The sequence below is a fragment of the Balaenoptera physalus genome, assembly GCF_965194825.1.
Source record: "Balaenoptera physalus genome assembly, chromosome: 17".
Taxonomy (NCBI): domain Eukaryota; kingdom Metazoa; phylum Chordata; class Mammalia; order Artiodactyla; family Balaenopteridae; genus Balaenoptera; species Balaenoptera physalus.
In genome coordinates, this window is record NC_138895.1 from 69,893,272 (window position 1) to 70,019,786 (window position 126,515).

At 44.7% G+C, this 126,515-nt stretch overlaps 3 protein-coding genes and 1 long non-coding RNA gene across 6 annotated transcripts; 1 reads left to right on the plus strand and 3 right to left on the minus strand.

Moving 5' to 3' along the window:
- Positions 1-10,195: 10,195 nt before the first annotated feature.
- On the minus strand, positions 10,196-17,010 carry LOC309646689. 2 transcript variants are annotated; one of them, XR_014255517.1, is made up of 3 exons: positions 16,621-17,010; positions 15,503-15,639; positions 10,196-13,929 (listed from the first exon to the last, which is right to left on the minus strand). It is a non-coding gene; the product is annotated as an uncharacterized lncRNA (long non-coding RNA). The 2 variants fall into 2 exon arrangements; XR_014255518.1 differs by having other exon boundaries at positions 15,503-16,295.
- Positions 17,011-18,146: 1,136 nt separating this feature from the next.
- Positions 18,147-27,814, minus strand: KLHL38 (kelch like family member 38). The gene is made up of 4 exons (XM_082433201.1): positions 27,635-27,814; positions 25,580-27,172; positions 20,617-20,722; positions 18,147-19,275 (listed from the first exon to the last, which is right to left on the minus strand). Exons 2-4 carry the CDS (start codon positions 26,930-26,932, stop codon positions 18,986-18,988), a joined length of 1,749 nt encoding a protein of 582 aa, XP_082289327.1. The 5' UTR covers positions 26,933-27,172; positions 27,635-27,814; the 3' UTR covers positions 18,147-18,985.
- Positions 27,815-27,974: 160 nt separating this feature from the next.
- On the plus strand, positions 27,975-74,575 carry LOC309646680 (uncharacterized protein). The gene is made up of 4 exons (XM_082433290.1): positions 27,975-28,283; positions 43,227-43,324; positions 65,443-65,558; positions 74,321-74,575. The coding sequence occupies exons 1-4, from the start codon at positions 28,188-28,190 to the stop codon at positions 74,326-74,328; spliced, it is 318 nt and encodes a 105-aa protein (XP_082289416.1). The 5' UTR covers positions 27,975-28,187; the 3' UTR covers positions 74,329-74,575.
- Positions 57,759-119,621, minus strand: ANXA13 (annexin A13). Of its 2 annotated transcripts, XM_082433219.1 has the most exons (12): positions 112,420-119,621; positions 110,947-111,069; positions 89,847-89,922; positions 77,841-77,935; positions 74,582-74,752; positions 71,831-71,864; positions 71,653-71,732; positions 69,959-70,027; positions 69,446-69,547; positions 64,958-65,033; positions 61,157-61,269; positions 57,759-58,208 (listed from the first exon to the last, which is right to left on the minus strand). In XM_082433219.1, the coding sequence occupies exons 1-12, from the start codon at positions 112,468-112,470 to the stop codon at positions 58,089-58,091; spliced, it is 1,110 nt and encodes a 369-aa protein (XP_082289345.1). In that variant the 5' UTR covers positions 112,471-119,621; the 3' UTR covers positions 57,759-58,088. The 2 variants fall into 2 exon arrangements, with proteins under 2 accessions (XP_082289345.1, XP_082289346.1); XM_082433220.1 differs by lacking the exon at positions 110,947-111,069 and having other exon boundaries at positions 112,420-119,618.
- Positions 119,622-126,515: the final 6,894 nt, after the last annotated feature.

Below are 126,515 nucleotides of genomic sequence, written 5' to 3' on the forward strand. Positions count from 1 at the left end.
ATGGGGAGACCTCAGTTTCTCGCCATGTGAGCCTCTTCATGGGGCTGCTTGACTTCCTCACGGCATAGCAGCTGAGTTCCAAGGGCAAATGTTACAAAGGACTAAGGACTAGGTCTTCTGACCTAGCCTTTGATGTCAGACAACATCACTTCTGCTATTACCTTTGGTCAAAAAATTCACTAAGATCAACCCAGATTCAAGCATAGGCGAAATAGACTTCCCTTCTGGGTGTGAGGAGTAGCATGTGCACAGAAGGAGGAAAGGAATCAATGGTGGCCAGCTTTGGAGACTTTCTACTGTACCCTGCTTGGGTCAGTTGTCAACCCCTGGATCAATCAGTCATGAACACAGGCATCAGAACATAGTATAGATTCAGCCACTGGGAGCTCAACATGACGTATTGAGGAGGACACCCACTGAAGGGGGAATTGTTATAAATCTTGCGGGCACTCCGAGGGATATCTGGTGATTATAGAATCTTACAGAGCTATACAGTCTGAGATTTACCCCACATTAGGAATTGGCCTTGGGCATTGGTTATCCCGAAAAGCTGGAGTTCTTCTGACCTGTCCATGAGGCACCCTGTTCCATTTTCAGTCAGTTACAGCTCTTCAAACCTGATTCCAGTTCTCTGTAACACCCATCCATTATCCACTAGAGTAACACTCAACAACTATGGATTATTTTTCTAGACTGTAATTTCTCCACCAGGCTTAAACTCTTTAAGGCCTGGGCCTGTGTATTTTGTGTATCTAGCCTCAGTCCCTGGCACATAATAGGTGCTCAGTAAATGCATGTTGAATGTTCTTGAATGAATAAACACATCTGCTTGTCCCCATGTACATGGATAGCGAAGTTGATTTTGAGGTGGATATTGAGTCCCTACCAAATAGTTCATTATTGCTCTCATGTTTTCTCCAAGCCAAAATCACCTGAAGTAATTTATAGTTAAAATGCAGGTGATAAATCAAGTGAACACTGTCCTAAATATTGGCATCTGAAGGTAAATTCTTTAAAACCACAGGAGAAATGTTACTGTTTTGGAGCCAGCGTTAAAATAACCACAAACAGAAGCATTTATGCATTTTGTTGTTGTTTGGTTTAAAGACAAAGTCAGGAAAGTATCCCCCCTCCCCAAGACTAAATCCTGCTTGCCACCTGTTTTTGTCAGTAAAGTTTTGTTGGAATACAACCAGGTCCATTTGTTTCCTTATTGTCTCTGAGTACGTTTGTGCTACAACAGCAGAGTTGGGTAGTTGTGGTAGAGAATGTTATCCCCTCTAACCTTAAAATATTTACTGTCTGGTTCTTTACAGAAAATGTTTGCCAACCCCTGGTAAAGGGCTTATCTCAATCTAGCAAAATACCATAAACTGGGTGACTAATAAACAATTGAAATTTACTTCTCACAGCTTTGGAGGCTGGAAGTCCAAGATTAGGGTGCCAGCATGGTCAGGTGACAGCCCTCTTCTAGATTGCAAACTTCTCATCACATCAATTTTCATGTGATGGAAATTGGGCTGGGAAGCAATCTGGGGTCTCTTTTATAAAACCATTAATCCCATTCATGAGGGCTCCACTCTCAGTATTTAATCACCTCCCAAAGGCCCCACTTTCTAATACCATCACATAGGGCATTGAGATTTCAACATATGAATTTGGGCGGGGTGGGGGGGCACAAACATTCAGATCAGAGCAGGTCTAATCCCTTTGTTCTTGGTTATTTTACTTGGCAAAGTTGAAGGCGGCGTATCTCCACATTTCTACGTTTTTAGACTTTTCTCCCAACCAAAGAGAACTCTTCCCTGGCTTGTCCATGGTGGGGACTCCAATGATGCTGAACTTCTTAGGTTAAAAACAAAGTAAAGTTATTTTACTTGACCAATGAATAAAAATAGACAGTGAACCAGCATAAGGAGCAGAGAATTTTTAACTTAACAGCATGGGTTTGGGAGCCATCAAGTTGAACCCTGTAGTAGACATTTATTGCTCTTTAGCTGTAAAGGATCCATTCCTTCTTTGGGTAATAGCAATTTACTTACTTCTGGGTAATTACCTCTCCCCCACTAAGTGCTTGAATCTCTAAGTCTTGGTTGAATCAAGGCACCTTGCCTTGCCCTACCCAAGGTGAGATACATGATTCAGGCTTGGGCTCTTTGACCCAAGGATGGATAGAATGTTGAAATTGACTCATTCCAGTGATTGTGGCCTTTAAGGCCATCCATCCCTTCCTGTTGCCTAGAGCCCTCGGCATGCTCTGGTCTCCTTTTCTTTACAAGCCATATTTTCCAACCTTCCTTTTAATTCCATGAGCCACCTGTATTCTTTCGATACAAAAAACTTTAAATTAGTCAAATTCTATTGCTTACAACCAAAACTCCTAAATGTGCAGATAAATAGTAATAATAACTATATGAAGAAATGCAAATCAGTATAACTGTTTATAGCCTATAAAATTAACAGATTTAAACAATGATGATATTCAGTTGTATCAAGGATGTAGTGAGACAGGCATTCACAGGAACTTTCACTGAGTTTGTTAATTGGTGTTTCCTTTCTGGAGATTATTTTTTGTAGTATATGTCAAGAGGATTAAAAAAGTTCATACCTTTTGACTTGGCAATTTTGCCTCTAGGCATTTGTCCTAACAAAAGAACAGGAACTGGAGATATGGATTTATGTGGAAAGTGTTCAGTATGATTTATAGTAACAAGAAATCGGAATTTACTTATATGTCCAATATATTAGAGGACAGTCAAGTAAATTGAAGGAGGTATTATCATGTCACAGTTAAAAGTATGGACTCTGGAACTGGTCAGCCTGGCTTCAAGTCCTGTTCTGCATCTGATGAGCTATGCAACCTTGGACCAGTTGCTTAGACTTTATCTGTAAAACATAAACAAAATATTATATAATTGTGGTGGCATTTATGTCCTTATGTAGTTCTTCCTCATATTTGAAAGGCTGACCTTTGTAACCAGTTGAATATTATGAAAATGATGGAATGTGACTTCTGAGTCTAGGTCATGAGACATTGTGGCTTTCATCCTGCTCTGTTTTGGGTTACTTGCTCTGGGGGAATCCGGTTGCCATATTGGGAGGGTACTGAAGCAGACTTAGGGAAAGATTCATGTTACAAGAAACCGAAGCCTCCAGCCAACAGCCATATGAGTGAGCCGTCTTGGAAGTGGATCCTTCAGCCTCAGTCAAACCTTCAGATAAAACACGCTGGATAACTGGTCAACATCTTGACTGCAATTTCATGAGAGGCCCGTAACCAGAACCACTCAACTAAGCCACTCTCAAATACCTGATCCACGGAAACTGTGTGAAGCAATAAATGTTTATTTTTGTTTTAAACCACTAAGTGTTGGAGTAATTTGTTATTCAGTGATAGATAACAGATCATATAACTTCTCTGAGCCTCCGTTTATTCATTTGTTAAATGAGGACAATACTGTCTGCCTAGTTTTTTGTGCAGAACAAATAAGTGAAGAATTACAGGTCTGCCATGCTTACCTGAAATCTTAGGAGCAAGATGTGTTTTGGTATTAAGAATTTTTCAGTTTTCATTAAAGTAATAAGATGTACAATATACTGTATATTCTGATCACTCCATTGGGGTCTGACTCAGCACCTCAAAATCAAACGGTAATATTTCTACATCAAAATGTATGAGTATGCACCCAAAGTAGGATAAATAAAGGCTAAAAATAGTCTCATGTCAGTTTTCGCTCTCAGGATTTGCTGCCAGATGAATTTGCTGCAAATATACAAAACAAAACAATCAAGCAAAAAACCCAGTTTTCAGGGACTTCCCTGGTGGTGCAGTGGTTAAGAATCCACCTGCCAAGGCAGGGGACACAGGTTCGAGGCCTGGTCCGGGAAGATCCCACATACCGCGGAGCAACTAAGCCCGTGCGCCACAACTACTGAGCGTGTGTGCCACAACTACTGAAGCCCGTGCGCCTAGAGCCTGTGCTCTGCAACAAGAGAAGCCACCGCAATGAGAAGCCAGCGCACCGCAACAAAGAGTAGCCACAACTAGAGAAAGCCCGCGTGCCGCAACGAAGACCCAATGCAGCCAAAAATAAATAAATAAATTTATTAAAAAAAGAAAAAAACCCCAGTTTTCAGAGGTTTTTGGATTTTGGAATTGTGATAGGAGGTTGTGGTTTTGTATTTGTTTTTTTAATCATTCCAGGTTGATTTCTTCCCAAACGGTAGCTCCCTATCTTATCTAGTTGGTCTCTGGTTATCTTCCATTTATTTGGATTGATGAGGAAGAGACCAACATGGCCTCCGTCACTGCTTGGAAACCCAAGGAGCAGTAGGTTGAAGCACTGGAAAAACCAGAGTTCCAACTAGTGGATCTTTCCCTTTATGAATTTAGTTCTCATTCCTGGGTCAGCACCTGATAGTCATGACCCCAGAGGAGACCAGTGAATCATCCAGTCATGGGGTTTGGAGTTGATTCAGCAAGATCGAAGTGGTGTCAGGAGTGTTTTTGGCTGAAGTTCTTGAAGGTACTGATTACATATCCAATTATGCAACTGGCCCTGAGGCTCGCGTTGTGGTACAACCTGATTCTCACCCAAACTAAGCATGTGAGACAGGGCCCTCACCCGGTAGGCCATGATCTCCTGGTAGGGCATGATCTCCTGGTAGATCTCAGGCCCTTGGAGCCCAGGGAAATTATTCCTGCCAAGATGGTTCACTCTCCTTTCTTGAGAGAATGGGAGGTAGACTCAGAGCCACCCTCGTCCATATTTACCCTCTCAGTGTCATCCTCTTCCTCTGAACCAAGGTCAGAGATGATTTGGGGGAAAACCAGAAGTGATTCCTGTGTCATATTCTCTTGATGTGTTGTCTACCTTCATGGTATGAGACGGGACTTCTCCAGGTTGAATCAGTTCCTAATGTCCAGTATTCAATAATTAGAGACTCATTCAAATGGGATTAGACTTTGTCCCCTGTTCTTGTAGGCAGAATAGTATACTAGAACTAGAAATCATGAGCTTGGATTCAAACTCCATTTCTGCTGCTGACTTGACCAATCCACTTTATCTTTCTGAGCTTCATTTTTATCAGTCAAGTGGGATGGGGGCGGGGAGGGAGTAAGATAGAAAAACATAGAAGGGGCTCCATTAGCTTTAATATTCTATGGTTATCTTTGAGAAGGCTATGTGAATTCCTTCCCTTTCATTCTCTGTTCATCCCATAAATATTTATTGTATAGTTACTGTGTGCACTGTTCTAGTTGAAGATACACTGACTGTCTCTGCTCTTAGTTTATATCCTAGTGTGATAAGGCAGAAATCTTAAAAGAGGAAATGGGAGGTAGTGATAAGTGCTAAACGGAAAATAAAGCAAGATAAGGGGCTAGAGAGTGAACGTGGGGTGGTGGTAGTGGTGGTGGAGTAATCTTGACTACATTTGATGGTAATCAGGGAAGGATCCTTGGAGGGAGGTGATATTTGAGAAGGAACCTGATAATCACTCAGTAGTATTTGTTGAATGTATGAGTGAGCCAGAAGTAGTCATTCATGGGATGATCTGGAGGAAAACTTCCTAGACAGAAGAAACAGCAAATATAAAGAACCTGAGTTGGGAATGACCTTGGCATATCTGAAGATTGGAAAGGTAGTGGAGTGGAGGAATAGTGAGTAGAGTGAGTGGTCAGAGAGAAGGTCAGAGGTAACCAAGGCCTTATAGGTCAGGTTGAAGAGTTGGGTTTTATTCTGCTTGCAGAAAGAAACCATTGGCAGAGAAACATAATCTGGTTTACACTTTAAAAATATCATTCTGCAATGTGATGCCACTTCCAACCCACCAGAATGGCTAAAATGAAAAAGACAGACAGTATCAAGTGTTGTTGAGATGTGGAGCAACTGGAACTCTCATACACTGCTGGTGGGAGTAGAGGTTGGTACAACAAGTTTGGGGAACTGATTGGCTGTATCAATTTTTTATAAAGCTGAACTTATGCACACCCCGTGACCCAGCGATTTCATTAGTAGATATACAGTTAACAGATAGGCACACAAATGTTCACCAAAAGACATGCACATGGGTGTTCATAATAGCCCCAAATGGGAAACTACACAAATGTTCATCAAGAGTAAAACAGATACATGAATTGTGATATTGTCATGTAGTTAAATACTATAGGCAACAAGTATGAACAAGTTATAATTACACATAACAATGTGAATGAATTTCACAAACTTAATGTTGAGCAGAAGTCATGTAGACGAGTTCAACCTATCTAGTTCCATTTACATGAAATTCATAAATAGGTACAACTAATATGAGGTTTGGAAGTCAGGATAGTGGTTCCCCCTGGAAAGTCTAATGATGGAACAAAGTGTGAAGGGGCCTTCTGGGGTGCTATAATATCCTTTTTCTTAATCCAGATGCTGGTTACACGTGTGTGTTCCATGGCTTTCTCTAATTATCCCTTTACTCTTGCTTCCCCAGGCCAAATGGGCCTTGAGTCCAGAGAGGTAGAGTGAAGAGTGTGGGAGAATATTTATCCCTGGTCAGTATAGAGCACTGTCAGCTTTTCCATTTACTATCACGATTTTCTCAAGCATGCTGGGCAGATGAGATTCATCCGTTTTACAGGCCAAGACTTGGTTGTTTAGTGACCTGCCCAAGGTCCTATGCCTAGTGCAGGGAGAACTGAACCTCAAATCCAGGTCCTTGGATGCTTCTCATGGGACCCGCCATTGTTTCCATTTCTCCATGTTGCCTCCCTGGATTGGACCAGCTGGTCTGTCAGGTCTACTTCTGGGTCCATGACTCGGAAATGTTACATTTGCATTTGAGAATTTGAATCTTGAAACTAATCTAAGAAAATACAGTGCTTTTGATCATTGTCTTTATTTATAGAGCCTTGTATCTAATGATTTTTTTAAAGCAATGTTTTTAAGGGAATAAAATATTATAAGAAAAAAAAAAAAAAGAGGCTGGAGGCCCTTAAACTCTAGGGGAAGAAATGGTGGTTTTCACTGTCAGATTTTCTCAGCCCCACTGCATGGACATATGGAATCATGTGTGACGTTTTTGCTCTAACCACAAAATTTCATGAATTTTCAGTCACTGAATAACAAAATAAATCATCATTCTAGATAAAAAGAAGGAGGCAATTTTGAGGGCAAAAATATTTCCTTGAAAACTTCTTGAGAATCTAAGGCTTTGACCACATTCACTGGGACTGAGCCCTTGTAGGAAGCATGTCCTGTGCCTTTGGCATAAAAGAGCAGGTCACCGTGTCCCTATAGGATGGGGAGCCAGTGGCCAAGAATCTGAGATCTATTTAGTCTCTGTTTCTATGTATCTGCAGCTACAGCTAATAGCTAAGCATTGTTTGTTAATAGGAAATAAGAGAGTTCTCTTTCTGGCCAGTTGAAGAGAGCAGGGAGTGTGGAGGCAGCAAGGAAATTAGCATTCACTGAGTACCTTTTGGGTGGGACCTCCGCTACCATGTTACTTGTTACCTAATCAAGCGGAGGCTGTTTATTTTTCTTTTTTTTTTAATTAACTTATTTTATTTTATTTATTTTTGGCTGTGTTGGGTCTTCGTTGCTGCGCGCGGACTTTCTCTAGTTGCAGCGAGCAGGGGCTACTCTTCGTTGCGGTGCGCTGGCTTCTCACTGCAGTGGCTTCTCTTGTTGCGGAGCACGGGCTCTAGGCGCGCAGGCTTCAGGAGCTGTGGCTCGCGGGCTCTAGAGCATAGGCTCAGTAGTTGTGGTGCACAGGCTTAGTTGCTCCATGGCATGTGGGATCTTCCCGGACCAGGGCTCGAACCCGTGTCCCCTGCCTTGGCAGGCGGATTCTTAACCGCTGCACCACCAGGGAAGCCCCGAGGCTGTTTATTCTTACACATACAAAGGACCTCATGGGTATGGAAGTGGAGTTTGAATTCCTCGAAGGGACTTAAGAAAGGGAGGGATCTGGCCAGATTTATTTTTTAGAAAGATAAATGGATCTATTGCTCCTGCACTTCGGCTAGGAGTGTCCTTCCAATCCTGACTTTGAGTGGCAGGGCAAGAGTAAGAAGAGGAGAGAATGGAGCCAGGGAGAGTAGTTAAGGGGCCTCTTTGCATAGGCTGGTGAGAGGTCCCCATCCAGTACACCCATGAAGCATTGCCATCTCCTTCTTTCCATCCTTTCTGCTATCGTTGTCATTTACAATGTCATTGTAAATTTAAATTTTAAACGTCACTGACATTCTTAATGTCATTGCACATTTTACTTTTATGTCTGTTAGCACTCCCACCATTCGTGGTTACTATTTTTGCTTTAGACATTGATATGGTCATCTTAAGTGCTTCCTCCTCATCAAGCCCTGAGAAGGAGGAGAATATTATAATTCCTAAAATATACTCTGGGCAGTCATGTCCTAGTGGGGTTGAGTGACTTGCCCAGGATCTTCTTTCATGTTGGAAGATTTGGAGGGTGACTGCTCAGGATTCTGTGGTCTCATCATCACGTCCAGTTTGAAGATGAGGATAAGTGCCCACCATCCTCCATGATGGACACAGAGATGTAAAGACCTGTCATTTGGGGACATTGTCTGTCATGGATCCCTGGAATGAGAGACAGAAGGGAGAAGAAGGGAGACGAGAAATTAACATGGTCCCAACCTCCCTTGTGAGGGAGTTGAGGGGTGAAGGAGCCGGCACAAGGTAGCAAAAAGTTGGACATTTTTATCCCATCTAAATTCTGATTTTACAGGTGGGGAGATGAAGGTCCAGAGAAAGGAGGTAAATTATAGCAATAATTGTTGTGAATTGTTGCTTGCCAGCTACGTTATGGATGTTACCTCTTTTAATTCTTGCAGCAATCCTATGAGGGAGTGTATTAGTTTCCTCTGGCTGCTGAAACAACTTGATGGCCTAAAACAACAGAAGTGTATTCTCTCAAGTTCTGGAGGCCAGAAGTCCAAAATCAAGTTGTTGCCAGGGCTGCCCTCCCTCCGGAGGCTCTGGTGAGGACTCTTCCTTGTCTCCTCCAGTTTCTGATGGCTTCAGGCATCCTTGGCTTGTGGGCTGTGCAGCTCCAGTCTCTGCCTTCGTCTTCATGCAGCCTTCTCCTCTGTGTCTAAAATCTCCCTCAGCCTTTCTCGTATAAGGACATTTGCCATTGGATTTACAATTCACCCAGTTAATCCAGGATTATCTCATCCTGAGATGCTTTATGTAACTACATTTGCAAAGACCCTTTTTCCAAATAAGGTTTTATCTTTTGGGGCCATGATTCAACCCACTACAGAGCGATAGCATCATCATCTCCATTTTGCCAAAGGGGATACGGATGCTCAGAGAGGTTAAGAGACGTCCCCAAGGCCACATAGCTACAGATGGCTCTTTGCAGTGCATTATATTTAAGGACAGAAATGGTAATAATGGCTAACCTACAGACAGCACTTATGTATATTAATTCAGTTAATCCTCTCAAAAACTCTTATGAGGAGGCAGGCGTATTATCATAATACCCAATTTAGAGATGAGGAAACTGAGAAACAGAGAGGTTGGTTAATTTTCTCAGGGCCACACAGCCAGGCACGTTGGCTCCATCTGTGCTCTCGTCCACTCAGAAACTGCCTTATAGGCTCCTCTGCAGATGCGAAAGGTCACCACACAAGCCATTGTCAGAGGTGTTTTCAGTGGTGACTGGGTAGTTTCAAAAGGGGTTCTGAAAGATAGGCCCCTAAGATCTAGTGGGGGAGACAGACTATAGGCAAGATTACAGATCCATGGAGCTTGTGCAAACCCCTGGGCAGGGGACACCGCTCTGGACATGGGATGCCTCTGTACCTGTCTCGGGGCTTTCACCTCCTGGCTGGCAGCCCCATGGCATACTTCCCCTTGCTTTTGTCCTGCACTTCTCTGCTGATGGCACAGGCATCCTGTGGGTGAGCCAGGCTAGCAACTGTGCACTCTCTCCTCCTTGCTTCCCACCTCTTCCCCTTTCTGCATCCAATTAGTGTCCAGTTCCCCGTGGATTCTGCCATCTTGTTTCACATGTCCTCCCCTCCCTTTATTCCTCACTGTCATGTTAGTGACCAGAACTCATCATCCCTCCCAGGGACTGGGAATAGCAGCCCATCTAAACTCTCTGGGGACTTCCCTGGTGGTGCAGTGGTTGAGGATCCACCTGCCAGTGCAGGGGACGTGGGTTCGAGCCCTGGTCCGGGAAGATCCCACATGCCGCGGAGCAACTAAGCCCGTGTGCCACAACTATTGAGCCTGCACTCTAGAGCCCACGAGCCACAGCTACTGAGCCTGCGTGCCACAACTACTGAAGCCCGCGTGCCTAGAGCCAGTGCCCCACAACAAGAGAAGCCACCGCAATGAGAAGCCTGCGCACCGCAAGGAAGTGTAGCCCCTGCTCGCCGCAGCTAGAGAAAGCCCACGTGCAGCAACAAAGACCCAACAGAGCCAAAAATAAATCTATAAAATAAATAAATAAAATCTCTGGATTTCTCCATCCTTTCACTGGCTGCCTGCAGAGTGATCTTCCTATAGCCCTCACCTGGACAAAGAACATGGCTTCCCCAGGGCCAGTTAACTCCTTCCTCATATTGGGTCCCCCCCCACCATGCTCTTCTAAAAATTTACCTTCTCTCTCCTTTGTGCTGCATCCTAATGCCCAACTGCCATTCGTTCATTCATTCATTCGTTCAGCAAACCTGTTTTGATTGCTCTGTGTCAGGAACCAGGGAAACAGATGTGACCAAGGCAGCCCTGTTCTCCGTCCTCATGGAACTTCCATTTGGGTGAGGGCGTCAACTAAGTAAACTCAGGAAAGCAAATAAAACAAATAATTATGATAAAAGGTATGAAGGGAAGATACAAGGTGTGAGCAAGAATAATGCAGTGGGTGGGGTGGAGGCTGTTTTGGATAGGGTTGCAGGAAGGGTGCTGAGGAGATGCTGGAAGATTCTTGTGATACCTGAACCAGGTAATGTGGGTACGGTGCTTAGCAATTGGGCAATAAACATTAGTCATCATCACTCATGGATTCCTTCACTCAGCAAAAATGTTCTGAGGGCTAATCATTGCACCTATGGGCACAGACCCCAGTGGTCTCAGTCTCAAGTGGAGAATTATCTGGGCTCTTTCAAATCCATTAGCATTCTTAGTTTTGCCCTTCAGATAAGTTAAGTCAAATAAATCTATAGCCAAAGTGGGGATTAATTCTGTTTTCCTCTCCAATACTCCACAAAAGAGAAGTGTCTCAGAGGCTCTGCTAATGAAAAATTCTACCATTTTCTCCTCGGCCTTATCTTGAGTATAGATGTCTCCACATTGCCTCCCTTCCAGCCCCTTTCAGAGGGTTTTGATTTTGCAGTTGCCGTGAGGTGGCCTCTTGTCTCTGAATGTGAGTAGAGCCAATGGGTCCTTTGGGGAAACTGCAGAGATAGCCTCTGATTTCGAATAGGACCTACCTCTGTGCTTGCGTCTTTCAGACCCCTGGAATTCTTGAATCTCTGTCCTCAAAGCACCATTTTCTGGACCAGCTTCTCCTGGGAGTGTTACTGGAGATTTCTGGACCGCAGGGCCTGGAATCTTAATTAAACAAGTGAAATGAAGAGGAAAAGAGACTTGTGCCTATCTTTAGGGAAAACAAAACCCCAATTCCCCACATGAAGAGAATGACGTGGTGTTTGAATGGGAGCCTAGAATTCCTGTAAGACTGCATGAGAGCTGACATTTCAGAAACCAGACCCCTCCCTCCAGCACCCTCAGCACTGGCTTCTGCTTTAAGGTGCAGCCTCACACGACGTCACCCCAAAGGCTTATGTTGGCAAGACCGAGAATAAGACATTGTGGTAATATTATGCTAACAGATTAGTTCTCTTAGATCATTTCTCATGCCTGACCCTGGACTTCTCCTTATGGACCCTAGCTCCTTCTTGATTGGCATTTGGCAAACGTTGCTCACCTTGGACTTCTGGGAAGCTACTCGGAAGCTGTTTCTCATATACATTGACCTTGGAATCCATTAAAAAGTTGCTAGTCCCTGTGATATGGTTTAGTTCAGCTCGGTACACATTTACTGAGTATCTTCTCATCCCTGCCACGAGATGCCCCTGATGAAATGGGGAGATGAGGAGGAGTCGGTGTCATGGTGGCCCAGCCTGGGACAGAGGGCGATGAGGGCTCATCAGGATGCCTTCTTGGGGGAGATGTCATCTATAGTGGGCTGGATAGCGCCTCCTCCCCAAATTCATGTCAACTCAGAACCTCAGAATGGGACCTTATTTGGAAACAGGGTCTTTGCAGATGTGATAAGGTAAGGATCAAGATGAGATCATACTAGATTAGGGTGGGCCCAAAGTCCAATAAGAGACAAGAAGGACACACAGAGAAGAAGGTCCTGTGATGACAGAGGCAGAGATTGGAGCGATGCAGCCACCAGCCAAGGAATGGCAACGTTTTCCAGGAGCCAGCAGAAGCTGTAAGAGATGAGGAAAGATACTTCCTTAGAGCCTTCAGAGGGAGCCCAGCCCTGCCGATACCTTGATTTTGAATTTCTAGCCTCCAGAACTGTGGGAGAACAAATTTCTGTTGTTTGAAGCCACCAGGTTTGTGGTAGTTTGTTATGGCAGCCTTGGGAACCAACACAGTGTCTGAGCTGAGTCCTAAAGGAAGTGTCAGAGTGTTGCCCTCATTCTCCCATCCTTTCCCTGTTTGAGCACATCTGGTTGGGAAAACTTCATCAGTCTGTGAGGTTGGTGACAGCAGGAGCCTCATTCAGCCCCTTGTTCCCTCCATGACCGCCATATTTACCACCGTGCCTGGCATGTAGGGGTCTCTGGTCAGTATCTGTTGCATGCATAACAGTCTATGAGGGAATGAATGAAGAAGACAAGAGTGCTCTCAGAGGAGGACCAGTTAGCAAGATGCAGGAATCAGATCCTCAGGTGTGAGAAGCCGTGGCAGCCAGAGGGGAGAGGCTGTTCAGGGTTGTCTGAGTTATTTGCTCTTCCTTGGTCAAAGTGGGCTCTCAGGGAAGTTCTTCATCGGGGACGTGCAGACTAGCCAGTAATGAGGACAGGGAGAAGGACCAAATAGGGAAGAAGAGAAAGGAACTTGGCCGTGTTCACTGCCCACTCAGTGTCAGACACTGTACTGTTAACTGTCATCATCTTTCTTGTCATTCTCCAAATAATCCCTCAGGTAGATAAAAATGCACCCATTTTCCAGATGTGGAAACTGAAGCTCAGAGAGGTGAAGTAACCTGTCAAAAGTTGCACTGCCAGTGAGTGGCAGAACCCGAATCCAAGCCCAGGTCTCATTTGCTCCCACGTTTGTGTTCTCTGCAGCACAACATGCTGCTTCCACTAATAAACAATTGTTGGCAAGGGAAGGTCATCGGGGGTCCCTGAAGCTGGGAAAGGATTTAATGCCTTCCAAGTCCAGATGACTGGAGAGGGGGGATTCTCTGAAAAATGATCCAGGAGGACAGAAGGCATGCAGAGAGTTCTGGGGACCTGGATCATCTGAAGGCCATCAGCTGTGCTCTTTTGAATAGTGTTCTTGGGGTAAAAATCAGTGTAATTTTCTTCCCCACCATATTACATACTACTCTAGTCTATGCTTTTCATTCTGCAATAATAATTTTTAAAGCTTACACACCATCGGGGGTCCTCCGTGACTTAAAGCCCAGTGCGTCTGATAATTAAGCCCTTGTTCTCACCCAGAGCAGCATGGACACCCCAGTGGTGTTTAGGACCCGTTCGTTTGTGCAGCCGCTCATTCATTCCACAAATATGTCAGCGTTGTCTGTGTGCCAAGTGCTGATTGAATTTGGCCCGGGGTTTCTAGGGCACTGAGAGTCTGTCTTTGCCTCCATGAAGAGCTCCCCTTTCATTTCCATTTGCCAGGTCTCTGTGGTGCTGCAATGTGAAAGGAGCTGGAATAAAGGGGGGAAGGGAGGTGGGTAGAAAAGTTGGAAAGGGCTCCATGGAGGAGATGAAGGCCAAGTAAGAGTTCAGTAGGTGGCGCTGGGGGAGGCATCATAGCAGGAGAAGTAGCATGTGCAAAGGCACGGGGGCATGTTGGAGCTGGGTGGGGAGGGTGGTGCCAGACATCCTGAGAACGTGTTTGAATAAAGCTAGTTACAGCCCTTGCCTCTGGGACGTTACAGATTTTTGTTGTAGGTGGCAAAGGTAAATTCAGTCTACCTCGGGACTTTGGTTTTAAGATGTGGATACTTGGGACTTGCTCTTGTTCACCAGACAGAATGGATGCAGAAGAGGATGAAGCAGGATCATAAGGAGACCACCTGGAGGGGAGACTGGAGGCTCCAGGTCAGCTTTCACCTTCGAAGCCACCACTGCTCATGGGGCGAGAGTCAGGGAGGGTTTGCATGGGGCCAGGATGCCAGCAACTCTCTCCCGCTGGGACCATGTAGCTCTGCCAGGGGACAGTCAGTGCAGCGTCTGCTGGCCCTGTCCTGGTCAGTGCATGGCCTGATGCACTGTGGCCTCAGCACAGCAGACCTTCTTCCAAGATGCCTGCTGGGAGTTGGGGCTGGGAGGGGCATGTTTCAATGCTGAAGCTAGCAGCGCCTCCAGCGCCCCCACTTACCACTCCCCTGCTGCAGTTCCTTTCCTCTGATGCTGTTTTCTCTGCTGGCCCCCCTCCTGCTCACTGGTATGTGTTGGGACAGGGTGTTTGATATTTTTGTTAATGTTTTCTTGCTTAGCACTCACTCTGCTTCATTTTCCCCCCTTCCCTTGTTGCCTGTTGAGATGATTAGTCAGGCTAGTTGACATTTTTCTACTTAAAATGTTTCAGTTTAACTGCCGCTGGCTAAATATATTTTGACCTCAGCTCTGGACTGTGGCTCTCCCCTCAGCCAGCGAGACCGAGGAAGCTTTGTGCCAAAACCTTCTCTGTCTTTCGTTGGACTGAGGTTATCCTCAGCAGATTGGAAAGGATCTCTTGTGTCCTGAGGGTCGTTTTGCAGCCCAGTTCAGATACGGGGTTTGGCCCTCAGGATGCCCAGGTGTGTGAATGCACCTGTCACAGATGCATCTGATTCGATGCACGAGCTGGCCTGCGATGTGTGTCCGAACGTGTTTGGCTCTGGTGCCATCTTTCTTTCTAAATCCCAGCAGACAATTTACATAGTTCTTCTGTGCCCCAGGGAGACTTGGACAAGTTCTGAGTAGCCACAAACTCTGGCAGCTTATTAAATATTGGACTGAGACGAAGGGAAAAGAAAGTCAAGGCATTAGCAAGTCTCTGACAGAAGGACTGTTGGAGGCCACAGAAGGAGTTTATAGATGGCAAGACTCCCAGGCAAATAGTGCCCTCTGGACAAAGCCCTTTACCCTGCAGGCTTGACCGAGGTAGGCCGTGCCAACCAGACTCACCAGACTCAGTTCAGGAGGGGAAAAGGGAGGGAAAGAGGGAAGGACAGACTGTCCCCTTTAGCAGAGGGCCTGACGGGGCATAAACTAGTGCCTACACAGACTTACCTCTGAGTTTGAGATGGAGAGCCCAGAGCCAGTGTTGATTCAGCTTCCATGTTCATATACTAATTCTTTCATCCACTCATCATATGTTTATTGAGGATCTGCGATCCATGTGTCTGACACTGAGCCCAGCTCCGACTCTGGGAATGCAGAGGAAAACAGGACAGATGTAAGACTCTAGAGGGGAAAACGATGATCAAGTCATCACAAATAGGGTGAGGGTCTCAAAGGGGACATATAGGAGAGCTGACCCAGGCTGGGGCGGCAGGGGGCATGGAGGGCCTCCTTGATGCAGTGACTTTTTAAATTTGGAGTGTCAGGTATAAATTGAAATTACATTAGGTGAAGAGGTGAGAGAGGTGTGTATCAGGCAGGGGCAAGAGCAAGTGCAAAGGCCCTGTGGCAAGAGAGAGGAGGGGGGCTAATAAAGGATGACTGAAGCAGAGATGACTGCGGGGGTGGGGGGTGGGGAAGAGGAGTAGCAACAGATGAGGGTAGAGAGATAGGCAGGTGCTGGGTCATGGAAGGCCCTAGAGGCTAGTTGGAGGATTGGGGGCTTCGGGCAAATGTCTCTGGAAGACTCAACATCATTTTAAGCAGGAAAGTAACACGATCAGGTCCGTGTTTTAAAAAGAATACCTGTTATTTGAGGAAGGATCAGAGGGACAGGGGTGGAAGCAGCGAGTCTGTTAGGAGGCTGGTAGCAGGTGAGGACGGCTGCACTCAGAGAAGCCGCACTGAAGACAGAGGGGCTGGAGGTATTTGTGGTCTATTTCAGGGGTGTCGCGGACAGGACCTGTTGATGGATCAGATGAGGGCTGTCAGGGAAGCTATCTCTGAATGGGACGTTAGGGAGCGAACCACGTGGTTATGAACTGGGGCCAGCGTTTTCAGGTGGAGGGCACAGCAAGGGTGGAAACAGAAAGTGGAGACTTGCTGGGAATGTGTGAGCTGGAGGCTAACGCTGAGGGAGAGGGGTACATGGTGGGAGATGAGGCCAGGAGCCGAGAACAGAGAGGTGGCAGGGCCGGTGGCTGAGCAAGCTTGCAGTTCCCAGCAGGTGGTCTGAGACAGCTGGGAAGGCTTTGGAGGGAACAGGGGAATGACCTATTCTGACTTACTTTTTATATGTGTGAAAGATCACACAGGCTGCCGTGTTGAGAAGAGGTTCAGGGGCAAAGGTGGCAGCGGAGAGACCAGTGAAGAAATGATGGTGATGGTCCAGCTGAGTCAAGATGGCAGCTGGGACCAGAGACAGAGCTATGGGTGGTGAGACGCGGTCGGTCTCTGCATATTCTTGGAACAAACGGAGTGAAGTGTGAGAGAAAGAGCCAAGAGTAGTGTCTGAGGCTTTGGGCCTGAGAAACTGGGAGAAGGTATTGTTCTGTCCCAGAGTGGAGAAGCCTATGGGAGGAGTTGTCTTGGAGAGGAAAGAGTGACCTTGAACATGTTTAGTTTGAGGTGTCTACTTAACACTGATGTGGAAACGTAGGGCAAGCAGTGGAGTCTGGAGTCAGCAGCGTTGGGACAGTGTGGAAAGCCATGCGCTGGGAGAGCTCATGCACCCCGGGAGTGAGAGTAGATACAAAAACGTTCTCAGGGCTGAGCACGGGGGTGAGTCAGCCACCACGTATTTGCCAGGGAAACAAGGAGACGAGAATGAACTGCAGGGAGAAGAAAGAGAAGCAGGAGCAAGGTGGTGTCCCAGAGGCCGAGAGGAAGGTATTTCAGGATGGAGAGAGGGTCAGTGGGTCATATGCTGCCGACTAGTCAAGTCCGACAAGAAGTGAAAATGGGCTGCCGTGTAGGCACTGTCGGAGTCACTGGTCACTTTCACAAGTACAGTTTCAGGGAGAGGGGGGATCGAGAGCCTGAACAAAGAGGTTCAAAGAGAAGAGGCTGAAATCAGGCCAGCCAACAGCTCAGGCGACAGCGTCCAGGATGATCATCTGGGGAGGGTGTCTGGACCACAACCAAGTGGTCTGGGGAGCAGGGCAGAGCTTCAGACCCCAGCAGGAGAAAGAGCGCAAAAAATACAAACTAGGAAGAAAGGAAAAGTCCAGAACGTGGACGTGGAGAGCTGGACGGGGAGGAAGGCGTCAGCTTGGGGGCACCGTGGTGCCAGGCTCAGGGCGGCAACACTCATCCCAGGTGGGGAGAGGACTTCGCCTCCCTTGCTGAGCTGGGGTTGGGGGGCCAGGCCAGGATGGGGATGGGACCAGCAGGTGAAGGTCTTCTGTGCCCGCAGCTGAGCGGGGGGCGGTTCTCGACCTCACTGCACGTACATTGCAATGATCTGGTATGCTTTTCAAAAACACAGAGCTCTGGTCCCACCTCTGAGAATCCCTGTCTGTGCATCCCGAATGGGGCGTGGCCCCATTTTCAAACATCTTCCTAGGTGATTGTAATGTGCTAGCAGCTTCAGTTAATTCCCGAGTTTGGGACTGAGCCAGTGTGGGAGGCTCTTTGAGACAAAGAGGGCCGTAGGGAAAGTCAGCCCTGGCATTGGAAGGGCCGTAATTGCTGTAATCTCTGAAGGAATTTGTTGGCTTTCCTCAGAACAGCAATTCTCATAACATTTACCAAATTGAAAATCTTGCTTAATTCTGTAGGTTTACTGCTCCACAGAGGCTAGAGGAAAACATCATTTGGCACCAGAAACACACTTTATTCTGCTGGTGCAGATAATTTTGCAAACACTGGATACTGAGTTTCACATACTCTTCTGGAATTCCAATGCACTACATCCTAGAATGCAGAGAAACACAGTCATGGCAATTGCTTTTGCTGCCACCTGGACCAAGTGCTTCCAGAAACCCTCTTGGGTGTCTTTGCCCTCTCATTCTGAATTTCTGTGATGTTCTGGGAAGACGTGGTTTTTAATCAGCTCAGCATTTATTTCTTGCTTTGGGGAACCATTTCTATCCCATTATACGCAGTTCAGATAGGTTGTCAATGACAACCATTAACCCCACCTCTGCCCGTAGAGACATGACCCAGGACAAGCCAACTCTAGTAGCACAATCTGGAAACAGTGATTGGCTCAAGAGGGAGGCATGGAGTTCAAAAAGGGCCAGTCAGCATCGTTTTGGGAGGCAGTTATTATATGGATAATGGTAAAGTTCTTTCCCGAAGATGCCAAGCTAGAGAGTGTGGGTCTGGATTTATCAGTTGCCATTGTTCTCACACTGTGTGGATAAAGAAGCTTATTTGTAGAGTAGAGCCTAACAGAGATGAGGTAGAGAAGGAGGGAGGGAGAAAGGGAAAGGGAGAGAGAAGAGATAGAGAGACAGAGATAGAGACAGAGACAGAGAGACAGTGTTCTGTCAACAGTATGCTTGGTCCCAGGCCTCCAGGCTCTGGAACTTTCCGTTCTGTGAGCTCTCCCTGCACCCTTCCAGGGTTAAGCTTTTTGGAGTTGGGTTCTGTCTCTTGCAACAAGAGCACCTTGACTAGGACAGATGACTTCTCAGTTTCTCGTGGGCCTCAGGGGATGGTGGAGGGCTGGGGGATGCACCGGAGAGTGAGGCAGGCATGGTCAAAGAGCTTATGAGGCAGCTGCCCCTGGGACGTCCAGGTGTCGGTCTCAGGGTCATAGCAGTCGAAGGAGGCCGAGTCCTCGATGCTACAGTCTGTGGTCAGATGCCGCCCACCCGTCACGTAGAGCTTGTTCCCCATCACCGTGGCCCCGTGGTGCATCCTCCGGTCTTTCATGTCTGCGCACTTGACAAATTTGTTGGACTGAGGGTCATAAGAAAGGATCCTCCTTGTGTAACCTGAAAACCAAATGGCATATCGACAAGGTCAGTGATGCTTATTTGGGACTGGAGGTCAGCGGTCTGGGGACCTGTCTGATCTCTGTCATCGCCTAACCCTGAGGCTGGCCTCTGAGCTAAAGCGTGGAATGTTTCCGTAACCTGCCCAAGGTCTTGTGTGTGGCAGAGCTGGGATTTGGACCCAGATCCATCTGACTTCAGTCTCTGCATCTTAACTCGAAGTGAGGGCAACACTTATGTCGTTCGTTTTTAGATTGAGAGCAGAGATTCCAGTGGCCTTCTCAGCCTCGTTAGCTTTTTCATCTTTCTCATATGCTCATCCAAGAGCTTTAACAATCCCAAGACGGAGCCTTTGGGAACTCAGAAGTGGGTCCCCACGACAGCCCTATCTGGTGGGTACTCTTCTGATCCCCATTTTACAGATCAGCACACAGAGGCACAAAGAGATGAATAACTTGCCTAAGAGTGTACAGCCAGTTAGTGACAGAGTCAGGATTTGAACCCAGGTCTATCTGACCCCCAAACCAGCCCTCTTAACCATAGTATTATACTACAATTACAGAGAAATTATCCCTTAGCAGCTAATCTTATTTACAACAGTAAATGTTTTTTTGAGTATTTGCCCCGGGTCTGGGATAGCGCTAAGTGGTTTAGATAGATGAGCACATTTTATGATCACAATTCTGTGAAATAGGTTCATTATTTCATTCCTTGTTTGACAGGGAGAAACTTCTGGATGAGAAAAGAGCTTTGTCAAGTCATCCACACTCCCCTAGTTGGATGGGTGTACTTTTATTTTTTTTTTTAATTTATTTTTTATTTTATATTGGGGAATTGTTGATTTACAGTGTTGTGTTAGTTTCAGGTGTAGAGCAAAGTGGTTCAGTTATGCGCTTTTAAAAAGACTGTCTTGGGACATCCCTGGTGGTGCAGTGGTTAAGAATCCACCTGCCAATGCAGGGGACATGGGTTCGATCCCTGGTCCAAGAAGATCCCACATGCCACGGAGCAGCTAAGCCCGTGCGCCACAACTATTGAGCCTGCGCTCCAGAGCCCGCGAGCCACAACTACTGAAGCCCGTGCTCCGCAACAAGAGAAGCCACCGCAATGAGAAGCCCGTGCACCGCAACGAAGAGCAGCCCCCGCTCGCCACAACTAGAGAAAACCCACGCACAGCAACGAAGACCCAACGCAGCCATAAATAAATAATAAATAATGAATAAATAAATAAATAAATAAATTTATAAAAAAAGACTGTCTCGTAGAAAAACATCAGTGACCGTTTTCCCATGGGAGTTGCCAAGTTCGTGTCCAGCCTCTCGATCTTCTGTTAAAACTCACCTCCCACGATGACAATCCGCTCCCCAAGTACCACGGCAGGCGCACATACATTCTTGATCATTCTCGTCTCCATTTTGAACCACGTGTTTCTGGAAATGTGATAAACCTGACAGAGAAGTATAATCACGGCACTGCATTTTAAAGTGATAATGTTTTTAAAAGATAGAAATAGTAATTAAGAGGGTGAAAGAGCGGTGATTTCTCTTTCTTTTCACTTTTTTTCCCAGTTCTTAAAATGTAGTTATCTTACTGTCAGTAAGCAAAATGTAATTAAATAACAGAAAGAAGAATGTTCCCAGAAATTGGTCTTTATGTGGCCCTGTGAGCTCAGTGGCTGTGTGTCTATGGAATGGACCGAGAGTTAAGTGTTTGTAGTATGTGTTTGCTTACCTTGCTTGGGACATTTCTTTCCTTTCAATGAGAAATGGAGCAACTTGGACATGCGTAAAACCAGTGATTTTTCAATCATTTTTATTTCTGGCTCATGTTTAAATTTCTAAATGTTCCAGTGTATCCGAGAGGCTCTTAGGGCCAAGAATAAATTTGGGGTTAAAGGAGGAAGGCTTTTGAACAGCAGGTCATGCCTTAAAGTCATTAGAATCCTAGAAAAAAGTAAGCATGAGAAAAGGAAGAAAAAGCAAAGAGGTGGAGGCAGGATTCCTTGGCCTTGGTCTGAAATAGAGTAGCAAATCATGATTCCCAGAACACGTGCTCCTGTTAGATCCCTCAGTTTAAAGTTTAAATGTCAAATGCCAATTAGTTCATTACTGGCAGAATTTAGCACAAGAGGTATAGGATGGACTTCATATAAGAAACGAAGGAACAAAATATTCCAATATTCTTGACTGGAAATTCTTTCTGTACAAAATATTTTTGCCACCATATTAAAGGCCTTATATTTTATCATTTTACCAAATTGGATCTTCACAACCATCCTATGATGTAGATACCATTACTTCCCTCTATTTTCCAGATTAGACCATTGAGGCTGAGAGAGGTGAAATGACATGCTCAAGGTCACACAGCTAGAGTAGTAGAAGAGCTGGTCTGATTGAACCCAGAATCCATGCCTTTATCCACCACACTCGTGGCTCTGCTTGGGGCCATGGAGATGTGGCTTTTCTTTATTTTATTTTTTAATAGATTAAAAAAAAGCATTTACTATTTTAATTTGCTTTTATTTCAGTATTAGTAGTGTTTAAAGATATTTGGTGATGGTTTGTATTTTTGGCTGTGCCCCGCAGCATTTGGGATCTTAATTCCCTGACCAGGGATCAAAACCGTGTCCCCTGCAGTGGAAGCGCGGAGTCTTAACCACTGGACCGCCAGGGAAGTCCCTTTTATAGATTTTTAAAATTGAAGTATAGTTGATTTACAATGTTGTGTTAGTTTCAGGTAAACAGCACAGTGATACAGTTTTATATATATATATATATATACATATATATACATATATATATATATATATGTATATATATAACTGAATTCAGATTCTTCTCCCTTATAGATTATTACAAAATATTGAGTATAGTTCCCTGTGCTATACAGTAGGTCCTGGTTAGTTACCTATTTTATATATGTGTGTATATGTTAATCCCAATCTCCTAATTTATCCCCCTGTCACCCCAGCTTTCCCCTTTGATAACTATAAGTTTGTTTTCTATATCTGTGGGTCTGTTTTTGTTTTGTAAGTCAGTTCATTTGTATCTTTTTTTCTGGTTTTTTTTTTTAGATTCCACAGATAAGCAATGTCATATGATATTTGTCTTTCTCTGTCTGGCTTACTTCACTTAGTATAATAATCTCTATGTCCATCCATGTTGTGTGAATGACATTAGTTTATTCTTTTTTATGGCTGAATAATATTCCATTGTATATATATACCACATCTTCTTTATTCATTCATCTATTGATGGACATTTAGGTTGCTTCCATGTCTTGGCTAGTGTTAAGTAGTGCTGCAGTGAGCGCTGGGGTCATGTATCTTTCTGAATTATGGTTTTCTCCAGATATATGCCCAGGAGTGGGATTGCTGGATCATTTGGTAACTCTATTTTAAGTTTTTTAAGGAACCTCCATACTGTTCTCCATAGTGGCTGTACCAGTTTACATTCCCACCAACAGTGTAGGACGGTTCCTTTTTCTTCAGTGTGGCTTTCTTGATGGAGACTTTCAAGACTGAAGCCCTCTTGAAGTCTCTGTCAGTCCTTAAAGTTGGTGAAGCATAGAGGAGGCCACAGCTAGAGACAGGGGCAACCACAATGGCTGTCAAGCCTCATGGTTTCATCTGCAAATATGTAGTGAACACTCTTGGGAAACATGAGATCCTTGGAGGAAAAGCAAACACTGGTTGCATTTTACTTGAGTAATTGGCTCCTGGCTTTCTGTTCTCTATTAGCTTTGGGGATGGTTTCAAAAATAGATTAAACATTTGTTTACAATCCTCACCATACCGCCCGAGAGGATGAGGCAAGGACAACAAAGGATGGTCTTTGACCCATGGAGGAAGTGATACTTTGTTATGGTAAAGGATTTGCTTAACGCCATCCAGCAATAGGGGTAGAAAGAAGGCCAGGTAGAAAGGTACAGTACACACACAATTTGCACAGTAACGCCATGGCAGTCTAGTCCTTAAAAAGAATGCTTGCGTGCAGGTAAACCATCCGATGAAGAAATCTTTGAACCTATACTTGAAAATCCAACCTACCCCATCAAGTAACCCCAAGCATTCATCTTAAACGATATCTGAATGAGTATAATTTCCATTACAAAGCTAATGCTAAGTAGATAAGAAGAGCTTCCAAATTAATACTTTCCCCATTTTCCCCTTCTCATGACTGCAGTGTAAAAGAATCACTCACATGTTAGTGTTTTGGTTTTTGGGTTTTGGCTATTTAAGCTTGTTTAATTGTCCTAAGCATTTCTTGATGAGGTAGCTTAAAAGCTTTTGTGAGCTTTGTATTTATTCTTAGGAATAGGTAACAATTTTGTAATGTGAAATCATCAACATAGTTGTTGACTTTATTTTGAAAAATAGTTTAAAAAAAATGTAGGAGGGGCTCTAGCTTTACACAGAAGCTCTTTATTATACCTGTGTTGTGTGGCCAGAGCTTGGAGGGGGAACAGAACATGTCTCCCTTGGCTCAAGTAAATGAGTGGGATTTGGAACAGACTTAGAATCTGCCTAGATGGTCAGGGAAGAGTAGACAATATGGGCTGGAGAAGTGAAGGAAAGAGAAACAAGAAAAGGATTGCATTGAAATGATCACTTTTCTCTGTTTCCACTGGCACCAACTTAGTCTGAGCCGCCATCATCCCTTGCCTGGACTTATAGAAGAATCTCCCAACTCTCCTTCCTTTGTCCACTCAGGCCTCTTCCAGTGCCTTCTCCACAAAGCGTCCAGAAGGAAATTCTAAAAATGCAAATTTGACTACTTCACCTACCCTGCTACTCTTAGGCTTGAACCCCAATTCCTTGACAAGGCCTGGAAAGCCCTGCCAGATCAGCCTCATCTCCACACTCATCCCCCCAGGAATGTTCTGGAATTTCTGTACGAGGGTCTCAGGGGCAGCAGTCTGGTGGAGGGGGTTGCTTGCGTGGCTTGGGAAGGGGACTGAGAGAGATTATGGGGGGACTGACCATCCCCAGCTCCGCCCTGGTGCACAGACTTGCTGCGACCTGGTCATGCTTTCGGCTCCTCCAGGTGAAGGGCCGCGCCCCTTTCTGCTTCAGGGCCTTCGTGCCAGCTGTTCCCTTACCAGGGGACGCCACCCCTCCCTCAGCAGATGAGTGTGACTCCTGCTCCAGACGCAGGCTCAACTGCTCAGGGAAGCTGCCCGCCCACCTCTGTCCACGTCAGAGCCCTCTGTCCGCCCTGTACGTCCTCCTCCTCTTTCACTCTTCATCCTCACCTGCCTTCTCTCTTCCTCTGCCTCTCTGCTCAAGTCAGCTTAAACCAACCTCACAGAGTTCCCTCCAAAGTTCCCGGAACCCTCACACCCTCCCCGATTCCCTCGAGACTGGCTTAGGGCACCCCTTACGCTCTTAGAGCGCCCCTGTATTCAGCATCTGAATTGCAGTTGTCTCGTAAGCTCCTGGAGGGTAAGTGGGATTTACTGCTCATGTCCACGTCCCCAGGGCCTTCTCTGTGGTTAGCACCCAATATAACTCCTCTAAATGAACAGAGCAGATCTCAGGGGCCTCCTTGATTATCTTTATATGTCACGTAGAGGCTTGAAGTTTTTCATATCTAGGTGAACTGCAGAGATTAGAACTTGTGTCAAGGTGGAAAACACCCGATATTCTGACATTTTGATCTTTATTAATCACACTTCTCAGAGAGCTTGTCAGTGACATTAGCATCCATCTGTCATTTAAGGCAGGGGTTCCACAACCTGACTGTGCCTTAGAATCCCCTGTAAACGCTTGTAAACAGTAAATGTCAAAACCCCATACATAGAGGTTTTGATTCAGCAGATCTGAGGTCAGGTTCCAGGGGATTTGGTAACAGACTATGGACCAGTGCTTGGGAGTCTTCTTTTAAAGCCTTACTGATTTTGGTTAGAAGCATCTGCGATATTCCTATAGGACTTCACTATCTGGCATTCGATGTGTTCTAGGTAGAACCTTTAGATGTATTTGATGAACCTCTGTATGTATTAATCTTACACAAAAAGAATTCATAAATGGATAAAATCTGGCTGAAATTAAACTAACTTTCTTCCTTCCTTCCTTCTCTCCCTCTCTCCTTTTTCCTTCCCCTGCAACTGACAAGCATATATGTATGTATTATATGTATGTGTGTGTATGTATATATGTATATATATGTATGTGCTTGTGTATGCAGTGTACATGTACGTATGTGTATATGTGTGTATGTGTATATGCATGTATTTGTGTATGTATATATGTGTGTGTGTGCGTGTGTGTGTATGTGTAGCCATGGTGGGAGGGACCATTTACCTGGATAAGGCGCACAGGGTTCTGCATGATGTCCTCTCCCCCAAAAAGGTAGAGTCTTTGGTCTTTCACGGCGACTGCAGGGTGGAGGACCCCCAGTGGCATGCTGGCCATCCTCTCCCAGACGTTGCAGATGCTGTCATATCTCTCCATGGAGCCCATGACCTCGTGTCCTTCTCCAATCCCCCCGATGGAGAAGATGAAGTTCTTGTGGGCGGTGCTTCTGTGGGAGTAGCGGGCTGCCAGCATGGGCTGCCCCAGCCTCCACTGATTGAACTTCAGGGAGAAGATGTAGACCTTGGGACTGGGCACACTGTTCCCCGTGCCCACCGCCATGCCTCCCAGCAGGTAGATGCTGCGGTGCAAGGTGACAGCCGAGGCCTTATACAGCCGGGCTGGGAGTTTGGCAAGGCTCTGCCATTGGCCGGTCTGTCCGTCGTACAGCAGGACGTCCCTGGTGGTCTGCTGGTTGTCCTTCCTTCCACCCAAGAGGATGAGGAAGTCTTGGTAAGAGTTTCTTGGGGGGACATGCCACAGAGGCTGGAGGTCCGGGGCACTGGTGGTGCTGTACAAAGAAAACATCTGCCTCTTGGCTGTCTCCAAGATGGTCTGGCAGGGGGGCGAGGACTGCAGGAGGGCGTCGTTGGCGATGAAGTGGTAGAAGAAGGCTGGGTGGACGTACTGCAGCCTGACCTGCTTGAACAGTTCCTGCATGTATTGCTTCCGGGTCTGGAGGTCATGCTTGATCCAAACCATGAGGGCCTCGAACACCTTCTCCTCCTCCGCACAGAGCCCGTCATCTCCCAGGTAGTCTCTCAGTTCCAAGGCACGGAGCTCCTTCAGATCAGCTGATGCGGCCACCTCTGGGAAGTACGTCAGGGCCACCTCCCTGGCTTTCTTCCTGAGGGTCTCACAGCTGAAGATTTCAGAGAGTCTGATCACGCCCAGGCAGTTGCTGGGGGCCAGCTGGCTCTGTAGGAAGGAGGAGCAGGCCTCAAGCAGCCTGGGGTACTGCAGCATGGTGGCAGCCTCCATCAAGGGCAGGACGGTTTCCGCTGTGATGTGCGCCTCGCCCGTGTACACATACAGGATGATCCGCTCCAGAGTTGCAGAGTCGAGGCCTTTCAGCTGGACTTTGGGCTCGCTGCTCTCCCGGAAGTTGCTGCAGAACATGGCCCTGAAGTAGGGGCTGCTGGAGGCCAGCACGTTGCGGTGGCAGGGGACCTCCCAGGCCCCAGCGCAGATGCTCACATCAGTCAGGGTCCTGCTTTGCCTCAAGCCATTGAGCTGCCTCAACAAGTCAGAGGAGAAGTCATGGTCTTTGAAGAGCAGCCCATCTGGCGATTCCTCGTCCATCCTACAAAGATGGGGAGAAGTCCCAAGAGGGAGCACGTGCTGGAGGGTTTAGCTGCGGCGGCTCCAAGACTTAGAGCACCTATGTCCATTCACCAAGACGCCTGTGGGTATTGCCAAGAATATGGCTCAGGGAAGATCAGAAAGGGAGACCACCTGTGGCGTGGGCCTCACAGCTGACACCTCTTTCTTTTGGTTACGATTACTCTAAAAGGTAACAGGCAAATAGCATCTGCGGACAATCTGAGAAAAACAAAACAAAACAAAAGAAAAAAAAAAAAAAGAGAAGGTGGTTGGATAAGTTGGGCAAGTTGAAGGCGGCAAATGGTCACATGGTCTGAAATGTTAACCTGAAGCAAGATGACAGTCTGTGCATTTGACCAGCAGAAGCCTGTGAACCTTTCTCCAGATTCTCAGCATGTCTGTTATTTAGTAAACTCATCTAAACATCTTTCTGGGTGTTAGTCATTCCCCATGTCATTCTGGGGGTGTGGCCTCTGTAACAAGACAGAAATGAGGGATGAAAGTGGACCTTTTGAGATTTCTTTTTCTTTTTTAAAGCATGACTTCACAGAGTCTTGTGAGTTTTGTTTTTAAAATGAGATAAATAGAAAGCAGAGACCAAACAATACCCTGGACAGGTTTATTGGATGACATCTGGCTGTCCGTCTACCTGCAGAAGAATTAAACATTCGAGCTATTTACCTTGTTTTGCTGCAGTGACATCCACCGATACCTGCTCCGGCTGGTCCCTCCGGAGAGTTTCCACCTCTCGCTCCAAGTGAAACCATAAACCCAGGCCTTTCCTTCAGTTGGCAAATAATTTGTCCTGGGAGAATTCTGGACTTGTTTATGCTGAAGGTACTTTCACAGTTTTCTAGACCTTTGTGAAAGAACTGCTGGGCAGGGAGACAGTGTATACATTCCAGGGCTAAGAATAGTTGCATATGTACTTTCCACTGTTATGACATGTGACTTTCCAGTTGCCTTTTGTAGCAACCTGAGGGCCTGCAGTGCCGGCGCATGCCCACATGCCTTGTTTCTTTGGCAAGTGTTTACATCGGCAGAAATAGATCTGGAGGAACGGCTTCTCTTAGAGAAGACTTTGCTGCCCACTTGGACACATCCCGAGTCCCTTGTCCTAAAAGTGCCTGGGAATTCTAGATGTCTGTAAACAGGTTGCCGTGACCTGGGGAAAGTCACTGAAGATAGTCCTGGGCAAGTTGAAGGTGGCAGATGGTCACAGGGAAGCCAGAACATGGGCCCAAGGGTGTTGTTTAGTGGGTCTCTATTTCCTACTGTCTGCTGGCAGGATCGTTGCAGAGGGCTGAGAGTTCCTCCTCCAGGCTCCAAGGTGATGGTGTCTGTGATGAAAGTTGTTTTAAATATTTGTGGAGCATCCCAGAGTTTCTAGACTTGGGAAAGACCAAAGCTTTATTGATCCTCCTCATCACAGGGGCTTCTGTTTTAAAGTGGCAAGGGCAGTAGTCTTGTGGGTCATACCTGCTTCTCACAAGACCCCTGCTGACTATTCTTCAGTTAGTTTTTTATAGTTCAGGTTTGCTTTTCTGTTTTATTTTTCCATTTTCTCCCTTCAGGGAGGCTTGTGCTAGAGAAAGGAGGCAAAATATGTTGCTCCAGGAGAGGGGGGTGGGTGGGAGAGAGAGAGAGAGAGAATGAAAGGAAGAAGAAGGAGAAGGAAGAGGAGGAGGGGGAGTGGAGGAGGAGGAGGGGGAGAAGAGGGGGAGGAAGAAGAGGAGGGAGAGGAGGAGGAGGAGGAGGGAGAGAGGGAGAAGGAGGAGGGGGAGGAGGGAGAGGAAGAGGAGGGGGAGGAGGAGGGGAGAGGGAGGAGGAGGAGGGGGAGGAGGAGGAGGGGGAGGAGGGAGAGGAAGAGGAGGGGAGAGGAGGAAGAGGAGGGGGAGGAGGAGGAGGAGGGGAAGAAGGAGAGGAGAACAATGATGGTGATGGAGTAGGATGCAGCCTTCAAATGTAAGAGTTAGAACCATGATGGAGGGTTATAGAACAACCAGGATGAGTTAAAGGGACCCCAGGTCTGTCCTGCCTTTGCCTCCGGGGAGGTCCCGACTGAGGGTACCAGCAGTGAATGGCAGGGAAGCCCAGCTTTCTCTCCTGCTCAAGTCTTGCTTGGACTATTGCAACAGCCTCCTGCGCTGATTTTCCCCTTGCTCCTGTCTCTCCCTCCAGTACATCCACCCCGTCACCAGCAGAGTCACCCTGAAGAAGGCAAATCAGAATCTGCCAGTCTCTACGCTCCCCCCACCACTGCATCATGCCCTTCAGTGGCTCCCCCGTCTGTAGGATCAAGTCCATACTCTTTAGCAGGAACCATATTGGTCTCCTGCCACTTCCTTGTCCCACTTATATTTTTCACTCTAGCTCCTTCAGACAACTTGCAGATCCTTGTATGTGTCTGGTCCCTGTTGGGAAGGCTGGGCTGGGCTGGCCTTTAGGGCACCACAGAGCATGGTGGGAGGGGGGAGTGTCTCTCATAGTGGCAGATCACAGAGTAGATCACGCCCAGAAGAAAATCAAGGTCAGGAAAACATAGCCATCCCATGTCACTGGGGCCAGGCGCCTGGAGGCCAGAATTAGGAGCAAAAGATCTGAGCCAAGTGGGTCAGAGACCCTTGGAGGTACAAGCAAGGAGCTGGAGAGAGCAGCTGTTTGTACAGCTCTCAGAGCTGGTGGCTGTTCTTGCGCTCCTGAGCCGCGCTGGGGACGTACGAGCAAGCAGCCAAATTCCTGAAAGGGCCTGAGGTCCCTCTGTTGGCGTTTCTGGGCCTTTGTATGTGTCCTTTCCATTTTCACGTCTGAACTACTATTCATCCTTCCAAATGTTGTTTGTATATCAGCATCTCTGAAAGTCTTCCTCGACCCTCTCAGTACTCCTCTGTACTGTTTCCACACCCTCTGCACACTTCCGATCGTACATGCCTCACACCCTCATTGCAATTATGTTTGCCTGTTTATGTCCCTCTTGTTAGAATGGAAGTGTCTGGACAGCAAAAACTGTCTTAATTGTCTCTCTATCCCCAGCACCTAGCACAGTGCCTGACACATAGAGGGTGAATTATATATAGTTCCTGAACTGAGCATAACAGAATGGAGACTAGGGAAGGAGAGGGAGCTCTGCTGGGTGGCCTTCATGCCCCACCTGCTGTATAAGTTTAGCAGGGCTGCCATGTACAGCTTGGTGCATGTCCATTAGACTGCAATGCAAACTGTGCTCTGGAGCAGCCCTGGATGTCCCTCATTTTGATCAAATCCAATAACATGATGAAGTGAAAAGTAAAATAATTGCTTTATACCACAGAGCAAGAGTTAAGTTCAAGGTTGGGAACTGAACTGAGGTCTTCTCAACTCCAAAGCTAGTGCTTTAGTCCTTGGCCTCAGAGTCAGCACAAGGAAAAAATAACTTCCTTATTGTTCTGAAATGACTATATTATTTCTCTTCCAGCCAGTGGACAAGCCAAGAGTTTGTTGTGAGGGCAACTAACATGGCGCCACCCATTGGCAGGAATCTTGAAGTTTCCCCTACGTTTTCTAACTAATTAGACCTTCTGGAATCCAGCCCTGTCAAGTCTTCAGACGAGCCCTGGTGTGCAGCCTCAATGTCTGACCAACTTTAATAAATCCTTTGGATTCTAAAGTTTAAAAAAGACAGGCCCCATTCCATTGGCCTGGCCTACTAGGAGAATTCTGGCTCTACATTAAACATCAGGAAAAGACACAAATAATCTTGGTGTTTACCTCCTAGCAAACACACACATATAACACTAAGCCCAATCCAAAAAACATATCTATCGCCCATAGCATGTAACCCCAGCCGGCTACTTTCAATTCATGAATCTATTTGTCTCCCAAAGTTTTATGTTCTTTGTCTTAACTTTATGTCCTGACCTTCTCTGGGAGATGTCTTAGTTTAGGGTCTGAACATATGGGAACTTAAGATAAATGAGGACATTCAGCTCCTTGCCTCTCCTTGTGATGAAAGTTGGTGTCATAAGGAGTCAAGAGTCAGGCTTCGAGGGCATGAAGACTCGGGAGAATCTTGACACTTCCTCTCAGCATCTATGTGGTCTTGGGCAGGTAGCTTACTTTTTTTATTGAAGTATAATTGGTTTACAATGTCATATTAGTTTACCACATAGTGATTCAGTATTTTTACAGATTATACTCCGTTTAAAGTTATTACAAGATAATGGCTATAATTCCTTGTTCCATACAATATATCCTTGTTGCTTATCTATTTTATAATATTAGTTTGTATCTCTTAAGCCCATACCCCAAATCTGTCCCTCTCCCCTTCCCCTTTGGTAACCACTTTTGCAGCCTCAGTTTCTCCATCTATTAAATGGGGATAACCTTGTCACAGAGAAATAATGTATGAGAAACATCTAGTAAAGTGCTGGCACAGTGTAGGTTCACAGTAAATTGTGGTTAGTATTATACCATTACTCTGAAAATAACCTCATGAGATTCCAGTAGGTCCTGGTGCCCAGTTGTCAGCATCTAATTTAGTCTCCTACTCACTCTACCTGTTTCCTTTGCCCTGAGCAATTGCTATGTTCCTCATTACCTATTCAGCTCTCAGGAGTCCTGGATTCCAGTCCAGACTCTGTCATGGACAGGCTGTGTGTCTTTAGACCAGTCACCTAACCTTTCTGTACTTTCTCACCTGGCCACGAAGGTATGGGCAGGTGACTTCTGAGCCGTGCCTCTCTCAGCTCACCCTGTGGTTTGTGCCCTGAAAAGGCCAGAGAAGGGAATGCTAGGGACTGAGCCTCAGCAAAGGGGCCTCATCAGAGCTTCTGCACATCTCTGGCCCGAAGCCAGAGGCTCTGGTCTGAACACCAGTCAAGCTGCCAGCTGGTACTCTTTATTATTTTGCCCTTTTAAGTAAATTCAGAAAGCCTTCAGTTTCCCCATAGAGTTTTGCATTGATATTACAGGCTGCTTGGACTCGGGAGGCCTCGGTTTCTTTCCTGTCTGGGTGAGCTAGGCCTGGATTCCCATGGAAGGCCAGTGCTGCTGGCTCAGGTCAGCCTCACGTCTGACAGCTACAGACAAGGAAGCCACAAAATGTGCTGTATCACACATGTCCAGTCCTCCTAAGACCCTTCGAGGCAAGGTGTTACTTTCACACTAACCAGTGAACCATGGCTGGGACAGTTCCCAGGACCTGTGTTTCAAGAAGGGACATATGTACACTTAAAGGCTTTGGGACAGCTCCTTGAGACCTGGAAGACTGTTCTCTGATGGCATCAGAGTATCTCCACTTCCCACAGTCTGCAGGTGCAGGAGAAAGCTGAGGAGCAGACAAATACCGTTTCAGTGATCTGGATCATCAAAAGCTGTAGGAAGGAACTTGCCCCTTGCTATGTGATTTTAAAACTTTTCTGTGTCTGTGAGTGCCTGTCTATCGGCGTCTGTACCTATCTGTCTGAGTATGTTTTTTCTAACCAGCTTGTGGAAAGCTGAATAAGGACTTTGTGCTCCAGACAATGGCCAAAAGGCATCCTGCTCCTTGATTCTGGGGTTGCCATGACGACTGTCCTCTGAGAGCTAAAAGCCTAGCTAATTTTACTAGGCCAGTAGTGCAAATGACTGCATTCCCAACTCTTCCTCCATCCTGTCCCACTGCCAGAAAATATCTTCATATTTTCTTTCCCCCAGGGAGGGCAAGGGGAAAAAAGGCCGACAGAGATGATGTCAGGACTGCTAGGGGATGGTTGGTACATAACCCGGCTGTCTGGTCCCACTTCTCCCCACAAACTGAAGTCTGACTTCATACATCATTTATGCCACAAATCAGCTTTCTGGGCTCTAAATCAAATCAGGAATAAAGAAATAATATGATCAAGGATACATTCTTATTCTCCTGTTTTAGCACTGTGAGTCACAAAGAATAATACACTGCCTTGGCGTTTCTGCTCCCCCGGGCAGGCACTCCCTGATGGGGAGATAGGAATTTAAACAGGAACATGACTCTCTCCAGGCCACTGAGGCATAGTTTGGCAATCTGCTGCTGTGGTATAGAAAGTGGATGACCTACAGAGGAAGGTCTGTTGGGAGGATGAACTTTAATCCTGTAGAAGTAGGATTAATTAGAATCCCTAGGGGAAATGTGAATTGAGCAAGACCAGTTCAATTGGTCTGATTAACTAAGGGTCCATCCATCTGTCTGTCAAACCATCCATCATCCATTTATCCATTCGTCCATTCATCATCCATCCATCTGTCCATTCATCCATTGAGTAAGACAAGGTCCCTGCTCTTGCGGTGCTCACAATCTGGTAGACAGACAAGTTAATAATTTAAGTGTTCTGAAGAGAAGCCTTCCTCAACCTTTCTCCTTCCCACCTCACTCCCCTCCCACCATGAATTCTGGGTCACCCCCAAAGGAGAATTTTATACACACATCTTTGAAAAGCTCTCACATCAGGCTGAATTTTAATAATGTGTTTTCACCTCTCTTCTGTATTGCAGCTCCTTGAGGGCAGGGATAAGTCTTATTCCCCTGCCCTTATCAGGAAAAGCAGAGAAGAAGAAAAATGGAATTTCCTGACAGAGACTGACACTGGAGACTGTTTGCCTTTTCCAGACTGTTTATTTCATTTTATTTTTTTTAACTGGGAGAAAAGAATGTTATCTTTTTTTTTTTATACAGCAGGTTCTTATTAGTCATCCATTTTATACACATCAGTGTATACATGTCAATCCCAATCGCCCAATTCATCCCACCACCAACCACCCCCCCGCCACTTTCCCCCCTTGGTGCCATACGTTTGTTCTCTACATCTGTGCCTCAATTTCTGCCCTGAAAACCGGTTCATCTGTACCATTTTTCTAGGTTCCACATATATGCGTTAATATACGATATTTGTTTTTATCTTTCTGACTTACTTCACTCTGTATGACAGTCTCTAGATCCATCCATGGCTCAACAAATGACCCAGTTTCGTTCCTTTTTATGGCTGAGTAATATTCCATTGTATATATGTACCACTACTTCTTTATCCATTCATCTGTCGATGGGCATTTAGGTTGCTTCCATGACCTGGCTCTGGTAAATAGTGCTGCAGTGAACATTGGGGTGCATGTGTCTTTTTGAATTGTGGTTTTCTCTGGGTATATGCCCAGTAGTGGGATTGCTGGATCATATGGCAATTCTATTTTTAATTTTTTAAGGAACCTCCATACTGTTCTCCATAGTGGCTGTATCAGTTTACATTCCCACCAACAGTGCAAGAGGGTTCCCTTTTCTCCACACCTTCTCCAGCATTTGCTGTTTTTAGATTTTCTGATGAAGCCCATTCTAACTGCTGTGAGGTGATACCTCATTGTAGTTTTGATGTTCATTTCTCTAATAATTAGTGATGTTGAGCACCTTTTCATGTGCCTCTTGGCCATCTGTATGTCTTCTTTGGAGAAATGTCTATTTAGGTCTTCTGCCCATTTTTGGATTGGGTTGTTTGCTTTTTTAATATTGAGCTGCATGAGCTGTTTATATATTTTGGAGATTAATCCTTTGTCCATTGATTCATTTGCAAATATTTTCTCCCATTCTGAGGGTTGTCTTTTCGTCTTGTTTATGGTTTCCTTTGCTGTGCAAAAGCTTTGAAGTTTCATTAGGTCCCATTTGTTTATTTTTGTTTTTATTTCCATTACTCTAAGAGGTGGATCAAAAAGATCTTGCTGTGATTTATGTCAAAGAGTGTTCTTCCTATGTTTTCCTCTAAGAGTTTTATAGTGTCCAGTCTTACATTTAGGTCTCTAATCCATTTTGAGTTTATTTTTGTGTATGGTGTTAGGGAGTGTTCTAATTTCATTCTTTTACATGTAGCTGTCCAGTTTTCCCAGCACCACTTATTGAAGAGACTGTCTTTTCTTCATTGTATATCCTTGCCTCCTTTGTCATAGATTAGTTGACCATAGGTGCGTGGGTTTAGCTCTGGGCTTTCTATCTTGTTCCATTGGTCTATGTTTCTGTTTTTGTGCCAGTACCATATTGTCTTGATTACTGTAGCTTTGTAGTATAGTCTGAAGTCAGGGAGTCTGATTACTCCAGCTCCGTTTTTTTCCCTCAAGACTGCTTTGGCTATTCGGGGTCTTTTGTGTCTCCATACAAATTTTAAGATTTTTTTGTTCTAGTTCCATAAAAAATGCCATTGGTAATTTGATAGGGATTGCAATGAATCTGTAGATTGCTTTGGGAATTATAGTCATTTTCACAATATTGATTCTTCCAATCCAAGAACATGGTATATCTCTCCGTCTGTTGGTATCATCTTTAATTTCTTTCATCAGTGTCTTATAGTTTTCTGCATACAGGTCTTTTGTCTTCTTAGGTAGGTTTATTCCTAGGTATTTTATTCTTTTTGTTGCAATGGTAAATGGGAGTGTTTCCCTAATTTCTCTTTCAGATATTTCATCATTAGTGTATAGGAATGCAAGAGATTTCTGTGCATTAATTTTGTATCCTGCAGCTTTACCAAATTCATTGATCAGCTCTAGTAGTTTTCTGGTGGCATTTTTAGGATTCTCTATGTATAGTATCATGTCATCTGCAAACAGTGACAGTTTTACTTCTTCTCTTCCAATTTGTATTACTTTTATTTCTTTTTCTTCTCTAATTGCCGAGGCTAGGACTTCCAAAACTATGTCGAATAATAGCAGTGAGAGTGGACATCCTTGTCTTGTTCCTGATCTTAGAGGAAATGCTTTCAGTTTTTCACCATTGAGAATGATGTTTGCTGTGGGTTTGTCATATATGGCCTTTATTATGTTGAGGTAGGTTCCCTCTATGCCCACTTTCTGGAGAGTTTTTATCAGAAATCGGTGTTGAATTTTGTCAGAAGCTTTTTCTGCATCTATTGAGATGATCATATGGTTTTTATTCTTCAATTTGTTAATATGGTGTATCACATTGATTGATTTGCGTATATTGAAGAATCCTTGCATCCCTGGGATAAATCCCACTTGATCATGGTGTATGATCCTTTTAATGTGTTGTTGGATTCTGTTTGCTAGTATTTTGTTGAGGATTTTTGCATCTATATTCATCAGTGATATTGGTCTGTAATTTTCTTTTTTTGTAGTATCTTTGTCTGGTTTTGGTATCAGGGTGATGGTGACCTCATAGAATGAGTTTGGGAGTGTTCCTTCCTCTGCAATTTTTTGGAAGAGTTTGGGAAGGATGGGTGTTAGCTCTTCTCTAAATGTTTGATAGAATTCGCCTGTGAAGCCATCTGGTCCTGGACTTTTGTTTGTTGGAAGATTTTTAATCACAGTTTCAATTTCATTACTTGTGATTGGTCTGTTCGTGTTTTCTATTTCTTCCTGGTTCAGTCTTAGAAGGTTATACCTTTCTAAGAATTTGTCCATTTCTTCTAGCTTTGTATTTCTGCGGTGTCAGTTGTTACTTCTCCTTTTTCATTTCTAATTTTATTGATTTGAGTCCTCTCCCTCTTTTTCTTTATGAGTCTGGCTAATGGTTTATCAATTTTGTTTATCTTCTCAAAGAACCAGCTTTTAGTTTTATTGATCTTTGCTATTGTTTTCTTTGTTTCTATTTCATTTATTTCTGCTCTGATCTTTATGACTTCTTTCCTTCTGCTAACTTTGGGTTTTGTTTGTTCTTCTTTCTCTAGTTTTTTTAGGTGTAAAGTTAGATTATTTATTTGAGATTTTTCTTGTTTCTTGAGGTAGGCATGTATAGCTATACAATTCCCTCTTAGAACTGCTTTTACTGCATCCCATAGGTTTTGGATTGTCGTGTTTTCATTGTCATTTGTCTCTAGGTATTTCTTGATTTCCTCTTTGATTTCTTCAGTGATCTCTTGGTTATTTAGTAACGTAGTGTTTAGCCTCCATGTGTTTGTGTTTTTTACGTTTTTTCCCCTATGATTCATTTCTAATGTCATAGTGTTGTGGTCAGAAAAGATGCTTGATATGATTTCAATTTTCTTAAATTTACTGAGGCTTGGTTTGTGACCCAAGATGTGATTGTGCTGGAGAATGTTCTGTGTGCACTTGAGAAGAAAGTGCAATCTGCTGTTTTTGGATGGAATGTCCTATAAATATCAATTAAATCTATCTGGTCTATTGTGTCATTTAAAGCTTCTGTTTCCTTATTTCTTTTCATTTTGGATGATCTGTCCATTGGTGTAAGTGAGGTGTTAAAGTCCCCCACTATTATTGTGTTACTGTCAATTTCCTCTTTTACAGCTGTTGACAGTTGCCTTATGTATTGAGGTGCTCCTATGTTGGGTGCATATATATTTATAATTGTTATATCTTCTTCTTGGATTGATCCCTTGATCATTATGTAGTGTCCTTCCTTGTCTCTTGTAACATTCTTTATTTTAAAGTCTATTTTATCTGATATGAGTATTGCTACTCCAGCTTTCTTTTGATTTCCATTTGCATGGAATATCTTTTTCCATCCCCTCACTTTCAGTCTGTATGTGTCCCTAGGTCTGAAGTGGGTCTCTTGTAGACAGCATATATATGGGTCTGGTTTTTGTATCCATTCAGCAAGCCCGTGTCTTTTGGTTGGAGCATTTAATCCATTCACGTTTAAGGTAATTATCGATATGTATGTTCTTATGACCATTTTCTTAATTGTTTTGGGTTTGTTTTTGTAGTTCCTTTTCTTCTCTTGTGTTTCCCACTTAGAGAAGTTCCTTTAGCATTTGTTGTAGAGCTGGTTTGGTGGTGGTGAATTCTCTTAGCTTTTGCTTGTCTGTAAAGCTTTTGATTTCTCCATCGAATCTGAATGAGATCCTTGCTGGGTAGAGTAATTTTGGTTGTAGGTTCTTCCCTTTCATCACTTAAAGTATATCATGCCACTCCCTTGTGGCTTGTAGAGTTTCTGCTGAGGAATCAGCTGTTAACCTTATGGGAGTTCCCTTGTATGTTATTTGTCGTTTTTCCCTTGCTGCTTTCAATAATTTTTCTTTGTCTTTAATTTTTGCCAATTTGATTACTATGTGTCTCGGTGTGTTTCTCCTTGCGTTTATCCTATATGGGACTCGCTGCGCTTCCTGGACTTGGGTGGCTATTTCCTTTCCCATGTTAGGGAGGTTTTCGACTATAATCTCTTCAAATATTTTCTCAGGTCCTTTCTCTCTCTCTCTTCTCCTTCTGGGACCTCTATAACGCGAATGTTGTTGCGTTTAATGTTGTCCCAGAGGTCTCTTAGGCTGTCTTCATTTCTTTTCATTCTTTTTTCTTTATTCTGTTCTGCAGCAGTGAATTCCACCATTCTGTCTTCCAGGTCACTTATCCGTTCTTCTGCCTCAGTTATTCTGCTATTGATTCCTTCTAGTGTAGTTTTCATTTCAGTTATTGTATTGTTCATCTCTGTTTGTTTGTTCTTTAATTCTTTAGGTCTTTGTTAAACATTTCTTGCATCTTCTCGATCTTTGCCTCCATTGTTTTTCTGAGGTCCTGGATCATCTTCACTATCATTATTCTGAATTCTTTTTCTGGAAGGTTGCCTATCTCCACTTCATTTAGTTGTTTCTCTGGGATTTTATCTTGTTCCTTCATCTGGTACTTAGCCCTCTGCCTTTTCATCTTGTCTATCTTTCTGTGAATGTGGTTTTTGTTCCACAGGCTGTAGGATTGTAGTTCTTCTTGCTTCTGCTGTCTGTCCTCTGGTGGATGAGGCTATCTAAGAGGCTTGTGCAGGTTTCCTGATGGGAGGGACTGCTGGTGGGTAGAGCTGGGTGTTGCTCTGGTGGGCAGAGCTCAGTAAACCTTTAATCTGCTTGACTGCTGATGGGTGGGGCTGGGTTCCCTCCCTGTTGGTTGTTTGGCCTGAGGCAACCCAACACTGGAGCCTACCTGGGCTCTTTGGTGGGGCTAATGGCAGAATCTGGGAAGGCTGACTCCAAGGCGTACTTCCCAGAGCTTCTGCTGCCAGTGTCCCCATCCCCTCGGTGAGCCACAGCCACCCCCTGCCTCTGCAGGAGACCCTCCAACACTAGCAGGTAGGTCTGGTTCAGTCTCCCCTGGGTTCACGGCTCCTTCCCCTGGGTCCCAATGCACACACTACTTTGTGTGTGCCCTCCAAGAGTGGAGTCTCTGTTTCCCCCAATCCTGTCAAAGTCCTGCCATCAAATCCCACTAGGCTTCAAAGTCTGATTCTCTAGGAATTCCTCCTCCCAGGTTGGGAAGCCTGACGTGGGGCTCAGAACCTTCACTCCAGTGGGTGGACTTCTGTGGTATAAGTGTTCTCCAGTCTGTGAGTCACCCACCCAGCAGTTATGGGATTTGATTTTGCTGTGATTGCGCCCCTCCAACTGTCTCATTGTGGCTTCTCCTTTGTCTTTGGATGTGGGGTATCTTATTTGGTGAGTTCCAGTGTCTTCCTGTCGATGATTGTTGTGAATCACCTAGTTGTGATTCTGGTGTTCTCACAAGAGGGAGTGAAAGCATGTCCTTCTACTCCGCCATCTTGGTTCAGCAAAGCCCAGACTGTTTATATTTTTACTGGTGGCTTTCTTTTAAGTTTTCCAAAACATTTTTTAATCTGTGTTTTTCTAATGATCAAAAATAAAAGAATATTTTTGACTCCCTGCTAGATAAGAAAAAGAATTGGAAACATTTTACTTATATCTCCCTGGTTTTTGTAAAGGTAACCTGGAATTTAAGGCCCAGATTATTGTCATCAAATTATTTCATATACTATAGCTTGTCTTTTAAGAATGGCTTTATTATTTGCTTTTAAATCATATTTACAACAATTATTTAGACTTAGCTCCATACTTAGCTGATTTACATTTTCACTGCCAGTTCTTTTATGGCACAACTTCCCCATTCTCAAATGCTTAATTCTGACTTATCCTTCTATTAACTGGGGTTCATTGATTTGAATTTTTTTAGGGAGAATATGGGAGAGGTGCATTTTTCTGAATCCTTCCTTATCTAAGATTCTCTTTTTGTTTCCTACCATCTACGGACAACATTCTGGCTAGGTATAATAGTTTAGGTCAAGAATTTTTTTCTTCATAACAAACTTCCAGTTATAAGATAAATGTCATGGGGATGTAATGTACAGCATGATGACTATAGTTAGTAGTACTGTACTGCATATTTGAAAGTTGCTAAAAGAATAGATCTTAAAAGTTCTCATCACAAGAAAAAAAATTTGTGACTATGTATGGTGACGGATGTTAACTTGACTTATTGTGGTTATCATTTCACAATACATACAAATATCAGATCATTATTTTGTACACCTGAAACTAATATAAAGTTATATGTCAATTATATATTAACTAAAAATAAATAAATAAAAAATTATTTTCATCAAAACTTTCTGAAAACCACCCAGTTTATCCTGGAAAAAGTGCAGTTCTGCAGAGTAGAAGTTTGAGAATTGACTGATTTATATCCTTTTTTGTTTGTTAAAATTTTTTCTCTATTCTTTTAATTTAAAGCATTGCCAGGATATGTCCAAGTGTATGTTCTTTTTATAAATTTTGCCTATAAAACATGGCTGTTGATTTGTATATTCCAGACTTTATTCAGCCCAGGAAATTTTTCTTCAGTTATATCTTTATTACTTCTATTGCAGTTTTGTTCCTTCATGAACAACACAGATATATTCTTTTAACTTGGCCTCCTTATTTAAATTATTATCTCTTTTAAAATATTTACTTGCTTGTCCCTGCATTCTATAATATTCACCCAAATTTACCCTTTATACCACTGGTGTACTTTTCCATATGGTTAGTTTTCCTCTTTGCTGCTTCTAATGCAGAATTGAAATATGTTATTGCATTTTTATCCCTCCAAAATAATCCCGTAGCTCTTCTAGCTCTCTTTCTGTCTCAGTATGATCATAATGGATTTCTGCCAATTTTACAGAAGGAATGTCATTTTTCTTTCTATTGACGCTGAAGTTTTTGAAAAAATTTCTTCTGGACATACTCTTGAGTCTTCAGAATGGTGTTCTCTTTTCATGTCCTGCAGTATACTTTCAGTCTGTCTCTTTTCTTTATGTATTCATCTTTAAATGAGAAGATTAATCCAGACCCAGGGATGGGCAAATAACAGACTATACAGCTTGCCTTTGGAATGGTTAACTATCCCCTTGGGTGCTACTTGAATATCCTTCTTACATCTATAGTTGGAGGGATGGATGATTATTCTTCCCACTTCCTAGCTCCATTCCCAGGGTTAGTGACATACACAAAGTTTGGCCCTGTTGGGTTGAGGTGTGATTTTCTTCTATCTGCAATGCAAAAAAACCTATAACCCCCAACTGTCCAAAAAATGCCCCAACAGGCTCTTCTTGTCTTCCCCACATCTTTCAAAACTTGATTTATACCAACTCTATTCCACCTTCAGGATGCAAAGGGTCCCTGGCAGGGACTCTCCCCACTGTCTTCCACATCTTGTACTATTGGTTGCTTGAAAGTTGTAGTCTCTAAAAGGATACAGAAAGATTTTGGGGAGTGCATGTGTGTGTGTATAAAGCTGTACTCTGGCTGCCTCAAAAGATGTCACTTGTGTAATAGAGGACAGCTGGTCAGTTTTAAGATTAGTCTAGTCTCTGAGTCAAGGAGCAGGAGTATAGAAGAAAAGAACTCTCTCTTTATTGACTTTCAAAGAATTGAATCTCCTCTCTTTCACGAGATAAAGCATGAATAGATGACTCACTGTTCCTGACAAGCCAATCATGTCTGCTTCTGATATTGAGTTGATTCTGATATTGGGTTGTAATCAGTCCTATCTTTCTGAGGTTGTGGTGAGTGTTCACCATTCCTTGTAAATCATTTTTGATGGGAAATAGATGCTACCAGAGAGACACTGTTTTGTATTAGCTTCACACATTGTTCTTGAGGTTCAGTCCTCAGAACCTACCAGGGATTCCAGGAGCCCTTTGGATAAAGGCTTCCCTTGTCAGCACTTTACTTTCTCCTACACCTAAATAATCAAAAGATAGAAAAAAAGAGTGAGCAAAGACAGCACAGTTGATCTGGTAACCCCCATTGCTAGGAAAGCTTGCCCAACTCCCCAGGGCTTTGGGTAAGGAAGTAGGAAGTATCTTCTTGTGTTTCCCATTCCAATGGGCAGGCCAGAACAGGCCATGGAGTTTCAGACCTGACCTGGAGGTCGGGGAGTCTGCTATTTAAACTTTTCATAACACCTAGTGCATTGTCGGTCACCCAAAGGCATTGCAAAATATTGGTGGTAATAATAGCAATCAGAAACCTGCCATTCTACCTGGAAGATGTGCACATCATTCCCACTGTCATCTCCAGAACTTTCTTCAACACAAGTGCCTGAAGGGAAATTTTCTGTGTTCCAAAGTAGAACATTATAGAGACGGGGGATGGGCAACTGATGACACGACTGAGATTCCCAATTGTTAGTGGATCTCCCTCCAGAAATGATTGCATAAGAACAGTAATGAGGATGATCTTTTCTGAAATTAGGAGAGTCACCAGCGCACACTAATTGATTAAATCATCCCAACACAAAATTACTGAACACCTACTGCACACCTACTGTCTTCCCTGCTCATGGAATGTATTTGGAGAGACACACAAAGATCTCATTTTTACCAGGCTGCACGGTAACCCTCTCTTCTCCCTAAAAAGCACTCCTTCCGCCAATTAGAGCAGGTAATAAATTAGACAACAATGAGGAGGAAAGTGCAGGGGAGAAGGGAAAAAGATCATTCTAGAAGATGTTACCAAATGTGAGTTATCCCTAGAAAGAATGTTCCAGCCCTGTGGTTAGTTTGTCACATAAGGGATGGGGTCTGAGAAGGAGCACTTTGGACAAGTAAACAGAACAGCACTGAACCTGGGAGGGTGTGGGGGATGAAGGTGGTGCTTTTCTTAGAACAGTGTTTCTGAGATGTGAGGGGATCACTGGGCAGAGGGTTGGCCAGACCTGGAGTTACTGCTGAAAGGGCGGAGGAAAGGGTGTTGAAGACAAACTCGTTTGCCTCGCAGCTGTGCCTGAGGTTGTCTGAGGACCTTTGAGAAACGTTCCCATCCTCCCCATGCCTCATACAAGGTGCCCAGATGTTCTGATTTAGGCGCAACAGGCCTTTCCCACTTGACATTCTCCCACAAATTTTCTTCATGTGTTCTCCCCAGGCCCTGTTCCCCACCTACACCCCTCCCCCTTCCATCTCCCCACCTCATTTTCTCCTCTTGCTTAGCTAAGTTATTTCTGTTTGCAAAACTGCTAACCCTTTATCTCTTCTATTATTGTTTCTCATGAGGAACTTTTCTGGACTTACCAGGTTTGGCCACTGGATTCTACCCTTTCACCCTGTTTTCCCTGGGAGCAAAGACAGAGCAAGAAAGCCTCACCTACTGAAAGGAGCAGTGTCTTCTCCAGGTGAATTTGCTTATTAAACTGTGAGTCGATAATCCATGGTGGCCATTTTTCTGTTTTGCATGAGGGTCCAGGGCAGGGTGTGTTGCCAGCTGTTATATAAAGGACAAAAAGCAGTCTTTGAACAGACCTAGTGCTGCCCCTTCGCCATAGTCAGGTACCTATGAGCGCTTTATGTCCTGTGTGTCTTTAATCCTCACCATAATCCTGGGAGGCAGGTTTCCTTAAGTAGGGTTTTCAGTGTAAGTATGTCCCAAATATTGAGCAAGACATACTTATGCTAAAATATGTTCTCACTGCCTGAAATGCAAATTTAAGTGTGTATCCTGTCTTTTCATTTGCTAACTCTGGCAACCGTTCATTAAGCCCAAACTGCAGATGAGGTCATGTGACTTGCTCGGGGTGCTGGATAATGTTAGCTTCTTACTCCTGTCCTTCCCCATCTCCACCATTCCAGCAGTCCAAACAGAGGAAAAAAAGAAAGAAAATATTATTTAAAGTGAATGAATATTCTCTGGCCCTCTGCCCACGGACCATTTCATTATTTCATCTATTGTCAGCAGCAACCTGACAGCACTGAAATTCAGTAGAGGGCACAGTGATGATCTGATACTTCGGCTGAATCCCAACCAGAATTTTGACTTTTCTGAAGGGATGTGGCAAAGCAGAAGCCCAGAGGCCTTGGCATCCACAGCCATGAATAACTGCCCTGGCTTTGGCACCAACTCAATCTATGAACCAGGCTACCTCTGTTAATTCTTTTATGAGTTTTAGTTTCTTTGTTGAAAAGTTGAGACTGGGACTACTGACCTGCGTTCTTCTCAGGACCATGTCATGCAGTGTGGTCCAGCATCTGGTACCAGATAGACCTGGGTTTGAATCCCAGCTCTGCCACTTACCAACTGTGTGACCTGGGGCAAGTTACTAATCTCTCTGTGCCTTGGCTTTCTCACCTATAAAATGGAGATAATGCTACTACAAAAGAGAATGAAGGTTGTGGTTTGGAGGCAAGGCTTACTAATTAATTCTTTTACTCAAACAAGCACTGAATTGCCAACCTAGTCAAATCCTCCTACAAAGAGCTCTGGTCAGGGGCTGTGAATGAATGCCTAGCTCTGTTTGGGGAGCAACTAGGAATACCAAAGGAGCAGAAAACCTGACTTATGCCCAGAAGGACCAACGATCCCATGGAAGGAGACCAGTTGTACCCAGGTGAAACAACAAGACCACAAAATCAAGGGTGTGATGATTCAACGCAAATCAGGCAGGAGGCTAAGGAGGTATGAATAGTAATAATCAAGTCTTATGCTTTTATACCCATTGCGATTTATCAAAGGCATCTCCAGGCATTTCAGGTGAGGTAATGAGCGGTCAGAATGAGGAAGGGACTGGATCCGGGAAGCTTCTAGAGGGGAGGGGATTCTTTGAGCAGTCATAGATTTGGATTGGAAGATGGCATTTCTGGTAGGACAAGGCCAAAATGCAAAGGTGGGGGAGTTGGTGACACCCAGTGGGACAGCAGAGGAATTGAAGTGGGCCTACAAGGAGACTGAAGCTGGGCCTTTGCACTTGCTTTTGCCTCAGGTAGTCGTACGGCTGGCTTCTCAATGTTCAGGACTTGGCTTATGTTACACCATCACAAGTACCTTTCCTGGCCACCTGAAGTGGCTTGTGTCCCCCCACCTGTCTCTCTATGTCATATCACCCTGTTTTATTTTTTATTACACTTTTTTGTTTAATGAAATTATTCTATTTGTAACATCTTATTGTTTATTCTGTCTCCCCTAATGGAATGAAATCTTCATGCAAGCAAGAACATTGAGTCCATAGCAGATGCTCAAAGAGTATTTGTTGGAGGAATGCATGAGCAGGTAGATAGATGGCTCAGAATTCTAGTTTAAGGAATTAGGATTTTATAGGAAATTATGAGGACTTCAATATAGCCTGTATAGAGGTACACTGTATGTCCCCAGAAGGGCCCTTTTGTGACAGGAGTCAGTGAGTGGTCCTTCCCTTTCCTCTTTGCTTAAAATGAGTCCGGAGGGTGATGGGAGTTTGGGGGAGTGTCCATGGGTGAAGGCAGGGGCTGGGTTTCAGAGCCTCTCAATCTGCAGCTGTGTTAGGGCAGTGGTTCTCATCCTGGCTTCCCATTCAAGCCCTGGGGAAATTAAAAAATTCCCAATTCCCAGGCTGCACCCCTAAGGCCAATAAAATCCAAATCTTTGGGGTGAGGCCCAGGCTCAGCATTCTGTAAGCTTCCCTGGCGATTCCACTGTGCAGCCAAGGGTGGAAAGCACTGTGCTAGATACCACTCACGTCTCTTACAAACTTCAGGAATGACTAACTGGCCTATCTTATTCATAATAAGACATAAAGTAGAAACCAGTAACTCTTCTTTTGATCTTCCTTACAGATACCCTGCCCAGAGGTGAAGTGCAGCCAGCTAGGTTCTTGGGTACATTTGTATGTTTGATAACGTGTTTGGAATTAGCCATACATTTCCGTCCACTGGGGTAGACCAGTTCTAGCCAGGTCTCACATGTCATCCTGACCAAACATTATTTTGGGGGCTGGTGGCTGGCAGTCCCGAGCTGGCTTCTGTTCTGCTGGCCCCATCTGCTGGCTCAGCTCCAGCCTCCACTTTCACTGCCCTTGTGGTGGCCGCATGGCCCAACTTCTGTTTATCGCATCTTCAGCAATGCTGGGGACCTAGAGTGACTTAATATGGTTGATATTCGTTGCATGTCACATGGAAGATGCCAAGCCAACGTCACCAGCAAATCTCATGTCCCTACTCCCCAGCTGGCCCAGGTTGAGGGGCCTGGAGAAGGCAGGTGACCTGAGGTCTCCCTCTTGGAAAGGGGCTGTTGAAACTCCCTTAAGTCTTCTTAGAACTTGCCTTTGAGACCTGTTTTGCTGAGTGTCATCCCTTCCTCCATCCTCTGTGTGCCAAGATCTATGTTAATCTTCTTGGGCTGCGTATGCCATGTGACCTCTGATGAAATCAAACATCTGGGCAATTAATCTATAGACCTGCTTCTAATTGGACTAATTGGCATAGAATTAATAGCGCTGCAGAGAGACCTGCTGCTCCTGTCTCAATGCCAAACAAAAGAAGCAACCAGTCCGTCATTCAGGCAGCAGATGCCCTGGAGCAGTTCGAGACCCATGTTGCTCATTAGCCAAATGTCTCCTTGCCCCGTTCCCCTCTCCTCCTCCCTCTCCTCACAAACATTTGCTTCAGAATGTGATTTTCATGAATCATGTCCATGTGTCTTGTTTTGGAAACCATGAGTAACTGCTGTAAACATAGCATCGAATCTCCCTGTTCTTTGGGTGTCCCGAGATTTATAGTGGTCATGGTGGCTAATCGATTAATTAGTCCTTCATTTAACAAACACATTGAATGAGCCCTTTGTAAACGGACTTTATTGAGCACCTACTATGTGTCAGTCACTGTTCTAGTCACTAGGGATACAGTTTGGAAGGCAGGCAATAGATAAGCAGAACAAATAAATGAATAACTAGAGATGAGATGACTTGGGGTGATGATAAGTGCTATAAAGGCAGCACTGTGATAGAGAAGAGGATGGAGGAAAAGATAAGATATGAAATAATCTAACGGTCAGGGCTGGCAGGGTGGTGAGAGATACAGAGAATTGCGGTGTGTGTTGGGGCTGGAAGGCTGAGGAAGATGTGGTCCTTCATCTCACAGAGCTCCTGGTCTAGTTGGGGATATGGACAAAGAATGATGAAGAATAATACACTAAGTGCTCTGACGGAACTGTGTAAAAGGGAGTGCTTAGAGGGGGAGACTAGCTACATGAGGGTGGGGCAGGCAAGGCAAGATTGTGATGCTGCAACAGAAAGGAAACTTGGAAGTCAAAGGATAAAGTTGGCTGGAAAAGGGGAAGAAGAAAATGGTGTGTTAGGTGTTCGTCTGTTCAACCACATTTTATTGAGCACCTACAATGTGCCAGACATTGTTCTAGGTGCTGGGGTTACAGTGGTGAATAATAGAGAAAAAGTCCCTGCCCTCCTTGAACTTATATTCTAATGGAGGGTGTAGACAATGAATATGTAAACAAATAAGATAACTATGGATGGTGACAAAGGTTATGAAGACAATACAAGACAATGTTAAAGGGAAAGTTTGGGTGTGTTTTGAGGGCAGTGATGGGAATGGGACTAGTTAGGATGGCTGGCGTAAGCCTCTGGAGGGGGAGACATACACTGCGATCGGATCACGGGGCGGTCTGGGAGAAGGGGAGTCCTAGGTGGAGAGAACTACAGGTACAGAAGTCCTGAGGCAGGAAGAAGCATGACAAGTTTGAGCAGCAGATAAAAGGCCAATGTGACTGGTGCCTGGTGAATGAGGGGGGAGAGTGGAGGTTCCAGAAGGAGTCAGAGATAAGCAACCAGGGAAGCAGGAAACCCAGATATGAAGCCATTGTAGGGATTCAGGATAGAGAGGCTGGAGGCTTGACTTGGAGTGAGAGCTTTGGAGGTGGTAAAACATGGAAAGTCGAAGATATTTTGAGTAATAGAACTAATAGGACTCTGCTACATGGTCCTTGAGGATTGAGGGATGAAAGGAAACAAAGAGACTTTGGTTTGAGCAACTTGGTAGCGGGGAGTGGTTACTGAGATCAGGAAGACCAGGAAGGGAACTGGTCTTGTGGGAGAAATCAAGATTTTTCTTTGGATGCATTTAGTATGAGATGCTAGTTGGACATCCCCGTGGAGAGGAAGCATAAAGGCTTGAGGTATGAGAGTGGCAAACCCTTCTGGGAGCCTGGGGACAGTGTGGGAGAGAGCAGTGAGGAGAACTGCAATGCTGGCTGTGGGGTGGGAAATAGCCTGGAGAAGGGACGTGACTGGAGGTGGGGAGACCACCCCGATCTGTCTTGTTAGTCCAGGTGGGAAAATGTGGGGTTCCTGAATCCATCTGGCATTTGCAACTTAGATTTGCTTCCTCGTGCAATAGACTGCTTTGAGATTCCATTTCAGGGATCATGGCTATCTAGCACAGAGAATCGAGGACTTGGCTAGACAAAAACTTATCCAGTATATAGGGAGCTCTTTGCATGGGTCCATCTCTGTGCTAAGGGCTTCTGATACGTAATCTCATTTAACCCTCACCAAGATCCTACTAGGTAGGTTCGGCTCCTCCGCTTATACATGAACAAGGTTGTTGCTGTTGTTTTTGGTAAACTCAAAATGACACTGAGTAAGTGACCTCTAAAGACATCTCTTATTAGCAGGCAGTCACCTTGTTTGTCCTGGAGGTGCATTGTTCTCATCTATGAAGGCTCTTTTGCTTCTGGTCCTTAAGTAGGGAAGCTTCTGGACTGTTATCACCCCCATTTCACAGATGATGAAACTGAGTCTCAGGAGAGCAAGGTGGCTTCCCAAAATAGCACAGCCTGTGAATGGAGCCGCCTGGAGCCTCTCCCTGGTCTTTCTCTCTCCTCAGCCCCTCCCTGCTCTTAATCACTGCACAGAGGGTTAGGTATCCAGAGACAGAGGAGGCAGCGGTGGTGCCTTGGAAGTCTCTGACCAGAAGAAAAGCCTGTGTGATCATCACAGACAAATTAGTGTTTCAGAAGGAAGAAAAGATATGTACAGAATGGAAACCCGCTTATCTGCCACACTGGATAAGGGCAATTGGCCATTTTATTCAAGCCAAAAGCAGAGAATCCTTACAATAAAACATACATAATTTTATTTTTCATATAAAGCATTCAAATGTACACTGATTTACTGAAAACTTTTTCTTTGAAGATGAGCCACTGATGGGCATCACAGTGTTGTCGTTCAGTCTTTTTATTTTAAATGCAACACACCTTTATCTAGTCTTTCCAAAGCATTTGATTTAGCTTTCATAGAAACAAGAAGTCTTTCCTTTTGTACTTATAGTTGATCGACTTATTTAATATTGAATTAACTTATGTAATTACAATAGTGAGTACAATAGGTATAGACAGGTTAGGGAACAAATACAATGCACTCTTGCAAAATGCACGATCCACCAGAAGGGAGGGCTTCCTACCCAGCACCCCACAAGCCACCAGCCTTCAGAGCATCCAGGACCTCCACCAAGAGACTTTATAGAGAGTATGGGGCATGTTACTTAATCTGGCAAATAGGTTAAGTGAGATTCATCTAAAAGAGCTCCTACTGATAGAAATACATATACAGTGCATATTTGTATGTGCCAGACACTTGAATGAAATACTTGTATGGAAATGATTTTGCTTTTCTAATTCTTTTTTTCTTCTGGCTCTACCATTTCCAAAGACTGGTTCTAATTTGAACTGGTTTGGTAGGATTTTAAAAACAACAACTTTGATTTTGTTTTCAGTGTAGTTAAAAAAAAAATCAATACTTGGGTTGGGTTCAGAGTTCAGCCAATTAGTGTGTCCATTTTGGTTTGTGAGTCATATTATCCTGGTCCACATTACTCACAGTGAGGAATGATTCAAAACCAGTGCTTCTTTTCTTCTAGCCCAGAGTCTAAAAATACTTCAGGCCTCTTTTGTTCTGAGACATCCTTGTTCTAAGGAATCCTAAAGTTATACTTACAGGGGGAAAAAAATCATTTTCAGGAAGAGACTGACATAAGAACCCACTGTCTCTTCATTCTAACGCTGAAGATGGTCTTTATTTCCCTTTCCTTTGCATGATATCAGTGTTGGCTGAACACATTTTGAACTCATTGGAAGTTGGTTACCTTAGGAACAGAAGACTTCAGTATTTCTGGTTTGGTCACAAAGGAGCCATGGAGCATTCTCTTCAGAACCTAAGGATATTTCCTTGGGTACCTGGTAGTGGAGGACCATTCAGACATGGACTACCCTTTCTCCCCAGATCTGGGCACAAACTCTGCCATTCAAAATGGAAATACAGTCAATCAGTGGCACATGCAGGGCACTGTGTAGTTTTCTTTGCTTCTTCCCCCATGGCTCCTTTTTCTAGGAGCTTCCCTCCCACTCTCTTGTCTCATTGTGATGTTTTCAAGATGTCAAATATCCTACTAGCATGAACCGTGTGGTACTGAATGAAAGCTGAAGACACTGTATGAACTCATGTCTAACTTAATATAGATACAGGTGGATTTATGTCTATGTCCACATCTACATCTATACCTATACAGCTATATCTATATCATCTACCTACATATATGTATAAATATAGGTACATGTGTATACATGGGTTAGTATATACACTTATATTTCCTAGCTCTGTCCACCGAGTGGGCCTAGAAGCAATGAGCACACCCAGTGCCCAGATTTTGTTTGCTAATATCATTCTCCCATAAAAGGACCAGGGCATCTTGGAGAAATGGCAGATTCTAGGGCTGGGGAAGGGAATATGCAAAATGAGCCTGGAGCATCTTATAGTGCCAGAAATAAAAGAAGTATTCAAGAAGCAAAGTGAGGGAGTATGTCAGAGGGACACAGGAGCCAACTGAGAAAGCTCCCAATAGACAAAGCTGGAACAATTTGAGCAACAAAATGAATAGTATAGTCTTGGATTATAACCCAAAGTACAAAATAAGTATTCATAAGTCTATAGTGATATAAATGAATTATTGAATAAATAAATAAATGGGGGAGAACAGACAAACCTGAACAGAAGAATCCCAAATAATGTAGCTACTGCCCCCTCCAGGAGGTAGAACATAACTCTCTGCCCCTGAAGTATGGGACATGCACAGTGACTTCCTTTTTTTTTTTTTAATTATTATTATTATTTATTTATTTATTTATTTTTAACATCTTTATTGGAATATAATTGATTTACAATGGTGTGTTAGTTTCTGCTTTGTAACCAAGTGAATCAGTTATACATATACATATGTTGCCATATCTCTTCCCTCTTGCATCTCCCTCCCTCCCACCCTCCCTATCCCACCCCTCTAGGTGGTCACAAAGCACAGAGCTGATCTCCCTGTGCTATGCGGTTGCTTCCCACTAGCTATCTATTTTACGTTTGGTAGTGTATATATGTCCATGCCACTCTCTCACTTTGTCACATCTTACCCTTCCCCCTCCCCATATCCTCAAGTCCATTCTCTAGTAGGTCTGTGACTTTATTCCCGTCTTGCCACAGTGACTTCCTTTTAATGAGTACAGTGGAGAAACCTGACAGTCACTACCTGAGCCAGAAGATCAACGTCAGCAGTGTTAAGTCACCTTGATGGCATGTACCCTTGTGCCCTTGTATCCTTGATAATGCTGTGATGGGAATAGCACCTTACGTTTGTGATCTTCCAGAGAAACCCATAACCGCAGTCTAGCCATGAGAAAAATATCAGACAAACCCAAATGGAAGGACATTCTACCAGATACCTGCCCAGTACTCCTCAACATTGTCAAGGTCAACAGAAACAAGGAAAGTTTGAGGAACTGTCACAGTCTAGAGGAGCCTGAAGACACATAACAACTAAATGTAATGCAGTATTCTCATGGGACCCTGGCACAGAGAAATGACATTAGGTAAAAACTAAGGAAATGTGAATAAAGTATTGACTTTACTCAGTTATAATGTATCCATATTAGTTCATAAGTTGTGACAAATGTACAATATTAGTGCTACATTTGGGAAACTGGGCGTGGGATATATGGGAACTCTCTGTAATATAATTACAACTTTTCTGTAAACCTAAAATTTACAGAAAGAAATAAAATAAAAAGTTGCTTTTGAAACCCTCTCTCCCTGCCCCCACCCCACACACTTTTCTTTCTCTTGACCCTCTCTTAACATAGTGGTCATTGCTCTATGCCCTGGTCATGCAAGAAATTGTAGTGGCACAAGCAGGCAGCCTTGACATCTCTCTGAATACAATGTGGCAGTTCTTGCTTGTTGGTGTGGAGAGCCGAATACCACTTCTGGTTTCGTGGCACCCTTATTTCTTGACTTATCTAGTTTCTGGGGGCTTATCTGAGGCATTTTTATGGGCTGTAGTGTGCTCTGAGAAATAGCTGGTTTGCAGCCTGGAGGAGTCCTGTGCATCGGTCTTTTGCTGCTGCAGGAGCCAGACTCTGCACTGCTGGGGCAGGGACCCAGTGCCCTCTGGGTGAGGATGGTGGCGTGTTCTGGGGGCTGACACATCTAACTCTGATTGGGCTGATGTCTTCCTGCAGGCAGCTGGGTATCCCTCTTCTGCTCCACCATCTATCTCCGTATATGTGATATAACCTCTGTCTCCTCTTCTGGACCGTTATTCTCGTCTCCTTTTTCTTTTTAATCTTAACTTTTAAACACTCTCCTTAGATTTACAGGGATCGATTATATGGCTATATTGATTATATGCCAAGAGGGGCAGAATCTAAATATTTTTTAGAATAAGAAGCTGGTAACGGGCATTTTGTCCAGGGAAGAGTCTCTTGAATGGCCTCTCACAGGTAAAATAGATTACTTACAGCTCCAGGACCAGTCCGTACGGTACCTTGATGAAAATTAGTGGAAGGCGCCCTCTCTAGGCAGCTGTAGTCCTGCAGGCAAAATCTGATGGAGGGACTAGGGCTGGGTTTCAGGTCCCAAACGTCCCCTCCACCAGGCAGCCTTGTGCAGTAGACAACATACACAGCCATTCATTGTGCCCCTGAAATGTATGGTAGGTAGCAACACTTTGTCCTGGGTGAACAGTGTTCAGGATAATCACTTCTTATGCAGGTACCTGGGGACAGGGTACACATCGTCTCGGGAGTCCCCTGGAAGAAATGGGATGGAAACTCACACCAAATAGAGTGCTGGCATCAGCTCCTATGGGTTCATGGGAGCCAGTTGTTAATTTTTCATGAATTTGACGAGCTGGTGTTAGTCATTACTAAAAATTAAATTATGTAAAGCTACAATTAAATTATATTGATAAAAATGTAATAGATACTCAAAATTTATTACTTTCTAATTATTTACTACATTTTACTATCATCTGTGCTCTTGAAGTTATTTACGTCTTTTGTATATGTATGGTGGAAAGACTGTATATGGGTGTGCTACTCTCATCTTTTCTGAACCCTGTGTTCGGTGACATCATATCAGTAGCTTGAAATTGGCTATGGTGGGAGTATTTACACCATGGAAATCAGCAAATGCTACAGATCAGCTACCCCTCCCCCAAGAGAGCTAATTTTTAAACGTTTACCAACATACCACAACCTCTCAATGTGATCCAGTGGAATCCAGTGTTTCTAGAAACTCTGATATGTCACATGGTTCTGATGAAGTCACCTTGTGGGAAAGGACACCAAAATCCTCTTAGAAAAGCTCAACCGGGAGAAGAGAGATGTTGGGCTGATCTGGGACTGTGCATGGGCGATACCACCGCTCCACCACTCCATCCCAGTCATACTGGGAACCATGAGGATAAGAAGAGGTGAAACCTTGGAGCCTGCATGTGGGGCTCCCGCACGGGAAAGGCACTTGGAATGAGACCCAGACACCTTACCATGTGAGGCCGTGCTCCATTTAGGCCCTAACTGCCTTGCTGACCGCCCCACACTCTGCCTTTGTTCACGCTGACCATCCAGGGGTTCCGAGACCACCCCTGCTCTTTCCCACGTCGTCCCAAGTTGTCCTGATCTGTCCTCTAGGCCTGAAATCCCCTCCACCTAATATATGGGTGCGTCCCTGTTACTCCTTAGGCCTTAATGCTCAATTCTCCCTCCCCTGAGAGGCGGGCCCTGGCTGCTACATTTAACGTGGTTCCCTTCTCCCTCCTTCCCACCCAGCCCCCATCACCCTCCATCACAGCACCCACTTCATTCCTTTAATGGTTGGTATTGTAACCTGTGATTCTTTTCTTTTCTTTTTACTGCAAAAACTCTTGAGCTTTATTAAGTTAGAAAATTTACGACCAATAGCATAATCAATCAAACATTAACAAACATGTCATGTCAACCTGTGATGATTTTCTAGCTCGGTGGTATGTTTACTTGGTAAATGTCTGTCTCCCCCTGGGCAGGAAGCTCTGTGAGGGCAGGACCAGCTGTGATCGGCTCACCTTTGGGTCCTCAATGCCCAGCCCTGCGCCCGGCAGATTCTCAGTTCATGCTCATTGAGTGATTGGAATAGGAATGAGACAGCTGCCCTCCAGCCCCTTGGCTTTGGCGATCCTGAGTCCGGGTGAGGGAAGAGCCTAGAATAAAAAAGAGAAAAATGACAAAGCGCAGTTTGCCTCAAGGCTGAGGCCCCAGAAGTCTGGTTAGGCGGTGTCACCATGCAGCAGAAGGCAGTCTGTGGGCGGTGGTGGAGGCGGGTATTTTGCCCCTTTGATGTGCTTAAGGCCCGCCCATGCAGGGTACCAGCAGCCTGAGCCGGCCCTGATCTCCTGAAAGGAGAAGAAATAGGAGGCCACAGAAGAGTAAGAAGGAAAGTGGCGAGTGCCACTCAAAATGGCGCATGGAAAGGGCTCCCTGCCCTGGGCCCCTCTCTCGGGGATGATGCCATGTCCTCCGCCAGCCGCAGTCCTCCGTGTGGCAGGGGCGGGGGGGCGGGGGCGCGGGGTGTTCCACGGGGCCGAAGAGACACACCGACTTGCAGCTTGAACCCCCTTCTCTAGACCTTGCCCTTGTCAGGGCCCTGAGCTGGCTTCCAGGCAGGACCCGGCCTCTCCCGAGGGTCCATGACAGGGTTGTGGACAGCACTTGGACGTGTGGGCTGCACTGTCCCCATGGGCCCCTCACAGTTCAGGACAGGGCTAGGAAAGGGAAAGACAGGGAGGCGGGCTGGGACCCACAAATACTGGGGGTGGGCCTGCATGAGGGGAACCACGTGGGGCTCCCAGAGCTGCTGGGAGGAGTGAGTAGGGGGCTGGAACGCCCGTGACTGGTCGAGGGACTCCTTTTGCTCCTCAAGGGGAACCTCAGCTTCAGCTGTGGTTCCCACAGGCAAGCGTCCCTAAGTCTGCTTTACCTGCCATGGCCAGTTGAGTCACTGGGGTGAGCCAGTCAGGGTCCGGAACAGAATTTCATGGGGAAGTGGATGGCGAGTTACCACGTGCACCCACAGGACCTGCTCTCCCCATGCGGCCCTGGAGGAGGGATTCAGACCCTCTCCCCACCTACCCAAACACCCGGGTGGCAGGAGCTAGGATTTCCCCAGTGGCCTTGGGGGAAGTGGGTGGGTGGGCTGGGGGACAGGGCTGTGCAGCGGGAGGGTGACAGGGCAGGGTTGCTCTCCCCACTTCCTTCCACCTTTGTCCTCTCCTCCTTCCCCATCCCCAGGCAGGCCCTGCCCTCTGAGAGTAGGGGCCTGGGGAGAGGGGAGGGGGAGCCTGGGTGGGCAGGGGTATATGGAAGGGAAAAGGGGGAAATTCCTGACCATGAGGACGGGGAGGGTGGGACACTCTGGGGACAGACCAGATGGGGGAGTCCTCTTGTGAGGCAGCCCCCAGGTCAAGCGCGGAAACTGGCTTCTGCCTGTCAGTGGTGAGCAACAGAGAGGTGCCTGGAGCAGCAAGGTCTGGAGAAAGCACGCATGCACGTGAGCTAACTGGCCAAGAGCTCAGGCATCAGGGTCAGAAGGACTTGCGTTTGAATTCTGGCCCTGATTCTTCCTGGGTGTGACCTTGAGCAAATGACTTTGCTTCTCCATCTTACTCAGCCTGTTTCCTCCCCTGTGAAATCCCTTTCCTCTCTTCGCCATGTCAATCATGGCCTTCAACACTCTCAAAGGATGGCTGTTTTTAATAGATCTCTTTTCAGTCCACTGGTTTGTTTTTCTGTCCTTACTACAAGCTCAGATCCCAAGAACTGGTTGTTTTTGTTTGTTTTTTAAAAGCACGAGGCCAGCTTTGACAAGTGAACATGAGTGTGTTTTGTCACTGAACCATTTTACGTGTTAAAGCTCGTAATGACAGCAGTGTCTGTTGTTAGGTAGATAAACCGGTATGTTGAGGATGCAGATGTTAACATAACTTCTTAATTTGTTGATCACGCTTTTACTGCTACTAGAAAGACACAGCATGGCATGCTTGGGCTGGTATGCTCTGTGTTGATTACACCACCAAAGTGATTTCCCAAGGCCCAAATCTGATCATGTTCTCACTCATTTAAACGTCTCCAATGACCACCATTGCCCAGAGGACCAAGCTCACACTTTGAAGGCAGAACCACGGCTGATGTGACCCAAACATACTCTTCTGCAGCTTCATCACCCGCCTCCCGGGCCCTCTCCTCCCTTTCACCACATCTATGCCCCAGGAGAATGGATTTCAACGCCTCCTGAACACATCCTGCTCCCTCATGTTTCCAAGCCTCTACACATGTGCTTCTTTCTTTGTTTTTCTCGAAAGTTTCTATGTATTCAAAACCCAGCACAACTGCATCTCTGTAAAGCATTCCCCAGTTCCGCCAGGCAGAGCTCTGTGTTCCCTCTTCTTACTCATGGGTAGAGAGCTTTACATGCCTGTATCAATGCACTTACAGTGTCTGATGAATATTGGAGGCATCCGTCTACACTACTGGCCTGGGAATGAACTGCCCAAGGTGTGGCCAGTGTTCTCTTTATCTTTGTATCCTCAGAGCCCAGCACAGTGATTGGCAAATAGTAGGAACTTAAGCAGGTGAATGAATACAGACCCATTTCCATGTACTTTGTGTTATTTTTCCAAGAAAAGCGGTTACTAGGATGGATTCTGGAGTCCACCAGCCCTGAATTCAAATCTCGGTTCTGTCATTTGTGAATGAATTTAGCCAGGTTACTTAATGTCTCAGTTGCTTCAGCTCATAAATGGGAGTAATAGTAACCTCATAGGGATGTTGGGAAAATTAAGTATGAAAGTAAGCTACTTAGCAGTGCCAGGCACAAATAATCATCCAATGAACGATAACTATAATTATTGGACCAAAATGTCTATGTTCTCATGACAGACCCCTTTATGTGTAGCAGCACATGGCTATGAGACAAACACCTTGGAACAGAGATGCTTTTGGTACAGAATCAATCCATTTGAGAGTCAGACCATTAACCTTGATCCTGTTGGCACTGTGCCCAGCCTAATTGTATTTGAAGGTCAGAGGGAAGACTCAAGTGGCTCAAATGTCTAGAGAAGCAAGAAAAACCATTTAAACCAGGTAGCAGATCAGGGAATTTTACCTCTCGTTACGTTTCATATAGGCAAGTCAGTTGTTTCCTTGCCACTGGCCTTGGTGACTGTCCTTGGTGATTATTAATAAATGTAACTGTTTGCATTTTCCAAATATGTTCAAATTTCACAAGTCATTTATTTACAGGACAAACACCAAAGCAAATCAACCCAGTCTTTGGAAAAGCAGCTGATGTAGGTGTAATCCACATCTTCAATTAACATGGAGGATTTGAAATTGAGCACACAGAAGGAAAATGAATGAATTGCTTACTTTGGTCTTTCTTGTACTTTAACCATTTGCTCTTTACCCAGAACATACATATCCCTGCGTGATACATATTCTTTTAAATGTTTTATTACGAATGCATAGTTTTTCATCAACTGCGGATTTCATCTGTGCTCAGAAAGCATTCAGTGACTACCCTCAAGGAAAATTAAGAGGCAGCCCAGATACTCGCTAAACCAGCATTCAGGGTGATCTAGTCAAGCGTCTTGAGGCTGCTGCCCTTAACTTAAACAGTTTGCCCTGGCCACATGGCTCAAGCTGCCAAGGAAATAAACCAGGACCCTTGAGGGTGTTTCGTGCTGGAGTGGCATTTGCAAATCTGGTTTGGGAGGGGCTCTTGACAAAGGTGGTTCCTCCCTGTGCTCCTGCTGTGCTGGCTCGGTTCAGTGCAAGAGGGCCACCAGCAGTTTCTGGAAGTCCCCAGAGGTGTCTGAGCGAACCATGTCAGAGAGAGACTTCTGATACTTCTCTTGGAACTTGGCTTTTATTCCCTGAAGGTTCACCTGTAGGAGAAATGACAACAGCAACTGGGACATTTATAGCGTTTTCACCATAAACAAAGGCAGCCACTGTTCCGAGCACATCATTCTCACTTGCTCATTAATGCCTCAAAGCAACCCTTAGAGTTGGAGTTATTATTCTTCCTATTTCGTGGCTGAGAATAGGAAAGCTGAGTTCAGTGTCTGTGTGTCTGTTCCAGTAAAACCTTGTTTATGGACTCTGAAACTTGAATTTCATATGACTTTATGTGTTACAAAAATATTATTTTTCCTTTGAGTTTTTTACAGTTACTTTAAAATAATCATTTTCAGGTAACAGGACTGTACAAAAACAGGTGGTGGGCCTGATTTGGCTTGCAGGCCACAGTTTGCTGACTCTTAGTATAAGGTTAAGAAAATTGTGAACACAGTTTGTAATGACACCTTTTTTTTTTCTCTTGTACCCTGATCAGCAAGGATATTAGTGCCAAACAACAAGATTCAATTCATTATCAACTTTTAGGACTTATTTTGAATCTACGGTTGACCCTTGAGCAATAAAGGAATTAGGAACGCAGACCCCCGTGCAGTCTAGAATCTGTGTATTGCTATCTCTGCCTCAAAAACAAAGGAATTTGATCAATGACTCACCCAAGGGCAGGAAGCTGAAACAGTTTGGATAGAATCAGGCCTCAAACCCTAGTTCTTTTGATTCTACATATTGTGATCTCTAATGGAGCACAAACTTTTCCCCACACTTAGTTAATTTAAAGATCCATAAAATGAAAATACAGGTACTGTTATTTACTGAAAAAGTCTGCATATGGGTGCACCCACACCATTCAAATCTGTGTTGTTCAGGGATCAACTGTAATTCATTGAAAAGCTTGAAAAACCTAGGTGCTGGAGGTGGGGAAAGGACTCAGAAGAAACAAAGAAAAAGATTGTTCTGCTCTGAAGATTCTGACCACCTAGTAAAGGAGGTAACACTTGCACCATGGAAGATACAATTCCAGAAAGAACACAGTAAGTCTCATAAAAGAAGCACAGAGCTCTCTTTAACCAGGAGTTTTTTGTTTGTTTTTTTGTTTTTAGCTTTGTTGTTATCGTTGTTTTTAATTTAGACTCTATCTTGCTTTCTTGAGAGACTCACAAACCATTGCTCAAGCTTCTGGTTCTTTTCTTCTCCTGCCCCAATTAGAGGGCCCAACAGGAGAGAGAAAGATGAGAGCAGGAGAGGGTAGGAGAGGGAGGGATTGTTGGAAGTGGATGCTGTGCAAGAGAGAGACTGCATCAGGCAGGTGGGCTGTGATCCCTGCTCCCCTGGCTGGTAGGCTGCTCAGCTGGGGGAGGGGCAGGAAGTGGGGGGGGGGTGGGTCAGTGCAGGGATGGGGTGGGGCTCACGGGGCTCTGTTCTAGTACCAGGTGGCTTTGGGGGATTAGGGGATCTGGCCAATATATCTGGCTGGGCCGGAAGCATTCCGAGGGAATGGTCCCCATGTGGAGATGACCCAGGACAGTACTGAGACCCAGTACTGATGACCCAGGACAGTACTGGTCAGTACTGAGATAGGACAGAGCATCTTGGAATAAACACGCTACAGCTCATGCATGCTGGAGTGAATATGGCACCCTGAGGAGCCCTCGGAGTGGTCCAGCCCCCTGGGGTCTTTAGAATCCTTGCTGGGCTTTGTCACCAACCTGCTCCTTGGAGTGTCTTAGGATCTCCAGAGACTCTGGCTGGGGGCGGGGTGAGTTACTAAGAGACAGAGAGACAGAGAAGGCTGAGACCTGGAGAGATAAGGGAAAGAGAGAATCAGAGCAACCAAAATAAAACAAAGAGAGTGGCAGAGAGACTGGGGGAGGGAGAGGGGAGGAGAAAAAAGAAAGGGGCTTTAAGAGAGAGAGGAAAATATGAATTGTGGAGGAGGAGGAGGAGGAGAAAGAGGGGGAGGAGAAATTCCAGGAATAGAAAGAAAAACGAAAGAACGGTTGTGTTGCTAAGTTATATTTCAAAACAGTGTCAGATGTTAAGTATTATTTGTCAAAAAGCTGGGGGCCAGAATTTGAGTTGGTATCTTTTCCCCCTCATTTAACAGGTTTTTGAGGGAAGATGTCTGTGGTTTTCAAGTGCCCAGTTCCACTTCACTCTCCAAGGCCTCTCTGCTGTGGATGAAATGCCATTTCCCATTTATTCTGTAATTCCTCCTCTCTGTGGCCCTGTATTCTGAATATGAGTCTTGACAGCTGCTCCCAAGCTTCTGGCCACTCCTCTCCCTGTGCCTTTGTTATACTCATGCATTCTCAAAGGGGGGCGATATTGCTCCCAACGGGGGCAAAAACTGGTTCTTAGAGGGTGAAAAAAAATCTTAATCTTTTTGTGTAAAATTAACTACGTATGTACATAGGGAACATAAACAGATATACAGTGTATGCCGTCTTAACATTTCTTGGAAGGGAGTGACAGGAAAAAACTGAGTCTAAGAAGGCTCCCTGGAGGTGAGGGTAGGCGATCGCTAATTTAAAAAAGGTTGAGAAACATTGTCTTGTACTGATGTGGTTTTCTGTGCAAAATTGTGCCTCTGGGGTGTGTTTAAGGAAATAAAGGCTTAGCTCAGGAGTCGGGAAATTACTTGCTCGGATGATCTAGTCCATTGTTCACCTTTCAGAGTGTCTGTTTTACCTTCCTTAAAATGGAGCTGCCCTATCCGGAACGGCCCCTCCAGGTTCCCTCCACACACTACCCCAAGCTCTCCAGAGCCACAGATGACAGTAATAGAAGCCGCTATCGTTACTGTATTTTTATAAAAAGAAACAGACTGAAGCACAGCACACTGTCCTCTGCAAAGTCTGGGAAGGCAAGGGCTCTCTCTGTTTTACTCTTTCTGTAAATAGGCTCTTACTAGAAACGACCTGTAGATGACATCAGTGGTGGCAAAACAAGAAGGTGGAGCCCAAGGAGTGTGTCTTACCTCCGCCTGGGTCACGATGATGTCAATGAGGGTCTCCTCGTCGGTCCCTGCACCCTTCATGGCCTTGTACAGACAGTCAGCAAAGTAGCCGTGGAGGTCCCGGGCACTCCTCACTGGGCAGGACAAAGGGAGAGAGAACGTGAGGTGTTCACATTTTGTGGAATGACCCAGAGACCCTCGGAAGGAACAGAGCTGGCTCAGAGTGTCAGCTGGCTGCCCTTGGAGCTGGTGGAATTGTGAGGCGGGTGTTTGAAAGGAGCAGGCTTCACACTGTTGCTAATGGGATCTGGAAGATTCTCCTGGGGTCAGGGCATCTGGACTCTTCAACCAAAACCCCTTCAGACACATAAGAACCTCTCCTGTTCCCTGAAGACCCTTGGGGGGAGGAGGAGCGCTGTGACCATCCTCAGGCCCTCCCTGTAAAGTTCATGATTCCCACCAGCAGAAATGCCTTCTCATCTCTAAGAGGAATCTCATGTCGGAGTTGGGTTTGGAGGGGAAACACGCACTGGCTGGCAACCTTGCCATGATAAAGCTTTGTAATCTTGAAGATACGCTCAGTTGGACCGTGGCCCTCCTGCCCATGCTAAACAACCTTCCTTTCTTTTGTTTTTCCTCACTAGGTTTTATTTTTTATTTTAAAAAAATATTTATTTATTTATTTTGGCTGCCCCGGGTCTTAGCTGTGGCACATGGGATCTTAGCTGAGGCATGCATGCAGGATCTAGTTCCCTGAGCGGGGATGGAACCCAGGCCCCCTGCATTGGGAACACATAGTCTTACCCACTGGACCACCAGGGAAGTCCCTTACTGGTTTTGTTTGTGAGCCTCATCTCTGAACCTTTTCCAAGGTCCCCACAATCATCTTAGTTTTCCATCTGGGATGTGGGCTTGATGCAATGTTTGATCCTGTCTACAGAGCACCTTCCTGCGATGCTGCTAGTTGCTCTTTTCTGGCCCTGCCCCAGCCAGAAATGAATAAAGTATGATCTAATCCACAGATTAACAAAGTATGGTTTCTATTCACCAATCAGGGGATGGGGTGCCTCTCTGCTCCTGGGGGTAGATCATGATTGCTCTCCCCTCCTCCAAGGCTCATATGGGTCCATCAGGACTAATACTTCGGGAGAATGAACCCTTTACTGTTTATGTTGCTGACATTTACCTAGAACACTTAACATTTTTGATGTTAGTGATAAATAATAAGTAATACATTCAGCATAAGTGTGGAATGCACATCCTTAGTATGTCCTGCAGCGAGAACTCTTGCCTTCTAGATAATTGCCGATAGAATGCTGACAAGGAAGGGGGAGGAACAGAATTAGGAAAGCAGAGTCTAGGTTGGAGGGGTGTCTGTCTCCTTATTTTATAGGACATGTGGCAGCCACCAGAGTGTCAGCGGAGAAGCCCAGACCCAGGAGTCTGAATCCACAAGCTGCTGGATTGGTGGTGGTGGTGATGGGGGGTGGGTGAACCTGGCAATTTGGGGAGCAGCGTGTTTGAGCCTCGCTGTGACGGACACCCCCAGACGTTCTGAGCTAGTGGCCTCACAAGGTTTTCCCGGGGACCCTGTCCTGTGCACTCGTACTAACTGACGCTGCAGTGATCGTCTGTCTAACTTCAGTGCGTTCGGTCCCTACACCAGTGACTTCCCCCCGACATTCCTTCTTCCTGATATTTTGGGGAGAAACTTTTCTACCGTATACAGTCTATGCCTGGTGAACAACCTTTGTTGTTCGCAGCGGCAGGAATACCCCAAAAGTTTGGGTGGGGCCAGCTTGGGAGGATGCAGGAGTAAAGATCTTCGTGCGTGTGAGAGGAAGGGCAGCCAGCGGTGTCTCTTGCTCCTCCTGGCCTGCAGAATGGGGGTTCGCAAACTCCAGGGAGCATAAGGTGATCACGGGAGGAACTTGTCAATGTGTGGCTTCGGGCTGCATTCCAGGAAGTTCTAAGTGGGTAACCTGGCGTGGGTCTCCAGAAACTGCACTTTCACACGCCTCCCCACGTGAGTCTGATGCAGGGGGTCCGTGGACCCCACTTTGAGAAGTGCTGCTCCAGAGGCTGCAAGCGGTGGGAACCGTTTGGTCTCATAACACCTCCTCCTCAATTTTAGTGGCAAACTGGCATCTTTGTGAGTCAGGTGGGAGTAGGGTGGGGAGTGTGTAGAGAATTTAGTCATGAAGTCATGTCCCACTCTTTGTGTGGTTCCTCTTCAAGGTCTCTTCTAATCTGTTTTATATTTGCTACCAGTGGAGTCCACCCAACTCCTGCATTTCATGGTACCCCAACTGCAGGAATGGGTCCTTTCCTTCCTCTGTACCTGCCTTGCTCTGATTGTTTTTGGTTTTATCTTTACTGTAGCTCAGTCTGTTGATTTGTGTGTATCTGCCATGAGTCTGAAGCTTCTTAAGAACAGGAACTGGACCTATTTACCTCTGATCCCCACGCCTGGCACAACTGCTGGCCCAGGCAGGTGCTAAGTAAATGTTAAAGTGTTGAATCGTTTTATTACCATTAATACTTAATACTAATAAGAATTAGTATTAATCTTCTGACTGAACTCTGGCGTTTTCCTGCTTCTTTACACTGCAGGTACAGAAAGGGTTTGGAGCCTTGTAGCTGGGCCATGAGTAGATCTCTCTGTTTACTTTAGACACTCATCCTTAAAGCCCTAAGGACAGTCATCTGTGTGTATCCATCGTGGGACAGGAGTGACATTAAGGATGTTCAGGCCTCTATAACAATAGCAGACCTGCTAATCTGAATGCATAATGAGGTTGGAAAAAAAAAATCAATTGCTGACATTGCCCCCAAAATCCCATCAAAAAAACAAAACAAAAGAGTTTGGCAGCGAGAGCACAATTTTTAGCTTCCAGGGGCTGCTTTTTTGGTTCTTCCTCTTCTTCTGGGGATATTCTCTCCATTTCTCGTGCCATTTGGGTTGCTGCCCTGGCCTCCTTGCCACCGGCGTGTGGACAATGGACAATGCCTTCATTCCGGGGCTTGCAAAAATGAGAAAGGAGCCTGCCAGCCACAGCCCGGTACCCATCTCTCTGCTATTTCCTGTCTACGGGCAACACCTGGAGAGAAATGCCTGGCGTTTGCTTGGCACGGCCTTGATCTAGTCTCCCCCGCCTTGCTTTCTACACAGACCTCATTCATTCCAATGTTGAAGGGAACCAAATGGAAAAGGTCACCCTTGGGCCATCAGGCACCTGCAGAAACTTGTTTCTGGATCCGAACCTGGGTGCTTTTGAGTGTGTGTCACATGAACCGCATGCTGCCCCACGAGACTAGACAATGGTCCCAGGCTGTTGATGGATGCTCTTGGGGCTCCATAGTCTTAGTGGGACTGTCGTGGATGCTGTGGTAGGTCCCCCAGCTGCTGTCTTCAGGACAGCAGGCAGTCATGCCAAGTGTTACCTACTGGCTGCTCAGGGCTGAGTCCCTTCTCAGGAGGGAGGGACTGACTGGGGTCATATCCATTAGGAGTCAAAAGAGGGAGCTATCTTCCCCAAGGTTGCAAATGCTCCCTGGGTGCAGCCAGACGGCTGCTTGATGTTGGGTGTGAAGGCCTGGTCCCCTTGCCTCCACTTTGGACATCCTGACTTCAGGCCTCCTTGGGGGACCAGCACAGCTCCTGTTGCAGCTGCATCACATTCATTCTCTCCCATCCCAATGCTGCTTAGATGTGTGGTTCCCAAGCTATTCCCTGAAAGCTTCCTGCACACAAACCTCTGTCTCCAAGTCTGGTTCCAGGGAGCCCAACCTAAGTCAGGGGCTTTCCTAGCTTTACTTTACCGAGAGTTAAGTAGGCCTTCTGCAGATCTCCTGACGTTTCTGCTTCGATGGCCTCTTCGATGTCTTTGCCAATGAGCTGGAGAAAGAAAGTGCAGCTGTTAGTCCAGGTTTTGCTTTTGGCCTTGGTGCACTTGAGGCTTGTTCTTCTACAAAAAGCAATAGAAAAAAAAAAATTTGGTCACGCAAGGACCAGATTTGGTCACGCAAGGACCAGAGGAACTCTGGGATTCCTCTCTGGCCTCAGCCCTTGCAGGGCTGGGGATGGCTGCCCGCCATTCGAGTGGGGACTCTCATGGCCTAGGAGTTAGTCCCGATTTGACCCCTAATGGATGTGACCCCCATCAGGACCACTCCCTCAGCCTCAGTTTCCTCCTCTGTGAAATCAGGGAGTGGAAAAACAATGAATAAATACTGCAACAATATTCTTTACGTTTCTATCGTACTTGAGTTTCCTATGTGTTTATAAAAATTCTTTCCGTTTCCAGTTTTCCAGGAGGCTGTGGTTATAATCATCTCCCACACCTTCCTCCGTTGTGGACCGAGACTGGGAGCTCGGGCACCTACACTTCGGGCGACATGAAGAGAGGTGGTGAAGTTCACGGTAAGGACTTGGTTTAATGTGTCTGATACTGTGGGGCTACTTGGGCTGGGAGCCAGGGGCTGACCACGTCAAATGCTGCTTTCTTTCCCTCTGGGGAGACTCCAGATGATCTTATATGCACCGCCAGCTCGTTCTGCACAGCATTACACATTAGGTTTCCTTCCAAATATTTATAGAAGCTGAAGTTCAGAGTAAATTGTGACCACGCTTAACACAAGTACCGCCTGGGCCAAGCTCAGGGCAGGCATATAAAGAGAAAGGAGAACTTTTGGTTGGGTTTGGGAAATGCAATTAAGCATTAGAAATACTGAAACTTCTTTCTTAGAAATTATCTCTTGAGGATATGACACAATTGTGAGTCTATAAATAATTGGGGCCTTTGAGGACATGCCAGTGGAGTTTATGTAGTTTATTCTGAAAACACTGATAAACAACATATTCTTTGTGATACGAGCACAATAGATGTGGGGGGAAGGAGGGTCCAGATTTAATGAAACCCGTCGCTTGATCTCCTCATCATAGTTGGCCCATCTAGAGGTCTGGTGTGGAATCGACCTAGATTAGCAGGGGATTGGACTGGGGGCGGCTTTCAGTCCCTTTCTTAGCTGTTCTCAGGTGTTGGGGGCTGGATGTGAGAGCTGGTGTTTCAGAAGAAACTGCTCTCACTTTTCCCGTGAACAGGGTTCTTGCTGTGTAGACTGAGATTGTGTTTCAAGAGGACATTTTCCCCACACAGGTCTGTGTTTAGTAAAAAAAAAAAAATCCTCACATTAAACCACTTTCCATTTTTATTGTTAGTACTGGGCTAGAACAGTGGTTTTAAATTTTCTGTAGCATCTCAGCCTACACAACAGATAAAAGCAGGAAAGCAGAGCTGTTCTGGGGAGGCGGGAGATGGGCTCCTTAGCACGGCCCCAGACGGTAATGCCAGGTTCCCGCCCTCTCAGAGTCTCTTCGCAGCCCAACTCTGGGGGGCACTATTCACGAGATACAGTGAGACGGCATTGCCCTTTCTTCTCCACCTACCTCCTCCCCCCATTCCCTCCTGGTAGCTACCAAGGCACCTCCAGGGACTCCATTGAACACAAATGGAAAACAATCCACTGGCCCAAGCTGCTGAGATGCTCCTTTGCAAATGGAAAGCTTCTCACTTATCGGAACACTTAATTCTTAGGGGGGCTCTTTGGACAAAACCAGGTTTTCTGATCTCGGTACAAAAACCAATTGCCAGGGTGGATTCCAGACAAGCCTCAAAGGCTTCTAGTTTACCAGGTAACATTGCCTGTGGGGAGATTATTAGAAGAATAGGAGACACATTTCTTTCTTTTAAAACCAATGCCCCAAACTGACAGCGTGCCCACGGCAGAACCCTGTGCACTCTGACTTTGGTTATAGCAGTTAAAGGGAAAGGGCTAAAGGTTCTGGAATGGGCTTAGGAACTCTTTAAGGGGAGGGGAGAAGTGGTGAGGGGTGTGGCGGTGAGGCAGTGACCTGGGGCTATGGGTATGTGTACGTACAATTTATGCTGAGCTATGTTTGGGGAACTTTATAACTCTACAAGCCTTTCGTACTTGGTAGATTTGGGGACGGTAATAATCTTTCATGATGCTGCAGAGTTGGGGAAGCTTTGTTGCTTGGGCTGGGATCTCTGAGAGTGTCAACAGTTAAGACTCAGGTTTAGAGGGCAGATTAAGGGCAAAAACCTGAGTTTTTGGGCCAAAAATTAAAATTCAACTCTATGCCAGGACAACCTATGCCGTATGATACACTTCACTGATCTGACCCTAGCATCTTAGTGCTTTTAGCCAGAGATCATGAGAAAATTTATGGAGCCAGGTTCCCAAGATCAGGATGAACTCAGAAGATCAATGATAAAGATCAAGATGAACAATGTTCCAACAAGGCTTTCGGAATGATGAATAGGTAGCATTTTAGAGCTGGTTTCATGTAAAGAATTATCAGATCAATTGATTATCTTACTGACCATTTGAGTTTTAGCTCTGTTTTTTGACACTATCGGTTCACATAAGGCGACTCGTAACAACTGCTAATGTTAACTGAGCACCTACTGCATGCCAGGCAATAAATGCTTTAAATCTGTTAATTCATTTTATCCTTACTAACCCTGTGAAGTAGGTACTATTATTATCCCTATTATACGGTTGGGGGGAACTGAGGCACAGAACCCTTAATAACCTGCCCAGGGTCATACAGCTAGTAGCCTAGAGCAGACTTGTTAAACTTTAACATATATCAGAATCTGGAAGATTTGTTAAAACACAGACTATAGGACCCTAACTCCAAGGAAGCTGATTCAGTAGGTCCAGGGCAGGCACTAAGAATTCTCATTTTAAACATTGTCTCAAGTGATACGGATTCTGCTGTTTTGGGATTAATTTTGAGAACAATCGGCCTAGGGAGTATCCTTAGATAGTCAGTAGTTCATGTACACACACACACACACACACACACACACACCCTCACACATATGTGTGTTTCTATAGTGATCCCCAATGACAGCCACCCCAGAAACTCCATCTATGGCCCCAGTCTTATGGGAAGAGGGTCTAGGTCATGGAGAAGGCTTCCAGCTCAGTCTACATAGCTCCAGGCCCAGGGGCCAGGGGAGTACAGGGTCAGCTGCCTTTGATCACAACTCTGGGCAGGATTTGAAAGCAGAGGGCCCTAAGGGCTTATATACAGTAATGATAAAATTCCAAAGCTTTGTTGTCTTTTCATCTGCTGGCAACACATAGGAAGTGCTATTTTGAGTGAGGAGCAGCCAGCTGTAGCTGAGGTAGGAGCTCAGGCTGGGGAATCTTGGAGTTCTCATCCACTTTCTGCTACTGACTTGCTGTGTGGTCCTGATAAGTTACAGATGGTTCCTTACTTGTAACAAATTTTCCTCCTCCAGCAGTTGTGGGTTACAATGGCTCTTCAGCCTACATTTGAGTTACAGTATTCTTGTGAAATTGAAATGAGACACAGGGCACAGATGTACTTTGAATAGTTAAAAGCATTCCACAAATATAAAATAGGAGACCAAAAAAAATCTGATATTCCACAAAAGTCTTCTTGCAATTAAAGACTGATTTTCAGGGAAGGACTAACCACTAAGTGCCTTGAAATAGCTAACTCACCTCGTTGACTTAAAATTATCATTAGATTACAAAAGATAATTGTATAAAAGTAACTGATACACATCTTTCCAAGAGTGTATCTCTGAGGTATTATCGTATCTGTTTTGGGAGCAGTAGATATTGTTAGCCCAACTGTCAATTGGAATAATAGTAACAGCAAACATTTGTAAGCTTACCACATGCCAGATCCTGTCCTGAGCCTTTTATATTCATCTTATTTAACACCTAAAATAACCCCATGAGGGTGGGATGTTGATGTTCACGGTCTCTGTTTATACAAATGAGGATGGTGACATCAGGATACTTGTTGGTGGTAGAACCAGGATTTGAACCTGGACCCTCTGACTCTAGGGCTTTGCTCCTAAACTTGACACTCCCCTGCTTCCCTAGCCTCTGTTGCAAAGCGGCGTTTCCCAGCCTCAGTGCTGCACGGGGGGGCGAATGACTGTTTGTTATGGGAGGTGCCCTGTGCACTGTGGGATGTCCAGCAGCGTCCCTGGCCTTGACGCTCTAGATGCCAACTGTGCTGCTGCCCCCAACGCACCTTGTTGTGACAACCCCACGTGTTTCCAGACATTATCAAATATCCCTTGGGGGTGCAAAATCACCCCTGATTGAGAACCACTATTGTAAAAGACACCCCGCCCCCTGCCGCCCAGTTCCATATCCCAGATCTCGGCTTCTTTTGGAAATAACTTGAGACTCAGTTTCCGTGTGAACTCCTTGCCTTAGTACTGGATCACTTACAACTTGGTAGGCTTGAAAGGTGGCTCGTAACTGTTTGTGATTCCTCTTGGCCAGGACTTCATTGAAGGTAGACTCGTCCGTGCCCCAGCGGCCTTCCCCTGCCTAGAGGGCCGAGTGCAAACATTTTGAAAAAGCCTTTTGCAAAAAGACTGAATAAACAGAGCTGTGACCAGGCCTCCCTTACAGGAAACAATAAAATATGCACTGAATCTAAGCCACATTGATCGATCTAGCACTTTAAACTTCTAACCCACAAGTATACCTCACATATTTATATGATTTATACCTTCCCTTGTTCCAGAATGGATCTGAGGTGGTTAACCCCAGAATATAAGAATAGAAAAAGCAATTCTTTTAGGTTCATGAAGACTGTATATATGAAAAATATTTTAAAGATCATTCTTATTTCCCAAGTAATTCCAATTCGCGTAAAATAAAGTAACAGTTGTTGAAAATAATGTTAATTAAAAAAAAAAAAAGAATTTGCAGAGACTGGCACATCTGCATACTTACGTCATACAGATCTTTGGCATCCTGACCAGCTAGATCTTTGTCTACATTATCTCCTTCATCGCGATTAGCCTAGAAAAATCAACACATTGTTATTAACTTGAGTTCCTGCTTGACCACAGAAAACAAAAAGGGAAAGTCCTAGAAAAGGGGGTGATTTCAGAGGGGTGGGCTGAATCTAGACAAAACCTGGCCAAGTGGCAATGCTGCTCTTTGCTGCCATCTCTTGGGCACAACTGATAAACAGAGTAGCTTCTGTGACAACACATTTTTCCTTTTTTTTTGGTAGAAACCAGGGTCACTCACAAACCCCACTGACCTCTAAGAAACCTCATGATGTCCCCTAGAATGAGTCTGTTGGGAAACTATTAGTCTTCCTTCCAAAATATCAAATTTCACTTCTCAGGGTCCCAGTCCTGAAGAGCCCTGAATGTTGGTCATGGAAAGTTTTGGAGGTCTAACCTAAGCCCTTAGTGGCAGGTGGAATTCTAAGATGACCTAAGTGGACCACAGTCTTGTATAATCCCCTTCTTTTGAGTGTGGGTAAGACCTGTGAATATGGTGAGATACCACTCCTGTGATCATATTATGTTTATATGGCAAAGGGGATGTTTGTAGATGTAATTAAAATCCCTAATCAGTTATCCTGGGTAGGTCTGACCCAATCAGGTGAGCTCTTTAAGGTCAGAGATGGAAGAAGTCAGAGACATGAACTCCTGCTGGCCTGGAAGAAACCAAATAGCCATGCTCTGAACTGTCTACGGGGCCACAACAGGGAACTGCAGATGGTCTCTAGGAGCTGAGTGGTCTCTGGTTGGCAGCTACCAGGAAAACAGGGACATCAGTCGTACAACCACAGGGAACCAAAATCTACCAACAGCCAGTGAGCTTGGAAGAGGACCCCAGGCCTCAGATGAGATGGCAGCCCTGGCCGACACCTTGATTTCAGCCTGGCAAGACCCTGGCTAACCCGTAACAGGACCCCTGCCCCATGGAAACCGCTAGATCATGGGTCTGCATAGTTTAGGTTGCTGAGTTTGTGGCAATTTGTTATACAGCAGGAGAACACTCATATATTCTTCGTGCTACAGGTGAAGCCTACTCTGTGTATTCTCTGCTATCAGTCTCTCCACATCGAGAGTAATGAAGCAGAGGAAACACACAAAGCTCACAAAGATGGGTGTGTCAATGAGAGTGCAGATGGCATCTGGCTGGGGGCCGCGGGGGCTGTGTCCTAGCAGGGCCAATTCTTAAAGCCCTGCTTTCCAGGCCAAGCTCCCTGCAGCAGTTCTTACAGGCCTAGACTTGGGGTGAATCCTGGAAGTAAGTTGTGTCATGAAAAGGGCCCTACTTGGGGTCAGATGGGCTGGTTCTTGCTCCTAAGCTGTGTCTTACTGTGTGTACACCTAGAGGTTCCTCACTGGCAAAGTGAGGTGGTGATGCTTAATGAGATAGCTCATGAACAAAAAGGGATTGTAAACTGCAAATGACTAGGCGGATTGTTATGATGGGAAAAATCCCCACTGAATGATTTCACAAGAGCTGGGCTGACAGAACACAGGTTGATGATCCCTCAGTAACATTTTTAATAAAAGAAGGAAATGTTTATCATCTAAATTGCCTTTTTCATCATGGTCCCATGCTACCAAGGGCTGTTTCCCAAGATCATAAAGCAGGTTAGACCTTTTTACTTTTACCTGTAGCAGGGAGACCAGAATTTTTTTTAGGCTTCCACTTGTATCACCTTTGACATCTGATTCAAGGCTCCTGTCAAATACTTTTGGGGAAGAAGAAAGGAGGAGAGAAAGCAGATTTAGTCTCCCAGAGGTATTTTGGAAGGAACATTCTTTAAAGTCAGAACAAACGGTCACTTACACCTTTGGTAGGCCTCTTTAATGGCGATGATTTCCTAGGAGAGGTAATAAAAAAAAATCAATACTCCAAGGTGGGGTTAATCAATAATATAGGCAGAGACAAGCAAAGGGAAGAGGCAGGAGCTTGTCTCTGGATACGGGATGCCTTTATGACTTCCTACAAAGGGGGTTGTCCCTACAAGTCAAGGTCTAGGCCTAGAGCAAGTCCCTAGCTGTGTGGAATCCTTTAGCATATGTCATCCTTAGTTAAAAGTGAAAACATTACAGCTAAGCTAACATCTTCTTTCACTACCCCCTCACCCCATCTCACTCCCCCTTCCCCACCCAGGTAGCCAGTGTTAGAAGTTCAGTGCATATTTTCCCTTTACATTCGTATACATATGTTTGTGCTAGTGCAAATATATAGAACTGTTTTGTGTATGTGTTTAAAAAGTGGAATACTGTTCATATTGTTTGTTTTTTGCCTTATTTTTTCACTCAGTAATAGGTTTTGGAGGTTCAGTTATGCTTGTACATTAGTTAGTCACCTAGTGTTTTTTTTTAAATGGATACAAAATATTCCATCCTACAGTAAGCCCCTGTTTATTTAGCCAGCCTCTGATTGATGGACATTTAGGCTGTTTTCAATTTTTCTCTACTTCAGACAAGACTGCACTCGGTAAACAATTTGCTGTGTACAGGAGTGCAAGTCTCTCTCTAGGGTGTGTGCCAGGAAGAACTGCTTTACAGGCACACCTTGGAGATACTGTGGGTTTGGTTCCAGACCACCCCTATAAAATGAGTATCATAATAAAGTGAGTCACATGAATCTTTTGGTTTCCCAGTACATACAAAAGTTATGATTATACTCTACTGTGGTCTGTTAAGTGTGCAATAGCATTATATCTAAAAAAACAATGCACTTACCTTAATTTAAAAATACTTTATTGCTAAAAAATTCTAACCATCACCTGAGCCTTCAACAAGTCGTCATCTTTCTGCCAGTGTAGGGTCTGAAATATTGTGAGAATTACCAAAATATGACACAGAGACAGGAAGTGAGCAAATGCTTTTGGAAAAATGGTGCTGAGAGGCTTGCTCGATGAAGGGTTGCCACAAACATGCTATTTGTAAAATCGCGATAAAGCGAAGCGCAATAAAACAAGGTATGGCTCTATATTGCAATGGCTTGACCCACTTGGGAGCTGCCTCAGTTTACACTTGAACCAGCAGCGTATAAGAGCAGGCATTTCCCTACAGCATCTCTCATAAACTGTTTAAAATGAGAGTCATCGGGCAGTGATGGGGAGAAGGGTGTGGGAGCGATAGAAGATGAGGGCCAGGCCGATGTTGCTTTGGTGGGTGGGAGAGAGGAGGAAGCAGGTGGGGGCCGAACACCTGTGACTCTGCAGCCCCCTCCCCTTTCTCCTCCCTCCAGCCCACTCTCAGGATCTGCCTGAACGCAGGGCCTGCTCTCTCCCTGCTTTTCTTCTTTTTACTGTCAGATCTATTTGATTGAAAAAAAAAAAAAAGATCTTGCTCATTGTTTGAGACCAGGACCTGAAAGAAATTAGGCTGAGGGTGAACCTCGTGTAGGCAAGTGTGATTAGAAAAGTAACGACCGAATTAACCTTCTTGCCAAGGCAGGCTGCCCAGATATTGGCTTCCTGGTCGCTAGGACTTTGGTGCTTCTGGAAAGGATAGGAATATTGAGTAAGGAGAGTTGTGTGGTTATTGGACTGAATTGATGCCGCCCTCCTGTGCTAACCCTCCCTTAAGGCACAATCCTAACCGGAAACTCCCCAAATGGAGGGGTTTTATTATCCTTTGGGAAGAAGTCCAGGGATGTTCAGGAAAGGGGTTTGCAGCTGTAGCGTGGAGGCTGCTGGTGCTTCAGGAAATGTGGATGGACGGCACAGGCTGAGCAGGAGGAAGCAGCCCAGGTGGTAGGCACTCGGGGGCTTAAATGGCACTTCAGTGTCCCAGCACTGTGGCGGTTTTCCTCGCCGTCTGCTCCAAGTGCTGTTTCTGTTTCCTACCCGGAGGCCTCAAGAATGTTGGATTTTCCTGGCATTTCCTCGCTGGACCTCCCCATTCTATGTGATGGGTGTTGTGGAAGAGGGAGGGGGTCTCCAAATAATGACCTGTGGGCCCTCTTTTCTCCTGATGAAGTCCTTGGCCCTTATGGGTTCTGGAACCAAAGATGAATGGGATTCTGCAAGGGCCTTAACAAATGTCCTTTTCAGCTCCTGAAATGGTGGCATGTGCCCAAGGGACCAGGGGAGGACAGGATAGAGGACATGGAAACCTCTGGGGAAGTGGTGGCGGCCCCAGGGGTGTTCACTGGGACCCCCCTGACACCACCCACCCCCCTGCCTGTTCTTGTGCTCTCCGCTAGATGCAGCCATGCTTGGACTGTTATTGTATTATTTGTGCCAGGAGACCCGCAAAGTCAGGCTGGGAGGGTAAAGTAGAACTTTCCTCCTTCATGTAAAACTGTGCATCTCTTTAGAAAAATGAAAGCTGGATTGACACTGTGCTTCTGGAAGGATCTATCCTGTCAAGCCAGGAGCAGCAACACCAAGACTGACCATCAGAAGATTGGAAGAGGGATCTCTCCAGTGTGAACCAAGTGGACGCGTTTCTGCCCAGACACTTGCTCACCCCGTGGGCGGAATGCAGGGAGGACTTTCCCTTCTGGCTGCTGTAACCATCTCTGATGGGCATATGGACGCTCCCTTGGGAGCTGGTCCAGGGCTCGGCTGGGACTCACCTTATTGGTTCTCGTGCACAGGACCTCGATGAGCACCGCCTCGTTCGTGCCCAGGCCCTTCATGGCCTTCTTCAGCTGCCGGGCGGCATACTCGCTGGGGTGGTCCAGAAGGGCCAAGGCTGTCTTCTCGAAGTTTCCACTCAGCTCACTCTTGAGCACCTCCTCCAGGTCCTGTGGGAAGACAGCGAGAGTCTTGTCTGGGAACGTCCTGAGAGCAGAGGGACAGGTGTCTGCTCTCCCCACCGCAGGACACCTGCTGTGGACACACGGGGCACAATCTAGACTGGAGCTCTGCAGGCATGAGTGATCTGCTCTGGAGGACAGTCGTCACCCAAGTGCCCATCCATCTTCTGCCAAGGCTGGCAGAGAGGCAGAGGGAAGATCCCCTGCTCAGGGCTGGGGACCCCAAAGATGAATCATAATAACCACCAGCATTTGCAGAATATTTTAGGGTTCAGAGAGCTTCCTCACTGATCCCTGAAACAGCCCTGGCAGGAGAGGTATTGCATTATCCCCATGGACTGAACCTCAATAAGATAAAGGACTCATCTCCAAGTACTTGGCTAGAGAAGACTGAAATACAGGTTTGTCATCTCTAGGAGACCAGATCATTCATTGTCCAAGTTGGGATGCTTTTGACAGTGAAAGGGGGGGGCACTATTAATAATTGCAGGGGGACAACAGGAATAAAGAGGGACTGTCCTGGGCAAACCTGATACACAGTCACTTTGGCATTTTGTTAAATTCTGAAAGGGACACACGTGGGAAAGAACTCAGGTGGGGGAAGGGAAGTACGTGAAATTCTCACTGGCATCCTGTTTTGGGCACGCCCCCTCTAATCACAGGTGAACTGCCTACTCCTACCTGTCTCCCTCCGACCTGATGGTTTAATGAGAAAAGCGTCAAGAATGGGCGTTCAGTCCAACTAGAGTCATCAATGTCCCAAGTTAAATGAAGGACCTCAAAGCAGGACCTTCACACAGAGACAGCCCTGTGTGGGTCAGACTGGAAGCCGATAGACCAAATTACAGCATGGGGTGGGCCTGGCTACTCAGCACCATGGCATGATGTCTAACAACACAGTCATGTAGCTCTGTGACCTCGGAAGTGTGCTTAATTTCACCAGCTGTCAGTTTCCTTCTCTGAAAAATGGGAAGAATAATAAGACTTACTTCTTAAGGTTGTTGGGAGAATTCAATAAGACAATCCTTGTAAACACTGAACACAGTGCCTGGCACATTTTCAATGTTCAGTAAGTGATTATTATTATTATTATTATTTCATGTTGAAATGAACTTTCAGGGAGAAGGCAAATCAACTATTTCTCAAATGAACCTCTGAGCTCCGGGCCTGGGAGGAAAATCCCAGAAGATTTTCGTCCAAGGCCCTGGGATCTGCAGTCTTAATAGCAGGTTGTGATATTACTGGCTCCATCCCATGGCAGTTGCTGCATCTAACCCTGATCCTGTGAAGACAGGCCTTTGGTCAGTCCTCTGGTGTGGATCCACCTGAAGACTGGAAATATTTTTTCAAGTCAGATGGGCATTATATAGAACTGTAGAGAAGAGAAATCCCAGCTGCCTGCTCTCGTACGTCACAAGGATGAAAACAAATCCTTGTGTGTTTACATTCTGTTTGGACCTAGGAGCCAGCTCAGGATTCTTCGGCTCTAATCCTGGTTTCCTGCTAACTAGCTGTGTCACCTTGGGATACTTATTCTCTTTGGAGCTCAGCTGACTTTAGATTTGATTGTCTCTAATGTCTTCTAGCTTTGTGGTATGATTCTCGATCACCTCTTTGGCAGTCTCAGCTGTTTGAAACACGGCTGAGAATTGGAAAGTAAGCAAATGATTGGCAGATGTAGGTATTGCAGAGTTTTGTGCTAGAGCATGCCCACTTTAACAGAGCCCCTGAGTCCTCTCTTTGAACCCATTTACACTTATTTTACACCAAAGCTTAAGATGCCTGTATCTGACTTTCCATATTGGTAGGATATGAGTAGACACAGCACTTGAGAGGATGCTATAGTCAGGCACGCTGACAAGGATGAAAGTTCAATGTCATTCAATTCAATTATATGCAGCTGAATTGAAGCTTCACTTATTTTCACCAATGTCATCAATGAGTGACATTGACAAGCCTGATTGTGAAGAGGGAAGCAGAAAAACTACAAAAGCACAGCTGTCTGGACTGTTTAATGTATAAATAAATAGCTTCTCTCATGGCAATGGATTCTTCAGGAGTGGAGGCTGGCCCTGGGGATGGAAGACTTAGATTTGAGTGCTGGTTCTTTTTCTTACTAAGTGTGTGGTTTTGCATGAGTCATTTAAACAGGTGAGCTCCACTTTTTCTCTCTGTAAGGTGGAATCATACCTATCACATGCCCCCTTTACTGGTAGGTGCCAGCATTACCCGGCTTGATTCTCACAGCAACCTGAGAAGGGAGGCAAATTACCATTTTCATTTTATTTGTGAGGAGACCAAGGCCTAGAGAGATTGTTGCTTCCCCAGTGACAAATAAGTAAGAAAATCCACCTCTATCTCTATATCTATTTATACATAGAGTTATTGAAACTGTAAAGGAAGTATAAATTTGGATTAGAATGCAGCATGATAATTCACATTTATTTGGCAAACTGATAATTCTAATGACATTAAGAAAATGTTAAATCGTGTTCATGCTATATTAATAAAGAAAACAGAAAGCCTAATGCATTCTTAACGATTTCTAAATGTAACACCATCAACAAGAAGAATGAAAGAAAAGATATGCAAAGAGAGAAAAAGGCGTTGATGCTTAACGAAATAGAGGGTTTTTTGGTTTTGGTTTTTGGTTTTTTAGTTTTTGTAACAATCACTTATGAAGAATATATCATTCTTGAAGACACCTGAATAAATGAAGAATTCTTACATAAAGACCCACCTGTGAAAACTGGTTTTCAAATCCCTGGCCTATCTATAAGTTAATATGTGGAATTAATCCAAATGAGTGGGAAAAAAAGACTGAGGAATCAATTTAAAAAGAAGTCAATTGGAAAAATAATGAGTTAACCAATATTGATTTTACAGGCTGTTAACAAGGCCATTTCAGTTTTTCTGAAGTCAATTAAAGTTTTAAATAGTTGTTTCATTTTGTTCCTCTTGGGCTAATTCAATAAAGCTTTAAGGATAGTCCTCACTGTCTTGGGAAGATCAAAGAAGCAGAAGAGACAGTCAAGACCAAGGCCGTGTGCACATGGCCAAGGACCCTCTGCATCACCTTGCCATACGTTATCTTGTACTTTTGTTTTATTTGTTGCCTCTCATTCGATGTCCTGCTTGATAGGATTTCAATGATGGTGGCTTCATCAGTTCCTGAAGTGCAGGAGAAAGAGACAAAATCACAATGAGCAAGAAACAAGATGGACGTTTATTTTAGTCAATCTGGGGAAGCCAGGGTGGTGGTCACAGGCTTTGGTGGAACCTAGGTGGACCCTTTGGCTTTAATATCTTATGCTGAGAACTGTATTCTTTTCACTCACTTGACAAATATCCACTGAGGCCTCACGCTGCATGAAGCACAATGCTAGGCATTGTAGTGGAAAGAGGAACGAATATGGTCTATTCCTTAATTTCACTCCTTGGCATAAATGCAAGAGAAATGAAAACTTATGTCTACACAAAACTTGTATTCAAATGTTCATAGCAGCATCATTCATAATAGTCAAAATGTGCGAACCACCTGAATGTCCAGCAGTGGACAATGGATAATTAAAAGGTGCTATATCCATACAGTGGAATATTACTTGGCCAGAAAAAGGAATGAAGTACTGACGCATTCTACAGTATGAATGGGACGGACCTTAAACACATTATGCTAAGTGAAAGAAGCCAATCACAGAAGACCACCTATTATGATTCCATTCATATGGAAGTCCGGAATAGGGAAATCTATAGAGACAGAAAGTAGAATAGTGGCTGGGGAGGGGGTGGGCAGAGGTGTGATAGCTAAAGTGTAGGAGGTTTCTTTTTAAAGTGATGAAAATGTTCTAAATTGTGGTGATGCTTTCATATTTCTGTGAATACATTAAAAACAACTGAATTGAACACTTTAAATGGGTGAATTGTATGGTGTGTGACTTATACCTCAAAAAAACTGTAAAAAAAAAATATGGTATGTTCCTTGGTCTGCGGGTACTTAAAATGGAGTGGAAGAGATTAAGATATAGACCCAAATTGCTATAGTATCAAGCCCATCCATAAACTTGTTAATCTCAGGAGAAAAGTCCTAATTGGGAGCATGAGGGGCAGTTACCCTTTAAACTCTTTTGAATCACACTCTTTCTAAAACGATTTTTTCCCTGATGCTCATAGTAATACTTGTTCATTGTAGGTATTTGATCAGCACTGAAACGATAATGACTAAGAAAGAAGGGGAGCGTATCATTTTTTGAACCTGGAGACAGGATTGGAAAGATGACCCAGGTGTTGCAGGTGTGAGAGTGAGAAAGACTATTTGATCAGCGAACCCTGAATTCAATTTCTTCGGACTGGATTCAAATCCCTTAAACTGTATGACATCAGGCAAATAATTAGCCTCACCAAGCCTCAGTTTTCCCACCTATAAGATGGGGTGATAATAGACAAGGCTACTGTGAGAATGAAATCCAAGTAGGGGTCCATGGTTGCCCTGAGGTGCACATGGGTCCTGGGACACCGGGGAGCATAAATGACCAAGTGCCCCAGGGCTGCCTCAGATCCAGGCAAGGCTTGTGCTGAGGCCACTGTCCCTGGGCTGTCACCCCAGTGACTGAGCTGGAAGGAGTGTCAGAAGCCTTCTGGCTCAAACTCGTATTTACAGAGGAGGAAACTGAGGCACAGCTCAGACCCTCTTCTTAGTTCCCGCATGTACCTTGCTGTTCGGCAGTATTGGAATTTGTTGACTGTTCTCTGCTTGAGGGCTTTAGCTCTGTCCTCCGTTCCTCCCTTCAGCCCCTCCACCATCTCCCTCTCAGCATCCTCCATCAGCCCTTCTTCTTCTACCTGCCCTCTACACTCAGCTGCCAGTTCTCCTTGCTAATTGCCATCACTCCCCCCACCCCAACCCGTGACCATTGCCCTTTGGCTGATGAATCCTAAACTAGCACCTCTAGCCCTTACCCTTCCTGAGTTTAGATCTTATTTCCAGCTGCCTGTGGCCAGCTTCCCATGGAGATCCCAAGGCTTTTCAATTCCCCATGTAGCTAAAGCTGAGCTCATCCCGTCTATCCTTGAATCCACTCCCCACCCTGTTAATTTCATCTCAGTGTGTGGCATCACCTGAATTAGAAAATCCAAAGTCACTTTTGAGGGCCCACCTTACGTTTCTTTTATTTTCCGACACCGCCAAGTCCCATCTGTCTCACCTACGAGATGACTCTTCCCTCTTCATTCCTCCTGCCACTGCCTATCAGGCCCTGCTTGTTTTCAGTCTCCCTGACACCAGGCTCTGGTCTCTGCAGCCTGCCCTCCACACTGTCATCAGAATCATCATTTGGAAGTACGTGTGTGCTCATTTCACTCCCTAATTTTAAAACCTCTAGTGATTCTTCATGATTTCCAGAATTAAATCATTGTTCTTTAATGTGGCATTGAGACTTCCTGCAGTATGGTCTCAAACTGCTCTTCTAGACCCATCTCTGTACACACAAACCCCCAGGCTCACTCACCTTACCTGAACCACGTTTGTCAGTAGGTCAGGCACTTTCCGAAATCCTGAAACATTAAGTTTCTGCTCCCGCTGTTCCTCTAAAGAACATTGCTTATATACCTCTAGAGTCATTGCATGTTATATAAGATTTTATCCAATTATATATATATATAATATATACATAAGATTGCATGTATGTGACATTCTAAGCCTGGTACCTAGGCCATAGCGAGTGGTCACTGAAAGGTAGTGTGTACTATTAGGTGCCACTTACTGCCGTCTTCCTTGGGTGAGTGGGGCTGTTGGGTCCGTCTTGCCTGTCAGATCTGCTCTTCTAGGGTGTGGTACTATGCATACCACTGAAGGAATGAAAGATCATTTTAGGACCGTTTAAGGTTTTAATAGTTATGTGTTTTTGTGAAATGCATACTGGATTTCAAAGACTTGGTGTAAAGAAAGAGTGTAGAATATCTCAATTTTTTTTTAATTTTTAAAAAATTTATTTGTTTTATTGATTTATTTTTGGCTGCATTGGATCTTCGTTGTGGTGCACGGGCTTCTCATTGCGGTGGCTTCTCTTGTAGAGCACGGGCTCTAGGCACGTGGGTTTCAGTAGTTGTGGCTGGCGGGCTCTAGAGCGCAGGCTCAGTAGTTGTGGCGCACGGGCTTAGTGGCTCTGCGGCATGTGGGATCTTCCCGGACCAGGGCTTGAACCCGTGTCCCCTGCATTGGCAGGTGGATTCTTAACCACTGTGCCACCAGGGAAGCACTATCTCAATAATTTTTATATTGATTACCTGTTAGAGTGTTAATGTCTTTAGTTAAACAAAATATATTATTAAAATTAATTTCACTTGTTTCTTTTTACTTTTTAAAAAATGTGGCTTCTGGAAATTTGGAAATTCCATGTGTGGCTTGCATTATGTTTCTGTTGGGCAGTGCTGCCCCGAGTCTCACTTTTACTCTCTGGGAGAAGGAAGTTATGACAATCTGATCGCATAGGGGCTGTAAGAGGATGAGACAGAGACTCTGAAAATTCGTATCTAGACAATAATAAAGCTCTGTTCGAATATTATCACTTTGTCCATCCTGGCACTGGCAGACCTCCCATCTGACTCCTCTCTTGTAACCTGGCTGTTGCGGGACACCTACTATTATGTGTTAAATTGTGTCTCCCCCAAATACATTGAAGTCCTAACCCCCAGTACCTTAGAATGTGACCTTATTTGGAAATAGGGTCATTACAGAAGTAATCGCGTGAAAATGAAATCATTAGGGTGGGACCTAATCCGATATAACTGGTGTCTTTATAAAAAGTGGAAATTTGGGCACAGAGAGAGACTCACACAGAGGGAAGATGGTGTGAAGGGACACAGGAGAGCTCCTTGTGAGTTCGGAGGATTGGAGTGATGCATCTACAAGCCAAGGAACGCCTGCGGCTACCAGAAGCTAGAAGAGAGGCATAGAACGGTCCTTCCCTAGCACCTTGCGGGAGGATGGCCTGCTGACTTCTTGGTTTCAGACTCCTGGCCTCCAGAATTGAGAGATAATAAATGTCTGTTTAAAGCCACCCAGTGTGTGGTGCTCTGTTATGGCAGCCCTAGGAAGCCAGTCCATCCACTGTCCTCAGCAGTATCTCAAGACTTCAAGAAAGGAATAAAAAAACCCCCCTTCACAGCCCAGAGTCTGGAGATTTCCTGCATTAGCCTGTTCCTAGCCCTCCTCTCAGTGTCTGCTGCCTGTAAATAGCATGCTTGGCAATTTTTCAGTGGAACTGAATTAGTTGGACTTGTACGATGGCTCCTGTTCCGCTGAGAGATCAGGATCCTGAAGGAACAAAATACGGGGCAGATGCATTTTGATAGACGGGTTGGGAACAGGAAAAATCTGGGTCAAGGGTGCGGGAAGGGATGAAGGGGGAGCTGGCTGGAGACGGGGAAGGGAAGAAAAAGGGGTGTTGGCAGACTTCAAGTGTTCGACTCTGGCCCCGACTCTGGCCCCAGCCCTCAATGCCACGTTTGGAAAGCCAGTGCTGGGACTTAGAAAGACTGCTCTGACCCAGGGGTGAGAGAGCTGTGCGCTGCTCCTAGGACAGACACCAGCTCTGTGTCCGTGGACTGTTCACCTGGTCTCAAGGACTAGTTCCACCTTTACGGTTCCGGGAAGATCTAGCTCTCTGATTCCAGTTGGAGAAACAGAAAATTCTAGGATGAGTTCACTTGCAAAAATAGCGTTCGTTGCCTGCCTCATTCCGGCTCACTTCCAGCACTTATTTCTGTCCTTCCTCTTCATTTCCTCCTGTAGCCTCACCTGCGTACTGTGTATCCAGTTACTTCCTCTGTGACATTGTTTCTTTTTAACCACGGAGTGCCAGAAATCTCACCTCAAGAGAGATTTCTTTTTCTCATAAAAAATCTCTGAATCCAGCCCCCCAACTTTTTTTTTTTCACATGGGCTGCTCCAGCCCAGGTCTAGGGCCTCCGCATCTCAGACCTTTATCCTTACAGTTGTCATCTCCGGAAGGAGCCTTCCTGCCTCCCAGGTGGCCCATTCGCTGTATTGTGCCAGCCAGGAGCGGTGCGGGTGCCCACCGCTGGCTCTCTCTTTCCCCTCGCCCCACATCTAACTTGTCACCACGAAGACCTCACCATTCACCTCCTTGGTAGCCCTCAGACCCACCCATCTCTCTCCATCCTCACCTCTGTCGTATCGTTCACCAGCGCTGATCCCCAGATGGCGTTCCTGTCTTACTCTCACCTTTTCCAATCAGCATTCACAGTCTCCAGAGTGACCTTTCTGTGGAGCAGATCAGCCTGCTCACTCTTCTGCTTCAAACCTTTCCATCTAGGCCCCTTCAAATCCAGAATAATAGCCTGGGCTCTCCCCTCTGCCTGCAAGACCTTTAGCTTTGTTCCTCACCGTTATTCCCATTCTTCTTTCAGGACTCAACTCGCTGGGCTTTTCTGGGACACCTGCCGGTGTCCCTCACATTACCTGTCCTCCTCCTCTGTCCTGTCTCTGCCACCCCACACTGCAAGTTCCACGGGAGCAGGGGGCTTTGCTCATTGCAATATCCACAGAGAAGGCTCTCAGTCTGCATCAGACTTGACTTGCTGAGTGAACGAATGTGTAAATGCATGCATAGAGAGGTTTGCACTGCATTATGATGGAGCTGGTCTCGGCATGCGTGTAAGCTGTGTGTGCTACTCAGGTGGCCTGTGTGTAGCAGGGACCAATAGGAAATCCTCTACTCTGTTGCTATAGTCAACCCATATCTGCATAATTCAGGAAAATTGAGTTAAAATTTTAAAAATAAGGTTTTTTAGACTTTCCTTCCTGAATGTTCTTTTAAAAGGAGAGCAGAGAGCAAAGCAGTCTGGGGATGTCCCAGCAGCAGCCTGGAGGTGGGGGAGAGCCTGGAACTGACTGGATTTCTCTTGAGCCCTTTGAGTCCGGGTGTCAGGTTCATCCAGGGAGCTGTTCCCACTACCCGGCCGAGAAGCGATTTACTGGATGGTGACCTCACTTTACATTTCACAGTATGTGTGTCATATAAGCAGTCAGTGCAGTGGAACAATTTCCTGTAAACATTTACAGTGATTTGAGGCACTGGGGCCAGTCCCCAGTGGTTCTGGGAAAGACTTTTTTAAAAAATGAGAAAAGAAGGAACCTCAGCTCTGACTGTTCATCTGACGCAGTAATTACACAGTAGAGGTCAGAACTGGGTGACCGTCAGCCCCGGGAGTGCCGGAGGGCCTCCTGGCTTTGGCTCTTCCAGCCATTTTCTGGGAACACACAGAGCTGAGTTTCAGCAGGGTGGGGACCTCTGGGTTTGAAGTCCGCTCCCCGTTACCCCTGGGACTCTGGTGCCTAGTGAGTGAGCCGCTTCCCAGCAGGCCCCAAAGCCAGCCACAGCCGTCTCACCCCATAGCAGCTCCATAGAAGCTTTTCCCTCTAAGCCCCTGTTTCTGTGTTTCTCGGAGGGAGAACGACAAACATCCTCTTACATTTCAGAGAGGATAATGAATGTTGGGGTCCACACACTATCGGATTAAGACGTCATCTTCAGAAGGGCCTTGCTGGGATGGGGGCAACAGGGTGGGCATGGAGCCCTGAGAGGAAGGCCTGACAGTGTCAGCGTCAGGGGTTCTGGGTTAACCAAGACCCAGACCAAGCAGGTACTTAGGAGCCAGGAAAGCAGGGGCACCGAAGAAACCACAAACGAGGAAATTTGTGAGTTTTATGTTATTTGTAAGAATCAAATATTATTTTATGGTGCAGCATTCTTATTACTTTGACTTGCATAGGTGGGTGAACGGGTGAGGAGCGCACGTAACCTTTTTGATGCCTAGGGCCTCTGACCTCACTCTGCCTGATACAGTGCGTGCATGTGGCTATTGAGGACTCAAGTGTGGCTGGTCAAGTTGAAATGTTCTGTAAGTGTAGAATACATACGGTCTTTTGAAGACTTAATTCAAAAAACGGGACGTCAAGTATCTCATGAATAACTTTGATATTGACTGTCTGTTGAAATGATATTTTTGATACAGTATTGAGTTAGCTAAAGTATAATTAAAATTAATTTCACCTGCATTTAAAAAAAAATTTGGCTTCTCAAAAATTAAAAATGGGGACTTCCCTGGTAGTCCAGTGGTTAAGACTCAGCTTCCAATGCAGGGGGTGTGGGTATGATCCCTGGTCGGGGAACAAAGATCCCACGTGCCTCGCGGCCACAAAAAAACAAAAACAAAAAAAGCGGTTTGAGAGAAAAAATACTAAAATTATTAAAATATTAAATATTAAAAATATTAAAATATTTAATTAATATTTAATATTAATATTAAAATATTAAAAATATTAAAAGTGACCTGTATGCCTCACCTTGGTGGCTATTGGACAGCATGGCCCTAGACATTTAAATCCAGACCTCGCAGCCTTGGGCTGGTATAGCAACAAGATAGGTGCACGGTCTTGCAGACAAATTTTGCCAATGGTACGATTTTGCTTGGGCTTGCTCTTATTAGTAGCGGTGGGAATTCTAGACCTTCATCCAAATGATATCTTTTCGAGATGGCCCTCAGTTGCAATCACCCTACCCTCATCTCATATCTTGTTGACCCTGAGCAAGTATTTAACCTCTGAGCCTCGGCATTCTGTTGTCATTATAGTACAACTTTACAGGGTTGTTGGTAGGGTTACACAAGGTGACGTGCGTGTGGTACCCAGCATAGAGCCTGGCACCTAGAAGGGGCTCTCCAACAGTCACCAGCACAAGAATGGCCTCACCTTGTGGCCACACCCAAAGGAGGGGGAGGAGAACACTGCATGACTTTGGCGTTCAGTAGGTGCTCCATCTGTGCTTAGTGAACTAAACTTGTGTGGTGGCTAAGAGCTTGGGGATTTATCATAAACCACAGCTGACTCATTCCCACACCCACTTCAGCTCCTGTCTCCAACCCACATCCAGATGCCAGGCCCTCACTTGAGAGGCAGCAGGGAAACACCTGTGAGGCTGGCTCAGCCGCTCAGCACAGCTCAGAACTATAAACATCCTGACACTTGCAGGCAAACATACCTCCCAACAGCTGTTGTCCGAATACAGGATTAGCCAGGATGTGAGCAAGGACCAGCTCCCCTCTGCTGAGCTTTCCTCTGATGCCCCCAAACCAAGCAACCTGCTTGTCATCCTTCATTTCCAGCCCCACCCCACCCATTTATTCAACAATACTTACTACGTAGAAATCCCTTCTACCACTTTCCTACCAGATTGTCTCCCACCCCAGCTCCTTTGGGACTTCAGCATTTCTTGGGCAAGGCAGACTGTTCTATAGTTAGATAGTTCCTTATACAGAAGCAAAAGATGTCTTCCTAGAACTTCCACTGTGGATCCCAGTTCTTCTCTCTGGAGTCACACAAAGAGTTTATGGCCATCTTTATTCTATCACAGTACCCATTCCTAGGAAAGTAAATCTGCTGATTTACCTCTAAGTAAATTATTTTATTTTCCTAGGGAAGTAAATCTACTAATTTACCTCTAAGTAAAAATCTGGCACTTGTCTTCATAAAACAGTATGCCAAGTGAAAGAAGCCAGACACAAAAGGCCACCTATTGTATAATTCCAGGTGCATGAAACGCCCAGAATAGGCAAATCCATAGAGACAGAAAGTGGACCAGTGGTTGACTGGACCTGAAGGGAGGATAAAGTGGGAGTGGCTGTGAATCTATGTGGGGTTTCTTTTAGGTGATGAAAATGTTCTGGAATTAGAGGTGATGAGTACACAATCCTGTGAATATACTAAATGCCACTAAACTATACGCTGTCAAAGGGTGGATTTTATGATATGTGAATTATAGCACAATAAGAAAAAGCAAAATTTAATAAAACAGCCTGTGGACTGAGATGGCTCCTACCAGCCATGTCTTCTCAGCCCTATCCCCACCCACTGCCTCTGTGTGGCCGAGGCGGCTTAGCTGTGGTGTCTAAATTGGTGGCGTTTCAGGAAACGATAGGAATTGGTTCGATCCCAGTGTTCACCACTTACGGGGTTGTGGCTTTGGGTATGTTACTTAACTTGTCACAGCCTCTTTCCTCGTCTGAAAAGTGGATTTTTGTGAGAATAACTTAATGAGATTTTATATATAAAGTGCTTGGCTCAATGCCTAGAATATTAAAAGTTCCCCAGTAGATGTAAGAAAATAAAGTTGAGGAAATTAATCAACCTTGCCCCTTGGTCCCTCTATCTTTTTTCTCCCAAGCTACTGCCCCCTCAAATGCCCTCACTTTCTTGTTCTTCTGGAACCCCTGGATCAGCAAACCCGGGGTCAACCTAACATCCATTTCCCCTGTCCTGCCTTCAGGCTGCAGGAGAAAATCACAGAGCTGTGTGGGCTGAGCCAATGTGAAATCGTGGTCTCTCTAGTCAACGGAGACCTCACAGGGGATCAGCAGTCATTTCCTGGTCATCTCTACTCAACGTCTATTCCAAAGCACCACTCATACCTCATACTACATCGTCAAACCCAACACTTTGAGCAGACAACCTCGCCTCCCACCTTACTGAGCAATGTCACGTTGCCAGGCCAGAGCTCCTTCAACGTTCTGCCCCTGTTACCCGCATGAATGTATCAATTCCAGCTCTCAGTCGCACCTCCTCTTTCCATTCAAGGTCAATCCTGATATCTGTGTTTTGGATTTCCCCCTCCTCCAGGCTTTCTAAAAATCTTGTTTTTGTCAGCAGCCCCCTTTCCCTCCTGTATTTACAAGCTCTCCCCTTCAGTGGACTCCTTCTTTATGTGTCTAGTCTCCCCTCACCTCAACATTCCATCAGCTGTGAGCCTCTCTCTTCTCTGATGGGATTGACCCTCATCCCCATTCTCACCCCCGTGAAGGGCAATGAGGCTTCTGCGTCCAGCTGTCTGCTGAGAACCACTCTGGTAGAGATGGTCAGTTTATTCTTAGCTGCAAAATCCAACTCTCACTCCTCATCTTACTTGACCTCAGGGTGGGTAGGGTTTTATACTGTTTCCCACTCCTTTCTTCTGGGAACTCTCTTTTCCCTTTACTTCTGGAGACACATTCTCTCCTGTTTCCCATCTTGTCTCTTTGGCCACTCCTTCCCAGTCTTACTTTTACATTTGCTTTAAATGCTGGGATTTCCTGCATCTCTCCTCTCTTTACACAGACATCCTGGGTGAGCGCATCCTCACCCATAGCTTCAACCACCACCCACGTGTTGGTGTCTCCCAAGTCTACCGTCTCTGTCCACATCTCTCTCCCGGGTTCTAGACATATTTCTACTAATGTGGATCATTCCATTGGATTTTCTCAGACACTTGAATTCAACATGTCTGAAGTAAGACCTACACTTTCACCAGAACACTGGAGGCTCCTTTTATATTCCTTTTCTTGATGAATGATAACACCTATCTCGTTCCCTGAGACAGAAACCTGGGAGTTCTTTCTGACTTCTCACTTTACCTCGTACGCCGACTGGTCTGTGACCAACCCCTGTGGTGTCTGCCCATTAATGCCTCAAATCTTTTCCTTCTTGTCTGTACTCACTGCCCAGCAGCCTCACCATCTGTCCCCTGGTCACCTCCTAACTTGTCCCCCTATCTCCCTTCCCACCGTCCTGCAGTCAACTCTCTATGTTGCTTTCCAGATGAATTCTTGCTTGATTCCACCTTGTTTCAGAATAAAGTGCAGGTCCCTAAACATGTCACACATGACCCTCCAGAGAAGGTGCTTAATAAGTGTTTGTTGGTTTGTTGAGTGAATGTGAGATGTGTGTTAAAGAGCCCTGAAGGCCCCCATGGAGACGAAAGCTGCCCTAAGCTAGGAAGGTCATCAGCTGGTGGTCAAGAGCAGGAAATTAATTCCTGCCTGGGCTTAATGCTGGCTTGACCACTTACTCACTAGATGTGTGAGTCTGGACAAGTCATTTAGCCCCTCTGAGCCTCACTTTAACCATTTGGAAAATTAGGATTAAATGAGGTTTGCTATTGTCAAATGAAGTAATGCATGCAAAATGTATGGCAAAAGAGTTCAATAAACATTACCTATTATTGTAAAGCTGCTTTTTCTGTACAGTTCCAGAACTTAAGATACCATTGAAGGCAGGTAAGTTTGTTCCTTGACCTCCTCCTCCGCCTCCTCCTTTTTCTTCTCTTATTCAGTAGTGCTCTCAGCATGAGAAGTCAATACTGGCCACCTCTGCCTTCTTTTCTACTCAAGAGCTAGTATTCCAAATTATCACCCAAACTCCATACTCCATTGTCAAACCCATATCTTTAGCAGATATCTTTGCCTCACATTCACGGAGCCATGTCCCATTACTAGGCATGACCACCTTCAGCCTTCTCCTCTTACAACACCCATGAATGTATCTATTTCTGCTCTCAGTCTTCCCTCCCTCCCCTCCCCCCTCCCTTTCAAGGTAAATCCTTCTATCTGAGCTTTGAATTCCACCTTCTTCCAAGCTTCTGGGACTAGAACCTTGTTTTATCAGTGACTTCCTTGGGTTCCAGAGCCTCTTTTCATGGCCCTAGCCCTAGATGCTCCCTCGCTCATCTCCCCTTGTTCCCGGGTCTACCTTACTCCTGATCTCTTGCTTAGTCTCCCATCCTTGGCCATGCACTTAGGCCTGGATGTAAATAGTTGCTCCAGTGTTGCCCCTTGATTCTCAACCTTGGCCACAGTTTTATCTCCACTTGCTCTGCTCGTAGATACAGCTTCCAGGTCCCTAATCCAGTTCTCATCAGCCCTGATTCCCTACCACCTCCCATAAAAGGCATCAGAGGGTTTAGATGACATTAGAATCATATGAACGACACTTCTCATGAAGTTTCCCCCATCTCAAGTTCAAATTAAATGTCATAATATTAAATTTCTAGCTATTATGTTGAATCCTGACAAGTAATAGGATCTGCTTATAACTTTGAGAACTTTTATAAAGGGAACCTTAAAAGTGATCAACTTAGCTTGGAAGATACGAAATAAGTGGGAGGTCATCTTCCTAAGATCGTGGGAAAGTTGGACATGAGATCAAGTTTAATCAAGTTCAGTAGTAAATTAGCAAACAAAATATCTTTCATACCCATTCCTTTGCAGGCTTTGTTCAGCTTTTTGGCATCTCGATCAACATCAAAACCCTGATGACTTCTCTCTTTGGCCTAGAAAAAAATAATTGAAGAGGTTGAGTGGACAATACAGGCATTTAATAATTATCTCTGGCTGAAGTTGGCAACTAACGGGAAGACCAAGCAGACATCCAAACGAGGGACCAGCTGCCGCTTTACACATGGGTACATGTGGAAATCAGCTGGGGAAGCTCTGGCCCCAGAGAGATGGCTGGTACTCCCTGGAGCCAGCTGGACTTGGATGACCACGGAGAATGGCCCCCTCTGTTCTCAAGGACAATCAGCCCAGCCAGCTCTGGGAGAAGTGATTTTCATATCAACCCCACCTTTGTGTGTCTGTCTCTGAAACAGAGAGTAGTACAGTGGGCCAATGTCCTGGAATGCTGGTTTTCAACCTTCGCCCTGAGACACAGTATGTCTAGAGAATAGGTGTTGTCGGCCAGAAGCTGAGGATTCTAGGATCTTATTACAGATCCATTTGACAATCTGGGCTACAAGCTTTACCATTCACACAATGAGAGACATAATATTTAGTTTGTCAGAGATAACTCTATGGACCAGCAATAGCAGAGTTATTGGTTTTTCCCGCTCCTTGGGGAGAAAAAGTTCTGTATATATATTAATGTTTCCCATACTTCAGTCATTGGCATAATACATGCACTGAATGTCCACAGCTATCTACGTCTACATTATTATTATTTGCTTATTATTTTTCTTTCAATTGACCTACTTTGTTTTTGCTTAAAGTTATTTTTCAAAAAGAAACTTTCTATTAGCACTGAAGTGGAAAACCAGTGTTGCTTGCCTAAAGAAAAGGTAAGCATAAAAATCAATGCATGGCTATTAAAAATTTAAAGATGTGAGGTTAGTTGCAGTCATGCAACGAGTAGCTTTGAACACACCCTGTGTTTTCTCAGTTCTTTGTCTTTCCTCACAGAGATGGTCTTTGATGACGTATGTCACTTATTTCCCATCCTTCAGTGAAGGCTGGTCTAAGTGCTACTGTCTACACTCCCCAATTTCCCTGTCCCTCCTTTCATTTCTTTGGGTACCTATTGGGAATGAGCAGTAAACCACATAAAGCACAGAGGATGAGTTGCATTTATCTGCCTGGTATCCCTATGTCCTTTGGGGGACTTCCCCTCCCCCATTTCATGTGGTCTCACGGGAGATGTCAGTCACGAAGCTTGAGCCCCATCGTCCTGCCCTTGGGTGGACACACACCCTGTCACTCTGGCACTAGTGACTGGTTCAGGAGTGGGGATGTAATCCAAGCAGGGTCAATTAGAGTTTTCCCTGGGTTGATACATAAATATTGAGAGATGTCTCTCCCTGCTGGGTTTGCTAAGCCAACAGAGTGTGAGTCTAGGGCTGTTGGCAGCCATCTTGTCCACTACATGAAGGAAGCATGGGTTCAGAATGAAGCAAAGCAAAGACAAGAAGCGTGGAGATATGGAGAGAGAGAGAGAGAGACAGACAGAAAGAGAGAGGGAAAGATTGAGGTTGAATAACTATGGACTGGAGGAAGGCTGGCTTGTAGGTTTTGGTTAATGGAAAATCATATAATCTTAAGAGCCGAAGGGATCTCAGGGCCCCCTATCAGCCCACTGCCTTTTGGAATGTAGTCCATTGGCCCATCTTGAAGTATCTATTCCCGAAACAAGCTGGGAGAGGGACTCATATTTGTTGAGCACCCGCCATGTGCTAGACAACTTCCTCATTGACACACCTTTCTTCATTATTCACAGGGAAGAGTAGGCATTTGTCGTCTGCTTTACAGAGGAGGAAGCCTGGATTCAGGCAGGTGAGGGAATTTGTCTGTGGTCTTGCAAGATGCAGGTTTGCACCCGCTCAATCTGCCTCCTAAAGCTCATGCTCTTGGGTCCCGTGCACCATCCTGCCTCACACTCTAATTATGACTGGGGCCTTCATGTTCGGCGGAGCGATGGCGTGTCCCATGTTCCTTTCCCAATCTTTTGTGGGCTGTAAGAAGGCTATCTGGTTCTTCTGAAGGCTTGTTGGGAGGACCAGAGACGTAATTTGTGGGGCTCAGTGGAAAACGAAAGTGTAGGGCTCCTTGTTCAAAAATGATTAAGAATTTCAGGATGGTGACATCAGAGCATTAAACGAAGAGCAGGGCCTTTCTGAGCGTGGGGCCCTGTGCAGATGCACAGGCTGCACACTGACCAAGCCCACCCTGCCTTTTGATCACATTCTAAAAGGGCTGGTTCTCTGGGTGTGGGAGTGTGGGAAGTAGCAATCTCAAAGAAGTAAATTGTGTCTTTGCTTTTCATCAGGAGTATTAGGTGCGACTCAGGAAGTGAGGTAGAGTTAAACCGGAGCAGCAGAAATCTCGTGACAGGCTTCATAAACTATTCTGTGTGTCATTTTAGCCTCATCGGTGCAAGAGTTTGGTGGACTTATTATCTATCCCACTTCACAACTGACGAGTTGGAACAGAGGATGGCTGTGAACTTGTGAATGGCTGTTCAGGTTATGCCTGGCTTGAGGGCAGTGGGAGCTGGGTCCTGCTGGGGATACACTTGCCAAGCTCTGTGCTGGCAGGGCTGCTTCTCCCCCAGAGGAATACTTTTTCCTTGTTTGCACAAAGATGCTGTCAGGGCTTGCAGAAGCCATGAGGAGACTTGGTTAAGATCACCTGGCCAGGTAACAGCTGAATCGGAGCCAGGGCTCGAACCAGGACTGTCTGACTGACAGGTATGAAATGACATTCCCTCTCTGTTTTAGCAAGATGGTTCCATGATACAAATATCATAGAGTTATAAGAGTGGAGGGAGGGGAAAAGGACCCTCCGAACATGTCCAGTTTGTTTATCCAAGGCCAAAAAATGAGTAAAAATAAATGTCTTTTAGTCCAAAATAATAGTAATGTCTGGTGGGGTGGCGTGGGGTGCAGTGGGAGAGTGTTGAAGCCCATGTTAGGAATAAAGATGATATTGAGACTTAATTTTTTCCTTTTTTGCTTTACAAATAATGCAGCGTAAAAGTCTATATCAGATGCATGACCCTCAGCAGGGCAGGTTGAAGTCACCGTCCCCTTCTAGGAATGAATGACTCTTAGCCATGTTGGTTAGCTTTCCTTATCAGAAGAGAATTCCATCTTGTTCCTAGTAACAGCAGGATATTTGATGTCAGAGGGAAGGAATCATGTGATGTGATTTAAAAAGGGAAGAGAGAAAAAGAAGACAGTCTGTGTGGAAGGAATCTTCCCCTCGGCATGGCTGGGACTGTGTCTACAATGGATGCATTCATCAGCGATGGCCAGTGTTGATGCAAGGGGTGTCCTTGGCTTGTTCCGATGATCTGGGTAACGAATTTCTCGGGAATATACACGGAGAGGACATTCCACCTCCATTGCTCATTGTTAGTGGGCCAGGCAGCTGACTTCGGGGCCTCGGGCCTGTTTGCCCATCAGGAGATTTTGTGTTTGAAACCTGAGGCCACTGAGCAGAACTTCCATATAAAGCAGGTCTGCGGGAATGTGAGTCAGACACAAAATGGGGGTGCAGGGGACTCCAGGATGGGGACAGAGGGTTAAGTTTGTGAGGGTTGAGGCAAATACGTGGATAGCCCACCTGCTTTCAACTACAAGGCGTAAAAGAGGTGGGGCAACATTCCTTTTTTTGGTTTGGTTTGGTTTTTTTTTTAAACAGCATTTGCATTGACACTCAGAAGACACATTAAAAAAGACATGATGTTAGATGTTAATAAAAATGATTACAGAGTCTGGGTTTGAGCCCACGTGGATCTAAGTTTGAATGTGGTTCTGCCCCTCAGCAGTCATGTAAAGTTGGGCCATTTAAACTCTAAGCCACCATTTCCTCATCTGTAAAATGGGGGCAGTGTCTGCCTTCTGAGATCTGAGGCTTGCATGAGATAACATTTCCAGTGCCAGATATTTAGAGGAACCACAGGCATGCTAGTCCTGCCTCTGCTGCTTTGGGCAACTCTTGGGTTTTGTCTTGTGGTGATATTTAGGTTTTTGATTCTGCATATTTTGACTTGACACATTTGGAAGGTATACATATAGAAATATACAGACATCTTCCAAACTTGATATTGTGAGATTATATCATCTATCTATATATCATCTATCTAGTTATCTATCTATCCATCTATCCATCTGTTATCTATCTCGCAATGCCCCAGACATCATGTTTATAATAGGTAGCCACAGAGGATATAATAGTCAACTTTAAGAACATAGGTTTCTAGTCAGACTAGACTTGAATCCCAGCGGTACTGCTTATTACTTCTGTGACCTTGAGCAAGTTTGGGAATCTTTCTGTGCTGTGGTTGCCTCATGGCAAAATGCGGATAATAATATCCCCTATCTCATAGGTCTCTTGTGAGAGTTTCAATGAAGTCATTCATGCAAAACATCTAAAATGAAGCCTAGCAGAGGGCACATGCTCAATAAATGTAAACAATATTTGTTGAAGGCAGATCAGTAATGACCTTTCCAGAATATTGCCTGAGGGGTTTTCAGCTTGTAAATGGCACTCTGAGGATCAGTTTTTCATTCATCACCTGCAGTTGGGATCCAGGCATGCATTTAACCCCGGGCAGTAAAATGGTTAAAAATTCAGGCTCTGTGGAGTCCAGGTGATCTGGGCTGACACCACAACACCACCTTCTGGCCAGTGTGCTAATTCGCACCCCTGGGTGTGAGGGTCCCATTGAGATACAAGGCGGGTGCAGTGCTGGCCATCGTGCTGGTGTGTCAGGCTCAAGATGAAACGAATACTCCTAACTCTGCAAAGGGCACTGCCTGGTGCACGACTACGCTGGGAGCTTTGCTGTTTTCTTCTTCCTTCTAGTGCGTCTACATGTCACTTTTCTGTGTTTTCGTGTTCTTGCATTTAAAACAAGGAAACGAATGAACCATTTTTTTCTGGAGGGAGGATGCAGAGAAAATAAACTGAAATTTTAGGAGCCTAGGAAGCAGTGTCACCTGGGCGGAAAGAATGTTGAAAACACCCACTCTGAAATGACTCAGGGATGTGCCAGCTTCAGCCCATCAACGGCCCAGGAAGCAGCGTGGCTCTGTATCTGATGCCCCCAGGCAGAAGGGCCAGCGTGCAGCAACAGACACCTGCTCAAAGGCTTCTGACCCAGTACAGTTCAAGGAAGGCTTAACTCTTATGATCGGAAGGGGGTTTCAAGAAATCTGCCTCCAACTCACAGCAAACTCTGGGGATGGGGTGTGTGAAAGAGTTAGCTGAGGGATGTGTTTGCAGACTCGTGGCTCTATACATTATGTAGTAACCAAAATTCTCCAGGTGGGTCACCCAGCCTGAGGACACCCGTATTTAAATACACTCCTGCTCATCAGTAGCTAGGACCTGATCAGGTGACCTGATCTTCTACTTGGATAACGTCAAGACTGGAAAATAAGAATATACTGTCTCACGAGAGACATGTGAATTCATTAAAAAACAATACACAGCAGGCAAATTAGACCATCCTCTGAACAGTTCCTCCCTTTTCCCCTGCTTCCTCTCCTCCCTTCTCTTTTTCCTTTTCCTTCTTCCCTTTTCTCCTTCCACCTCCTTTTTTTCTTCCCTCCTCTTCCTTCAACAAACAAGTACTGAACATCTCTTGCGTGGCAAGCACTACCCCAGGTGAGGGGGGGGGACTCAATGTCTGTGAATCGTAGTCCTCAGAGAAATTAACATGGAAATAGATCAATGACAATTGCGTTATGGTATGGTAAGCACTTTGGCTGCCAGTAGCTGAGAGGAGAAAGAGGAATTTTTATGGAGAAGTTGACATGTGTGCTGGTTCTTGAAAGATGAGTAGGAGTTAGGCAAGCAGACAAAAAAGGGGAAGAGGAGGGGCGGAGGTGGGGGAAAGGATATTCCAGGGAGAGACTACAGCATGATGCTTTCTGGGTCTGTGTACATGTGTGCTTACTATGACCTGTCACAGCGCCGCTGCAGAACAAACATGATTGATCTAAATGTGACATAAAGATACAATGTGGTCTTGGGAGTCAGACCTACTGTGTTCAATTACACTTTGCCTCTTGCTGGTCGTAGGACCTCGGGCAAGCTGACCCATCTCTCCGAGCCTTTGTTGTCTCCTCTTCACAGTGGAGGTGCACCAGCTCATGGGTAGCATGAAGTTTGGATGCAGTCGTGTCCGGGGTGCAGTAGCACAGTGCCGGATTACAGTAAGCACACGGTGGGTGGCACGTAGGAGGTGGGATGCTGGGTGACATAAGGATGTAAGGGTCATTTATAAACTCTGAAATAATATCAAATTGTAATGGGAGTGGCATTTGGATTGTTTGTTCCCCAGAAGGCTTGTCTGGCTGCAGTCTCCTCGGTAAATATTTAAAAGTGGTTGCTTAGTATCCAGACTCTAAGACAGGAAGTCTCCGAGGAAATGCTGGGGAGCAGAGGGCAGAGGGCTCGCTGTACACTGATCTAAAGAGGGCTACTGTTTGAGCTGACGTGGAATCGGGAGGGGGGCTGGGGAGACTAGAAGGAGGGCCAGGATTAGAACTAGGCGATGGCCTGGTCTTATTAAACAGGAGCAAAATGAAGGCCGTGCTGGGGAGAGGCTCAGACATGCCTGTATTCTCCTCAGCGTTAGCAATGACCATCCCCATGCTAGTTAACGGTACTTGAATTAACATTGGCCGTTTGGGCTAAACTGCCTTGTATAGAGTTGGAGATACTGAGGTTCATTTTGGGAGAGAGACTTCTTTCTGATCACATAGGTAACCCCCCTGTTCCAAGATATCTACCCTTGAATCTGGCGTGATGCTATTTCTCCCCTTCTCGTTTCTAAGTCTCTGTTTTCCCATCTGAAAGATGGTAATAATAGTATCTATCTCTTGTGGGTTGTTATAAGGATATGGATCAAAAGTGCGTAGCAGGATGCTGGCATGTGGTGAGGGCTCAGCGTTATTTTTATTACTTCCTTCCCTCTTGACCTGATTCCTGCTGAGTGTTGAATGAGCGCCTGACATGGTGCCTTGTGTGGCAACTTTAAAATAGCTGATTACATAATTCTGTCCTAAATCAGAAACGATTTTGTACTTGTAGAGAAGTAGTAGCAGGAGCTAAGAGTTTAAGAGAAATTTATGGGGGAAACACTTCAAATTGAGAATGACAGCTGAATATAACGCACTTACTAAGTGCCAGGCGCTGGTCCAAACAATTTACGTATAGTCACTCAGTCCTCACAACAACCCTATGAAGTAGGTATTATTACCTCCTATTTTGCAGATGAGGAAATCAAAGCACAGAGAGGTTAATTAATTGTCTGAGGTCACACAGCTAGTAAGTAATGGAATTCAAACCTACACAGTCTGGATACAGAAACTCTACTATTGACTTCTCATCAACCATTTTTTTGTTCCTGTCAAAATTATTTATTAAAAAAAATTTAATGGTAGAAAGCTCATTTCAACTATTAGAATGCTGTTTTTTTAGTAGAAACACCAGTCGAGACCTGTGACTTGTCTGCTGACCAGGGAAGCTCAGGACCACTTGCATGACCATAGGGTCAATAAATGGTCTTGATGATGAGAAAATAGGAAGTGAACTGAAAAATGAAAGCCAGTTATCACTATTTGCAAGGCAAAAGGGACAGTCTCTCTCAGGGCAAAGTGTGTGTGCAGGAGAGGCGTTACTGTCAAACTCTGCTCCCAATATTCCTTCTGAGTCAAATAGAATCATGTTTTCTGCTTCTTTTCTGTAAACTGGGACTAATACCTGCTGTACCCAGCAGAATCTCAGGAAGATAAAATAAGACAATGTGATTCACTGCAGCATCATTCACAATAGCCAAGATATGGAAACAACATATGTGTCTGTCAATGGATGAATATATAAAGAGGATGTGGTAGAAGGAAAGAAAGAAAGAAAGAAAGAAAGAGAGAGAGAGAGGGAGGGAGGGAGGGAGGAAGGAAGGAAGGAAGGAAGGGAGGAAGGGAGGAAGGGAGAAAGGGAATATATTATATGTAATGGAATATTACTCAGCCACGAGAAAGAAGGAAATCCTGTTATTTGTGACAACATGGATGGACCTTGAGGACATTCTGCTAGGTGAAATAAGTCAGAGAAAGACAAGTACTGTATGATACCACTTATATGTGGAAGCTGAACTCATAGAGACAGAGACTAGGATGGTGGTTACCAGGGACTAGGGGAAAGGAGGAGAGGTTGGCCAGAGAGTACGAACTTGCAGTTATAAGATGAATAAGTTCTGGTGATCTAATGTACAGCATAGTGATGATAGTTAAATAATATGGTATTATATGCTTGAAAGTTGCTAAGAAAGCATCTTAAATGTTCTCACCACAAAAAAGAAATGGTAACTAAGTGCCATGCTGCAGGTGTTAGCTAATGCTATGCTGGTAATCATTTTGCAATATATAAGTGTATCAAATCGACACATTGTACACCTTAAACTTACATAATGTTATGTGTCAATTGTAGTTCAATAAAGCTGGGGAAAAAAAGACGAGAGTACTGGGCAGAGAGATCTCATAATGGTGATCAGAGCTGGCCAGTGAGGGATTGGCTTTTCTGACCTTCTCCAACAGGCTCTCAGGACTCTTCCTCCTTCTCTCCCCATCTCATCCCAAATCTTCCAGTTCCCCCTTTCCTAAAGCATCTTGCCCTTAGTTCATAGGGATCGTCGTTCGAGGACCAGAGTGTGCCAGGGAGTTGCATTTTAGCGGAGGCATTTTGAAGACTGAGGAGGCATGAGGCCAGCAGGATGGCCAGTTTCTGATGTTTGCTCCTTTTGGGTGACTACTTTCCAGCCTGATAAACTGTCAAACATTTTCACAGGTAAAAGGTCACTTCTCCCTACCTGACAGAATCTATGCAAAATGACTGCCGGTTTGTCTTATTAGCAAGGGGCCTATCAGTGTGAGGTGGGGGAGGCAGAGGACAGAGGCTGTGCTGGATTCCTCACTGTCCTACCTGAGTCCTCAGAGGGCCAAAGAAGCTTGGGGACTGACAGCACGGAGCCTCGTGCCTGTCCATTTTTTTTTTTTTTTTTTTTTTTAATTTTATTTTTGGCTGTGTTGGGTCTTTGTTGCTGCACGCGGGCTTTCTCTAGTTGAGGCGAGCGGGGGCTACTCTTCGTTGCGGTGCACAGGCTTCTCATTGCAGTGGCTTCTCTTGTTGCGGAGCACGGGCTCTAGGCTCACGGGCTTCAGTAGTTGTGGCACAAGGGCTCAGTAGTTGTGGCTCGTGGGCTCTAGAGCGCAGGCTCAGTAGTTGTGGCACACGGGCTTAGTTGCTCCGCGGCATGTGGGATCTTCCCGGACCAAGGCTCGAACCCATGTCTCCTGCATTGGCAGGTGGATGCTCAACCGCTGCGCCACCAGGGAAGCACCCGCCTGTCCATTTTTTAAACACCTGGTTGCCCACCATTGATTCTGGGGGCAACAGTGGAGAATGGATCTACTTAAGGAAATTTGCTGACGCCGCATCTCCTCTCTGAAACTGTTCCTGACCCTCTTGGAGAGAGTCGAGGACTTTCTGCCAGTGGTGGGCTGGCACTAAGGTGAACAACTGTCTGACTGCCAAAGGTCGAGGATTTCCCAGGAAATCCTGGATTTTCAGTGCTAACACTGGGTCAGTTCCAGGGAAACCGCGAGAGTCGGTCACCCTGGCTGGGACTGACTTTGCAAGTTTGCCACAGCCAATTGTGAGCATACACAAATGACTGAGTCACATCCTGGGCCTATTAGATCAGAATCATTAAGATATAGGTATATACTAGGTATAGGAATTTTTAAAACTCTCCAGATAATTCTAATGTGCAACCAGGGTTGAGAACCATTGGTCTGATAAAAATAAGGAACTTTCCCATTGACATCTCAGTGAATGAGAAAGACAACTTAAAAAATATATACACTGAGAGCTGTACAAGTAAGAAATCCTAGACTTTATCCAAGGAGCAAAAGATAAAGGGAAGAGGTTTATCATAGATTCTTAGGGTAGAAATTCAACCAAGCGTTTTTCAAAGTGAGTGACATGGAACACTGAAGGTATTAAAGCCCATTAGATTCCAACTGGGAAAGGAGTTCCTTTTAATGGATAAAGAAGATGTGGCACATATATACATTGGAATATTACTCGGCCATAAAAAGAAACGAAATTGAGTTATTTGTAGTGAGGTGGATGGACCTAGAGTCTGTCATACAGCATGAAGTAAGTCAGAAGGAGAAAAACAAATACCGTATGCTAACACATATATATGGAATCTAAAAAAAAAAAAAAAAAAAAAAAAGATGGTTCTGAAGAATCCAGGGGCAGGACAGGAATAAAGACACAGATGTAGAGAATGGACTTGAGGACACGGGGAGAGAGAAGGGTAAGCTGGGACGTAGTGAGAGAGTGGCATGGACATACATACACTACCAAACGTAAAATAGATAGCTAGTGGGAAGCAGCCACATAGCACAGGGAGATCAGCTCGGTGCTTTGTGACCACCTAGAGGGGTGGGATAGGAAAGGTGGGAGGGAGACGCAAGAGGGAGGAGATATGGGGATATATGTATATGTATAGCTGATTCACTTTGTTATAAAGCAGAAACTAACACACCATTGTAAAGCAATTATACTCCAATAAAGATGTTAAAAAAATAAAATAAAATAAAATTCTCTCTAGATTCTTCTGAGTAGTCAGTCTTTGCCAGGTAATAGTATGTCTTTCATACTCCTCCAATCTAGGGGTTGACAAACTGTAGGCTGAGGCCAAATCCAGCCCATCACCTGTTTCTGTAAATAAAGTTTTATTGGAACATAGCCAACCCACTCATATACATTTGGTCAGTGGTTGCTTCCACACTACAATGGCAGAATTGAGTAGTTGCAACAAAGGCTGTGTGGTCCAGAAAGCCTCAAATAGTTACTTTGCAAACACCTTCTCTATTTCATGCAAAAGGTCTTTTTATCAGAAAACAGGTGACAGGATCTGAGCCTTTGGCTGGCGATAGTATTTAGTTCGAATGTAATACACTCACTTTCTGTATTAACATCGAATGATATTGGTTTTCTATTTGTGGTACTAATACAAAGTTTCTTTTTAAGCTAAATTTGTGTCAAAAAGATGAGTGGATTTAAAGAAAATAGTTACTAGAACTATTAGTACAACATGTGGCACACGTATCTGGCAACGTTCAAGAAGGTCACACTTAAGTCTGAAGTCTGGGAAACATTATTCAATGTATCCAATTCCCTCATTTTACAGATAAACTGAGGCTTGGTGGTTAAGTCATCTGCCCAGGGTCACTTACTTGCTTATGGAAAAAACTGGACTCCTCTCTCTCAGGACAATGTTCTTTCACCTCTAACTGGTCACTCATTTGTACTTTGAAACCAGTTAGCACGAATGCAAAGTATTGTACTATTTAAAGTCAATGAACTGAATTCAGCCAGAAAATATCCTGGTGACATTTCCACAGATACGTTTAGTAGACACTGATGGGCAATTTGAAACACAATAGAGGGGTCATTCACATCTTTAAACATGAATCTTGGGTAATTAGTGGCATATTGTTTAATTAAGTTGATTGCTTCTTGGGCATGGTTTCCTTGAAACAATAAATTTGATTAAAAGTCTTGTTTTTTTGGTTTTAAATCAAAATCTACGTAAATACTGGTCAGAGCAAAATGTTAATGGTCACCATGGTCTCACTGATAACAAAGCTGATTCCTCCGTTCTTAGATCCTATTCTCACTTGGATCAGCTTTTGAAGTCTGTTAGCCAAGGATGTAGACAAGATAGCTAGGAAAGTGTGTTAGGAAACCTTTGAAGGGTGCTGAGAACACAGGGAGCTCTTTGCTGCTGTTTATTCACCCTTTCAGAGATGCAGTTATAAAGTGACAGGTATGACTATTAATAGTTTGGCCATCATTCTAAATGGGTACAAATATTTGCATCATTCGTCAACTAAGGCTGAAAATAGAAAAAACATCCCCTTGGATCAGATCTCAATATGATATATGCTTACATATGCTGTGTGTTCTGAAAAATAAGTGAAACTTTTTAGATTAAAAAAGTGATCTTTCTCCTAAATTTGGGGTTATTTTTATGTTGGCATTTTAAGAACACCTTTTAATGAAGATTGGTATAGTTAGGTCATTTTCCAGAAAGACAAGCTTCCTTAGGCTATGTTGTCTGGGTTATACATGTCAATGTGATATTTACCATCAAAGGTGACTATGGGGTTGAGACCTGACCTTAACGAGATGTGAACTTAAGACTCTTCGAGGTGGTGGGTACCATTGTTTCCAAAGTTACTGGCAGTATACTCAGAAACGCAAACAATGTGATGGGCCTACCATGCCCTGAGCTCTGGTAGAGGAAGATTTATTGGGGCAGCCCTTTTGGGGGCTACACCCAGAGGAGAGGTGAGCAAATTGACTCCTGATTATTTCACTCATGATTATGTCTTTCCAGATGAGCACTGTTCATCTAGGCAGGAAAACCAGTAGCTTAGCAGCCTTGTTACTGGGTATTTCTGCAGGGAGGCCCTTTGCATTCTGGCCATCAGAACTTAACTTATGAGCTAACAGCCTTTTGGGGGAAAACCACCACCTCTCAGCTGCCATTGTCATCAACAGGAGGACAAGGGTCAAGCTTCAAGATGAGTTGGCTTTTACCCTGTGATAAGAGAGACAAATCAGTGTGAGGGAGAGCCTAGACCAGAGGGGCAGGAATGCATCATTGCTGGTGGAAATTCAGCCAGATAAAGACATTATGGGGACATCTACCCACTAGCCCAGCTTTCCCATTTAAGGTCTGTGTCTCATGAAGTGGTTCTCAACCAACCAGGAGCTATTTGCCTCCCTGAGGACATTTGGCAATGTCCAGAGACATTTTTGCTTGTCACAAATAGGGGAGTGTCAGTGATGTCTAGTCACAGAGGCCAGGGATTCTGCTAAACAACCCACAGGGCACAGGACAGCCCCTCACAGCAAAGAATTATCTGGTTGCAAGTGCCAATAGTGCTAAAATCTGATATGTGGAGGGTCTACAGCCCTGATCTAATGGCTATAACAATTCTGTCAACATGTTACTTTAAGGTGTTGAGAAGGCTGAGCTTCTAGTGGTAAATGGTACATAGGTACTGGCTAAAGCAAGGTCCGCAGTCACAAAGAATGCATTGCTGTGGTTACCTAAAAGGGAGGATTAGAAGTGGACCATGGTAACTTTCTCTCTTTGATTTGATTTCAAAGGAACCCAGATGACAAATCTGAAAGACGAGTACTGGGATAAGGTAACTAGGAGGAAGAATTTGAGTTAAAGTGGGTCCAAAGGGAGAAGTCTGTCATCACCCCCTGCCTCTTTGTCTGCATCACATCCTCACTGGCAGCCCCAGTTGGCTCATTCTTGGGGACCCTTCAGTACTGTGTTGGGCTGGACAACTCAGAGTTTCTTCTAGAGGCAGAATAACATGCATTGTCTTGAAACCAGATTTTGTGTCCTGGGGAAAATGTCTGCTTTGAGGTTGTCCACTGATTGTTTGGGGCGTTAGAGACCTCTGACGAGGGTTACACCTCTAGATAGCCAATGACTGCTATACTGCCTCAACAAAAGTTGAGGGAAAGGTGGTGATAGGGAGGTGACGACTATTTCTCAACTGTGAAAGGAACCATGCCTTCAAGTGTTATGAAAAATGAAGCACTTTTCTCATTGGAAAAGAATTATCCATCTCCTTCTTCTATTGCCAAAGGCTGTTTTTTTTTTTTTTCTTTTCTTTTGTTTTTTGCCAATTCAGTGAGAGTATGAACTTGGGATTCATTGCTTACAGGAAAAAAGGAAGCTAGTGTACTCTGGCATCCTCCAGAGTCAATGATAACTGGGCAGATGGAATTGAAAAGTGAAAATATTGGGGGCTGAGCTGAGCCGTTACAGCATGGAATAGTGCTGTGTAGTAGGGCATAACCAACAGTATGTGAACAAGTTCAGATTTGCTGAAAAGGAAACAAGGTGAAAGAGCTAAATTTGCTTTGAGCAAGTTTTTGTCTCCTCCAGAATCAAAACAATGAATGTTATTCTTCCCCCTGGTAAGAGAGTTGCAATATGCATTGGATCCAAACTTATTATTTCTTTAAAATTCTTCTTAACATTTTTATCTTCCTTTTCATTCCCACCACAATCCAAACCTTCATCACTGACAGGGTGAATTATTTTACTGCCTTCCCATCTGATCTTCAAATCTTCATTCTCTTTCTATTTCAGTCTATCCAATAGTAGTCATAGTTGTTGAAGTAGTAGTAGTAATATTAATAAAAACAATAGTTATAAGAAAGCAATACTGATAAAGCAATGTTGCCCATCCCTAACGATAGGTAAGGCCAACCTTGGCCACAGTGATATTCAAAGAGGTAGGCACATACCTCAGCCAATCAGAATTTTCCCTGGCATTGTATGTATAGATGCTTAGAGAAAACTCTTTTCCTTGGGGTAGTTAATCTGGGGTTATGTGAGGCCATGGAACTCTCTGTGGTGCCTGAACTATCTGTGGCCAGGCCTCTCTCTCATCAACTCCTTTTGCCTCCCCCATCATTGAAAAGAAAAAGCTCATTTTCAGTAGGAGAGAATGAGGCTAGGACATGGAAAGAAAAAGAGTGTGTGAGAGAGAGAGAAAGAGAGGGAAAGAACACCAGCTGACAAGATGACTTCCCCAGCCCTGGGGGTGAATCCTGATCCATCACTATCCTCTTCGCCTTTGCCAGTGATTGGTCTAGGATGGGCTTTTGACCAATTCTGGCCGATGAGATAGAAAGGGATGTCTGCCTGGGCATTCCCAAAAGATTTTCCTCACTGATAGGGGACTGGTACAAGAGGAGAAAGACATTTTTTTTCTCCATCCCCTTCCTTCCTGCTTGTGACCCTATCGTGTGAGATTACTAAGTTGAACACACACATGGCCATCGTCTTGCATCCAGGAGGGGAGATGTTGCCAGTACCTCAAGGGTGGCAGAATGGAAAGGCAGACATAGCCTGAGTCCTTAATGACGTGACTGAACTGCTGAACCAGCCCTAGAGTCCCCTCCTTTCAGACTTCCTGTTAGGGTTAATCATTAAAGGTCTTTGTTGTTTAAGCCACTGTGAGCCCCGTAGTCTGTGAACAAATACATACTAACTTAAAAACAAAACAAACAGACAAAAAAACAGAATTTATCCACACAAATTACCTCAATCCCAGACTTCTCTCTTGAGTTCCAGATCCAGCTACCTGCCAGGCATTAAACCCAGGTGGAACACAGAAACCTCAAACTCAACAGATCCCCAAACCAAACTCATCCTCTCACCTTGCAGACTTTGCCTCATCCCACGGGTGCATCACCATCGTCCACTTGCGTGCACAAGCCAGTTACCTTGGAGTCCCTCTGTAGTCTTTCTTGTCCCTCCCCTCCCATATCATGTCAGTCAGCAAGTTATGTCGATTTGACCCTCCAATCTGTCCTCGTCTCTCCAATTCCATCGTCACTGTTTTAGTTGGGGGCAGGGGTTCATCATCTTTCTCCAGGCTTTCAAGTGCTTTACTTGGAAGTGCTGACTTTCAAGTGCTTTACTTGCCTTTGGTCATGTTTCTCTCCAGACCTTTCTCCACCAGCTTCCAGCATGGTCCATCCAAAAGGCAGTGCTTACCTTGTCCTTCCCTTGTCTGAGATCGATTAGGGCTTCTCTACTGCCTAAGGTAGTGGTTCTCAAAGTGTGGTGCCTACACCGGCAGCATCAGCATCACCAGGGAACTTGTCAGAAATACAGATTCCCAGGCCCCACCATAGAGTGTCTACTGAATCAGATGCTCTGCTGATGGGGCCCAGCTCTCTGTTTAAACAAGCCTTCCAAAGGAATCTGTTGTGCAAAGTTTAAAAACCACTACTAGCTTAAGGCAATAAAGCGCAATTTCCTTGGTGTAATGGGTTGAATAGTGTCCCCCCAGTTCATGTCTACTCAGAACCTCAGAATGTGACCTTATTTGGAAATAGAGCCTTTGCAGATGTAATTAGTTAAGGATCTCAAGATGAGCTCAGGACTTCCCTGGTGACACAGTGGTTAAGAATCCACCTGCCAATGCAGGGGTCACGGGTTCGAGCCCTGGTCCAGGAAGATCTCACGTGCCGCAGAGCAACTAAGCCCGTGCGCCACAACTGCTGAGCCTCCGAGCCACAACTGTTGAGCCCATGTGCCACAACTAGTGAAGCCCGCGCGCCTAGAGCCTGTGCTCCGCAACAAGAGAAGCCACTGCAATGAGAAACCCATGCACTGCAACGAAGAGTAGCCCCCGCTAGAGGCAACTAGAGAAAGCCCACGCACAGCAACAAAGACCCAATTCGGCCAAAGATAAATAAATAAATAAATAAATAAATAAGGAAAGAACGCCAAACCTCTATAGGTGGTTTAAAAAAAAAGAAAGATGAGCTCATTCTGGACTTAGGGAGGGTCCTAATTCCAATGACTGGTGTCCTTAGAAGAGGAGGAGAAAGCATAGAGACACATAGGGAAGAAGGCCCTGTGAAGATGGAGGCAGAAATTAGGATTATCCTGCCAGGAGTCAAGGAATGCAGTGCCCCAGGGCCACCAGAGTCTGAAAGAGGCAAGAAAGGATTCTTCCCTAGAGCCTTCGGAGGGAGTGTGGCCCTGCTAACATGCTGATTTCAAAGTCCCTAGACTCTAGAACTTTGAGAGAATAAATTTCCATTGTTTGAAGCCCCCCAGTTTGTGGTAATTTGCACAGCAGCCCTAGGAAACCAATACACATTGCATGGCATGCAAGGGACTTCGGGTCTCAACCCTGTGCACCTGTCTAGTCTTGTCTCCTGTCTCTTTCCCTGCTCATCGATCTTTCTATCAAAAATATGTATGGAACGCCTGTTATGTGTCAAGCCCCAGAGCTACAGCAATGAGTAAGACACAGCGTCTGCCCTCAGAAGCTCACAGCCTGGGGGACAGGGTAGCAGCTGCCCAGGCAATTGCTGCGGGATGTGCTGAGTGCTTTGGCAGGGCTAGAGCTCAACTCACCAGCAGCACCAGCCTTCCTGGACCTCTCTGTGCTCCTGCATTACAAAGAATGCCTTTCTCCACTCTAGAAACCCTATTCTACTCTCACTTCTCCCACAGGGCATCATTCCCTCCTCTGTCCAACTTTTTTTTTAATTTCTGAGATATACATTTTAAAGTAATAACTAGGAGATACGCTCTCTGAGGGAAGGGCCTGGGAGGTACCATCTATCCAACTTTTGAACCTTGTTACTATGGACACGTTTCTATTAGTGTATCCACCACACGTCATTATAATTATTTATTTGTTTGCCTCCTGACCAGACTGTGAGCTATTTTGAGGGCATGGACTGTGGTCATTTATCTTATTCCTCTTTTTATCTCCAGAGCCTCAAACAGTACCTGGATTCTGGTAGTTTCTCTAAAAGAATATGTTGAGCTGGCTGAGAGGATGGAGAGTGGCTTCCTGCCTTTCTGCCGCCAGTTCACTGTGCAGCTCTAAGCTGGGAGGCAGGAGAGTGTGAGGCCTGGTTCGGGGCGGAGGAAGGAGCAGAAGGGGGTAGTTCTCTGGGTTGCATTTGGCGTGAGAAGCCCAGGAGGAGGGCATGGGGCTAAGAAGGCTTGAAATGCCATGGTCAGCGCACCTGGGCAGGCTGAGTGGTGGGGATGGTTCGTGGTCAGAGCAAGGGCACAGCTCTAGAGAGGCCCGTGAGAGGCTTTTGCTTCAACACTGGTTCTCCAACACGAACGAACATCAGAATCTCCTGGAGGGCTTTTTCAGTGGCAATTGCTGGGCACCACCCCCAGGGTTTCTGATTCAGTAGATCTGAGGGCAGGCAGCTGATCATTTGCATTCCTAACAAGAGCCTGGGTGATACTAATGATGCTGGTCTGGGGGCCACATGTGGAACTGCTGCACTGAGGAATACCTGATAGTAGAGCCATGCGTCTACATTAGGACCCCAGCTCTCAGAACTGCTCACAGTCCAGCAAGCACTTGAAAAATGTCTCTTATTATCATCATCCTCATCATGTCAGAAGGCCCCTTTAAACCTTCAGCGATGCCCATCATTGCTGGGCGTTTGGATTCATGTCGCCGTGCTGTAGAGCAGAGTTGCCCAGGTGCGCTGGGATACGCTGGAATCCATCCCCTACATGAAGTGACCCTGGGTTCCTATAACTTTAGAGTTCTTGGGTCAAGTTTTCAGTTTGCATGTTCTTCCTTCTGTCAGTGGTTTTGTCCTTGCCAGCCTTTTCCCCCCACCTCTTTAAAATGACTGCTTTTAATCTATTATAGCCAAGAAACCTCCACAGCCCAGATTGTGTAATTGTGCCAAAAATGTAGCTAGACTTTAAGTGGGTGAGTTGTCATTAAATAGAGAAGGTATGCTTCTCTATTTCATATTTCATATTTCTTTATTTCAAAGAATATTTCATATTCTTTATTTCAAAGAATATTTCATATTTCTTTATTTCATGTCATAAAGGTATGACATGCTTTAGTGCATGTCATGTTTTCGCATCAGAAGCCATTTTTGTTTCCTCTTATGGATGGTGGTGATACGAAAGACTAACTTTCTGGGACAAAAGGTTTCCTGATAGGAGAGATACTACTGCATGGTCTAGGCTGGTTTCTGCTTGGGGTTCACTGCGATTCTTTGAGTTTGAGGATCACAGTTGAATGTACACTCTTGGTTAAAGCCGCGCTTACTTTTGTCTCAAATTCCCAAACACATTCTCACCTATCTCTAGAGCCTCCCTTCTTTTCTCAGGGATCTGGACCTAGTCCCCATCTGTCAAGTAGCTCCCAGGTGTTCCCGATCCACCTGCGTCTGAACTTGCTGGTTCGGAACTCCTGCTACGAGTCCCAAACTAGTCTCCATTTCAGACAATATTTGTGTTGGCTAAATATTAGCACAAGTGAGTCATAAACGTGGCATTTTGACAAACACTGTGGCAGATCGCTGAGCAGATGTCCTAACATTTACAAGTTGGTTTTCATTTACCGACACTCAGAATGACACTTCGTTCATCAGCGGTGTGCTGAGCTAGTCTTGTCAGGATCGTGGTGTGCAGTTCAGTGTTTCTCAAACTCTGTGCCCATTAGCATCACCTGGGGAACATTTAGAAATCCCAACGCCCAGGCCAACCACCAGACTAATTAATTCAGACTCTCTGGGGGTGGGACTCAGGCATCAGTGGTTTTTAGAACTCCCCAGGTGACTCCAACACCCAGCCAAGTTTAAGAACTTGTTCCCCAGTCCATTGCTTCTCAGACTTTAACGTGCATGGGAATCACTTGAGGATCTTGTTAAAATGTAGATTCTGATTCAGTAGGTCTGAGTGGGCCTGAGATTCTGCATTTCTAAAAGCACCCAGGCCATGTGGATGTTGCTGCTAGCCCAGGGTCCATACTATGAGTAAGTAACCAGGCAGCAGTCCTTTCTAGCGCCTGTTCATTAGTCTGGAAAAAGAATTCCAGAAATCAATAGTCCTCTTGAGTTTGTGATTATTTCCACATTTATCCATGGCACCCCTAGATCTTGCTCCCTGTCTATGACTCTGCCACCTATAGCCACACTCTTATGGCAAAGTCATCTCACTCTTTGTGTCAATATTCTATTTTCCTCTAGATGGTGATTTTCTTGAAAACAATTCACACAGTAGAATAGAAGAGTCATCTGGCTGAACCCAAGCTTTTTCCTGTGGATCTATTTTTCTGTCTCTGCACAGAGCTCACTGAGCACAGGGACATGGCCTCCAGGCTAAGCAAACTCTGAACACTGTGTTTCAGCAAATGATAATATCCAAGTGTCTGTTATTACTGCTCCAAATAGGTTAGGCACAAAGACTATGTCTTGAGTTCAAAAAATGATGGCAAAAGGATTGGAGGAAAGCACAAAGCAAAAAAAAGTAATTTTTCAGGTTTCAGAATTGGCTAGGATTCCATATCAGAGTACCTTGGAAAATGTACTTTCCTGGCCAACATTCTATTGGCTTTAGAGCAATATTTGTCAAACAGATATCTGTGGACTCTGGTTTGTGGACATATTTTTGGGAATTCAACCTTCCTAGTAGGCTTTTTATATAGTGTCTTTAGTGCTGATAATAACTAATATATAAAAACAAATATAAAGCATACTGGATCATCAGGGTGAGCAGGGGCTAGCACGTGATTTCAATGCCTGCATTTGTGTTTCTGTTTAAAAAGCATGCCAAATAGCCATACTTTAATTGTTACAAGCTCATGGTAAAAGAACAGAGAACAGAGGGAGGTTTAATATAAAAAGCCTGCATTTTAGCCACGAGAAGGCCCAATTGTCTTACAGGGAGTCTTACAAACAAAAGTTTCTCAGTAGTTTGGATAGAGAAACGTGACAGGAGAACTAAGAAGTCACACACTGCATCATATTTTAGACATGCTGCAACTCAGAAAAACCACATTATAGCAATCTGCGCCATTTTTACATTTAATCTCAGCAAAATAACATTATCTATTACACTAAATCAATAACATACTTTTGCACATCATGGACTTGAATTTTACTAGCATTTAGTTTGCAAATTTGTTTTGGTTGCGTAGTTGCTTTAAAACTATAAGCATCGTAGTTTTAAGTTTGTACATATTCAAATCATTGTCTAATGCAGTAATTTGTCCTTTAAGAAGGTTTTGCATTTACTCATCTAGAAACACAGTCTTAGAACATATTCGTTCCTTATGCACATGTTAAATTCCACTAATATTTTCTACAGCGTCACAGGGGCATAGTGTAGGATCATGTACTCTGTTCCAGGACACCATTAAGGGGACACTGTTGGGAAGGGAAGCTGAGTTCCTAAATTGCATTTTTACGTTAGCTGCAAATATTATAACAAACATTTTCTAGGGAAAAATTTCCCTGCTTGGAAGTAATGCCTGATGGTGACATTTTCAGACCAGAGGATTGTAGAGGGTCCAGTATAACAAGTCACTGGTGAGTAATATGGGCCCATGAGAAAGCCTGGTCATACCTATGATTTGGAGGGAAAATAAAGTGCTTACAGGCTGATGGAACTCTGTCTCTCCACTCCCTGATGGCTGGCTGAGAGGCTGCACGGCTGCCGAGGGTTGGGCCTGCCCTTCGTACAACTGTTGACTGCCTTCTGACAGGGAGTAAGATTGGCTCTGGGGATTCAAAAAAGAAATACATAAAATGCTAGACCACTCACACAAGCCAGCTGCCCCTTTCAAGGGGTGACTTTCAAGGGGTGCAAACATCCTCTTAAGCTGCTAAAGCAGGAGCCAATGATTTTTCCTGAGGTCCTCTGCATGGTTCACAAGTATTTTATTTTATTTATTAAAAAAATTTTTTTTTCTTTTGGCTGTGCTGCATGGCTTGCGGAATCTTAGTTCCCTGACCTGGGATCAAACCCATGACCCCTGCACTGGAAGCTTGGAGTCCAAACCACTGGACCACCAGGGAGCCCGGGATCAGGAGTATTTTATTTTATTATTTTAAAAATTTTTTCCAGGATCAGAAGTATTTTAAAAGTCGGTTTCAGTTTCTCTGAAAGATAATCTAAATGGAAGCTTCATAACCTTGGCTAGTATGAATATGCTACTTACAGATGATTTTAAAAATGCCTCTTCGAAGAAAACGCTTATAGGTTTGCAACCATCTGAGCACAAGTTTGATTTAGAGCAAAGGAGAAAATCTTATTAACAAAGTTCCAGTTTGCAGAAAATTTTGGAGTTTTATTCTCTTCGCTCCTAGTGTACACACAATAAATCCGTCTTCCTGTGGGAAACCACATTAGGTGCAGCAAAACCTTATTAAAATTCTTATTGCCATAGCTTTAAGTATACCTTTTTCACTGTAAAAAAACCCCGACATCAAGACTTAACTCCGACCTGCCTTGTGCATAGTTAGCTCCAAATGGTAGTATTTTTGTCAGTTTTTAGCCATTAATAGTTTACAGACATGCTATTCACATGAGCCTAGACATTTCAGAAAAAGTAAAATATTAAATCCATTCCGTGAGTATTTGCAAATATCTGGTTATTTGGTGCTGTTTAGAAAAAATACTGGGATATTTTCACCTTTCAATCCAAGTTGTATAGGTTTGTGAGAGTACTTGTATCTTTATCTACTGATATTTGCAACATGAGCCTGTATTCCCAAAACACCTGATGGGCACAGTCTATGAAGCTTTGTGCAGCTTTGCTGCAAACTAACATCTTTAGTCATACATTCCTTAAATACTATTTTAACTGCTTGCTCTCTGCAAGGCACTGTTTACCACCTTGTTTTGAATACTTCTCTTTCACGCCTCCAAAGAGATTTCTGACTAATGGAGAAAAAATATTTTCCAAATGCATTTTGAAAGCATGGTTTGCTCTTGTGAAAACCAACAATTAGGAGTGATCACAATGATAAAGTATAAAAGTATCAATCATGATTTCATAGTTTAAATTTCTCCACATGCTAACCAAAATTAGAACTTGGTTTGATTCCCGAAAGCAATAAATACTTACATGGCGATTGCCCATTTTCTTTTTTTCAGAGATAGTTGTTCTGTATTTCATTAAGAGATCAGTTCTCCTACAGGCCAAGTTTATAATGGTTTTCCCAGGGCATAATATCTCTTGAGTTTAATAAGTAACCGTTGGCATTGCATTTGAATACATTGTTGGGGATGGGTAGGGAGTGGCAGCAACTACAAATGATCTTAACCTGCCCACGCTGCCTTGGTTAGCCGTCTTTTAAAACTAAAATATTTATTAATAAATCGAGTGTTGGCTTTTCAAGTTGAATATCGTATTCACAACTAAAGGGCTAAACCTTTCTCACTCCTGGATTATTGAAAGAGTTACTCTTTTTTATTTTAGGTGTTCATTTAAAATTTTATACCTTTAGGAGCTTCCCTGGTGGTCCAGTGGTTAAGACTCCGTACTCCCAAAGCAGGGGATATGGGTTCGATCCCTGGTCGGGGAACTAAGATCCTGCAAGCCGCATGGTGTGGCCAAAAAAAAAAAAAAAAAAAAGTGTACATTTTCACTAAGATTTTATACCTTGGAGTGATAAAAGCATTAACCAAACAAGACTGAAAAATCTTCTTATTTTACTAACATCACCCTTACTATTACAAAGGATCTTTTTGAAGGCTACATTGAGTTATGCTAACATCATTTTTATAATTTAGCTAGTTTCTAAATTTAAAAAGTAATATGTGCAGATGGTACATTTTTCCCCCTAATAATATGAAGAGGTACCATGAAAAGTAAGCTTGCTGACCACTCAGCTCCTGCCCTCTGAGGTTTGAGTCCTTCCAGAAATGGTATGCATACACAGCCATGTTTATCTGTCTGTTTATCTGCCTAGCTATCTTTGGTTATGCTTTTTTTCAACAAATGGGTTGGTACATTGCCTTCTGTTCCATGCCTTCTGGGCTTCATATACTAAATAGATACAAGACATTGGCACATTTCTTTTTCCGTGGCCGCATGTTCGTCTACTATGGGTATGAACCAAACCTTATTTAATCAGTCCACTATTCAAGGTCATTTAGGTTATTTGGGTCTTTTGAATGACTATCTTCATTTATGCATCTTTGCATATGTGTGCATGTTCATCTGTAGAATAAAATCTAAGAATGCAATAGCTGGCCAAAGTGTATATGCTTTAAAATTCTGAGAGATGTTGCCAAGTTGTCCTGTGCACAGACATAAAAATGCTGAACGACTTTCAAAGACCAGCTGACCCACGAGGCTGACTTTCAAAAGACAAAGTGTATACCTTCCTACAGTAATACGCCAGTGCTCCTTTTTCCACATAAGGCCAACACTGAAGATTTTCAAACTTTTTCATTTCTGCCAATTTCAAAGATAAAAAATGGTTATCTCACTGTTTAATTTACATTCCTTTCCTTTGATATTCTTAAAATTATATATCCCGATCCTAAAAAGCTGTTTGTATGAATTCTACTGTGGTCTGCTTGTTTATGTCCTTTAGGTTTTTTTGTTTTTTTAAATTAATTTATTTATTTTTATTTATTTATTTTGGCTGTGTTGGGTCTTTGTTGCTGCGCGCGGGCTTTCTCTAATTGCGGCGAGCGGGGGCCACTCGTCATTGCAGTGCGCGGGCTTCTCATTGCGGTGGCCTCTCTTGCTGCAGAGCACGGGCTCTAGGCGCGTGGGCTTCAGTAGTTGCAGCATGTGGGCTCAGTAGTTGTGGCTCACGGGCTCTAGAGCACAGGCTCAGTAGTTGTGGCGCACGAGCTTAGTTGCTCCGCGGCATGTGGGATCCTCCCGGACCAGGGATCGAACCCGTGTCCCCTGCACTGGCAGGCGGATTCTCAACCACTGCGCCACCAGGGAAGCCCCTGTCCTTTAGTTTTGAGTTATTAGATTTTTCATTATATACTTGTAATAATATATATAATAAAATCCAGGCCTTTGTCAAGCATAACAGTTATAATTCCCCAATTTATCTTTTGTCTCTGTTGATGTTTTGAGTGCATATATGTGTGTGAAGAAAGTGTTAGTTTTTATGTATTTAAATATATCTATCTTTTCTTCTTTGGCTTGCTTAGAAAAAGTCTCTGCATTAAGATGATTAGGACTTCTTGTACATTTTCTTCAAGTTTTTTTTTTTTTAACGACTTCATTTTTTAAGGTTTACATCATTGATTCATTTGGAATTGATTTTGATGTAGAATAAAGAAGAAATAGATTCAGCTTTAGTTTTGGTTATTCAATCGATCCTAGATAGTTATTAATTAATCCATCTTTCCTCTTCTGGTCTAAGATGCCATCCTTATTTTATGCTACCTTCCCATGTAACATAGTATGAAAATTCTTATAGGTTTATTACCTTCTGCTTATATATTCATTCTTTTGTTCTTTAACCTTTATCTGTTGCGTCTCTTGGATGGGCTAATTGCTGGGACTACAACAGTGAACAGAAGGGATATGAATTTTCTCTTTCTGGACTGTACAGCCAAGTGGAGGAGATATACAAAGAACAGATCATTACGAATTGTTGTACGGGCTATGGAGAAACCAAGCAGGACGCTGTGATGGAAGCTAAAGTGTGTGTGCACGAGCACGCTCGTGTGCATGAGAGTGTGTATAATTTACTTTAAATAGAGATAGAACTCTTCAAGGAGCTAACATTTAGGCTGTGAACCAAGGGATGAGAAGAAGGGCATCATTTGAAAAGAGAAAGTGTTCCAGGTCAGATGTTTTAGTTTGTGCTACACCTCAGAAATAGGACAGGGCTTTGCAAATTACTGGAAATGAAAGATGGCCAAAGAGATTGGAGTCCATTGTGTGGCAGGTGGGATGCTGGGTGCTGGAGATACAGTGGTAAACAAGACACAGCTGTCCTCTGGGTACGGACAGTGGAATGGGGCAGAAGGCAAGAAGATATAAGTTAACAACTAACGCTTTGACCATTCATGATTACTTTGCCTTTAGTGTCTAGTTTGCGTTCTATAGTTCATTACCTCCTTTTTCCCAGCCCCAGACTTCTCAGGGCCAAATCTTCCCTGCCCTACCTCTGTGCTGGCTTTGGAATCTATGTCTGTGTCACTAACCCCTCCTAGAACCCTTGATCAGTGACAGTTTTCCTCCCTCCCTTCCTCTCCCACCCCAGGCTGTTGAAGCTCAAAGTTCAGGAGGAACAAGGGCAATTTGACGTGCAGTGCTCAGTGTGGAGATAAGTTCTGCCCAGTTACTGAACACCGGAAATTCATCAAGAAGAGATATGGTTTATGGCTCCAGGGAGGTGAAAGATAGAAAGCTTAGAGGCCAAGGAAGAAGCTGACACACCTTCTTATTTTTCTAGATCACCACCACTACAGCCACCTCTTGATGATTTAAATGTACCCACAGTCAAGTTTGGATTTGACTGAAACAGAACTATTTCTGGTATCATCTCATCCTTTTCTCCTTCCCCATGGGGGTGTGAGGAGGTGGCTGGGATAATTCCAAGCAACAGCAGCAAGGGGGAATTCCTATGACCCCAGGCCATTACTGGAAGGATGTCATAGCTGGAGGTCCCAAGGGCAGAAAAAGAACTGCCTAGGAAAGAAGAGTGAGCAGACTTGATGGGGGAAAAGAGGGCACAAGAGGGGTAATGGGAGGGGTTTGGGGATTTTATTTTTTTGGTATCTTTATAAATATTTAGTGATTCTAAATTATTACAGGTGCTGCATCTTTCTTTATTAGACTGGGCCTATTTATTTACATCTCTTGGATTTTGGTGGTTCTCAAAGTGGTGATGCCAGCCAAAGTTCTAATCTCCTAACTTTATGTGTCTCAATAGCAAGTCAGAAATCAATCTTGCCGGAGAGTCTTTCCTTCTTAGCCCACCAAGGTTAAGTTTCTAACACTTATTAAAAATGTTACTTATATATCTGTTATGGGTTAAATTGTATCTCACCCCCCCAAAAAAAAAAGACACACTGAGGTCCTAACCCTCAGTACCTTTGAATGTGACTTTATTTGGAAATAGGGTCTTTGCAGATGTAACCAAGCTAAGAGGAGGTACTTAGGATGGGCCAGAACCCACTATAACTGGTGTTTTTATAAGAAGAGGAAAATGCCATATGAAGACTCCATCACACAGGGGAAGGCCTTGCAATGACAGAGACAGAAATTGGAGTGATTTAGCTGCAAGCCAAGGAACACCAGGGACTGATAGCCACCATCGGATGCCAGGAAGAGGCAGGGCAGGATTCTCCCCTACAGATTTCAGAAGGAGAACAGCCCTGCCAACATGTTGATTTTGAACTTCTAGCCTCCAGAACCATGAAAGAATAAATTTCTGTTGTTTCAAGCTGCTCAGTTTGTGGCACTTTGTCATGGCAGCCCTAGGAAACTAATGCAACATCTCAAAAAACAAACAAGAGAATCTCATCAGTTGCTATGATTCTCAGAGCAAATACATTACGCTGGATAATTTGTATTTAATAAAACGTCCACTTAGAAATACCCTGGTGAAAGCTCATATGATAATAATACAAACAAGTATTTCAGATTATATTGTAGCCATACAGTATTAAAAATAACAAAAATACACAGATGCTGATTTTCTAAATATAACCATCAAGTTGAACACTTGCCTAATATCTATTTCTGCAGGGAGAATTAATAGTATTTTCTTTATTTAGTGTAATTTAATTAGAACCCAAAAATTATAGTTGATTTTTGGACTGATTTTTTTTTTTTTTTTTGGCTGCGTTGGGTCTTCGCTGCTGCGTGAGGGCTTTCTCTAGTTGTGGTAAGTGGGGGCTTCTGTTTGTTGCGGTGTACGGGCTTCTCATTGTGGTGGCTTCTCTTGTTGTGGAGCACGGACTCTAGGCGCGAGGGCTTCAGTAGTTGTGGCTCGCGGGCTCTAGAGCGCAGGCTCAGTAGTTGTGGCGCACGGGCTTAGTTGCTCCGCGGCATGTGGGATCTTCCCAGACCAGGATTGAACCCGTGTCCCCTGCATTGGCAGGAGGATTCTCAACCACTGCGCCACCAGGGAAGTCCCTGGACTGCTATTTTCTTCCACATAAACAAAAGCAAAAAAGTTAATATTTTGTCATGTTTGTTTATACTTTTTGTCTCTACATTAAATAATAAATGTAGATGCTAATAAATCTTGCTTGATTAAGACAAAAAGACTAAAATCTGCAGGAAATGATTATAGTTGCTGAAAACAACTGTATTTTCATACTCCAAATTTTTTTCAGTAGTAAAAACCCTGAAAGTAACACATTTCATCTTGTAAGCATAAAAGCAAAACTCTCACAGATCAAAATACCTTCTTAACTCACTGATTGGTTAACAAGGACTTATTGCATATTTGCCACATGTAAGACATCGTGCTAAGCTGCAGGGTGTGTGAAAAATTTAGGACACAGCTCCCTCAGCCAGATGCTTATGTTCTGGTTGGAGAAATAAAGCATCTGCATAAGAGAAAACACCTTGATTTAATGTAGCATTTTGTGGCAAAAAAAAAAAACCCAAAACCAAAAAATAAACGGTAGCTCTGGGAGAGCAAAGACCTGAATTTTAGGCTGGTCTCTGGTACAACTATCAGAGTCACAGTCTCCAGTTCTTGGGTTTCAACTAAGTAAATGTAAGAGTTGAACTTCCTCTCTACATTTACTTCCAGACCTAAAATACTACGAACAGTTGGATTTAGGAAGGTATGTTGGGACTCTTTTGGTTGCAAGTGACTAAAACTCTGATTCACAAAAGCTTAAACAAACAAGGAATTTAATGGCTTGTATAACTGGAAAAAGTAGTTAGCTTCAGGCATAGCTGGATCCAGCTACTCAAACTGTATCCCCAGGATCCACTGTCTCTCTCCATTTCTCAGTTCTGCTTTCTCCCTGTTTAAAGGGATTCCCCCCCTCTCACAGGCAAAATGGCTGCCAGCAGATTCATATTTTCATCCTCACAATTCCAAAGCTATAGAAAAGAACATGAGAGCTTTTCCTTTCCTGTAAGTTTCACTGTATGTCCTGGTCCGATTCTCTGGCCCAAATTGGGACTCAACACGCATCTGTGAACTGACCACCATAGCTGGAGGGAGGTTGTGAGGAGTGGGTTTCACGTCACCTCTGGAGCTGAGAGAGGAGCCAACCCCACCCAAACCACGAGGTCTGAGAGTGGGGGAGGGCTGGTCACCCAGAGAAAATTGGGGTGCTCTTAATAAAAAGAGGGGGAATGGATGGTAGGCTGGCCAAAGCAAGAGATGTCCACTGCAGAAGGGCAAAAGGGAAGGCATAATGGGAGTAAGAGAAGAGAAAGAAAAGGGAAAAAGGAGAAATTGTGAGAATGGGAGGAGGAGGTGGAAATAGTAGCCCAGAATGTTTTGAACCCTCTCAGAGGCTGAGAATTGACTGGAGCCCCCAAAAGGGGAGCAGAGTGCCCTTCCCTTGGAACTTTCTCTTCCGGTACAGCTTTCTATGCATCCCCTTGGGTTGATCTGCCTGTGGTTGGCCACTGCCCCCGGCACCTTCCACAGCTGCCCAGGTACCCGCGCAGCATGCCTCTTCTGATGGCTCCATCCTGTAGCCTCTGCCCCTGTGAGCTCTGCCTCAGTGCTGACTGGTTGACAGGGCTCCATTGTCAGTGCTTCTCTGAAGATGAAACACCTTCGGTCTACACTGCAGGACTTCAGAACCCAGCACTCACTCATCAACACATATGTATCAGTCGCTAAGTGAGGAGTGTAATAGTGCTGTGCTGGGCACCACGGGGCAGAAGAAAGGAAGGTAAAAAACAGAGCGGTTGCCCTCCTGGAACTGAAAATTTATCTGCAGAGGATAGATATTAAAAAGTACAGTTGGAAGCCAGGATATACTTGAGGTAGTAAATGACTATCCCAAAGGGATGAGGAAGACTTCCTGGGGGCATGAGCCTTACCCTGGGGGTTGTGATGTGGCAAGGATTTGAAAGGGGTGGGGGAAGGGCACGGGGGACAGCACTGGAGGTGGTGAACGCTCTCTGGGGAATGATCAGGAGGTGACCGGGAGTGTGATATGTGGAGGGGACGGGGGAGAGTTGAGGCGACCTTGGAAAGCTGATGTGGATGAGAATGGCTGCGCTCGAATAGTAGCAAATGGAAAACTTGAAACCAAGGTTTCAAACGGGAGTGACTGGGACTTGGTGGCGACCTTTAGCAATAGGGCAACCAAGGAAGGAGCTACTCTAGCAGGGAAATGTGGAAGCCAAGGTTCCAGAAGACCCCCAAAGAGAGGAGTTCAGAGGGCAGGTGGAGGAAGAAGAGCTGGGCTTGGCTGAGAAGACAGGGATGGAGCCAGGTCAGGGAGCCATCCACCCAGGGGGTGTTAGCGTCTGGAGATGTGCAGAGGCCGAGCATGGAGAAAGGGAATAGAAGGCTGAAGATGGGGCTCAGAAAGCATATTTGGTAGGTGGTAAAAAGAAAGAGCCCATCAGAAAAGTCAGACGGTTCATCAGAGAAAGTGATAAAAAAGAAACGAGATAAAACAAATGCATGCGTGGCATCGTGGGATGCAGGCTGTCTCCTCCAGATCAGCCCTCACCCCGCTGGATTGTTTTTATTTGTTTCTCTGTTTGCATGTTCTCGCCCTGGAATAGGGCAGCGAATATCTCCTCTGCAGCCTTCTGTATCTGGAGCTTGTATGGCACCTGTCATGTGGAAATAACGGCAGCTGACTTACAACATGTATTTGGTGAGTCAGTGAGTGAGAGGAAGGAATTCCTTAGAAAGCTGTCTGTCACAGACCAGATTTTGTTATGACAAACCCCAAGGGATGGAAAAATTTCTTGAGCAGGAATTTAATTCGTGCAAATATTCCTTTAATAAATGGATGATTTGGCTGGAAATATGTGTGTGTGTGTGTGTGTGTGTGCGCGCGCGCATGTTTTTCTCACTTTAAACCAGTGCAGGTTAGAAAGGCTGGAATTCTCACCTACATACCCACAGATGAAGTATGTGCATGTGAGTGATTCTGTAATTCTTAAATTGTTTCCCATGACCGTTCTTGTAAGTGTGGTGAATTAGCGCATACTAATCCACTACTTAGTTCATGAGTGAAATAGATAATCTATTGAGTATCTACTACATGCCAGTGGCTCTGCCTCACACTGGGGGTTGGTGGTGACGAGACCAAGTCCCAGCCCTGGTGGAATTCACATTCTATTGGGGAAAACATAAAGACTAGACAGTGACGCAAACAACATAGTTACAGATTGTGAAAAGTGTGAGGCTGTGAGGAAAGAAACAGGGTGATATGAGGGTGAGCAGTTGGGGAGGCCACCTGTCAGGGGGCAGGAAGGAGAGGCAAGTAGGAGGAGGGGGCTGAGGGGTGAGCCCTGAAGAATAGACACAGCGTTTGAAGGACAAAGGGAGGCGATTTCAGGCCAAAAGAGGTCTTGAGGTCAAAAGGCTTTGGTGCCTTTGAATAGCAGAGGAAAGATGTCCTGTGGCAGCTGGAGGGGAGGGTGGGGAGAGCGGGCTGAGTGGCGAGAAGGGAGAAGCAGATCAGATGGAGCAGGGCCTCGAGGGCTGTGGTGAGGGATTTGGAATTTACTCGTAGAGAATTGCAAAATCACTGAAGAATTTTAGACAAGAGAGCAGCACAATCCGATTCAGCGTTTAAAAGATAGCCCTTGCTGTGTGTACGTGATGGATCCCAGGGAGGCAGAGCAGAAGAGACAGGTGAAGAGGCTTTTGCAGCTGAGCAGGTGAGCGATGGAGCTGGCCTGGATGCAAAGGCGGAGTTTAGAGGTGGGCTCGGGTTTGGAGGTGGAGCCAAGAGGATTGCTGATGGATTGGATGTGGGGACAGAGGGCAAAGGAAAATCAAGGATGTCTCTCCCAGATGTGAGGTGAGGAAGGCTGAGGTGGATTGAAAAGATCTCCCAGCAGGGCATCAAGATTTTTGGCTTTGGTCATGTTGAGTTGGAGATGCTTATTAGACACCCAGGTGACGATGGCAGACTGGCAATTGGGCATGAATGATGCCTGGGTTAGAGAAAACTTTGGGAATCGTTGGCATATGTGAAGTCATAAGCTGGAGGGAGATTATTATTTTTTTAGATTGATTAATTCAATTTTATTTTATTTTATTTATTTTTGGCTGTGTTGGGTCTTCGTTGCTGCGTGTGGGCTTTCTCTAGTTGTGGTGAGCCGGGGCTACTCTTCGTTGCGGTGCGCGGGCTTCTCATTGCAGTGGCTTCTCTTGTTGCGGAGCACGGGCTCTAGGCGCGTGGGCTTCAGTAGTTGGGCTCAGTAGTTGTGGCGCATGGGCTTAGTTGCTCCACGGCATGTGGGATCTTCCCGGACCAGGGCTCGAACCCGTGTCCCCTGCATTGGCAGGCGGATTCTTAACCACTGCACCACCAGGGAAGACCCAGAGGGAGATTATTGGTAGCGAGTGTGAGGAGAGAGAAAAGGAGAGAGAAGGAAAGAGAAATGAGGCCCAAGACTGAGCCTTACCTGTGCCAATGCTCACCTGCTGGACAGAGGAAGAGCGGGTGGCAGAGAAGGAGCCTCCATGACTGTGAGCAGAGGAGAACTGGAGGAATGTGGTGGCTGGAAAGGCAAGATAAGAGAGGGTTTCAAGAAAGAAAGCAGTTAACTATGCTGAGTACCCCTGGGAGTCATATGAAGCGAGCACAAGTATCTAGACTGTATTTGATTGTAAACATTAACCTTGCAGGTTTTCAGGAATATACATATCACATGAACAGAAGCAATCTTTTCTCAGATGGTTTTATTTTTTCATTACAAATTAATAATAAACTTTAATTAATTTAATGTTTTTAATTAGTAAATATAATTTCATTTGTGTAAAGAGGTCTGATTAGAATCAGAGTTGGCCTGATTGCAGTGAGTTAGAGCAGGTGGCAGTGTACAAGGTCACGCGGGATATGTGGGTCTCCTTGGTCACCTCGGCCACAAGATGCCCCACACCATCGCGTGTCTCTGTAATTATCTGATGACCATACCCAAGTTCCTTCCTCTTTATGCGCTTCCCTTTTTATAATTCTAAAGCCAAGGGGGTTAGGCCAAGTACCTTGTAAAGTTCCTTCTGTTTTAAGATGACTTTGATTCTGTGATTCCACCTAGGTCCATTTATGGAGACCTTTCTTATTAAAACGTATTAACACCAATGAAAGACTTTTTTCATCGTTGTTCCAAAAATTTGCCCAAGGCTAACATTGCCTGTGTCGATGTGCAAAAGAATATTTTTATTTCTGACTCTTCATTTCATGATTCTGGGCAAAGCAGTGTCAGTAGCAAGATGCAAAATCCCCACTTTCAAACTCCTGTTACTTTTATGGCATCTTAAAGCCTGACTCACGTTATAAATTAAATTTTACTTTTTAAGGGTACACTATGACTACGATGCCTGAGATAAGAGTTCCAAGCCTTTTGAACTCCCCCATATTTTGGCTCTATATTACTGGCTGACTTCAAGGCCTGAACTTTCTATAAAGAAGGTACATGTTGAAAGTTATTCGTTCTGAGGCCCTTTGCTTTCCCAAGGACCACAGCCTGTGTGGGCTCCTCTTAGCAGTCTGATTAAGCTTTATTTGATGAACTACACATGGCAAAAGGTAGGCTAAGTCATGCAGTTCCATAAAAATCTTTCTTTTCAGCCTGCATTTCAGATCTCATGAATATTCCCAAACTATCTTTAAAGAAAGGCTGTAGCAAATTGTAACATGTCATGCATAGTGATAACAGATAAGTAATTAATACAACAGAAAGTTAATAAATCACCTGCTGCCCAATATGCCATTCAAAATGTAGTTGCCAAAAGGGTGAAGTGGTGAACTTTGTTCGTCACTTTTTAACAGATAACTAGGTTTATTTATCTTTCCTGATAGTCAAGACTACTTTTAGAGATAGGACTCTTAAAGTAATAAGTGGAATCAAGCATTACTAAGAGTTTAATTCATAATTTAGATACAGTGACTTATTTTATTTTCCATAATTTATGTTTTAAAATCCACCTTTTAATCCCACTCGTATATTTATTAGCCCCTGGAGAAGAGAAAATTGAAAATTTTGCAGTTTACTTTTGGGGTACATGTTAAATGGCTAGAAAACATGAAGCCTTTTAAAGTATCAGTGAGTGAAGAGATCTAGCCAGGTGCTATATAGCCAGATGTCTAGTAAATAGCTGAGAAAACAAACAAACACACAAAGAATAATTATGTGCTAAGTGGATGCACAAAATGAAATGTGAAGAGAATTGCAAAAGGCACTTTTTACCCCCTAATAAATACAAAAATTCCATATGGGTGGAGACTCCTTTTCTATGTAAAAATGCTCATTTGTTGTTGGTTCTGTCATCAGGGGAATTCTGGGGGTGGAGAGAAACTCTACTGAGGGCAAGTGTTTAAAACTAATTAGTACAATAGAGACCATTAAAAGGAACATTTTTATTTGGTTGGAAAAATACACAAAAACCTTCTTGTAGAAAAGTCAACTGCATTGTATAGGCGTGTGAACATCACTCAACATCAACAAGAGTAAAACTCCAGGTGCCTAATGGTAGGTATTATATACACTGCAGATTTGTTTAATTTGGTGGCATTTTATCCAGAGCCACCACCCAAGGTAAGATTGTCCTGTGGTACCTGAAGGGAATCTAGATGCCTGAGAGGCCAGAGGGGGTGGGAGAGGCAGTGGGGGGAGGTGTAGGAACGGAGAGCAAGGCCAGAAGCCCATGCACCTTGGATTGCTAGGTGTGCTGGTTAATTCTGTGTCAACTTGACTGGGGAAAGGGATGCCCAGATAGCTGGTAAAACATTATTTCTGGGTGTGTCTGTGAGGGTGTTTTAGGAAGAGATCAGTATTTGGTTCAGTAGACTGAGTAGAGAAGATCCAATCTCACCAATGTGGGCAGGCATCATCCAATCCTCCGGAGGCCCTAATAGAACAAAAAAGGTGAAGGAAGAACCAGTTCCTGCTCTCCTTCATCTCCTCCGGCCCTGGGATTTCGGAGCTCCTGGTTCTCAGGCCTTTGGACTCAGACTGAATTATACCACGGGCTTTCCCGCTTCTCCTACTTGCAGATGGCAGATTGTGGGACATCTTGGCCTCCGTAACCGTGTGAACCAATTCCTATAGTAAATCTCCTCGTATATATAGTGATCCAATTTTTATAATAAATCTCCTCTCATATATAACTACCTATATATCCTATTGGTTCTGTTTCTCTGGAGAACCCTGACTAATACAAGGCCCGTTAAAGCTGCGGTATTGGGAATTCCCTGGCAGCCGGCCGGTTAGGACTCCGAGCTTTCACTGCTGAGGGCCCGGGTTTGATCCCTGGTCAGGGCACCAGGATCCCATAAGCCACACAGCCAAAAAATTGGATTTTTGTATTTCAGCATGGTTATCACCCACCTCTGGGTTTCATTCCACTTGACAACCTCTAGATGTTCTACAGATATCTGCCGACCTAAACCAAACTCACCTCCCTCCCTCCTGTGTGCTGGGCAATATGTAAATGCTAAAGACGTAAGTGATAAGGATGCTATTGGTGTCATTTGGTCATGTAATTGTTGAAAAAAGCACATACACATCATTTCATATGATGGGGAAGTGCCACGGGCGAGGCAGGACCACTGTTAGATCTGTGTGCACGTGGCCACTCATTCTGGTGTGGGGACGTCACCAGCCCACGGCTCACATTTTGACCAATGGGAGGCTGAAGACAGGAAGGAGCTAAAATATGGATTCCTCACCCCTCCTATCACCTAATAACTGCTTTGAGGTACAGCAGTTTCATACTGCATCTGAGAGGTACCACACAGGACTTAGCAACCAACTGTGTTTTCTTGAGAAGTGGTGGCCTGCTTAGGAACATAGTATCTTATATTTGTTTTTTGTCCTTTCCCAACTCCGATTATTTCCCCCTTACTCTTGCTGCCCTGGGATTATACCCTCTGATAAACTGTTAGGAGGTAAGCTTTGTCTAGCTGTTTTCTAGAGAATTGGTACAAAGACATTGTTTTTTTAAAATGTTTGGAACATTATCCTTGTTCCTATTATGGGTTACCTAACCTAAGGTGGATGAGTGGGGGAGGAAGAAGTGGGAGAGGAAACCAGGAGAGGCTTCCAGGAGGAGGTGAGCCTTGAATAGGGTCTAGAAGGAAAAGGAGTCAGGCAAAGTGGGGCTGATAAAGGAAGATGAAACCACATGAACAAAATACAGACATGGAACTGTGTTGTATTCAGGGAATAAGGCTTCTGCATGGAAGGCTAGTAGAAAATATGGAAGTCTTGAAGTCTTACTAATATTACAATTATTATTACTGCTTAATAATATTAATAAGCAATAAGTGATACTACTACTTATTAGTAGTATTACTAATGTTTTTTTTTTAATTTTTTTATTTACTTATTTATTTATTTTTGGCTGTGTTGGGTCTTCGTTTCTGTGCGAGGGCTTTCTCCAGTTGCGGCGAGCGGGGGCCACTCTTCATCGCGGTGCACGGGCCTCTCACTATCGCGGCCTCTCTTGTTGCGGAGCACAGGCTCCAGACGCGCAGGCTCAGTAGTTGTGGCGCACGGGCCCAGTTGCTCCGCGGCATGTGGGATCTTCCCAGACCAGGGCTCGAACCCGTGTCCCCTGCACTGGGCAGGCAGACTCCCAACCACTGTGCCACCAGGGAAGCCCATTACTAATGTTTTTACTTAATATTATCAGCTACTTGAAGTCTTACAAATATTACAGGGGTATAGAGAGGCTGCTTTAACTTCTCTCTTCATTAACCCTTCCACTGAAGGCGAGGTAAGAAGTGAGAGGATTTAGGAATACCCCGGCCGGCTCACAGGCACGTGCCCATCAATGATGCCCTACATGGTGAGTGTTTATTTTGTGTGTTTGAATTGGTTGCCCATCAAGTCCACATAAAATTCAGAGCTCCTGTTTCTCTCAAAAAATCAGACCTGATTTTTTAGTAGTACCGGGCTTCTATCTCCACTTGTAAACCAATGGCTGGAACCGAGCAGTAGATGCCCATGTTAGAAGAGGATACGAGACCTCAAGATTGCACCGTCCCCCCTACCCCCTGACCTGGCTCGTGTTGCTCATTTACTTGCCTTGGTCCCTCTAGCATTTGAGT

Coding starts and splice junctions, on each gene's coding strand:
- KLHL38 (XM_082433201.1), bottom strand. CDS start 26,932: ATGGACGAGGAATCGCCAGATGGGCTGCTCTTCAAAGACCATGACTTC. Junction 20,723..25,579: donor ACCCTGTGCGCCTTATCCAG/GTAAATGGTCCC, acceptor CTTCTCTGTCAG/GTTTATCACATTTCCAGAAA. Junction 19,276..20,616: donor GCGGATTGTCATCGTGGGAG/GTGAGTTTTAAC, acceptor TTTGGTTTTCAG/GTTACACAAGGAGGATCCTT.
- LOC309646680 (XM_082433290.1), top strand. CDS start 28,188: ATGGGCCCAAGGGTGTTGTTTAGTGGGTCTCTATTTCCTACTGTCTGC. Junction 28,284..43,226: donor TTCCTCCTCCAGGCTCCAAG/GTGATGGTGTCT, acceptor TGGACTTACCAG/GTTTGGCCACTGGATTCTAC. Junction 43,325..65,442: donor AGGAGCAGTGTCTTCTCCAG/GTGAATTTGCTT, acceptor TTCCGTTTCCAG/TTTTCCAGGAGGCTGTGGTT.
- ANXA13 (XM_082433219.1), bottom strand. CDS start 112,470: ATGAAATACAGAACAACTATCTCTGAAAAAAAGAAAATGGGCAATCGC. Junction 74,753..77,840: donor ACAAGATAACGTATGGCAAG/GTGATGCAGAGG, acceptor GTCTTCCCACAG/GACCTGGAGGAGGTGCTCAA. Junction 70,028..71,652: donor TTCTGGTCTCCCTGCTACAG/GTAAAAGTAAAA, acceptor TGATTTTTCTAG/GCTAATCGCGATGAAGGAGA.